This window comes from Hylobates moloch, unplaced genomic scaffold (assembly GCF_009828535.3).
Source record: "Hylobates moloch isolate HMO894 unplaced genomic scaffold, HMol_V3 SCAFFOLD_17, whole genome shotgun sequence".
Lineage (NCBI taxonomy): Eukaryota > Metazoa > Chordata > Mammalia > Primates > Hylobatidae > Hylobates > Hylobates moloch.
The window spans coordinates 1038915-1179100 of record NW_026652292.1 but is presented as its reverse complement, the minus strand read 5'-3'; the positions used below and the strand labels follow the sequence as shown (position 1 = coordinate 1179100).

Below are 140186 nucleotides of genomic sequence, written 5' to 3'. Positions count from 1 at the left end.
CACTCACAGGAGTGCCCCAGCTCCCCACCCCTTGGGCATGTGCCCTGTGGACCATCCAACCCTTTCCAGCTGCAGCAGAGGAGTCCCCGCTCCGTGGGCCCATCACACCCCCTCTCATAGGGGTTTTCAACGTCTCCTGTGAGGCTGGCCTGTTGCCTTCCACCCAGGGACACGTCCTGGGCCCCTTCCTTGAGCTGCTGCCCCGGATCCCAGCCTCCCGCCAAGCCTCCGTTTTCCTCCTACTGCCTGTCACGCTTCCTCCTTTCTCAGGTAGCTGGGAAAGAACCACTGTAACTCCTGTCCACTCCACAGCACCCTGCAGGGTGGTAGTCTCCACCGCTTGCTACTACCACTGGCTGGCCTTCCCAGTTCTCTCCTGGCCAGTCCTCCTGGATGGGGCAGTTCTGTGGACTCAGCCTCTCTGGGGGCCTCCGCACCTTGGCCGCTCTCTGGGGCCTCCTTGGGTTCTGCTTGGTGAGGAAGAGTGTGCCCCAGTCCTGCCCCCTGTTCTGCACAGCCCTTAGCCCTGTCTCACCCACCCTCCCAGCTGTGCCCCCTTGTGTACTGACCCCAGAGCTGGGCCTCTGAGCCTCCTGCAAATGGTGCCTCAGTGACCAGAGGATCCACTAAGCTTCTACGCCAAGGCCACGCTGCCCACAGTGGCTCCACCAAAGACCTCTGCTGGGAGAGGGACTCCTCTTTCCACCGACCTTGGCTCAAGATAACCTGCTGACCCTGCTTAGACTGCTGGGCAGTATGAGGTTCCTCCCCCAGCCTCCCCACCTCCTTCCCTGGGTTCCGACTCACTTTGCACTCTGCAGGTTAAAACAGAAGGAATTTATTCTCTCCCAGTCTGGAGGCCAGAAGCCTGCGATCATGGCACCCTAGGGCCAGGCTCCCTCTGAGGGCACTAGAGAGGACCCGCCCCAGGCCTCTCCAGCTCCTGGGAACTGCTTGCCTGTAGCAGCAGAACCCTGGCCTTCCGGTGGAGCTCTCTCTGTGTCTGTCTCTGAGCCCAAATCTCCCTCTCTATAGGGACACAAGCCATTTCAGACTAGGGCGCACCCTAAAGACTTCCTCTTAACCTGATCATCTGCAAAGACCCTGTTTCCAAATAAGGTCGCGGCCACAGGTGCTGTGGGTTAGGACTTTTGCATCTTCTGGGGACACAGCCATGACTCTCTGGCAGCTCTCCCCATTGAATCTGGCTCCGCACCATCTCCAGCAGGCTTCTCCTCCACCACACACCGCTTCCTGGCCTGTGCTTCTGGGAGGACCCCACTTTTATGGCTCTCCAAGCCCAGTCCTGAGGCTGCTCTCATCCCAGGACTGGGACACCCTAGGGCCCCTCCTCTCCAGAGCACTGAGGCAGCAGGTGGGGCCACCTGGATTGCTGGGGTGCAGGTGCTGCCCTGTGGCTGGCAGGCTTTGTGTCCTGGGCTTTCTTGATGATCAGTTCTGTGAGGAGCCTTGGGTGGCCTCGGGTGCTGGGGTCTGGTTTTGGGGATCAGAGCAAGTGGCCACTAAAAGCCCAGGAGGTGGGTGCAACGCTGGTGGCCGGGCCACAGAGCCACCAACGCCCACCAGCACACAGGGCTCACCCCATCCCCGTGGGTGTGGCACTTGGGACAGGTGCTGCTGCTAGGCATGGGCTGGGACTCTTACGGGGCAGGAACAAGGCCATGCAGCGGGTCTGGCCTGCCAGGGCCTTCTCTGTGCATGATAGGTGGATGGCACAGACCCCTGGCCCTCACCCAGGTCTCAGACACAGAAAGGTCTCTGCCAGCCCGCTGCACTATGAGGTCCACAAGGGCGCAGGCAGGGTCATTGGAAGGGTCGGGGCACTCCCTGGCGTCTGCTGAGGATGGGGCCCAGCTGGGGCCAACACAGCAGTGACATCCCCAGGAGCCAGGACCCTGGGGGGTTGGCCAGGTGGCCCAAACCGGCTCTGTCTGGGTGAGGTCCACTGGCCGTGCAGGAACCAACAGGGCCAGCTGGGGTGAGGAAGCCGTGAGCACTGTGACCGAAGGCCTGCGTGAGTTCTGAAATCCATGCGTGTTCACCCGGAGGCAGGAGCCCATCCCACTCTCGCTCCGGCTAACTATGGGCCCCACCCTGGGGCTCCTCAGCACCACAGGGGCAATGACCGAGCCAAAGGAGCTCGGCGTGAGAAAGCGCTGGGATCTCATGGCAGCGCCTGCAGAACCAGCACGGACCGGACAGTCAGGGCCCCTATGTGCGCCTCCTGCCTGGGCCATCCCTGCGAGGCCTGAGGCCCGAGAGGTCTTGAGATCGGAGGGGGTCCTGAGATCCGAGGGGTCCTGAGGTCTGAGGGGGTCCTGAGGCTTGAGGGGTCCTGAGATCTGAGGGGTCCTGAGATCTGAGGGGATCCCGAGGTCTGGGGGGTCCTAAGGTCGAGTGGACCCCAGGCGGGGGTCGCCTGGGCTGAGGTGCGGCTGGAAGAAGCTCCCTCAGCCCGGGGCAGCTTCCAGGGTCGCCGGTGCGAGCTAGGAGCCCGACGAATAAGAAGAATGGCGTGGGGCCTTGGCCGGAACAACCCGGGGATCGGCACCCAGGGCCCGGCCCGCCTTGCGCGTAAGCTGGACGCGTGCCCGCCCCTTCCTCCGTCCCCGCGAGCAGGCGGGCCGAGCGGCGGAAGGGGACGACGTGGCAGCCTCGCGGGCCCCGGAGACCTCCCTTTCTCCCGGCGCAGACCCTGCCGGGGATCCCTGTGCTCCAGTGGTTGCAGGAGGCGCCCCCGGTCCCCAACAGCCCCGGCCCCCCACAGACCCCAGAGGAACCTCCAGGGCGCGGAACTCCGGCTGGTGCCGGCCCCGCCGGCCGGCGGGAGGCGAGGCTTCCAGGGACGCCCCGCCCCGGCCGGCGCCCCCGCCCCGCCCACGTCACCTCCCGCGCCTGCGCGCCCAGGACGCTCCAGCCGCCGCGCATCCTCGGCCCGTGCCCCGAGACCCGCGCCCAGCTAGCCCCGGCCCCGCTCGGCACCCCAGGCAGCTCGGCTGCGCTCGCCGCGGCACGGCGCGGCCATGAGGCTGCGGGGATGCGGACCCCGGGCCGCCCCTGCCTCCAGCGCAGGGGCCAGCGACGCTCGGCTGCTGGCGCCCCCGGGGCGGAACCCCTTCGTGCACGAGCTGCGCCTCAGCGCCCTGCAGAAGGCCCAGGTGGGTGCCCCGGGCGCGCGGCCCCGGGAGCCGCCGCGGAAGCCAGGGATGCTGGGGCCAGGGAGGCGCGGCCGAGGAGGGGCCGGGGAGGGGGCCTGGGGCGCGGCGCGGCCCTGCGAGCCGCGGCGCCTTCCCTCCCCGCGGCCGCCCCTCAGCCCGCGTCCCCGCAGCCCGCATCCGATGCCTCGGTCCCTGCGCCGGCTTCCCGCCGCCCGCACGCGCATCCTGGTCCCTCAGCACCTTCCTCGGGGTCCCCGCTTCCCTTCCCCGCCCCGCGTCCTGCTCCTCCCCCCAAACCCCTGCACCCTGAACCGGGCCCACAACCCTTTCTCTGCCTCCCAGAGCCGCGACCTCGGCCCCCGCGGGAGCCTGGACCCGCATCGCCGGTCCCCGCGCTCGTCCCTGGTCCGGGCCCCGCCCGCCTTGGCAGGCCCTGCGGGCAGCCCGGGGACTCCGGAGCGGCTTTGCCTGGACGCGGCCCGCGGGCGGGAGGGCACCGCGGCGCTGGGTGAGCCTCGTGTGCGGGGCCTGGTGGTGCCCGGGACGGGGCGCGCAGGCGGTGCGGGTCCCCTGTAGGGTCCCCTGTAGGCGCACGGGTCGCCCTGCTCTGCGGCCGCACGTTGCCTTCTGGGGTGCATGCTTCGCTCCTGTTGTAAGGGATGCTTTCTTGGGGCTGGTCTGTGACCAGAATCAACTTCATGCAACCTGGGCTGCCACGTGGGAGGGAACGGTTTGCTGAGATCCTGCGATGGGACAGTGGTGAGGGGAGACCCGGGGGCGTCGTGGGGAGGGGGCCGCTCGCTGCAGGAAGCTGCACTGGGGATGTGCTGGCTCAGCCTGGCTTTTCCGGCTACCTGGCTGCCAGCTGGGCTTGCAGTTACCTGAGATCCACTCTCAAGAGGACCTTTTGACTCTAGAATAATTCCTAGAAGCAAGCACTGCTTCGGGGCTTATGGGGCTGTCCGGTTTGTAGGGAGCACACTTCCAATTGTGAGAATAGATTTCCGGGAAGGTGGAGATTTGTTAATGCATAAACTACTTTATCTGAAAGAACCCTGAAGTGAAAAATTCTTGAGGCCAGTTTGAGGTTGTCATTTTCCCAGGACGCCTGCTTTTGCTTAAAGCCCCTTGATGCGGCTGGTCCTCAGGGTATGGAAGGGGACGGGGAGCAGGAGAGCCCGATGGTGCCGCCCCTCCTGGTGACACGCAGGGTGAGGTCGTCCCCAGCCTGGCTCCCAGGCCCTGGCCCCCGTCTCCCTGTGTGTCGGGGGCTGGACTCTGGGGCTGGGGCGGTGCCGGCCCCTCTGCCGCCGCTCTGCCTGGCCCTCTGTCTGCCACATGCTGTCAGTTGCCATGTGCTGTGCCCCTCAAAGGAGGGCTTGGGACACGGTCGCTCATTCTGTGCCCCTCAACCGTTCCTCCTCTTCAATCCTCACCCCCCACCCAGTCACCAGGCTCTCCCTGGGGCACTCTCCCTGAGTCACTCCCAGCAGGCTTTCTTCCTCCCGCACTCTGCTGCTCGGAAGTCCTCAGCGGGACGCCCCTGGATGAAATGCGAACCCCTGCTGTGGTTTCCAGGGCTTTCCCAGCCCTGCTCCTGCCCCAGCTCTGGCTGCCTCAGGCATGCCCTCTCTTCCTGCCTTTCCTACTCCCTCCTGGCTCCCTGGGGGAAACATCAAGCCCCTCCTCGCTGGAGGTCCCCGGAGGCCACTTTGTCATCCCTGTCATAGTTGCAGCCCCTGGTTGAGGTGTGTTCTGTCCAAAAGTGTGCACCCACTGCCCTGGCGAGAAGCAGGGCAGAGACTCTCATGGGTAGGTACAGATGTCAGGGCACAGCCAGAGTGCCCAGCCCCTGGGCCTGCTTTCCTCCCCAAGACCTCAGGGTGCAAGCTGCTCCCAGTGGCTCTTGGGCAGAGCGTCATCGAGACGCTCCTGGTCCTGAGATTGAAGGCTTCGGGCAGCTGTTCTCTCTTGGGCCGAAGCCAGGCGGAGATCCTGGCTTTAGGTGTTGGGGCCCCTCAGGGAGGGGGCTTGCTTTGTTGCCACTTCAGAGGCTCCATCTGAGGAACTGGGTGTGTTTGTACATCAAGTCGTTTCTGCTGGATGTCTGCAGTGTGTGGCTCAAGGGTATGGTTTGTAAATGTTCTCAAAGTTCTCTGCAGAAACATTTTGCTTTTCACCAAACGTTGCTTTGCAAAGCTTTTACTTGGATGTAATACATTCTTGTAAAGTTTCCGCAGAGTGAAATAGCGTATCTTTCAAGCCAAGAAAGCCTTCTTCGCCCAAGAAAGAAATGGGTCGAGTAGTGGCTGACACACTCAAGAACCCTCAGAAACCCAGCTAAGTTCCCAGTTGAGATAAACCAGTGAGTACCTGCATTCACCTGTGAGCATTTGCCGCCTGGGAGGGGCCGCTGTGTGTCTTCAGATTAGCGCCATGCGGGGACACCTCCTCCTCCAGCCAGCCCATCTGTCGTTTAACTACAGATTTAGTGAGGAGCTTAAGTATCTCTTTGGACAGAAAGCAGCACATTAAGATTTGAAAAGAGGTATCAAAGCCATCAGGGTCTGTAATACGTGCAATGTTTTAATCCCCCAGCTAAAGCAAGGATACAGAGGTTGTAGAGAGCGGTAAATAGGATGGTTAGGATCTTAGTGACTTCAGCTGAAGTTCTTCATAGTCACACGTTCATGTATTGTTTTGGAGTCATGAAGTGGTTTTCTATCACCCAGGGTTTTCTCGGTACTTTCCGTGGAATCTGTGGGTATGAGTATTTCCCACCATGGTTCTGATGCATTTTCCCCATTTCTTTTTTTTTCTTTTTTCTTTTTTTGAGATGGAGGCTCGCTCTGTCACCCAGGGTGGAGTGCAGAGGCACGATCTGGGCTCACTGCAAGCTCCGCCTCCCGGGTTCATGCCATTCTCCTGCCTCAGCCTCCCGAGTAGCTGGGACTACAGGCGCCTGCCACCACGCCTGGCTAATTTTTTTTTGTATTTTTAGTAGAGACAGGGTTTCACTGTGTTAGCCAGGATGGTCTCGATCTCCTGACCTTGTGATCCTCCCGCCTTGGCCTCGCAAAGTGCTGGGATTACAATCGTGAGCCACTGCGCCCGGCCCATTGTCCCCATTTCTAAAGTCTCTGCTGCTCAGAACCAGAGTTGGCAAGAACTTACGTCCTGGAAAGCATAACGCCTTCCTGTGCACCTTGGAGCTGAGTCCTTGGACGGGCATTGCTGTCTCAGAGTGGAGGAGGCTGCTGGGTGCCCGCCTGCCCACGCTGGCTAATCCACAGAGAGGATTATGATGAGGGTTGAGTCCAGGGACAGATTCTGCTCCTCTCTGCCTGGTGGCCCTGCATAGAATTTACCCAAAAGTGGGCCATCTTTTTCTCCACATTTTTATACAAATGCCTGAGTTGTGATTTTTTTAAAAAAAACTCAGGAGCAGGACTCCGCCCTCTCAGCCTCGCTCCTGAGTCCAGTGTGGCCACTGCAGAGCAGGAATTCGTGTGCCTGCACACCTTGCCGGGCTCCTCACGTGGATGGCTGTGTTTGCAGTGTGTTCTTGACCCTTGGTGCCCTCTAGGCACACATGCACGGGGATGGGGGTTCCTCAAGCTTCTCCGAGCTGCTCCTGCTGCCCACTGGGTCCCTGAGTGCTGCCTGCCTGGATTCAGTAAGACTGGCTCTTCGCTCAGCCCCAGTGCCGGGCAGTGGGTGTGGAGGGGTGGGGTGGGCCAAGGAGCCCTGGGCAGTGTACCCGGCTGGAGCAGAGGGCAGCCACGCCCTGTGGAGGTTGTGCAGGACAGTGCTTGTCCCTTGGGGAGGGTGGAGAAGGCCAGGGCTGTACAGGGCCTGCTCCCTCCCTGGATGCCTCAGAGGCCTTGGAGATGGTGCCAGGCCCCTGGCCCCCAGCTGCCTTCTGATGACCTGGGTGTGATGGTGCCAACTGTTTTGGCCCAGTAGAGGCCCAAGGGTCATTTTCCCACGTCCTCGCCTCTGGTCACTGTCATCCTTTGCCCCAGGAAGCACAGGTGAGGACACAGGGGCCCAGGTAATGTGCCGTCTCCCAGGCAGGGAGGGCAGCATGGGCTGGCTTAGCATGGATGTCTGCCCTCACCTCACAAGGAGCCCTGACCTTAGGGAACTGGCTTTTTTCTCAAAGTCATTGAGAGTGTTCCTGTAATCCTGTCTAATTTTCCGAATGACGCACTCATGAAACTTAGTCGTGATTAACTTTGCAAAATGGGAAGGGGGATTCAAAATTGGAGAAGACTTTACTTTTCATTTTTTGTAGCGTGCTGTCCTAAAACTTGGGTTTCTGAGTGTGTGTATGAGAATATGTGTGTACACACACGCATACACACATATACGTAAGTGCATACACACGCATATACGTGCCAGTGTACACAAACATCCACATAAGCATACCCACATACACACAGAAGCACATAGTTTTGTTTTACAGCTGACAGCAAAGCACCATCAGTTTCACGCAGAAGCCCGTGATTGTGACCCAAAGCTCGTCTTAAACGGACACTGCCTTTGCACTCCTGTTTCATCGTGAGAAAGAGCCCTTTATCTTATATTGTTAGCACACATCTGTGCCAACTTTTATAACTTTGCAGCTTCTGGGTCTGTTTCAGGACGCCAGGCTGGCGTGAGCCATGGGAGCTGCTTTCTTCCCCCACACATGCACCCTGCTCTGCACGCTTCCTGCAGGCACAGTTCCTCTCGCACATCAGCCCAAGTGAGACAACACCTTCCCATTCCCAGACAGGAGGTGACACCCAGGGCGCCTACTTCACCGCCTGTGGTCGTGGCTCCGGAACTCTAAAGGAGCACATGTTTTTACGCATTTCAGAATGATGCTGGCCTCTTGCCTGGGTCTGGCCCCCTATCGTCATTGGCGCTCGGGGCCGCTCCTTCCTCCCACTGGAACACGAGGCCATGTGGGTTCTGCTCCTGCCTCTGCTTGCTGTTCACAGCCATGGTCGGTGCTGGCCGCAGCAGGTGCATTTTAAGTTTTTACTGTGGGCTGGGCGCCGTGGCTCACGCTTGTAATCCCAGCACTTTGGGAGGCCAAGGCGGGCGGATCGTGAGGTCGGGAGTTTGAGACCATCCTGGCTAACACGGTGAAACCCCGTCTCTACTAAAAATACAAAAAATTAGACAGGCACGGTGGCAGGCGCCTGTAGTCCCAGCCACCCGAGAGACTGAGGCAGGACAATGGCGTGAACCCAGGAGGCAGAGCTTGCAGTGAGCAGAGATCGCGCCACTGCACTCCAGCCTGGGCGACTGAGCGGGACTCTGTCTCAAAAAAGAAAAAGAAAAAAAGTTTTTACTATGCCCGGGACAAGCAACCTGGGGTAAGGCATCAGCTCTGTCTTACATTTTTCTCTTTTTTTTTCCAGCTGTGTTTTTTTCCGCTTTAAACCACGCATTGCCTTTCCTCTGGAAGGCGTCCAGCCAGTCACCCGGCCCAGGCCCTTCATCCCATGCATGGGGCCACGGTGCATCCCCCCACCCTGTGGGACCCAGGGTCAGGAGTGGGTGGGCTCGAGAGAGGCCGCAGGGCCGTGCTCTGAGTGGGGTGAGAACCCTGAGGCGTCCGTCAGCCCTGCGGGTTCACTTCCGCGTTAGTCCATGTGAGCCGTCGTCAAACTTCGCAAACGCTTCGTCTCTGATGTCCACTTTCTTTGGTAAGAGGAGGCAGGCGGCCCACAGCTGCGTTCAGATGCATTCCGGATGCAGCTCTCCCGAGCCCTCCGACCTCGTCCCCTTGTCCCCTTGTCCCCTGTGTGGGGAGGCACTGCCAGGGATGGGGGTTCCTGTCTGGGAACAGCGACCTTTTCCAAACCTTGATTTTACTCTTGAATTTCACACGTGGCCTCTGTTCCTAGATGGACTGTAGTCTTTAGAAAATGTCAAGCTGTGGTCACTACTTGCTTCCATTTCATTTAAATCATTTCTTCCTAACATTGATTTTTTTTTGCAGTTGAATTAGCTATTTCTCATATAAACATGTTAGGATTTTGTGCCTGAAAAAGTGGCCACCCAGGAGCCCTGCTGCAGGAGCCGGGCGTGGGGCTCGACTACCACACTTGCTGGGTGTCTGGCCCATGCCCGGTGCCCCCTGTGCCCGCAGGGGCAGAGCTCCCTCGAGTGCTGGGAGGGCCCAGGCAGTGGAGAACGTGGCTCCCTGTCCCGCTCCCTCTCACCGCTCCCTCTCACTGCTCTTGTCTGAGAAGGCGCCCTGTGCTGTACTGCTTGGGCCTGACTGGTTGGGAGTGTCCAAGCTAGGCTTCCACGAGGTCACCCGTCTTGCTAAGCCATGTCCCTGCCTCTGACACACAGGCTGCAGGAGGAGCCCTCCTGATCTTCCCCTTCCTGTTTCCAGGGCCCTCATCCCCACGCAGCCCATGACAAAAGTGCCATGGTTCCCAGAATGGCCAGGAGCCGCGACCGTCCCCTCCCAGTCCCGTGGGCCTCCTGTGGGTGCTGGGACATGCTTACCATTCCCGGTTAGTGTTTCCAGCATTTCCAGTGTAAACCTTTAATCCAGATGTGAATCATTTTGAAAATGAGCCCAGGGAAAAAAGCATGATGCGAGGCTTGTGTTTGGAAATAACATTATTTTCTAATGTGATCAGTGTTTGTCCCTCTGAAACCCACGTCCTTTTGCAACTCTGGGGGATACTTTTTGCTGTATTAAAACCGATGCATCCCTGGCTTCTCAGCCATGTTCCGGCAGCGTGATCTTAGGTGTGTTAAAGGTGAGGTGCTGTTCTTGAACTTACAGCACAGTCAGCTCCCAGCTTCCCTCAGTGAGGTCTTTCCTCTGCTGTGACTGGTGGCCCTCCAACCTCGTCCCCTGTCCCCTCGTCCCCTGTGTGGGGAGGCACTGCCGGGGTGGGGGCTGGTACCTGGGGACAGTAGCCTTTTCCAAGCCTTGATTTTACTCTTGAATTTCATGCTTCCCTCTTAGAGCCAGAGGAGTGAGTTATTTCCTCTTAAAAGATATTTGCCACGTACAAGCTTGAAAAAAAAAAGGAAAGAAAGAAAACAGTCTCTCTCCCAATTCTAAATATTTCAAAACCTTTGGGGTAGAACCAAGGCTGGGCCAAGGTACTGGAGGGCAAGGGCCCTGGAGCCGGGGAGGGCTGGTGTCCAAGCACAGACAGTGGGGATGCCGCCGGGCTGGGCAGGTGTGGATCAGCGCGGAATGCCTGGGCTCTTTAGAGTGGAGTCTGTTTGCTCTCCTAGGCTACCCTGGAGGGGTTAGAGCCGCCTTTCTGCAGCAGTGAGTCATTGTCCCCGTCAGGGAAGAGTCATGGTCACCTGTGTGCCATGTGAGTTATCACTGTGACATCCTCATGGGTCCCGTGCATCCATCAAGCTCAGCACATCCCAGACTAGACCTGTCCTGTCCCTGTGCCAGGCTGTCTTTGCCCGCTCAGTGGCCCCAGGACCACGTGGCGCCCGTGCCTGTGGGGAAGTCTCTGTGAAGAGTGGGCGCTCCTCTCCCTCACCTTAGAGCGATCAGGTCATTTCTGCCTCCCCCACAACTGCCACTGGGCAGTGGCCTCCAGCCCCCAGCAGCCCTCCCCCTCTGTCCACAGCTGCATGTCAGGCTGGTCACCTCTGTCCCTCCCTGCACTCAGAGGAGTGGACATACTTGCCAGGGCCCACAGCCCCTGCCCACTCCCGTTCTACCCACTGGCCAGCACCAGGGGTCAGCCTTGCCTCACAGACGTTACCGGTGGGCCAGGGGCTCCCTGCCGCTGGGGGGAGCAGGATGTCCTGGGTGGAGGGTCTCCCACATCCGGGGACAGGGCCAGGATGTGCCTAGTGGGCTCCCTGGAGATGGTGGCACAGACCCAGAATTGTGGGGACAGAGGCACTCCTGCAGCTCGTGGGAGTGAGCCAGGATGTTCCAGGGGGCCCCCTGTATTTGCCGTAGTGTGGAGCAGGGTGTACAGGGCAGGCCGGGGGCTCCTGCAGCTAAGGGGGTGGGACTTAGGCCAGGATGTTCTGTGTGGGTGGCAGTGGGAGGTGGGGGAGGGTCCCAGTATCTGTAGATAGTGCAGGGCAGGCCAGGGGGTGGGGCCAAGATGTTCTGGGGGTTCCCTGTATCTGCGGGTAGTGTGGGGCAGGGTGTACAGGGCAGGCTGGGGGCTCCTGCAGCGTTCGAGGGCTTGGGCCAGGATGTGCTGGGGGCTCCCCGTATCTGCAGCCAGTTGAGAGTAGGATGGGCCGGGCAGGATCCCCTGATGCAGGATGTGCTGGGGGTGGGGCTCCCACCACAGGGGGCTTGGGAGGTGCTCTCCACCAGGGCCCCACTGGCTTTCTGCAGATGTTTGTTACGCAAATGCAAGCAGCTAGAAATGCCAGGGATCTTGAATTTCAGGATTCTTTTTACTCAGACCACGCAGGAGGTCCGGGGAGATTGGCGTTTCCCTAAGCCACAGCCCGGGAGGGTCTGTCTCACGGCCTGGGCTGAATGGGTAGCGTGCTGCCTTGGGGAAGGGTCCCTTGAGGGGAGGTGCAGTTCCGACGTATGCATAAAGGTCCTGTTTTGGCTGGAGGTGGAAGGCGGGGTCCTGGCGGAGCACGCGGGTGGACCTTTTTGTTGGAATGATCCCAAGAGCCTGCTTCTCCTGAGCCCCCAGGATGTGTCACTGTCTGCAGTGCCTGCATGGTCCACAGCCCCTGAGGTCCTCAGACACCAACAGAGCGAAATGCTGCTGTAAACCTCGGCCTGGTGGCGTACCTGGCGGTGTAGGGTGCATTCCCAACCTCGGAATTAAAATGTGCAAAACGTGCACCTGGGGGTCAGGAATGTGGGGCGTTTGGTTCACTTGACCACCTGTGGGCCCCGTCTGGACTTTTGAGTCCCCCAGTGCGGAGCAGACCCCCAGTGTCCTGGGACACAGCCTGGGGCTCGGGAATGACCTGTTGAAGGAACAGTACTGAAGAAACAGGCTGCCTTTCACCGCGAGTGCTTGGCCTGGCTCTGCCCTGTGAAGCTGTGTGGCCCGTGCACCTGCGATGGCCCCTCGTGCTGCTGTGGCTGCAGCACTGGCATTTGGACCCCGTTTGTTGTTTTTGGATATCGCTCACTGGGCAGATGAGGCTGGGGCCTCCCTGTGCCTGGCCTGTGCGGGGCCCCTTGTGCCCAGCATCTCCTGTGCTTCTCCTCCCCTCGGCCTGGAGGACTAAGTTGGTGCCTCCCAGGAGGGCCCTGGCATCTCCAGCCTCTCCCCAGCCGCTGGTGGTGGGGGTCCTGCTCTCGGGCTGCCCATCTGGCCCCGTTCTCATTGGAGCTTCTCCATGGCTCCTGGGGCTCCCACCTCCAGGGCCCGTTTCTGCACGTGGGAGCTTGGTGCCTTGAAGGCTGCCTTCCGAGGAAATGTAATCACAGGGTGTCCTGCCCCACGGGCGAGAGCCTGTGGAAATAGGTCAGGTGTAACCGAGTCCCTGCAGCCTCCAAATAGGAATCTGCAGCCAGTTTCTGCTTTTGAAGCTTAGCCTATTCCCGCAGTGGAACGTGTGCAGCCCAGAAGCTTACACTTCTGAGTTTCTGCTCCCTTCCCTCCTGTATTCTTCTTGCGAGCACCTGCTGTGAGCCAGGCCCTGCAGGAGCTGAGCCCTCAGGGTGACCAGGCAGCGATGGAAGGGCCTCCCAGCCTGCAGCCTGGATTGCCGTGGAATCTCACCTCTAGAGGGTGGGGCTGCAGGTGGGACATGGGGGACCTCATATGTAGGGATCAGAGGGAAGAACTCTGGCTGGGGAGTCCCAAAAACTTCAGGGAAGAGGGATTTGTGCAGAGCTTTGCGGGTGAGGAGGCATGAGGACTGTCCGGGAGAGTGTGTGGGCAGGACCCGGAGGCCAGCCTGGGGACCAGAGGAGCAGCTCCGGCACCTGCCTGCCGTCGGTCATCTTGAAGCAGGAACTGGGGCATCGGCTGTGATGCTCACGTAACCACCCTGCCTGGGCCCTCCCTCCGTGGGGCTCTGCACTCTCTACTCCTGATTTCTCAGGTGAGCTTGCACCCCCACCCCATGCCCTTTTCCTGCAGGCCCACACCTGGACGCCTGTGTGTGCCATCTTTACACGGGCTGCACCTGTGCCATCTGAGCCAGGTGGTGCTGCAGTCTCCATCGGTCTCGTTCTCCCTGCACCTGGACACCATTTGTCCAGAGTACACATCGCAGGCTCTCAGGAAGTGTCTGCAGAATGAGTAAACCTGTTTTCTTTCACACACCTTTTTACTAGTTACTTACCAGCAGCACCAGTGTGTGAGCACCGTGCCCTTTGCTGGCATCACGGGTGTGAACCAGGGCTTGAGGGAGCCAGCCCACAGGGCACAGCCTCACTCCAAAGGTTACAAGGTGTCCAGGAATCTGCATTTGTAGTACACAAGGTTAAAAGTCTGAGATGCGGCCCCCCCATGGGCACTTCAGCAGGCTGTGTCTTCTCCGGTGACTGCAGGGTGTTTGCCCCAGATGTTGAGGGTCTATGGCCCTTGATTCTACGAGAAGCACAGACACTGGGTGCTTCAAGGATAGAGTGAGAGGGAGGCTGTAGTGTGGGGCTGCTGTTGGGCCGGGGCCGTGTGACCCTGTGAGCCTCTGTGGGATGATGATGCTGAGCTGACAGTGACTCCGAAGGCGGGTGTGGCCGGCCCAGTGGCTCCATATCTTCCCGATTGGAGGGCCTGCCTGTCAGCATATAGCCCCACTGCCATTCACGGGGCCGCACCCCACGCAGGAGCTCAGACTACTGTGCCTGCCAGGCCCTCTCCGGGTGGCCGTGGGGCTCACTGTACTGGCAAAGGAGCAGGGCTCTAAGCGTGGTACGCCTTCTGCCACCTGCTGTGTCCTGGTGGTGATGTGGGGCTGCCCAGGTGGAGCCTCCTTGCCTGGCCTCAGCAGAGCCCAGCCCACCCTCCAGACACCCGCTGAGACTGGGAAGTGATGCTCCTCCCAAGCCACGGGGCTTAGGGACAGCTGGGGCCGCAGCTCAACACAGCGTGCCCCAGCCATGAGGCCGCCTCCTTGGGGTTGTTTGCCGAGTGGAAAGCAGGAGGGTGCCACCATTTGGGAGCAGAGGACGATGCCCAGCTTTGCTGTGCAGATGCATGAGGCTGCTGGATGGACCTCCCTCCTGGAGGGGCTCGGTTCCTCGCCAACCGAGACTGGAGTGGCCTGATCCCACTCAGGGATTCCCTGGCTGTTCTCTGACCCTGTCTGCTGGAAGCAGCTCTGTGTTCAAGAGAGGAATTCAAGCAGTGTCCTGATGGCAGAGTGAGTGAGGCGTGCAGGTGCATCCCCACGGAGAGTGAGTGAGGCGTGCAGGTGCATCCCCACGGAGGGTGAGCGAGGTGAGCAGGTGCATCCCCACGGAGGGTGAGTGAGGTGAGCAGGTGCATCCCCACGGAGGGTGAGCGAGGTGAGCAGGTGCGTCCCCACGGAGGGTGAGCCGGCACTTCCATCAGCAAACACCACCAGCAAACAGCGCTCGCCGGGGAGGCCAACCCCGCAGAGCCAACCGTGAGCCCAGGTGCAAGTGCGGTCGCGGTCGGAGGTGCTGCGTGTGGAGATCCACAGAAAGGCCTGCGTGGGCATGAGCGAGTGACCGCAGTGACTCCCTGGTCTCTGCTTGCTGGGATATGGGGCCTCAGTGCTGTCCTAGGGGCCCAGGGTTTTCTCGGAGCCAGTGCCCCTCAGACGCTGGTGGGGATGCCCCGCAGGAGGAAGGTGTGCTCCCCCATGGCTGTTTCCAGAAAGCAGGACTAACCAGGGCCTGCAGAAGCCATGGGAGACAGGCTCCACCCACGCTGCGGAGAACGGCCCCTGCTCCAGAGACACTGCACTCCTCCAGGCCCGCCTGCCCTCCAGCAGCGGCCCCTGCTCCAGAGACACCACATGCTCCTCCAGTGCCTGCCCTCCAGGTCATGTTCCAGTGTCCCACGGATGCAGCACCGTGGCCCAGGCAGCGTTGGTGTCCCCCCAGGGTGCTACCTGCATGATACCATCCAGTCCCAGTGACTACGCTGGTGCCAACGGTCCCAGGGCCTTCCCTGTATCCCGGAAGCTGGCTCACAGGGGAGCTGGTTGGGTGTTGATGGGGGTTCCCCAGTCACAGGGTGTCATGGTTTAGACATGGCCAAGACCAGACTGGCTTTGATCCCATTCAATACCGTGCAGCATCCTCGTAAGATGCCTGGGGACTGCAGTGGGTTGAAAATGGTAAATAGAGTGGTCTAGGAGAATCACTGTGCTGTGGGACTGCGGGCCCGATTTGCAAATTCAAAGGGAATTACTGAACACACTTGTCATCTCGCAGGCGAGAGCCTCGGGTAGGTGACGGTGCCGAGGGTTCTGGTGAGGACGGTGGAGTAGAGATGACAGCGGCAGGAGGCGGTGCGGCTGGTTGAGGGTTTGAAAAGAAAAATAGTTCAGTTTTAGAAAAGCTATATTTAATTTTAGATTTGAGTGGGAGAGCGAAGAAGAAACAGCTTTATAGATAGCAGTAAGCACGGGCTCTGGGGGAGAGGGGTTCCTGCAGGGAGGCGCAGATCCTCCTGCAGTCACGTGGGGTGGGGGTGAAAAGCTCCAGAGTGTGACCCACTGAAATCTAAGGTCAAGGAGACAATGGGTGTTCACAGAGGTGAGAAAAAGACAAACCCACCATAAATTTGGCAAAAGATGTATATACATTTATATAAATGAGCAAATTACGCAAACAGAAATGGGAATACCCAGTAAACATAAAATGTTCCTCCCGGTGAAACCATCCCCGCGATGTGGCCTGCGCTCCTGGCAGCCCTTCCCTCCTCCTGCAGGTCTTACCTGGGATCTGTAGCGCCTGGGGTGTGTACCGTGCCTCGGGCTCCAAAGGTAAGAGCGGTTGTGTGTGGAGAGAGAGTCTATAGCAACAGTTCACAGGGCCAGTTTTTCACATTTTGTGTCTGCTTTTAGTATCGTAACTATGAGAATTCATTGTGGGTGTGATTGCTGATTCCGTATTTGAATGCAGCGTTTGGTTTGGACCAGAAGGCATGTTATATGAATAAAGGTGTTTTGGTGATTGGGGAGACAGAAAAGGAGGGCGTTTCCTGCCGCTGCCTTGCTCGGTTTGTGTCTGTGGGTGCTGGATGGGAGTTGGTGATTCTCGAAGCTCCCTCCAGCTCTCAGATGCTGAGGGCGGGCTGGTGGTGTTTGCTGATGGAAGTGCCGGCTCCGTCCAGCGGGATGCCTGAGAGAACTGCTGTGTTTTCAAAAGTTGTTCTTTCTCTAAAAGGAAAAAGCAAAAGAAAATTAGACCTTGGACAGCAGGCGCCTGTGTGTGCTGCCGCTCGCCCTCTCACCGTGGGAGGAGTGAACATTCTTTCGTGGATTTGCAAGTGCACTGTCACATATCCTGTGGAATCGGGATAATTTTCTCCCCAGAATTAAAACAGCAACATTGGGATGCACCTTCAGGAGGGAGCATTCCTGTGAGCTGCCTCCACTGCGCTAACCGTAGAGCTTGGAGTATCTGGCACTGAGCAGCTGCCCCGGCCCCCTGTGCGGGGTAACGCAGCCCCACGTCCTTTGAGTCTCTGGGCCCCGTCCTTTGGGCAGCCTCCCCTGCACCCCTGCCTTGTTGCAGGTGCATTGGAACCCTTCACTGGCTGGGGCCCTGCAATGTGATACCTCCAACAAGTGGACTCGGAGGGGCCGCAGCATCACTGCGCCTGGTGGGCCTCACCGCAGCACCCCTGCCAGGCACCGCGATGGTGTGAGTGCACACGAGAGGGACCACATGTTCTCTGGAGACCTCGTGTCTTTGGGTTCAGCACTGATTGTGAAACGCCGGGTGATGCTGGGGCCTGGTGATGCTGGGGCCTGGGGCTGCTTACGGCCCTGGTGGCCTTGGCAGAGACGAGGGAGGGGTTTGCCAGCTGCCTGACATCAGAGAGCCTGGGCCTGGGCATTGTGACCACCGGCGCCTTCACTCAGAGACTTCCAGAGAGTTCCAGGCCAATATTTGGATGGCCTTGTTTACATTTAAACCAAGAGTCATCACTTTTATACTTTTTATCATGGGAAATTTCAAACGTGTCAAATGTCTTTCTCAGCTCAGGCTTCCATAATAAAGTGCCTCAGACCGGGCTTAAACCACAGACATTGTTCTCTCACCATCCTGGGGGCTGGAGTCCGAGACCGAGTTCCTCCTGAGGCCTCTCCTGAGCTTACAGATGGCGCCTTCTCCCTGCGTCCTCAGAAGGCCGCCCCTCCCTGGGTGTCTGTGTCCTCATCTCTTCTTATAAGGACACCAGGCAGGTTGGCTCAGGGCCCCCAGATGATCTCATTCTACCTTCATCACCTCTGTAAGGGTCCTATCTCCAAATACAGTCACCCTCTGGAGTCCTGGGGGTCAGGACATCAAAGGAATTGGGAAAGGGGGGCAAAATTCAACCCAGAACACCAAAGCAGTGATAATACAGTGGGCCTGGGACCTCTCCCCCAGCCCGGAGAATGACGGTGTGTGGCCAGACCGGGGTCACGTACACTCCCGCTGCACCTGCCCTGCTTGACGCGGCTGCAGTCACAAAGGACCACAGACGAGGTGGCTCCTAAACAGCAGACACGGATTTCTCACCATTCTGGAGGCTGAAGTCCAAGATGTCGGCAGATTCAGTGTCTGCCAAGGACCCCCTCCGGATCAATAGATGGCACCTTCTGTGTCCCCACAAGCTGGAGGGGTGAACGAGCTCCCTCGGGCCTCTGGTGCATGTGGATCAGGAGGGTCCTCCAGCTCCTCCTTGTTTGCTGCAATGGATTTGGGCTGTGTTTTGTGGAGTTCTTTGCATTTTCTGATTGATTGCATCTCCTTGTTGTCGTTGGGGTTTTCTGGAAGCTGGTGGTTGCATCTAGACCTAGAGAGGGTCAGTCCCCACTGGTCTGCTGTGCTACTCCTGCACCAGGCTTGGCATTGGCTGCTGCTGGACCCCTGTCACGTGAGTGTGTGTGAGCTGGTTAGGTCTCGAGCCAGCCCTCAGAATGTGAGCCTCTGCCAGCTTCCTTGATTTGGGCTGCGCCATGCTCCTGGGACTGCAGGCGTGAGCCCCCGCGTCCGGCCCCTGCCAGCTTCCCTGATGTGGGCTGTGCCATGCTGTCGCGTCTTCATCTCTGCATTTCCCACCGGTGACGTGGAGCAAGCCTGGCTGAGGAGCCCTGGGCCTTCTGCTGGGAAGTGGCATTTAGCGGCCGCAGTCTGCACCAAAGCTCTCCATGCATGTGGGCAGGTCACTGCCTGGACACCTTGGTTTATCATAGCCAACTTTCAAATAGTTTAAGTAACTCAGCCTCAGACTTCAGACAAAGTTCCCCATTAGGATTATGCTATAAACCCTCACTTATGGCTCACGTACAGGGTGACCATATTGCTTCCTCCAACTGGCATTTCTCAGGGTGATCAGGGTCCTATGGTGACAGCCGGTCCACAGCCATCAACAGCTTGTCTTGGGAGCGCCAGGTTGCAGGTCTCAGCATCTGCAGGCGTCCAGTGTCCTCCCCAGTTGGCTGCCGCGTGGAGGCCTGACCTATGGTGACCTGGAGCGTGGTCCGTGTTCTCCTCTCTGAGTCCCTCCCCCTCCCCGCATTCAGCCTCTGGCCACACTGCCTGGAGGCTGCTCCGGCTCCCCATGGCTGCCCGCCTTGTCCATGCGGCAGCCCGCTTATGCCTGTCTACGACATGCAGTGACGTCTTGGTTCCGCTTGCTGCCCCTGCTGCCTCTGGTGAAGGTGCCAAGGGGGCTTCTGTGGAAGCCTCTGAGCCAGGGTGCTGGGCCTTGCTTGGGTGAGGAGAAGAGACACCTGCCCTCTCTGCCAGGTGTCCCTGTGGCTGCAGGTCTGTAAACGCACACTTGCTCTCAGTGGACACTGCAAAGCTGTCTCGGGGAGGAATGGCTGTGCCCGGTGCCTCCACTTTAGTGACCTGAGTCTCCAGCGACGCTGCCTGGGAGACCGCACGGCCAGGCCCCTTTCCTTAGAGGGCCTTTGTTCTGGGAGTTTCTGGTCTAGCCAGGATTTTCTAAGAATTTCTTTGCCTACTCAGCACCTCCCTTGGCCACCCCCACCAGCGCTGAGGGGCTTGGCTGCCGTAGCTGCCCCAGCCAGCTTCTCTCTCTGCAGCTCTGCCATACTGGCATCTCCCGGGGGGCTAGAGCCCATCCAGACCCATCTGCACCACGGCGTGGGGGCATGAGGAATGGAGGGATCCCAGTGGGTGGGCCTGAGGCTGGAGGAGACAGGTGGGCAGAAGGTGCAGGGTCATAGAAGCTTCTGGTAGGAGCCACAGCAGTCACCCAAGTCCTGTTCTCCTCGGTAAGGGCTCCTGGCTCCTGTGGGCGGGCCGAGCCTGGCAGAGAAAGAGCGCACAGGCCCAGAGCTGGGCGAAGTGAAGGCAGAGCGGTGGAGATGCCCAGCTCTTCACCATGAGCACTGCTGCTCCTCCTACCCACGCTCCCAGAGGCCCCTCTCCAAGCAGTTTTCACAGCACTGCAGAGCAGAGCCACACCCTCCCCATCTGCCGGAGGCCTGGGGAGCTCCTCCCTGGCCATGTTCCCTCTCCACCCTCCACTCATCAGCCCTGTTTGCCGAGGGTCAGCGATTGCACCTGTGGCCCACAGGCCCCTCTCCTTGTTGCCGCTAAGCTCAGAAGCACGGGCCGCATTCCCTGGTGCACCACGAGCAGGCACAAGGATGCGTGGGCTGAGGGTCACATGGTCATGCAGTCTTCTGGGACACCAAGAGGAGCAGGTGCACTGACGGGTGGGGAGGGTCACGTGGTCAGGCATTCTTTCCCTTACAGGAAGGAGCTGTTGCAGAGGGTCACTTGTTCACACAGTCCTCCCTGTGCATGAAGCAGCAGGTGCATGGATGCATGGATGTGTGGGGCGAGGGTCAGGTGGTGATGCAGTCTATCTGTGCACGAAGGAGCAGGTGCAGGGATGTATAAGTCGAGGCTCAGGTGGTCGCCCAGTCTTCCCTATGTGCACAGGAGCAGGCGCGGGGGTGCATGGGCCGAGGGTCACGTGGTCACACAGTGCATTCCCCCACTGGCTGGCCCAGCGAACCCCATGTGCTAAGGAACCAGCAGCCTGACTATCCGGGATGCAGGTGGGGCCTCCCCCCATCCAGGGCTCATTCATGCCCCATGTTGTTTGGGGATGGGGCGCTGCTCCCCCAGCCCCGGAGCCTTTCGCAGTGGGCTGTCCCATATGGAATGGCCTGGCAGTTGGTGCTGTTTCAGGAACCCCATGGGTTACTGTGATTTTATTCCACTCTCTGTGGTGGAAGCAGTGTTGTAGCAGAATTGGCTGCAGTGCCAGAGGTGGAGTGAAGCAGACTGTGGGCAGAGGCTGCCATGGCCGCAGGTCACAGTGGGGAACTTCCTGAGACTTCTCTTAGTGCTGGTTGTCACTACTTCATGGCGTCTGCACGGGGAGGCAACAGGTTCTAAGAACAGTTTATGGGAAGAAGAAACTTACCCAGTAACTTACTGTCGGCTTTTTTTTTTTTTTTTTGGGAGGACGGAGTTTCACTCTTGTTCCCCAGGCTGGAGCGCAATGGCGCGATCTCAGCTCACCACAACCTCTGCCTCCCGAGTCCAAGTGATTCTCCTGCCTCAGCCTCCAGAGTAGCTGGGATTACAGGCATGCACCACCACGCCCGGCTACTTTTGTATTTTTAGTAGAGATGGGGTTTCTCCATGTTGGTCAGGCTGGTCTCGAACTCCCGACCTCAGGTGATCCTCCCGCCTTGGCCTCCCAAAGTGCTGGGATTACAGATGTGAGCCTCCATGCCTGGCCCAGCTGTCAGCTTTAACAGCACAGCCAGGCTTGTGCGCCCCAGAGTGGCCTCTTCCCAGCCAGTGGCCCTGGAGCCCCGGGACCAGGCAGGCTGAAGGCCGAGGCTGCGCTCTCCTCCACTGCAACAAAATATGAAACAGTAACAGTAGATGGGAACGGACGAAATATTTAAAACTAAATTTTACAAATAAAGGAAAAGGCTGCCCCTTAGACTTGTGGAATTAAATTGAGGTGGTCCTTAGGGGGAGCTGTGTTCTAAATGTGAATATCAGGAAATAAGGTATTTCTGAAAATAACGATGTGGGCTTTTCCCTCAAAAAGTTGAAAAGAATATTTGACTAAATTCAAAGCAGAAGAAAGAGGAACTAATAAGAGCCAAAATTAATATGATTAGGTCACAACTGAGAGTGAACAAATCTGAAATGGTTCTGTAAGAAGATTGATAAAATAGAAAAATATCTGGCAACGTAGGTTTAGAAGTTTTGGCAGACACAGGTAACATTAGAAGTGAAACCAGAGAGCAGGCTTGGTGTAAACCCAAGGAGAGTGTGGTGGGCAACTTGACTCAGTTATCTTAAAGGCAGCTGGGAGGAGACCTTGGTAGCGGGAGGGAAAAATATGCCAAAAGCTTCCAGGAAGAGACTTCCTCATTGACAAAGACAGTGAACTCAACCCAAGAAAAAAGAGGGACTCTAAACAGTAGGGTTGGAAACAGTGAAGCAGCGGTCAGGAGCTGCCGGTGGGCATGGCCGCACGCTGGTTTCATAGGGCGACCACACCAGGAAGCCGCTGGGAGGAAGTGACAGGCGCGTCTTACTTAACAGCTGGTGACAGTCCCAAGCATCTGTTAGCCAACAGACCTAGCAATTCCTTTTAAAAAATGATCCTAACAGGTAGCTGCGCAGCGCTGAAGCTAGTTTTCAATATTAGAGAGACCGTGGCTGTGAGGCATCACATTAGTGGATTAAAGTGGGAAACAGCGCGTGGCTCTCCCCACAGATGCAGGAAGCACCTCTGATGAAGCTCAGCACCCATTCATGATTTAAAGCAAAACAAAACTCATGGAGGATGAGGCCTGGGAAGGTTTCTCAGCAGTAAAGAACGTTTGCTGAACGCCAGTAACACGATGTTGAACAGTGACAATCGTCACCAATGGCGGGATAACAGATTTGTGGTTGCTTGGTGCAGCGAGCGTGATGCTGAAGTGGGGACCCAGCTGGGGTGAGGAGCAGCCCCCGGAAGTGGGGAAGGAGAGGCACATTAGAGGTCGTCATCTCTCGCAAACCAAACATCGTCTAGATCTGTGTACCCGACAGGCTGACCTGACCACTGGTGGTCAGGGTGAGAGACACGGGTGGCATAAAGCCGTGAGAGTGAAATGCACACTGCACATCCAAGACAGCGTGAGAAAATGCAGACTAGCCAGTAGCAACTTCTACGTCGAGTACGTGTTGAAACGGTATTTCAGATATACCAGGCAAAATGAGCTATATATTAAATTGTCATTCCCTTTAAATGTGGCCACTCGAAAACTTAAAATGACGCATGTGGCAGGCATGTTTCTCTTGGGCTATGCTTGTCTCCGTTGAGAACCCAAAAGAATCTAGGGACAAACCAAGGAAACAGAGTGGGAGCGCTCTCATGACAGGCATCAGAAATTAGGGATGGCTGCTGCTTGGGGAGCCAACTGCCATCTGTGTCTCCTGGGTCTTTTCTGTCTCTGCACAAAACCTGCACCTCAGGACTGGTGTTTCCCCTCACCTAAAGCCTCTGGCTCCTCTGCACGGAGTCCTGTCCGCCTCCCAGAGGGACCTCCATCCTCGGACCCTGGGCTGCCTGGGATCCTGCAGCCTCGGCCTGCCCTGGCGTGGGGGCCTGCCCTCGCTTGGGGGGCCTTCCTGAGCCCCCATATTGACCTGCACCCCTGCCCTCCTGCCAGTCCACTCTCCTGCGCCGGGTCTTCCATTGGCTGGAAAGTCACACCTTCATTCTGCCATCTTCTCTGTGGTTTGAGGTCCAACCTTGCAAACTCCAGACCAGCTACCTCCCCACGTCACCAACACCTGTCTAGGGTGGCGTATGCACTCTCATGTCCACATAAAGGATTTCAGGGGAAACTGCTGAGTGAGGCCTGTGGGGCTAGGGGTGCGTCCTGGGGGGCGGAGCTGCCTGGGCGTGCGTCCTGGCGGGTGGAGATGCCTGGGGGTGTGTCCTGGGGGGCAGAGCTGCCTGGGGGTGCATGCTGGGGGGGGGGAGCTGCCTGGGGGTGCGTCCTGGTGGGTGGAGCTGCCTGGGGTTGTGTACTGTGGGTCAGAGTGGCCCTTGAATTTGCAGGAGGAAGCTCCACTGTGTCGTTCCCAAGCCACTCGCATGGCGGCTCCAGTAAGGAGGCAGGAAGCGGGCAGTGGGCGTGGAGCATGTCAGTCAGCACTGGTCAGTGTCCACAGCCATGGTGAGGGCTGGTCAGCATCAGCACCGGTCAGCCTCGGTCAGTGCTGGTCAGTGTTGGTCAGCCCTGGTCAGTGCCAGTCAGCCTTGGTCAGCGCTGGTCAGCAGTGGTCAGCCTTGGTCAGCCTCGGTCAGTGCTGGTCAGCCTTGGTCAGCTGTGTGCCGGCTGCAGCCCCTCCCCAGCTCTCCACTCTGCGGGGCGCGCTGTCTCCCTGGGCTGGCCTCTGCCGGGTGGGGAGCTGCCTGGTGTCCTACATGGATCCTCTGGATAACGCCCCCCTCTGTCCGCAGGTGGCCCTCATGACACTGACGCTCTTCCCGGTCCGGCTCCTGGTTGCCGCCGCCATGATGCTGCTGGCCTGGCCCCTCGCACTGGTCGCATCCCGGGGCTCTGCGGAGAAGGAACCCGAGCAGCCCCTGGCCCTGTGGAGGAAGTAAGTTGCGCATGTGCCGTGCTCTCCTCCCGGGGGCGGTCACGCGGCCAAACAGTGGGAACCCATCTCACAGTGGGGTTGTGTCTCTCCACCCTAGCCCATCCGTCCTTCCCTTCTGAGCCCAGCGTCCGCCAGGGCTGCCCCCTGCCAGCGGGGACTCGGCCACCTCCCTGCTGCCTCCGTCTTCCACACCTCCGCCACGGTCCTGCTCTGAGGCTTCACTTTCCAGGGCTCTACAGGATGTGCGGCCATTGTTTCACATCCTTGAGCACAGAGACCCCCCCACACCGTGGCCTTCTCTGCTCCCGAACCTGCCAGGGCTCCCTATTGCTGACGAAAGTCAGACTTCTGGGCACCCTCTCCTGGCTTTGTGACTGCCAGCCCCCTTGCCCCTCCCGCCTCAGCTCTGGCCCTGCCCATGGTGGCCTCCCCCAGACCCTCAGGCTGTGAGTGGACAGCCTCTTGGGCTGCAGTGACAGGGCACCACAGTGACACAGGCCCCCTGCCTAGGGAGGTCCCCGCCTCAGTGGCCCGTATGCAGAGGCAGCTGGACCTAGTGCGGGTGCCGTGGGCCTGGGAGGGGCCGTCTTCCAGATGTAAGAGCAGCAGCAATGAGAGGAACGGCTGCTCGGGGCAGGTAGCCGCTGTGGCATCTCCTGCCAACCTGGTCTTATTAAAAGTGGGCTAAGTGGGAACAGGTTGCTGCATCATAAAAGTCCAGTGACTTGACATCAAAATCCCCATTTCTGGCCAGTCTTGGAAAAGCAGAAGCTCTGGCCAGTGGGCCTGCTCCCCAGGGCCAGCAACTGGCTGGAGCCAGGCCCAGCCCTGCCTTCGGACAGGAGGCTCGGTCCTCCCCCGCCCTCCGAGACTGCATGTCAGCCAACGTTGGCCTGGCCTGCTGCCTGCTGGCACCACCCCTCCGGGGCCGTCTTTCCATTGCTTTGTGGACCTAAACTTTTCCTGGCTTTTAAGCACGGAATAGAAATAAAGCACACCTATCTGATGAGGAATACATCTAAACTAAAGATCCAAAAGAGACCACAAAAAAATTAAACTGATTCACAATATTTTCTTGTTTCATTTAAATTCCTAAAGCTGTGCTTTCACTGAAAGTATCTGCCATTAGCAAATGAAAATGTTGAGATATCATAAATACTTTGATAAATATTTTCAGTATCTTAAAAGTTATCACTCATGTCCTATAACCACAGCTCTGACAACCCTTCCACGTATTGTTAACGTCTCTCATCATCCTGAAGGGGCTCCCTGAATCTTTTATTCAAAAACAAGAATATTAGTAGTTAATTGGAGGCTGCTGCCTGACTATAAATAAAGTTTTACTGGATCACGGGCACGCCCACTGGCCTGCGTGATGTTCAGGGCTGCACTGGGGGGAAGTCAGGCCAAGTGGTTGGGACACAGGCCGTGTGGCTGTAGAGCCTAATGCATTCACTGCCTGGCCCCCGACAGGTGTAGTGGGCATGCCCAGGCCCCTCCTTTCTCTGGAAGGTGTCTGATCTCTGGGCTGTATGTACAGCAAAGTTTTCACGGCCAAGAGGCTGATGGGAGCTGACATCTGCCTGAGCTTCGGTTCTCCTCGATACCCAGGGCCACACTCAGACACGCAGTTAGGTGCAGGGGAAGACGGCCACTTAGGGTCCCGGGTTTGCCGCACCATTGCGTGCAGACATGGTGCAGTCGTAGTTGAGGGCAGCCTGGGCATTGGGGGTCCCTCACTCTGGGCCCTGCTGCTCGCTGGGTAGTGGTGACCCGGGGCAGCCTGGGTTCTTTAGGGGCAACGGGATCATCACTGGCTTTGGTTCTTCATTTTGCCTCTCTAGATTTTTAAAATTCTCTTATGCTTTATCTTGAGGTTTGTTTTTGAAATGTTTTAACCATAAAATAGGAATTGGGTATCAAATATATAACCAAGCAAAGTAAATCAAGGCCAAATCAAAGTCAGGCTTTCCGTTTTGCTGAGCTGAGAAGCCACAGCTAGAAAGTGGGGGTTCTGTAGCGTGAAGCAGGCTGCAGGTGACCTGGCTGAATGTGGTGCTGTGGGTAGCAATGGCTTCACGGTGCTTTCCTGGCACCCTTTCTCTTACTCCCCGTGTCCTTGTTGGGCCGAGCTCCCCGTCTCCTCTGTTCTATCTCGGGAGGCAGGAACCCCGTGCGAGCACAGGCTCTCACTTCTCAAAGTAGATGGCTTGGGGCAATTTTCCGTTTCCCCGTGCTAACCCTGGTGGCTTTTCTTGTCTGTGAATAATTGACTTGGCTTCATCAGGCAATACATGGACCACGACGGACTCTTATTCTAGCAGCTGCACTTCAGAGACGCTTCATATGTACATCTCATACACGTGTCAAGTGTCCCGTGAAGTGACACGTTGGGATTTCTGTCACCTCTGCTTCATGAGATCTTTGGGCATCTGGATCTGTGGAGACTCACTGTGTATCATTCTGTGTATGTGTGCAGAGAGGATGTGTGTGAGAGAGTGTACATGCATGTGTGTATGTACATATGCACATGTGAGTGTGCATACGTGTGTATGTGCATGCACGAGAGTAGGTACATGTGCATAGGTGTGTGGTTGCATTTGTGTATGTGTGTATGTGAGCCGCCGGTGCAAGTATGTGTGTGTATGAGAGTGTGTACATGTGTATACATGTGTGTTGTGTACCTGTGTGTGTTGCATGTGTGTACATGTGAGTGCATGTATATATGTGTGTATGGATGGATGTCTATCGTGTGCACATACATGTATGTGTATGACAGTATGTACATGTGTATATGTTGTGTCTCTGTGTACGTGTGTATGTGTGTATATGTGCGAGTGTACGTGTGTACAGGTGTCCACATATGTATGATGTATGTACATATGTGTGAGAGTATATGTGTGTACATATGAGTGTGTGTGTGCATGTGTGTATGAGTATGAGAGCGATGTCTGTGTATGTGTGTGAATGTGTGCATGTGTGTGTACAGGTGAACATGTATGCATGTGCGAGAGTATGCACGGATGCTTGTGGGCACTCAAGCTGCCCGTGCTGCCTGGCATTGAATCCCACCCTCCCACCCCCGGAGCCCCTGGCGTCTCCTTCAGCAGCACTGATGAAAGCTCCCTTGGTGCACAGTCCTGGGCTTGGCTTGGTGCTTGAAGGGAAACAGAAGAGAGAACAGACCTTGAATTCTGAACTCCCCAAGGGGAAACCTAGTCACAAAAGCACCGTAGTTAGGGACGCAAGGGATCAGGAAAAAACTGGATTTGAAATAGCAGATTCAGAGTGTACCCTGAATAATAATTATGTAGTCGGTTTGGGACTTAAGTTGGCTCACGTTATTGCACTGCTCTGCAGTTTTGAATAGATTGACGTTGAATTAAGGCATTTTTGCTGAATGTAAGTTAGTGTCATTCAAACCTTCCTAAAATAAAAATCTTCGGCTTTCAGTGAAAGAATGACACAGTTTCGCAAAAGGCACTATTTTAAGTTACTTTCAACACACAGTGTTGTAAAAACCGTAGCATCGTTTTGCAAAACCCGACCATCTGGCGCTGAATCCTTGACCACGGGCCAAGTCCTGAGCTGGGCCAGGTCCTCCAGGGGCTGCCCCTTGGCTGACTGGACGGTTCAGATGGATGGTGCCCTTTCCTGAATGCTCTGTGTGGGAACACCCGTTCCCAAGTTTGGGGATGCCATCCCCATGATGACTCTAGTACTCCCCGTACGTTGGCCTGGAGGTTGGAGCTTGAACTTGAGCATCAAACCACTTTATCTGGTCTCCTAGAAGCCAGCAGCTCCTGCCACCTGTGTCTCTGTGTACATGTGTCTCTGTGTACATGTGTGTATGTGTGTATATATGCAAGTGTACGTGTACAGGTGTCCACATATGTATGGTGTACATATGTATGTGAGAGTATATGTGTGTACATATGTATGAGTGTGCGTGTGCATGTGTGTATGAGTATACATGAGAGCGATGTCATATATACTCAGGCTGTGTACATGTGTATAGGTCCTCTCCAGGGCCGGCTCTGCTCCGCCTCTTGCCTCTGCTCACGGCAGAACATTTGGAAACTGCAGAGCCGGGGCCTGCGCCTGCCCCTCACGCTTAGACATGTGGGCCTCCCTCGGCCACCTCCACACGCCAGCTGGGTTGAGAGATGCAGGCCTCAGCGGCCTTCCTCCTTTCCCCCCTGCATGTTCTGGGAGATTTCCCCCTCCTCATTTCCCAGGCTTTCCTGTGCGTTGCTTGTCTCCACAGTGAGAGTCTTGGTTTCTGAGAGTGTTCTCTTGTTCTCTGATGCTCCTCAGCACCCTGTTCTTCCTGACGATCTTGGCGAGCGTGGTGGATGTTTTGCGCCCCTCTTCTGTTGCCCACCCTTTCTGTCTCCTTGGGGTCAGTCTTCTGCTTCTCTGCCATGCAGCTGCTCTGCTCACCTGTCTCAGGATTCTTGGGTGTCGTCCGTGAGAGGATGGTAGGACGGAGTGGATTTCCCGGGGGTGCTGATGGAGATCTCCACTCTGTGTGCAGATAGATCCGTCTCCTGATTCACATTCCCCTGGGAACAGGCTGCCAAGGCACCTGAGCACCTTGGGCTTGTGCTGGCTCCCTTTGCCCTGGGGTGAGTGGGTACTGGGTCCCCAACCCCACAGCGAGCGGAGCTTTTCTCTGAGGCTGTCATCCATGCCAGCAGTCCAGGTTTTCACATGTGGATAGTTTGGGTATAAAATTCCTCCAAGATCTTTAGAGAAGAGCTGAAGCTGCTTTTTCCCTGCCCTGACACCCAGTACATTTCCCCTGAGCACCGTCTGTCCCTGCAATTCGATTTGGGGGCTGGCAGGTGTGTTCCTCCAAGGGCTGCCCGGGTTTTAATCTCTTTTTTCCTGCTGTCCTCTCTCCTGCCCCTGAACCTGCCCGGGACCGGCTCCTGTGCCCGCCACAGCCTCCTCTGCAGCCTCACTTCTCCCTCCTCCGCTGCCTTGTTTCTTCCATCTTAGGCATCAATCGCTGTCTGTTGGCATTTGTTTTTGTACTTTTTTTGTGTGTGTGGAAAATAACATGCGTACAGAAGAGTACATCTTTATTTTTTAGTTTAGATTAGTTTTCTTGAGATGGAATCTCACTCTGTTGCCCAGGCTGGAGTGCAGTGGCGCAATCTCGGCTCACTGCAACCTCTGCCTCTTGGGTTCAAGCAGTTCTCCTCTCTCAGCCTCCTGAGTGGCTGGGATTACAGACGCACGCCACCAGACCCAGCTAATTTTTGTATTTTTAGTAGAGACAGGGTTTCACCATGTTGGCCAGGCTGGTCTTGAGTTCCTGACCTCAAGTGATCCATCTGCCTTGGCCTCCCAAAGTGCTGGGATTACAGGTGTGAGCCATCCTGCCTGGCCAGAAAAGTACATTTTTAAATGTGCACCTGAATAGGTGGTGAAGAAGTGCACGCCTGTGTAATCCCCCCTCCTCTAGAAAAGCAGCATCCTGGGTTGGTCCCCAGCATCTCCATGTGTAACTACACCATTGTTTATCATCCGTATACACAAAGGCCATTCCAAGGTGGCCCCGCGAGAGGCTCTGTGCTCTCCTAGTGACTGCCTTGGCTCAGATCCGTGGGAACCCATCCTGGAAGTCTTCTGAGAGGGGATCATCCGTCCCAAGGAAATGTGAATCCAGTAAGGCTTCAGGCTCTTGTTTTTCTGTGCAGTAGTTTTACCCAGTGTGATCGACCACTTAACCCAGTGGCCAAGAGAAACGTGGCTTTTCATGAGGCTGAATCATGTTCTCTGTGTGCGTGGCCTGTGGCTTCTCACACACCGTGGCCGTTTGCTGCGTGTCAGTTCCCTGACATGTGGAATAACAGCCTAATCTGTAGCCTCATATGAAAGAGAATACACACGTTTAAAAGGCTAAATTTGTACCTATTTTAAAAAGAGATAAAGGGTACACAAATTCAGTTAACCTAGGCTGATTTTTACTTTATTTTCCAAATTTATTGGCCATCTAATTTCTTCCAGAAACAGCTCGCTGTAATAACACAACGCCTGGTTGTGGGAACGCCAGGCTTCCTGTGGAGATGAGATGGGGAAGTTCGCACGCAGGTCTCAGCTTCCGCCCTCAGCTCTGAGCCCCCTCCGTATTTCGATATATGTTTTAGGTGTTTTAATGTTTTTCCCATTTCAAAATGATAGGATGCTGATAAATAAGTTGCTAACATGAAGGTCCGGAGGTCTTCTGGCCTGGGACTTGGGCTGTCTGTGTTCTGGAGTCTCATGTTGTCCTAGCGCTCCCTGTCACCTGGCCGTGACCACCACACAGGGCTCCGCGGCCTCCTTCATAGGTGAGAGCGCAGCCAGTGAGGACGCAGGCGGAGGCCAGGAAGGCGCGGCGCCTCTTCTTCCCTCAAGCAGGTGTCCCAGCGGTGGCGACCACAGGAGGCCTGTGGCCTGGACCGCGCCCTGGAGGGCCCTCCCGTAGGACCGCCCCTGTGCCTCACGCAGCCTCCGAGACCGCGGACCCGTGCCCGTGTGCCCGCGTGACACAGCGCCCTCTTTTGCAGGGTCGTGGACTTCCTGCTGAAGGCCATCATGCGCACCATGTGGTTCGCCGGCGGCTTCCACCGGGTGGCCGTGAAGGGGCGGCAGGCGCTGCCCACCGAGGCGGCCATCCTCACGCTCGCGCCTCACTCGTCCTACTTCGACGCCATCCCTGTGACCATGACGATGTCCTCCATCGTGATGAAGGCAGAGAGCAGAGACATCCCGATCTGGGGAAGTGAGTGAGACACCCCTGCTGGGAGTGAGGGACCCTGCCCTGCTGGGAATGAGATCCCCCTGCCGCTGAGAATAAGAGATTCCCCTCCTGCTGGGAGTGAGGGTCCCCCCTCTGTTGGGAATGAGACCCCCTCTGCTGCTCGGAGTGAGGGACTCCCTGCTGGTTTTGAGGGACCCCCCCCTTCTGGGAATGAGAGATCCCTTCCCTGCTAGGAATGAGGGACCCCCACTTGCTGGAAATGAGTGAGACCCCCCTGCCGGGAGTGAGGGACCCCCCCCACGCTGCTGGGAGTGATCGAGCCCCCACCGCCGGGCATATTGGCCTTGTGCCCCATTTTCTGTGTTGTGGTTTCCTGTGTAATTTTCATTGTTGTAATTGTTATTTTTATTGGTACCTGAGTTCCCTCACTATCATAACAGGCTACAGTGCTTGCTCCAGGTCTGCTTGGCAAGGGTGGCTCACCTTTATCAGATGGCAGTTCTGGAAGTCTTTGGGAGTAGGTCGGCAGGGCTGCCCATGCACCGGGGCTGTGCCGTGAACCCAGGGGCCTGAGCACCTGGTGCTGCCGTGACCCCTCCCCAAAGCCGGGGACTCACTGCAGCAGAGATTCACCCTCTCGTCATCTGGTGACCAGATGTTCCAAATCAAGGCGTCTCTGGGCCGAAGGCCCTGTGGGGCCCCTTCCTGCCTCTTCCTCCTCTGGGGGCTGCAGGCGATCCTGGGCTGTGGCTGCATCGCTCTGACTCTGCCTCAGTGGGCAACTGGCCTGGCTCCCTCCAAGTGTCTCCTCCGTGTGTCTCTTATAAGGACCAGTCATTGGGTGATCCAGGATGCTCTTGTCTTCAGATCCTTAACGAGTTACCTCTGTAAAAACCTTTTTCCAAATAAGGCCCCATTCGCAGGTTCCAGGGTCAGCATGTGGACCCATCTTTGGGGGTGGCATCCCATGGACCCACTGCTCTGCGAGGACTGTAGGGAGCCCTGGAGCCCTGCGTGGCCCCTCACCCACCTGTGCGCAGCCCTGACCTGCCAGAGCTCTGTCTTCGGTGCTCTTCAGGGCAGCTGGGTCCGTTCTGTCCTCGTGCTTCCTTCACAGGCGCCGTCAGCACAGCACAGCACGTTCTGGGGCACAGCGGGTCCTGGGTTGGCAGTGGGCGGTGCTGAGGGAAGGAGCTGCCGGGAGGAGGGGCGTCACCTGTGGCCGGGGCCCTCACCTGGGCGCTCCTGCCGGCTCTGTTTCCATGCAGCACCTAATGTTAGCATTCATGTGACAGTTTTCTAGAGAATATCTGGGGGGACACATTCAGTATGGACTGGGTGGGGACACATTCTGTGGTGCTGACCACTGAGGGTGGCGGCCACAGCTGGGATAGGAAGGCTGAAAGTGGGATGAGGAACCCCGGCACGGCCCGTGGGGGATTGGGCCTGCAGCAGCTGGAGGGTGTCCAGACTGTACCTGCAGCTGGGCAGTTGTGGGTGGCCTGAGTCTGCCTGGGTCAGGCTTAGAAATTGGGGATGGTCCTTGGTGGGACTGGAAGGCTCGCTGCACTCAGCTGGCTGGGGAAGCCTGGAGGAGGCTGGACAGGCTGGCACTGGAGGCGAGACTGGACTGCAGGCACCATCCGAGTGATGGCCTTGGCTCTCACACGCAGGTTTCCCCGCTCTGCAAGCTCTACAGGCTCATGGGGCAGCCCCAGCTCCACTCAGCACCCTTTGCATCCTGTGGTTCCGGCATACCCAGGAAACCACGTTTGCGTCCCCACCGTGGCAAAAGCCCATGGTTGTCGTCATCTGCTTAGGGAGGGGGATTGTGGAGCCGTGTGCCCAGGCACCCTTGCAGCTGCAGGGGTCCTTGGATGGGGGGCTGGCCCACCCAGAGTGAACCTGAGCGTTGGCCGGGCTCTCCCTGTGCCCCTTGGTGCCTCCCTGTGGAGATCGCCAGCACGAAGGAGTGTTTGGTGCGGTGACGCTGGACGTTGTAGTCCCATCTTTCTAGAGGCCCGGGATTCCACCTCTTCCGGACCAACCCAGGTGACCCAGCACTGACCTTCATCTCGGCGCAGCAGGAAGAATGGCCACAGCCCTGCTGCTGTGTGCAGGGCCCTCGTGGAGCCCTGTGTGTTTCTTGTCATTTCAGAGATAATCCACGGACCTGCGAGGGAAAGGATAGTGACAAACAAGCTCGTCAGAAATTTTCATTAGAATTCAGACTTAGCAGGAACCACATTTTGCTCTCTGCTGTCCTGGCCTGAAAGGGCCATCGTCCTGGGGCGTGGCTGACGACTCCTCTACTGCACATCTGGAGCACCCTCTGATTCAGGAGCTCAGAGACGTCTCCCCAGGCCCCAGCTCAGAGACACCTCCCCGGGCCCCAGCTCAGAGACGTCTCCCCTGGTCCCAGCTCAGAGACGTCTCCCTGGTTTCCAGCTCAGAGATATCTCCCCTGGTCCCAGCTCAGAGACGTCTCCCCTGGTCCCAGCTCAGAGACGTCTCCCTGGTCCCAGCTTGTAGTGACTTCTGGTTCCTCTCGTGGACCCTTTGACAGCTCACAACTTTGTTGAAGAGATGAATGTTGAAAATGTTCAAAATATTTTCATTTTTAGATGCATCAATACCAATTAGAGTGATCAACCAGGTGGATTTTTTCCTTTTCACATTCTTAGTTTCCTTTCAGTGACCTTCATATCTGCACTATCCATTTACAGACTTGTCAAGGAAAGTTTGAGGCTCAAATGCCCAAAAGACGGCAGAACGCTGTCACCTTCTTGCTGGCAAAATGCGCCAGTCCCATTGTGACTGTGCACACGGCATGGTGACGCCCTTCCCTCCTCAGGGCTCCCGGGGCGGAGCTGCATCTCCTTGCCGTCCTCACCGCCCAGTTCTCAGTGTGAAACGCACACTGGGCAACCCACCTGAAGACGCACGGCCCAAGACTTCGCTCGGATACAGAGTCCTCCCCCTGCACCCCCCACATTTACCCCGGGACCCATCTGAGTGTGAAACGCCCCCATGTCACTGTTCTGTTCTGTTCTTTGCCTTTATAGACAACTTCTGAAATCTCTACTCTGTTCATGAAACAAACCAGCTGACAGGATAGCAAAGGTGGCAGGGTGGCATCTCCAGACCCCGTGTGCCCTGGGATGACCATGGGACGCTTTGGCCAAAACAGTGGGAACCGAAAGACCACGCAGTCAGGGCCATTTCTTTCACGCCTGCGCCGTCCTGCGAGACGACTCCGCCATGCTTCCCTTCCTTCCGATTTCGTCCTTTTTAGCAGAGTTGGAAATAACCAGAGTAAGGATGAAATAGTACTGAAATCGTGAAAAAGCAAAATGATTCAAGACATAGGAAAGACTGCAGAGACCCAACAGGCAACCGCAGGATAGAAGGAATTTTCTTTTTTTGGCTTCAATTTTCTCGTTGTTCTTGGAGGAATGAACCTCCAAGAAAGAATAAAAGTCATGAAATGCTACTCCTTACAAGTAATAAAAGCGCTAAAAAAAGAAACTGGAAACTGAGCTGGGGTGGGGAGGTGGGGCTGACCAGCAGCCTGGGAGCCTGTGGTAGGGTCAGAGACACCCTCAGTTGGCCTGGGGGGTGCCAAGCGTGGATCCTGCTCACCATCCTCAAAAAGGAAGCTCTGCTCAGGGATAGTTTCATTTTAAAGTCTTCAGAGTTTTCTCTTCTAAGAAGTATGTTTCTACGTTCAAATCCTCTTGCAGAAATGTGCCGTGGCCGCGTTGCCCTGGTTGAGCACCAGCCTTCATGGCGGGGTGTTGCTTGTACCCCGACCCTGCACCTTCCAGGAGGCTGTGGGGTGCCATGGTTAGAACTGGGGCTGTGCTACAAAGCACCACAAAGCTGGTGGCTTAGAACAACAGGAATGTATTCTCCCACCGTCTAGAAGCAGAAGCGCCAGAACAAAGTGCTGGCCGCACTGGGCTCTTCTGAAAGCTCCCTCAGTCTTCCTGGCTCCTGGCGGGGGCTGTGGCCACATCTTCCCATGGCCTCCTTCATCATTGGCCTTCTCTCTCCCTCTTCGTCTCCTCTTCCCATAGGGACCCTCATCCGGGACTTTAGCTTGAGCATCTGCTTTGTTTCCTCCTCCCATAGGGACCCTCATCTGGGACCTTGAGCATCTGCTACCACCTGTTTCGAAATGAGTTCCCATTCCTGATACCAGGAGTGAGGACTTCAGCTTGTCTTTTAGGGGACGCAGTTCAACCCACAGGGGGCGGGCGGGGTCCAATCCAGGCACCTGGTACCTTCAACCCTGTCCTCTGTGAAGACCGGGACTAAAGACTTCCTGCTGCCTGGAGGTTGTCTTTCACTGACCTCCATTCTGTGCTCCGTGTCCTCAGCGGGTGCCAGGGTGTTACTTGTGGCACTGAGGCTACAGGGCTTCCTGCTGTCACAGACGTGGGAAGCCCGGGTGCTGTTCCCGTTCCCTCAGGCAGGGACTCACAGCCCACCCATGGCACAGCCCCTAAGGCATCTGGGGGCTTCTGCCCCACTGGGCGCCATGCAGCAGCCCCCTCTTTCCTCAGCCCTACCTGGCAGGAGCCGTGCATTCCACGTGATCCTCTCCCCTCCTCTCTTCCAGCTCTGATCCGGTATATACGGCCTGTGTTCGTGTCCCGGTCAGACCAGGATTCTCGCAGGAAAACAGTAGAAGAAATCAAGAGACGTGCGCAGTCAAATGGAAAGTGGCCGCAGGTAACGCACGCAGCCCTGATGGTGTTTCAGTGGTTTTATTCCGAAAGATGCGAACTTCGAGAGTGGGGAGAAAGAAACCGGGGCCCTTCCTCCGGGGCTGGATTCTGATTATCTTCTCCTAGTGAGTGCGTGAACTCAGGAGGGTGCTGTCAGGCGCATTTGGTTTCGGTGCCTGAAATTTAAAGTAAAGAAAAATAATTCTCAAACGCATCTCAGCTTCCTGAATCATCTTTTCTGAACTAAGTTCTGACTCAGAGCATTGCTCACCCGCCCTCCTGGTGCAGTCTGATTTCGGAGTTGATGTGTCAGCCTGCTATGTGTTGGGCGGTTCTAAAAGTCTTGGAGTAAGCTTCCTGGTCTGTATGCTGGTTCCCAGGCATTATTCAGAAGCCCTGAACCCAGCTGTAGGGGCAGCTCGGCCGACATTAGCTTGAACGCTCTTTCTCTTCTTTCCAGCTGAGCCAGCATTAGAAGCTAGAAATTTCACAGAACTGTCTGGGATCTGATTGCTCAGGAAGCTTTGCGGGGTCTGGCTGGGGGTAGCCACTTAGAGGGCTGTGATGTCCAGGGTGCCCCAGCTCTGCCCCCACAAGCACAGGCAGCCTCCTCCCCCACCCATTTGGCCTGCCTGGCCCTGGGCTTGCCAGAGTGAACCCACGCCAGCCTGCCTGAGGTCTGGGTGGACCCACACCGGCCCGCCTGAGGTCTGGGTGAGCCCACGCCGGCCTACCTGAGGTCTGGGTGAGCCCACGCCGGCCTGCCTGAGGTCTGGGTGGGCCCACGCCGGCCTGCCTGAGGTCTGGGTGGGCCCACGCCGGCCTGCCTGAGGTCTGGGTGGGCCCACGCCGGCCTGCCTGAGGTCTGGGTGGGCCCACGCCGGCCTGCCTGAGTTCTGTCTACCTCGTGCGACCCAGAACTGAAAGCAGCCTGTGGGGCTGGGAGTTTGAGTGCAGTTTCTGCTACAGCAGACCAGTGTGAATCAGAGGAATTGAAACCCCGGTGTGGAGGTGCTGCCTGACTGGGGCTCAGCTCTCCTGCCCATGCAGCCCATTGCTGGGGTCCCAGCCCTCCTTCGGCTCCATCAGCCAGGCACTGCCATTGTGGGTCTTTGCTCTCCTCTCCGCCTTCTTCCTGATAAGAATGAGTGCCGCCCCCAGGAGGTGCTTATGTTGTGCCAACCGTGGGTTATATTTAGTTGCACCTGTTTCTCACAGTGTCTGAGAGGTGGGCACCACGATTACCCTGCTTTCCAGGAGCTGTAGTTGAAGAAGACAGATGCTGTTTGTGTATTGACACTGCTGCTGCACTTTAGTAAAACCAGCAGAGCGGAAATCAGTGTGTGCTTCCATAATGTATGTTAATAATTTAGATACTGAATATGATCACAGTGTCTAAATTACGTCAGCAGCAAAGAAGATATATTGTGAAGACTGGCTTCTGTAAGCTCCGAATTATAATTATGTACAGGTTAATGCTGATCCTTTTCTTTCTCCCACTTCCAGATAATGATTTTTCCAGAAGGAACTTGTACGAACAGGACCTGCCTAATTACCTTCAAACCTGGTATGTAGTTTTCTTAATTGTTTATTTTTCTCTTAGAGAAAAGGAAAATATTAAAGAGATGTATTTTAATAATGTGCTGTGTAGATAAGAACAGTTTCTGTTTTTATCCTGTGTGCTAGGGTTCTTAGAGGTATTCCTAAGAAAAGTCACGAAATAAATATAAGAATGTGAGTCAAGGATTATCATGTCTGCAGGAAGATGGAGAAGTTATGGTTTCAGGTCGTTTCCAGTGAGGTTGAAATAGATGTTTGCCTCTGTTTTGAGATCCAGGCTAAGGTGGTCCTGGGTCCAGAAGGGGCCTCCTTGCCTTTGAATGGCTCAGGTTACCCTTCTTGGCCTGCAGCTCACCCCCCACACCCACCTGGGAGTGCCAGGTGCAAATCCCTGCGAGCCATCCTCAGATGCCCAGGTCCTCAGGTCCCCAGTTAGACGGTGTTCTTTCTCCCTGGGGAGGGGGACTCAAATGCGTGTGAACTTGGGTCTCTCCCGCGGCGGTTGCCCCAGTCTAGTGTTGTGTCTGCACCCCTGACGTGGGAAGTGTGGCAGTGAGCAGGCAGCAAAGTCCACTGTTCTTTCTGCGCTGAGTCTGTTTGGAGTTCTGCACACCCTTGGGCATGTCAGAGGGTCCACCTGGATCCTGTCGTCTCCCTTGGGCTACTTTAGAAAGTAGTGGCTTTCATCAACTGTGTCCATACTGGGGCATGCAGACCTGTTCTCCCGGGTTGGGTCAGAGCCACGTGGAAAAGCGAGTACCTTGCTCGGACTGGCACCGGCTGCCCTGCCTCTGAGGCCGCACAACCTGAGTGTCTGGACATTTATGGGAGCTGCGTCGAGGAAGTGTGCAGTCGCTCACCTGCGTGTGCCGCCGTGGTTTCCGAGCCTGCGGCCATCCTCCTGCTCAGATGCGTGTGCTGTCACCCTCCACCTTCCTTGGTGCAGCAGGCAGATGGCAGGTTTTGCTAGCAGAGGCTTCAAGGTGCAGCTCAGTGGAAGGTACTGGGTCTTCCCGTTCCATTATCTTCACCACGTGTGGTTCTGAGTCATTCTGATCAGAACCAGAGATGCAGAGGGTGGAGGCAGCACCCAGTGACCAAGAATCCACGTGCCCCACCACACTGGGCCCATGCCTGGGCATGGCCTGTGGGCAACCTTGGTGAAGGCCGAAAGTGGGCCGTGTTTCCAAGGCCCCAGGCAGAAGACAGCTGGCAAGTACATCAGGTCTTGTTCCTCGGCAGGTGTGGGGCTGGGGTCAGTGCCGTGCCCTGTCTTCAAGGGCAGGTGTTCCTCGGGAGTGGAGCCTTGTGCCTGCGGGGAGGCCCCTGGGGAGGGCCATTGCCTTGCTCTTTGGAGCTGGCGGCCCTCGTGTAGATGTGAGGAGGGCGTGTGAGAACCTCTCAACGCATATCACAAAACCGAGGGGAGTCACGGCGGTGCCCAGCAGGAGCTCACTGTGTGCAGTCCAGGAAGGGCGCTCGCTGTGCCACAGGTGGGTTCCACGGCATCTGGGGAGATGACACGGTGGCTTGATCATGTCCCCATCTCCATTTCCAGTGGGTCCAGCCGTGAGTTCCACGTGTCACCCTCAGGCACGGGGTTCTGGCTGCCTCGAGTCACGTGTTCGGAATCTCGCAGGCCCTCCTGTGTCTTAGCTGGGTACTTTTTAGTGAGAGGTTTGGAGCCTCCTGTTTGGAGGTGAAATTGGTGTGTGGTGCATGATCCTGACGCCTCGAGGTGGAGCCCTCCAGAGCCTCGAAGGTCTCCCGCCTTGAGCCTGACACCAGAGGCACCCACAGCCTGCCTGGTGTCTCAGGCTCGAACTGCCCCAGCTCCGTGGCGGCCCGTCCATTCAGACCCTCCCTGCGCCTTCCATCACATCTCCTGATGTTGGGGTCACGTTGCTGGGGTCACCCCTGTTTGGGCACCACTGCCGACTCCCCGCCTTCATCCCCGGAGACCTTCCTGCATCTGGCCCAGCCTCCAGCCTCCTGGGCCCAGGCGCCTTCTTTCTCCTGAGGGTCTCCTGTCTGTGCTTCGCCATCCACCCGAGTCCCCCTGTTCTGACCCAGGCCAGGGGTGCCGCCTCTGAGGTGGGGGTGACAGAGCTCAGCAGAGCCCTGTGGGGTCTGCTGGATGTGGTGGGTTCCAGCAGGGCTGAGACCCTCAGGGCTCTGCAGGGAGCGAGTTGCTCCTGAAACAGGCCCATGTGGGGCCTTCCTCTCCAGTGCCCACACTCACCCTCCTTGTCAGAGGGCACTAGAGCAGGATCGGCTGACTGGGTGCCTGGAGTGTCCTGGAATGTCCTGGGCCCATGCCCTCCACATGCCCACACCCCACCTGCCTGCCAACTCTGAGCTCTCAGAGCAGAATGAAGACAGTGAGAAGGCCCTAGGATGCTGCGTGGGCCCAGTGATGGCACCGACTGCCCGAGGATGAGCCTCTGCCGAATGTGGCTGTTGGAAGTGGACGCAGCTCTCACTGGGCCACAGCAGCCTCCCTGCACTGGCTGTGAGCAGACATGGACGTGGCTGTCCCTGTGCTGCAGCAGCCTCCCTGCATGGGCTGTGCCCAGATGTGGACCCAGCTCTTCCTGGGCCATGGTGGACTGTTTCTTCCTGTGGGGTGGGCTGTGGGGGATGGTCAGGGTGAATAAGGGGTGATGACCTTCTGGAGGCCTCAGAGGTCTCTGTTGAGCCATTTTCCAGCCTCATTGTTGCAACTAGTGAAGTTAGACCCAGGCCCGGCACAATGTATGTGTGAATATGGAGGTTTCTGTGCAGTTTAGAAGCCCGTGCCTCTTCCCCTCAGCCTTGTTCCTGCGTTCAGAAGCCCTGGGCTCCGTCTCCCTCATCTTGGTTTCTCCCAGCCTGGCCCTTGTGCAGCCTGCCGTGGGTGCACGGTGCTGGCGGGGTCTGGGTGCTGCTGACCCTCAGGGGCCCCTGGGAGACTAGGGAGGCCAGAGACCCCTGCAGACTTTCCCACCGGGGTTTCCATGAAGTCACTGACCTTTCAGGCTCATGGGGAGTTTCTGTGCTCTTGGGGACTTTCCTGAGAGGTCCCCAGGGTGTTGAGGTTTCCTTTGATTCTTACTGAGTTTCAGTGATGTCCCCTTGACACGTGGTGGAGACGGTCAGCTGAGCTGCAGCAGCAAAGCCATTATCACCCGCAGCAGGTCTCGGCACTCCATGCGTGCTCCTGGGCCCAGGCAGTGAGGACTGTTTTCTCCACACTGCGTGTCTGAGGGGCTGGGACTCGGCTGCCGGGCTTTGGAGCTGGGGCTTGAGCCTGGGTCTGTGCCAGCCCTGCCGTCCTCCGCCTCCCCTGACACAGCCACCCATTCACCTGGGCACACAGAAGTGCTGGGTGAACTGCGTGAGCTCGCTCCCAGGTGCTGCTGAGCCCACGGCAGGAAGGGGGCAACCCAGCCCTGGACACGGGGGAAGCTGCGGCACACGGGCCCAGGGACTTGGGGTGCCGGCTGAACACCAAGGCTGCAGGCGGATGTCCTGCATGAGACGAAAGCTGAGCGGGTTGGGCGGTCAGCTCGAGGTTTCAGCCCTGACATAGGCCTCTGGCCTCAGGCCACCGTGAAAGGAGGATTGGCCCTAGGGGCAGACGCTCCTGGCAGCCTCAGGGGCAAGCATGGGCTCCATTCTCCCAGAATTGTGCAGAATCCCACAGCCAGGACCAACCCCAGATTCCTGAGCACATAGTGGCACTTGCTGGCAGCCTGGGAGGAACGTGCTGCCTGGGGATTCACCCGCATGGCCTCAGGTCGCCAGGCAGGGGAGCCCTTCTCAGACCGCCTGTCCTGTTCTAAAACTTGAGTACTTCTGATGCCTGAGTTTTCCAGTTAAAAAAAAAAACTCTTTCTATAGAAATTTAAATAGAATTTAAAATAGAAACAGAATCCACAGAGTCCATGGTGCCTTGCTTCAGCCCGCAAAGGTACAACTCCGGCCAGTGAGAAGGCGAAGTGGCTGCTGGGTACGGCCACAATTCCAGTGGGAACGGGGAAGTTCCTGAGCCTCCGCAGCCTGTGGCTCTGGCTGGGCCTCGCTGGGGCTCCTCCTGATTCCTTGGGAGCCCATCAGGTGGCAGCCGCTGAGAGAGAGAGGCAGATCCCGGGCAGGTCCTGCTGCAGCTGTGACCAAATCCGCCTGTCCTTCAAGCTGAGCCCCAGGGGCAGGTGAGGGCGGCGGGTGGGGCCCCGAGGCAGATTCGTGTGCTTGGTGAGGGCAGACCCTAACCCCATCAGGTTGGCCGGTGATGAGGACCCCCACTTCCCACAGACGCCTTCCAGCTGGTGCGCGATGTTATAATAGCGAGTGTCCCTCCACAGACGCCTTCCAGCTGGTGCCCAATGTTGTGACAGAAAGCGTCCCTCCGCCGGGGAGCACCCCTGGCCGATGTTCCCGCCCAGCCATGCTGTGGCACTGGTGTTTACAGTTGGGACAGATGTTGAGATAGTTCAGGCATGGAGTGCCCTTGCTGACCAGGAAGGCCTAGACAGAAAAGCTCACTTTTATCCCAAGGGCAGCATAAGAAACGCAGCAGACGCTGTCCTGCGTGGGCTGCCGTGGGCAACACCGCTGTTTGTTTCTCGGCAGGTGCGTTCATCCCCGGAGCGCCTGTCCAGCCTGTGGTTTTACGATATCCAAATAAACTGGTGAGTTGTGTTTTCCTGGGGTCAGCTTCTGGGGGAGTTCTCTGGGAGCGGGAACTGCGAGCTGCCTCTGTGCGCCTGTGTCTCTGTCTCTCCACACCCTTTATCTGTGCCACAGCCCACGCTCGGCCATGCTGAGTCCATCCGGCCTCAGCGCTGGAGAGGGCAGGACAGGCCTGAGCGCTGGGCTCAGCGGGTTCCTGAGTGCAGCCTGTTCTACGCATGTGTCCCTGATCAAGCCCATGATTCCACAGTGGTCCCCGGTATTCCAGAGCCTGCTTCCATAGGTCCTGAAGCAGCTGCCCTTTCCTCTCTGTGCCAAACCTGACATTTTGGAGAGGGAACCCCCCTGGCCCCACGTCACTGGCCAGGGCCCCCGGCAGCTTTCAGTACCCAGTTCATGCTCCAGGAAGTTTAAAAATTAAGAACATTTAAGTTCTGGAAGGCGGAGGCAGCTGGAGAGAAAAGAGGTGACTTTGTCATTTCTGTGTTTCATCATTTACTGCCCAGGTTTTGTTTGGTTTAAGAAAACAAAATTAAGAAGGCGTTTGGGGTCCAGAGCTCCTGGGGTGAAGGTAGTGGACCCCACCTTTGGGGAGAAAGTCTGGACGAGGCCTCAGAGCAGTTCCCCATGGGGCCTTGCTGCATCTGGAGGAGGCTCAGCCTGCCCTGGCCCACCCCATCCCACCCCAGCCGGCCCTGGCTCTGCCCCGGCCCACCCCACCCCACCCCGGCTCTGCCCCACCCCACCCCACCCCAGCCCAGCCGGCCCTGGCTCTGCCCTGGCCCTACCCTACCCCTCACCCAGGCCCTGCTCCATCCCTGCCCCTGGCCGCAGCCCCACCCCCTGGCCCCACCCCTGCCCACATCCTGCCTCAGTTTCCACACCTGTAAGGTGGCTGCTGCACCTTCCTCCAGGTGCTCTTGGACGCTCAGAACACTTCCGCTTCCATCGGCCCTCCCCACTTAGACGGCCTTGCCTCACAGGCCTGCCGCCGGGCTCAGGGCATTCATTTGGTGCCAGCTGTGTTCCGCCTTCCACTGCAATGACTCCTGCACATCCTTGCCCCTTCATGGGCTCCTGGAGCATAAAGACGGCCCAGGCGGACTCAAGGTCCCCACAGCCCACTGGTGCTGGGCTCACTGCAGGTTCCTGGTGGAGCGCCCACCCGGGAGAGCGCCGAGGAGGGCCTGCCCATCACAGGGAGCTTCCCGTCTATAGCAGTGCCTTTTTGTGACGGCAAAGGAAAGCACTGAAAGAAAAACCTCGTGGGTCAGGACACAGTGGGGCAGAAATACAGGTGACCTCTGGGTGCCAGGTTCTGGGCCATCCGCCTCAGGGCCTGTCCCGTCCAATGCCTGCGGGCTTCACTCTGCCCAGAGGGCTGATGGTCAGGTAATAAAATGGAGTCAGGGCGGGTAGTCACACGACTGACAGGCCTCGTGCTTCTTACTGAGGCGTGCGTTTGTCAGCCAGGCTCCTGGCCAAGGGCCCCTTCCTGCCTCCACTGCAGAAACCATGCCCCAGTGCAACTCCTGTGAGCAAAAAATCAACCCGAGGACAACAGACACCGATCTGTGCAGTCATCTCGATTTTCCACTTTTAAGATTGTTTCTTCAGTGTGTTTAAAGCAACGCACTGTTACTGGACGCACCAAGAAGCACTCAGCGTAGCCGTCAGGGGAGCAGAGGGTCCACCCCAGGGTGATGGTGTCCGGGCTTCTGCCGTCAGGGCCCCTGCTGTGTAGTCCCTGCCTGGTGGCGCTGAGGCTGAAGATGGGACTTCCAGAGCACCTGGGGTGGGGGGGCCCTGTACATGCACAGTGGCTGGGGGAACACCCAGAGCACTTGGAGACAGCGGTGGGCGGGAGAGGGCCAGGGTCCCGGGTGCACACTGGAATCGGTGTCCACAGGCCTGTGAGGAAAGAGGAGAGCATGGCGGGAGGGAGGACCCTTTTCCCAGGTCCTAGGGGCTCTGGGAACCTGTAAGAGGGGGCTCTGAGTCCTCAGGGACTCTGGGGATCTTTGGGGAACTCTGGGGACTTGTAAGGAGGTGGTTCTCTGGGTCCTTAGAGGCTCTGGGGACCTCAGGTTGGGGGTTTGGTCCGAGTCCTGGATCCTCAGGGCCTCTGGGAAGCTGGAGCTCTAGCACCCTCCTCCCTTCCCCTTGGCTGCAGTGCCTCTGTGGGGTGGGAGGTGCTGGGTGCAGGCCCCGTGCTGACTGACCCTGCCTCTTCCTCCCCAGGACACCATCACATGGACGTGGCAAGGACCTGGAGCGTAAGTTGAACGCCATGTCGTCCTCTTTGTCCTGTTGTTCCATGAACACGTTGGGGCTGCTTGGGGTCTGCCGTGCACGCTAGTTACTTTTGCAGTTGTGAAAGCAGGTGTGGGACAGCCGTTAGGTTCAGCCCATTGTGAAAACTAAATGTACAGATGTGGCCCAGGCCTGACACTCCTGGATTCTGGGGTCTTAAGTTGCACGTCTTCAGTACCAGCAGGAGGGGACTGTGAGTCTTGCATTCCACTCTCGAGTTGGCCAGCTCAGTAATTACCATCGCCCACCTGCTGGCCCCTGGTAAGGAAAGTGGAGATTTAGGGGTGTCTGGGGGGACCCCGTCTGCACAGGCGCAGGGACTGAGTAGTGCTGGGTGGGAGGCCAGCCCCTACTGTGGGTCAGTGTCCCTGTCCCCCCGGCACAGACACCAAAGGTCAGTTATGCAACGATGAACAACCCTACGGAAACGGGAACGAGCCCCAGAGGCGAAGCCCAGGGCCACAGGCTCGTCAGGGCCTCCTGGGTGCTGATGTCTGAGCTGACGTCGGGAGGGCAGAGGGAGCGGGGAAGTCCAAGAGAGAGCAGCTCCATCCCAGGCGTTTGGGAGGACGTGGGTCCGCTGGTGCGTTCAGGTGAAGGTGTTGAGGTCAGTGCTTCCCAGGCTGGCGTGTGGAGGCTCCCAGCTGGGAGCAGAGCTGGGAGGGGTTCTCTAGGGGGTATAGGGGTTCTGGGGTCCCTGGGGCCTAAGGCTGGGGCTGGCATGACAGGGCAGAAACAGGGTTGGGGCAGTGGGCTGTCTGTCGGGGGCGTGAGTGTGGCCCTGGGAGCAGCTCCGAATGTCTCCCACATGAACTCCTGCGGCAAAGGCATGGCGATCCGGGTTCTGAGGTTGGGAACTCTGGATCCAGGCTGGAGGGGTGGCATGACTTAGGGCCTGTGCTGCCTGGGGACAGCGAGGAGGGACAGGTGTGGAGGGACAGGTGTGGGCTGAACGAGGTCTCCTGAGCTGGAGAACAAGCAGGAGATGGTGTCTTGCTAGACGAACCAAAGACATAAGCAGGTGTTGAATCGGAAAAGCGGCATTTCCACCCACGGCTGTATGTCACACTGGGGCTCGGGCTGGGTGGGCACAGCACCCCCTCCGCGGGAGCGTTGACTGCCCGGTAGCGCCCTCTGGAGGGCGCGTCTGGAGGTTTCGCTCCGGAATTGGGAGTCATTTACTTGTTAACCTGTGTTGTAAATCTCCTCAACATTGTGCAATCTGTTTTTAAGGCTGGAAATCCTGTGGCTCACGCTGTGTCAGTTTCACAACCAAGTGGAAATCGAGGTTCGTATGGATACAGAGTTACACAGTGCTCTTCACAGTGGTTGATGCAGACACAAGGTTACACCAGGATGCCCAGATAAGCCTTGTACAATGTGACATATCATCTGTCTTGCTTTCCCATCTTTCCATTTCTCAGGGCTCCTTAGAGGAGCCTCTGGTTACTTTACTTCAATGACTTTATGTCTCTTGTATGAGTCTGAACCACTTGGATAAGATTTGGGTTTTTGTTTTTTGTTTTTCTGAGACAGAGTCTTGTCTTGCTCTGTTGCGCAGGCTGGAGTGTGGCGACGGGCTCACTGCAGCCTCGACCTCCTGGGCCCAAGCGATCTCCCTACCTCAGCCTCCCACGTAATTGGACCACAGGCACACGCCACCATGCCTAGGTGTAGAGATGGGTCTCACTTTGTTGCCTAGGCTGGTCTCAAACTCCTGGGCTCAAGCAGTCCTTCTGCCTCAGCCTCCTAAAGTGCTGGGATCACAGGCGTGAACTACCACAGCCAGCTGGAAAGGATTTTTTAAACCTACCATTCGTTATTATGGGTATTGTAGCTTAAGGGCACATGAAGCTGGCCCACATGCAAATAATTATTTGTTTGGCTCTTAGTTTTACTTTACATATTTAATACCGCTGAGTTTGTCATAGCACCATGCTCTGTTTAATACGTAGTCAAAGATCCCCCTTCTCAGCCTGACCCAGGTCTCCAGAGTCAAGACCTTGGACTAAATAGTCACCTCTGTGTAGCCTGCACGATTTTGTCTAAGTCGATGAGGAGTAGTTCTTTTTTTTGTTTGTTTAAAAGGGGAATTAATATGCACTTCTTGCATCTGGAAATAAAAGATGAGTCACATGCAACTTAAATATTTAATAAAACAATTTGCTGCCTTCCAATAAGTATTGCAGAGCGCTACGAAATATACCGATAAGCCCGGCTTTCAGCCCGGCTGTTCACTTCCATAGAGGATAAGCCGCTCTCATTACAGAGGACTGGGCTGAAGGGCCTGGGTCCGAGCCTGAGGGTGGCAGTCCCCCCCCCTCAGCCGGATTATGTGGCTGGATGGGCCGTGGCCGGGAGGGTGCAGGCCAGGCCTCGCGCACAGAACACGGGGACTGAGCTTGAGCTCCCGAGGGCTCCCTGGTGTTGAATGGCTGTGTTATAGGCCTGGTTTCTAATTTTAAGAGTTGAAAAGAAAGTGAATGGCTTTGCAAAACTGTTCTGTCCTTACTCACGTTGTTCATACAAGATGCAAATGTTGATGCGAGGAACCGTGGCAGTTTACGGAAGTTTTAGAAATAAGAGCAAGAATTGGGGTTTTAGGATGTTCCTATATTCTGAAATATTCCGTATTAGAGAAAAGGACATCCAGGGTGGTCTTCTGCCCTTTCCTGCACGGCGTGCAATGTGGGTCATATTCATTTAAAATGCTGTATAAGTGTCACTCAGGCAAGGACAAGTTCATTGGACAATTTCTTTTAATTTCAAAATGCAAGAGGTGGCAAAACGCTGCCAATAATCTGTTCCAAATGTAGGAATAACGTGCTGCATTATCCCCATTACAAAACTGATTCCGTGAGAAATGGGCATAAGCCCCTCTGTGAGATCAGGGAGCCGGATGTTCTGATGTAGGCAGCAGGTGCTCCCAGGAGCACTGACGGGGGTGAGTGTAGATCAGGGAGCCGGATGTTCTGATGTAGGCAGCAGGTGCTCCCAGGGAGCATCGGCGAGGGTGAGTGTTCAAGTACACACGTGTGCAGTTCATGCGTCATGGGGTGTGTGCATGCACATGTGTGCACATGACAACTTTGAAGACGGTTCTAACGGGCGTTGCTTTGACAGATCTTCATTTTGTCAGCCTCCCAATTGTCGTTATGGTGGTGGTGCTGAGGTCAGCGTCTTGTGATACTAACGCAGCTTCTCTGTGCGCTCAGTTCCTTCCTGTGTACAGCCCTAACGAGGAGGAGAAGAGGAACCCCGCGCTGTATGCCAGCAACGTGCGGCGAGTCATGGCCGAGTGAGTGAGCAGCTGCTTCCCCCATCGCCGAGTCAGGAGCATCTCCCAGAGTGCTGCTCTCTGTCTATTTGAAATAGGCAACAGTGTTAGGAAAAGGCATTCGTGCACCAGTGCAGGAACCAGCTCCGTGCATGCTGGTGAAGTGTGCTTGGCCTTGTGCTGTGTCCCTTGTTTCCCTCTGATGGCATTTCACCCTCTCTGATGTTTGGAAGATGCATGACTGGTTCTTCCAGACCTGCCTGCGGCCGTTGGTCACCCCAGGTCCTATGTTCCCTGTGCCCTAAATGATCCAACGGGGCGCTGGCCTGGGCCAACTTCACATCTGTGCGGCGGCCTCCACACCTGCCTTTGCTCTTCTGCCTGTGTGATACTTACCAGTGCCCTTACTCTATCTGGCAGGGTGGAGTGGTTGCACGTTTAATCTTGTAAGGTGACTTGTGCTACTTACACAATTCTCGTGCATGCAGTTAGGAAGAGAGGGAATGTCCTCACTTCCCACGGTCCCAGGTCCCCCACTTGCATGGACAGCACGGCTCACACACCCTCCCCCTCCCTCCCTCAGTGTCGTCAGCTCACACACCCTCCCCCTCCCTCCCTCAGTGTCGTCAGCTCACACACCCTCCCCATCTCCCTCCCTCAGCACCTTCCATCCCTGGGGTCCCACTCCCCCCACACTTGTCCTTGCAGCCAGGTCCTCCCACCTGGATTTACCCGCACCTGGATGCCTCCCTAGTGCTTCCTCCTGCAAAGCTCTGTCCAGTGGAGCTAGAGCCTCCCCTCCACCGGGCGGCTGCCAGACCTGAGCTGCAGGAGCCACCTGGAAGCCACGTCAGCCTCGTCCGCCGGCCCCACCCCCAGGCTCCTACTGCAGCAGGTCGGGGCATGGCTGGGAACTCATCTCTCCAGAGAGCCCAGAGGGGAACACAGCCATGGCCGGGCCCGTCAGAGTGTGCCTGGCTCTGACCTCTGAGCCACTTTGTTCACACTCCGCTGACACCCCGAAGATTCAGCTGGGCGTCCCATTCCCTCATGTTCCCGTCCTCTCCCTCCCAGAGCATGTGTCCGAGGGTAGAAATGGGCGCCGCAGTCTCTGTCCCGCAAAGCTCCGCTCAACCCCCACCACAGGCAGCTCTGAACAATACAAAAAGCTGAGTAGGTGCCGAGCCAGGGGAATGCATTCCCACCTCCAAGCCCAGCACCTCTGTGCTCCGGACTGCTGCCAATACTGGCTACTTTTGGGGACTTGGGAGGAAGAGAACAGATTTTACAGAGCTCAAGGAGAGATCGCCTGTGGGCCTCACTGATTATTTTAGAACCCTCCATTTCAAACAAACTCCGAGGAACTTGTACCTTTTTTAGGGTACGAGAGTGCTGCCATTTCCATTGTAGTAATTCAGAATTCTCTTAAAACCCCACTCCAAATTACCGGGAGCCATGTTTCGTCACATCAGGGCCATTGGAGGGTCTGCCGCCATCAGCAAAACCCCCCACCAAGGAACATGGGAGGGAGAAGCAGCCTCGGACTCCTAGGCCTGGGTGGGGCCGTGCAGCCACACTCGGGGAGTGGAGATGGGAGGGAGAAGCAGCTTCGGACTCCTCACTCGGGGAGTGGAGATGGGAGGGAGAAGCAGCTTCGGACTCCTGGGCCTGGGCGTGGCGGTGCAGCCCCTCTCGGGGAGTGGAGTTGATCATGAGCAGAGGGACCCTGGTGGTGCCTCCTCCCGGCTGGTTTCCCACTCCCGTAGTGGGTCCTAGGAGGCAGTGTTGGAAGCACGTTCTCCTTCCCCGACCTTGGTTTTCATCTGGGATGGGGCTGGCCTCTGTGTCATTCGGGGGTTCTGAGTTGAATGACACATGCGCAGTGCTGGCCTGGAGAGAGGTGCCACCCAGGACGGGCCATCAGGAGAGGCCGGGGATGGCCCCAGGTGTGGCTGGTGGAGGTGGGTGGTTCTCCCAGCCAGGACTCCTGGTCCCTGGCTCACCTGGAGTGACACGTGGCGGGGCCAGGACTGCTGTGATCTTCACGGGCAGCCCCTCAGTTGGGCCTTGTCCTTTCCTGTGGATAGCCTGAGACTCTCCTGTTCCCAAACAATGATGCCTAAGTTTGCCAAGGGGAACTTCAGCGGCTCTCAAATAGGACTGGAGAGGCACCGGTTTCTCATCACCTAAGCACACACGGCACGGTCGGGGCAGCTCTGGGAGTGAGGGCACAGCCCACCTCACTCTGCTTCATGTTACTGTGCTTCACAAACAGTTGCTTCACGTTTGTGGCAACCCTGTGCTGAACAAGCCTGTTAGCACCATTTTCCAGCACTGTGAGCTCACTGTGGCGTCTCTGGGTCACATTTTGGTAATTCTCGTACCATGAGCTCACTTCGTGTCTCCACGTCACATGTTGGTAATTCTCATGCTGTTTCAAACTTTTTCATGGTTCTCACGTGATGGTAGTCTGTGTTAGTGACCTTTGGTGTGGCTGCCGTCATTGTTTCAGAGCACCCAGATGAGAGGTGAAGCTGACCGATGAATGTGTGACTGCCCCACCAGCTGGCCCTTCCCCTGTCCCGCTGCCTCTCCTCAGCCCTCCTCTCCCCTGAGCCATCGGCGGTTATTCCGGTGGGGCGCTGGGAACTGGCCGCCACGAGGCTGGGCTGACAGGGGGCTGCCCTGCTTGTAGGGCCTTGGGTGTCTCCGTGACTGACTACACGTTTGAGGACTGCCAGCTGGCCCTGGCGGAAGGACAGCTCCGTCTCCCCGCTGACACTTGCCTTTTAGAATTCGCCAGGCTCGTGCGGGGCCTTGGGTGAGTACCTGGTTCTTCCTTGAGCATTAGCTAGAACCCGTGATGCCAAGGCCCGGCGGGGGCTGCCTGGCATTGCAGGGCGGGGAACTGAGGAGATTATTATTAATGATGTTTATTCTGGCTTTTTTCAAACATCAACTGCAGCCCACATAGCGCCTTTCAATGCTTAATGCTGGCGTCAGCTGTCTGTGTGGACGGCGCCCCAGGAGGGCCACCCTGTGTCCTGCCAGACCCGCCCTGGGGAAGGGAACGGGGCTCAGGGGCACAGGCACCTGGCTTGACACTTGGACAGAACACATCTCACACCTTCCAATTAGGAGAATGCCTTTTCTTGAAAACTAACTTGCTGCTACTTCTATCAATTTTAATATTTTGACGCGTCTTAGACGTAAATCTAGTGTTAGCATGCCGCCATTTTATTGAGAAAGAAAGCTTTCCTTCTTTTTTTGTCTAGGCTAAAACCAGAAAAACTCGAAAAAGATCTGGACAGATACTCAGAAAGAGCCAGGATGAAGGGAGGAGAGAGGATTGGTATCGTGGAGTTTGCGGCCTCCCTGGAGGTCCCCGTTTCTGACTTGCTGGAAGACATGTTTTCGCTGTTCGACGAGGTAGGGGCTGTCGCCTGCGGAGCGGGGTCTCCGCAAAACCTCCTGCTTTTTGAAGTATAAATTGTTCTCATTCTAATATAAATATGTTTTCACACGAATTTGAAAGCAGAGAAGGAAAACCACCCCTCACTACCCACCACCATCATTCTGAGGTATTTCTTCCCATGCCTTTAAATACATGTACACATTTGACGTTTAATTACGGGCAGGCAGGAGGCCTCTCTGGCCAGAGAGCAGATGAGGAGCACTCAGGACAGGGGGAGGACTCTGGCCAGAGAGCAGGAGGTGAGGAGCACCCAGAGGCAAATGAAGGACTCCCTGGTTGGAGAGAGCAATAGAAGATGAGGAGCACCCAGGACAGGGGAAGGAGGCTGCCCCCCCAAGTGTGCAGAGTGTGAACCAAGGATCGCAGTGCGTGGCTCAGGGCATTCTACCACACGCACCAGAGGGGCCCCCAGCCACGGGCCCTCTGCTGCGGGGCAGCTGCAAACAGCGTCTCGGATGCGAGTCCCGCCTGGTGTCTGTAAGGGGCCCCCAGCCATGGGCCCTCTGCTACGGGGCAGCTGCAAACAGCGTCTCGGATGCAAGTCCCGCCTGGTGTCCGTGCCACACCTGCGGCTGCGTTTGCACTCAGGTGCTTTACCACAGTGTTGGAATTGAAATGCGAAATGGTGAATACTGGTTTCACAGGCAGCATTCCGAGGTAACTTATGACACTCTGTGGTTAAGTTTTTATTTTCTGCACTTTCAAATGCACATGATCTTATGAGAGGAATATTCTCCATTTACACCCAGGACCTCAGACCCCCAGGCCGAGACCTTCCCAGAGACAGGGACTTATAGTCATTTCCACCTGCCAGATACCCAAGCCCCAGTCCCAGTACCCCATGCCTTGCAAGGGGTGTGGCGTAGCACAAAGAAAGCTATCAGTTCCCTCAGAAGACCCTCAGGGACCTGTGTGCGTCTCACCCCTAGCACCTACGGCCTGTGGTTGACACAAGCGTAGAGGGGCAACTACTGGTCAAAGTCCTCCCTCTGCCCCTGGGTGCTCCTCACCTTGCCTCCTCCTGCTCTGACCAGAGTCCTCCCTCTGCCCTTGGGTGCTCTTCACCTGCTCTCTGGCCAGAGTCCTCCCCCATCCTGGGTGCTCATTACCTCCTGCTCTCTGATCAGGGAGTCGTCCTCCTGCCCCGGGTGCTCCTCACCTCACCACCTCCTGCTCTCTGACCAGAGCATCCTCCCTCTTACCCAGGTGCTCCTCACGTCCTCCTGCTCTCTGACTAGAGTCCTCTCTCTGCTCCTGAGTGCTCCTCACCTCCTGTTCTCTGGCCAGAGTCCTCCCCCTATCCTGTGTGCTCCTCACCTCCTGCTCTCTGGCCAGAGTCCTCCCCCATCCTGTGTGCTCCCCACCTTCTCTTGTTTTCTCCAACCTGGGAGTCCTCCCTCTACCCCTGGATGCTCCTGCTGCTCTCCTCCTGGAACCTCCTCCTGCTCTCTGACCAGGGAGTCCTCCCCTGTCCAGGGTGCTCCTCATCTCCTCCCGCCCTGACCTGGGAGGTTCTTTCCTATGGTCTGGGCACACCCTGCAGCCATGTGCAGACCGTCCCCACCATCATCAGATGTGCAGACCCTGTCAGCCCCCACCTGTGCCTCTCACCACCCTGCTCTCTCACATCCGCCTGTCCCTGGAGACTCTGGGTGTGAGGAGTTACTGAGAATGGTCAGCACGGGGCTGACTGGCTTCCACAGCTGGCCTGGGGGCTGCGTGTTTAGCTCCACGTCACAGCTCCGGGTTCACCTTCTTTCTGCAGGATGGATGGGTTGCCATAAACAGACTAAATTCCTAGAGCCCAGAAGCAGCCTTGGTGCTCACGGGGTTTTCTCAAATGCAGGTCTCAGCAGGTGGCAGGCATTGCATCGCGTGTGCTTTGCCGAGGTGCTTCCTGTGCAGCCTTGTGAACTTTGGGAAGTCACTGTAATGGCCCCAAGAAGTGTACACAGCACAGTGACCTTGGAGAATGTCCTTCCAAGGTTCCCTTTTCACATGGGCAGACGTTCCTGAGTGAGAGGGGGACTGGCCTTTAATTAACACCAGCACCTGTGGGAAACCCTGGTGTTTCTCCAGTGCCAAAGGCGGCGGCCGAGCTGTGGCTGAGAGCGTCTCTCCCCACAGAGCGGCAGCGGTGAGGTGGACCTGCGAGAGTGTGTGGTTGCCCTGTCTGTCGTCTGCCGGCCGGCCCGGACCCTGGACACCATTCAGCTGGCTTTCAAGGTGAGTGCAGAGTTCACATGGGTTTGACTGGGGGATAGGGCGGTGCAGTCATGTCAGCACCACTGTTCATTTCTCTAGTTCCTTATAATATCCGTTAATTGATCATTTGCCCAACTGCTATTTTTATATAAGCTTTTTATGCTAGCTGTTGTTTGTAAAACACCCAGAAAACTCCCAGATTTATTTCTTCCTGGAATTAGCAATCCACACTCATCAGAAAGCATGGCTGAGGTTCTTCCTGGGTCCTGGGGCACCTGGGTGGGGCTGGTAGTGTCACACACCATCACACACCACAGGGCACCTAACATAGGGGCCACACGCCTCGTCCTCTCTCCCCCTCAGACTGTGGGCTGGTGAAGAAAGCATGGCTTAGGAGCTGCCCGCCTCGGCTAACCCCAGGGGCTACAAATGTCAGAGCCCCGTCATTCACCACTGGGGGGGTCTGGGGTCCCAGCCCAGCTGCAGACTCCTGGGAAGCCCTCAGGACTTGCCTCACCGAAGGGAGTCGCTGCTCCCTCGGGGCTGAGTGGGGTCTGGGTCAGGCCTGGAGGGCGGGAGGCCAAGTAACCCTGAGGGTTTGGCCTGGCCTATTCTGAGGTTCCAGCAGCACCAATGTGGATTTCATCTGGGATAGAGCTGGGCCGGCTTTGCCTGTACAGAGGCACACTTTTACCAAGGCGTCTCACAGGGCGTGACTCACATGAGCCACATCTCGAGGGCCTGATGTGTGTCAGTAGCTGCGTGTCTCACTGCTCCAAGAACTCCCTTCTCTGGCTTCTGACGCCAGCACACCCTCTCCATAGCAACACTGGGGAATGTCCCCACATGCAAAGGTGGCTTGTGGGGGTCTCCCCAGGCAGGATGAACTGGATGACCTCAACATTTGGCAGCCCTCTGTAAGAAAGCCCGACCTCCTCCAGGCCTGGGCAGCCTGCCTCCTAGGGCCCTGATCTGAGCCAGGCTCTGTGGCCTCACGGCCCCCGCTGGCCGTGCTTTCACTGCGCCCTGTTTTTTTAAAAAAGTTTTTTGAGACGGAGTCTCGCTCTGTTGTCCAGGCTGGAGTGCAGTGGTGCGATCTTGGCTCACTGCAACCAACCTCTGCCTCCCAGGTTCAAGCGATTCTCGTGCCTCAGCCTCCCAAGTAGCTGGGATTACAGGCTCATGCCACAGCACCTGGCTAATTTTTGTAATTTTAGAAGAGATGGGGTTTCACCATGTTGGCAGGGCTGGTCTCAAACTCCTGGCCTCAAGTGATCCACCCACCTCGGCATCCCAACGTGCTGGGATTACAGGCATGAGCCACCGCCCCCCGTTCTGCTGGCCCCACCAGCCCCTGCTGTAAAGCTACCAAGTACAATCTGGAAGGAATGACAGCAGCGGTGAGGGCGGCACTTGCCTTGTTTCTCAACATAAACAATGGGCTGTGGAGCCTGACCGTCCTCCCGCAGAGGCCCCACCTGCAGGTGGGCAGGGTAACTGGCTGTGGTTGGGTTGAGGATGCCTGCTGGGGAGGACAGTGTGCACCGGGTCCCTGCTCAGGGTGGGGTACGTGCCACCGGGAGGTCTTTCTCAGGTGAATCCTGCAGGCGATGGGTGAGGCCCAAGATGGGTAAGACACCAGGGTCCCGCCTCACCTCCACCCTCAGCAGCTCCGCCCTGAGGGCACATGGCCTTCCTCCCACCCACCTTCTTGTGGGCTGCCTCCCCATGTCCCTTTCTGCAGCCTGTGCCTTCCATGGTGTCATCATTTCCTGAAGTCATGGCCACTGTGCTTTCCTGCTGCCCTGGGAGCCTGGCACATTTTGAGGGGGGCTGCATGTAGCTGGAAGGGCTTCCATGGAGCGAGCAGTCTCGTGTGAGAGAGCGTAGCAACTGCACCAGCGTGCTGCCCTTGGGACATAGAGATCCAGGAAGCTGCCTCCCAGGCTGACCGTGGACACAGAACTCCTAGCACCTAGGACCCCAGAGGCACCCGCTGGTGCTGGAGACTTTCCAGATGGGCAATGCACAGACGTGCTTCATACGCCTTGGGGCCCCTTGTTTTTGTTCTTTTTCATTATTATTACTGTGTAAAACCTTAAGATGTGGTCTGGTAAAACCTCGAGCAGCTCAGAGAGTGGACAGCGAGAACTGAAGTCTGTTGCCCGTGGTAGCTTCAGTCCTACCTCCCTGCATTTCCCGTGCAGCATCTACACAGGCTCCGAGGATGAAAGTCTGCATCTGCAGTTGTCATGTCCAAACGGACACAGATGTCAGGTCGTCCCCGCTAAAGCAGCCTTGGAACCACTAGGGGGCAGGAGGCACTGCTCTCTGGGGGCCGAGTGGGATCCGGGTCGGCGGAGGAGCTGGAGGCCGTGGCCCTGAGGGTTTGACCAGGCCTGTTCTGCGGCTCCAGCAGCGCCAACGTGGATTTCATCTGCAGATGTTTGATTCAGCAAATCTAAAAGCAGGAGACAAACGTAGACCACAGAAGACAGGGTGCCCGCGTGCACCAGCGCTGTGGGATGAGGCCCAGGGGAGGGAGGGTCGAGGGTGAGGATGGGGTCCCCAGAGCCTGCGGCAGACCCGGTCCGTGGGGGTAGAGACAGGGCCCGGAGAAGAAGGTGATCCCTGGGACAGCTTGCCAGGCCGGAAGGCCGGAGGCGTCAGCGTTTTTCTTCCCTGAGCACCACAAGGAGGAGCCGGGCGAGGTGAAGGCACAGCCCCTCCCTGAAGAGAGGGCAACGCCCCTCACAGGCAGCCCACTTCTCGGAGGGGGGAGCGAACGCTCACAAGATCACAGCGCACTGGAGCAGGAGAAGGGGACTCGGGGTCAGGGCGACGGCCCTGTCGGGAACCCCAGGACCCACGGGCCCCAGGCAGAGAGGGGGCGGCGGGGGTTGGTGCAGCCCCAGGTAGAGGACTCGGGGAAGAACCAGGTAGAAGAGCTGGCACATCCGAGGGGGCGGGGAGGGGGGTGAGGGAGCCCGGGGGTTGGAGCGGAAGGACACGGGCGGACCTGAGAGGAAAGTGCTGCCACAGAGCCCGTGGGCCAGGCTCGAGCCTCAAGGGCTGGGGCAGGACCCTGCACCCCACGGGGAGCCGAAGTGTTTCCGAGGAGGCAGAGGGACGAAGGGACGGGCAGGCCCTGATCAAGGGGTCTGGTGGATCTCCAGGTCACAGAGTCCATGTGAAGCCAGGGATGGGGAGCGCCATGGAGTTGTGGGGAGTGGGCAGCAGGCGCCTCGGCCCTGATCCCTGCACAGAGAGGGCCGGAGCCGCCGCCTTCACAGCTGGAGCAGGAGGAAGAGAGGAGGCGTCACGTGTGAGGCTCAGGAGAGAGCCCGGGTCCTGGTTCCCGCTCCCCACTGGGGCCCTCCCGGCCCTCCCAGGTCCTTCTCATTTCTGCTCCTGATCTGCCCTGTCGATTTCTAACTATCAGGGCTTTTTAATGTTATTACTGATGCTTGTGAACACGTCCGCTGTAGCCTGTACTCAGGCAGACAGAGGGCTGTGGGGAGACGCTGCAGCCCAAGCTTCGCCACGCTGGCCCGTGGCCCAGGCAGGTCCCTTCTGCGGCCTCCCAGTGGCAGCCACAGGTGCTGGTTGGTTTGCTGAGCTATCACAGGTGGGGTGGGCAGCGTCTAAGTCCTTGCCCGAGAAGCATCTGCTGTGGGTCCACGAGGCACCTGGAGGGGCCCGATCCAAGGTACAGGGCCCTGCCGCATGGCTCCACATGGAAGCTCGAGTCCCCCGTGTCCAGCCGCCGACCCTGCAGGTGCCCAGCAGCTCTGAGCGGGGCAGGGCCGCTGGGGTGTCCCTGGACATCGGGGCCTGGTGGGCGGGGGAGGAGGCCGCAAGGTGACACCCAGTTTGCCTTGCAGATGTATGGAGCGCAGGAGGACGGCAGCGTCGGCGAAGGTGACCTGTCTTGCATCCTCAAGACGGCCCTGGGGGTGGCAGAGCTCACCGTGAGCGACCTGTTCCGAGCCATTGACCAAGAGGAGAAGGGGAAGATCACATTCGGTGAGCTGGCAGGGGTGGGGTCGTGCTCGCGGCCCTTGGGCAGTGCCCAGGCAGAGTGTGGGGCGAGCCCCCATGGGAGCCCAGGACGGGAGTGGAGTCCCCGCCATGGCTCCATTCACCAGGCTGCCCTATGTAACACAGAAACCCCTGAGAAGGAAGGTTCTGGAGACCTGGCAAGGTTCCTAGGGAGCTTTGCAATCTGATTTGTTTTGGCGGTTTATACAACCAAACTTCAAGCCCAGTTCCGAAGCGCTGAGCCTTCCATGGCCTCAGGCCGGGATCCAGGTGCCTGGAGGTGGGGGATACCCGCACCCAGTCCTCGAGGCCACTGGCTGTGGGCTTTGTCACTGCCGGCTGGGGCGTGGTCTCACATCCCCCCTCTCCTGGGAGGGGTCTGTCAGGAGAGACGAGGAGGCGGGCGCCGCAGAGCCCCGTGTCGCCCAGGACGACTTCCACCCGAGAAAACTCACCTGTCTGTGGACATCTGATGAGGTGACTGGTAACACGGCTGTTTCCAGAGCACGAGCTGTCGGTGTCCGGGAAATGGTGGTTGATATTTTTAAATTGCTGTGCAAAATCCACAAACCCGAGCCCGGGGCGCCTCCCTCCCCTGCAGTGTGAATGAGCCACGCTGCATCCACCAGAGGCTCCCAGGGCTGCAGGCTCTGGCCTGGCTCATCCCGGTGGATGCCACAATCTCCACCTGGAAGTGTGGCCTGAGCAAATGAGAAGATGCGAGAGAGCTGCGTGCACAGCTTCTACATGGGGGCCTGGAGGCGGAAGTGCGGATGTGTGCACTTGTTTCCGTATTGAAAGTGCGTATTTGTGTTTAGTTACCGTGTGTGCACACGTGTGCGCTTGTTTCAGTACTGAAAGTGCACATGCGTGTTTAGTTACCGTGTGTGCATACATGTGTGTGCACACGCATGTGCGTACTTCTTTTAGTATTGAAAGCGCGTGTTTAGTTACTGTGCGTGCACACATGCACATGTGTGCGCTTGTTTCAGTACTGAAAGTGCACGTGTTTAGTTACCTTGTGTGCACGTGCACGTGTGCGCTTGTTTCAGTACTGAAAGTGCACGTGTGTTACCGTGTACGTGCGCGCCTGTGTGCGCGCGCATGTGTGTACTTGTTTCAGTACTGAAAGTGCACGTGTGTTGCCGTGTGTGCACTCGTGTGTGCACATGTGCACTTGTTTCAGTATGGAAAGCATGCGTGTGTGTTTGTGTGCATGTGTATGCTTGTTTCCATTTTGAAAGCACACGTGTGTTTAGTTACCGTGTCTATGCTCTTGTGCTTGTGTGTGTGTGCACGTGTTTAGTTACCGTGTGCATGCACTTGTTTTGTGTATGTGTGCACGTGTTTAGTTACCGTGTGTGCTTGTGTTTGTGCGCATGTGTGTTTAGTTACCGTGTGTGTGCTTGTTTTGTGTGTGTGCATGCATGCGTGTTTAGTTACCATGTGTGGGCATGTGCTTTTGTGTGTGTGCACGCATGTGTGTTACCGTGTGTGTGCGTGAGCTTGTTTTGTGTATGTGTGCATGTGTTACTGTGTGTGCATGTGCTTGTTTGGGTGAATGTGCATGTGTTACATGTGTGTGCACGCATGTGTGTTACTGTGTGCACTTTGTGTGCGCACGTGTTACCGTGTGTGTGCATGTGCTTGTTTGTGTGTGCATGTGTGTAGTTACCGTGTGTGTGTGTGCTTGGTTTGTGTGTGCGCATGTGTGTTTAGTTACCATTGTGTGCGTGTGCTGGTTTTGTGCACATGCGTGTGTGTTTAGTGTGTGCGTACACTGTGTGCATGCACGTGTTTGGTTTTTGTGTGTGCGCTTTTGTGTGTGTGCGCACGCACGTGTGGTTGCCGTGTGTGCGCTTGTTTTGTGTGTGTGCGTGCATGCATGTTTACCGTGTGTGCGTGTGCTTGTGTGTGTGCACGCATGTGTGGTTACTGTGTGTGTGCACTTGTGTGTGTGTGCACGTGTGTGTGGTTACCGTGTGTGCGTGTGCTTGTTTTGTGTGTGTGTGCACGTGTGGTTACTGTGTGCACTTGTTTTGTGTGTGTGTGTGCGCGCACATGTGTGGTTACCGTGTGTGTGTTTGCGTGTGCACATGCATGCACTTGTTTCCATTTTGAAAGCACGCAACGCTCCTCGGTGTGTTTAGGCTCTTTGATGTTTGTAGCGGGCACCCACCAGCTGCAGACAATTTCCAGTAACAACGATCCCTGGATTTTCTCACCTGGTGGCCCAGGTTCTGAATGTTTCTGGAGCTGCCTGGCATAACCAGCCCCCTGCACCACCTTTCCAGCCCCACCAGAAGCCTCCATGGTGCCATCAGAAGCCGAGGGCGCTCACCCGAGAGCCAGGCACAGAGTGGCCAGGAAGTGCAGTCCGAGGCTCTGTGAGGACGGCCCCCTGCCTGCCGGGTCCCCTGGTGTGGACGAGGGCACCCTCTCAGAGCGCCAGATCACTGTCCAGACACTTGGGCTTGTCCCTGAGCCAGCTCCTCTGGTTACAGTGCCTCAGAAGTGCTAAGTCCCCAGGATATATCTGTCGAATTCAAAACCAGAAGCTTTCTATAGGGTTTCCCAAAAGCAGGAGTAGCTAGGAGGACACCCAGCCTGCCCCGTTGTCAGGGTGACTTTGTGCACTGCAAAGAAAGTAAGCGCAAGTTCCTCTCTCCACCCCGAAAGCATCCGTTTCACAGACGATTCTAACCCTCCCCGGAGGGTGTGAGGTGGACACCCGCCAGGGCCCTAGGAAAAGAGCCTCCAAATCCTAGACATTTGCTCGTCCCCATTCCATGACCACAGGTGCCTTTGTCTTTCCAGCTGACTTCCACAGGTTTGCAGAAATGTACCCTGACTTCGCAGAGGAATACCTGTACCCGGATCAGACACATTTCGAAAGCTGTGCAGAGACCCCACCTGCGGCAATCCCAAATGGCTTCTGCGCCGATTTCAGCCCGGAAAACTCGGACGCTGGGCGGAAGCCTGTTCGCAAGAAGCTGGATTAGGACCGAGGGTTGCGGAGAGACGCGGCCCCTCCCGCGTGGCATCACCGCCATTAGCCTCTTTGCGAATGACCTCCGGGCTCCACTCCTCACTCCTGCTGTACAGGCACTGTCTTCAGCCCGAGTTCCAGGGGCCTCGGGGGCTGTTTGTATCTTGTTCCTTTGTGAAGTCTGTTGCAGAACCGACGCTTACTGTGCGAGAATCGGAGGGCGCGCACGCGGATCCCCCACCTGGCCTGGACCCCATGGGGTCAGATTCCCTGCCGGGCGGGGGACACCGGTGCCACCCCATGTTCTCCCACGGGGTCCTGGTTTCGAGTCTCTGTCACAGCCTCTTCCAGCGGCAGCGTGCACCGGGCGGGCCTCCGTACACACTCAGCACACGCCTGCCCATATGGAGCGTGCGCCTGCGTGTCACTCTGGCACGAAACCTCTGTCTGCCTCTGTGGATCCACAACCTGGCAGAGCTGTCGCCTGATTTTTCAGTGTTTCTACCTGTGTGCTGGAGCTCATGAGTATTTTATAAACTCCATTTAGGTACTTCAGGAAACATGCAGCATTTTTTAAAAAATGAAAATTGTTTTTCTACTTCACTTTTCCTTTTAGGGTTAAAGGATATTTATTTATAGGCCTTTTTTTAAATATATATAGAATCTGAGGCTGTTTGGGCTTTGACTTAAATTTCCATCAGGCCTCTCTCCAGCAGGTAATCCCTCTCCTTCCGTTGGGTCCCTGGGGAGGTGTGAACTCAAGGACCTAGCCCCAAAACACTTTTTCTGCTTTTCTTAATCCTTTTCCAGTTCCCTCTTTTTTTTTTATAAACGTTGGCAGTTTGATGTTTCTGTTTCGGCATAACATAATCCACTTCACTGTAGCCTAAACTCCAATCCGAGGTTGGATATTGTTCAAATGAGCAGGGCCCGAGCTGGAAGCTCAAGGCAGCCGCCACGGGGCCACTCCTCCCTTGCTCTCAGGCCGGGTCCCTGCTGGAAGCGGCTGCATCTTCCTCTCAGCCCTGGTTTCCATGGTGACTGGCGTGACGCAGCCGCCTGAGTGTGGCTGACCTTCCTGCAGAGAGGAGCCGCAGTCTTTTGCTTGTGGAAGGACACGCTGGGCCGTGCGGTGCGGAGGGTGACGAGGATGTCTGGTGACAGCTGCACAGACACCACTCTCTCTGCAGCACTGCCTCCCGGTGCCAGGGTCGCGGGCACATCCCACTGAGAGTGGGGGTCCTGCCCCATCTTAGAGTCAAAGGCAGAGGGGCTTCCAGGCCCTGGATGGGGGTATTTTGGTGTCACCTGAAGTCCCTATGACATCACCCTGTTTCATCATTTTTTATGACATAATTAGAAACCCATCCTTCAAGCACAATAATCATCACAGACTTCAGTTTGCTTCCTAAAGCAAAGGCTCTGGGTTTGTTTGGAAAATTTTTTTGATTCCTGAAATGAATTGATTTTCATATTTGGGGCATCTCTATAGAAAGTGACCACCAAGGCCAGTAAGTACAGGAAAAAATGTTTACTAACTTCCTCAGAGATGCGTGATACGCGTTTCTCCACTGACAGACATTTAAAAACAAACAACCTTCAGCTCCGTTTCAATCAATCACCTCGACTTGTTTCTAGCATGGACACTGCCAGCAGGACAGACAGGGACGGAGTAAACTGAAGTCAGTTTCAGGGCTCTTGGCGTGTTGGACACAGAAGAAATTCTAGTGCAGCCTTTGGTAGCTAACAGTCATTGATTTTATAATTGGAGAATGTGTAAAGATTCCTTTTTCAAGGAGAAGAGCCTGCAAATGGCCAATGAAGGAGGTAAATAAACTAAGATATTCCGAGGGAGGGGACCCAGGCCGTCTCCCTTCCGCAGGTCTGCAGATGAAGGGTTTTTTGAATGAAATGCCACTGTGTATTTTCAGAAAAAAAATCTCTGATAAACAGACTTTGAATGGATGTTTGTTCCTCCTGATTCTCTTTTCTCTTTGTGGTGACTTAGAGTTGGTGGGTATTCAGAACTGTGAATGTACATAGCATTGAGTTAAATCCCTTGTGTGTGAGACGGGACACAACGGGCCCCTGGTGGCCTGGGAACCAGACCCGTGGGCAGGTGGGGCATGGGCCCTGGGCTGCAGGGACCTGCTGGGGTGTGAGGGCAGAGGGAGGGTTGCCATGAAGGAACTTGGGATTTTCAATGGAATAAATAAAACAAAGTCTTCTATACTTGGGAGTGATGTTGTTTTGTGTGGTTTTTTATTAGAAGGACAACAACAGGCATTGTGAGAGGAGAGCCAATCCAGATGAGATTTTCTTAGTGTGGTTCTAGTATATTCGGAAAACACAAGAATTGAAATTCTACAGAAAAAGCTGTCTTGGTGGCAAAGGGACGCTCTGGAGTGTTTTGGTATTTTGCAGATGGTAGCAGACATTTTACAGAGTTGAAACATGGATGGCTGTCTGCCTGCCTGGTGGGTTGACTTATGTAATTTCTCAATTTTAAGTACATGCACCTTAAGCATGTTTTGTCAAGCAAAGAGGAAAAGGGATCTGGCATTTAGTGCTACTGAGTCAGTAAAAGTTGGAACTAGAGGTAAAAGACAGAGCTCACTGTTACACTCCCCAAAACTGCATGTGAAGAATCAAGATTGTGTCTTCACCAACATCAAGGATGGAAGAAAACTTAAGGAGAAACGCCTGCAAATGTCCAATCTGCAGGCGTTTCTCCTTTTTAATACTTTGAAAAACCAACTTTCAAAGTTCACCATCCACCACCACTCATTTCCCTGTGTACAATTATGGGGGATACTGAGAAGGTGAAAAATGAATCGTTATGTTGTTCAGGAAGGTAAGTCTCACACATGGGCTACCAGTGAGCTGTGCAGTCTGACCTCACTCGGTGAGAGAGAATATGCACCAAAATGACATTATTTCAAGCAACAGCAACTTTTACTTCATGCTTGTATGCATTTGCCATTTTTAATAAATGAATACTGCCATTGAAATTATGTCCAAGTTTTAAAGTAAAGCAAGGGTTAAAACAAAAACTAGATCTGCACATCTCACATCAGCGCTGGATGGGGCAGCTGCTGCTAAGACGCAGCTGGTGTGAGACCGAGGAGGAGGAGTGTCTGGCTCCAGGTGCAGGCTGTGGGCAGGGTGGCTGTGCCTGGTGGGTGCACCCGGGGAGGGGCACAGCAGGGTAACTCGTGTGGTTTGCGGCACACATGTTTGTCATCGAACATGCCTCTGCTTCTGTGTGTTCAGTTCTCTACTCAGCGTTGGAGCCAGGAGAAATGAAGGTGGGACCCTCAGGGAAAGCAAACCCACCCCCGGTGTTCACGCAAGAGTTGACACAGCTGTACCTGCTGTGCCGGAGACTCCATCAGAACCACGGCAGACAGAATGGGCTTGTCTTCCCAGCCAGCCGCTGCTGCTGTCATGTGCTGATCCTAACCAGAAGCTGGCTGGGAGGACAGGCCCCCTGGGCCATGAAGCAGAGCTTGGGATGTGGGACGTGGGGCTGAGGGCAAACAGGGTAGTGAAGGACCAGTACTGCCCACCCATAGCTGCTCTGTGTCCACAAGCCACACACTCAGACATCTTCCGACACAGTGCTGTACTCACACCACCCAACACAGGTGCTTTTACCTTCCCCAGAAACAGTGAAGACCCATGAGTCTTCCTCGCCACTAATGGTACCTTAGTTTCTCTGGTACAGCCACAAACCTATCTGGACATTCTCTGACATGAAAAACTAAGTTTCAAAGTTCACCATCTGCCACCACTAATATTCCCTGTGTAAAATAGTGGGGATGCTGAGAGGTGGAAAAAGGAGTAATCAATTAACAAATGGCATGTGTGCTCCCAGGCTCACGTGCACACACACATATGCACATGTTCACATCCACACATGCTCACACAATCATACATGCTCACACAATCATACATACATGCTCACATGCCTCATGCTGAGGCTCACAGGTACACACATGCTCATGAGCACATTCACGTGCACACATCTTCATAGACACATTCACATGCATGCACATGCTCACACTAATGCACACACACATATGCTCCCACACATGCTCACACACACACACCAAGCAAAGAGGACAGCCTGCGTGCCCAGTACTGTCCTCATGCTGTGGCTAGCTGTGAGGCTGTGATCAGCAGCTACACCTTCCTTCTTCCACTATCCATTCCACGTTTTCTTGACCCTAAGCAGTACTTTGGATGGTCAGGGTTCTTTACCCAGTAAGAGGACTCAAATTTTCATTCCAGTGTGTCTGATGCAGTTGTCGTCTTGCCTTTATTAGTCACAATATTAGTCGTGAAAGCACTGAGAAGTACCTAGAGAATCCACTGAGCTCCAAGATAGCCCTTTCCTTGGGGTTAGCCATCCCCACTGAGACGGCACGCTTTTCTTGAACTATTAGCTAAGTGGCATGAGCAGCCCCAAATAGCTGATGACCGTCTGAACTTTCAGTGCAGCAGGTGGATCACTGAGGTCCCAGGTGAGAGCATTCCAACCTTGGGAACTAGGACCTCGAAAGTAAAAGAGCCCAACGTCACAGACGAGGAAAGCAAAAATATGCGAATGGGTGTTTATCAGCCCACCTGGGATCATTGATGCTGCAGTAACAAACGTAAACCAATAAAACGTAGGGGTAAGCTAAATAGATGTGGCCCTCGCCCGTCTCTCCCAGGCAGGTCAGCTGCAGCTCTGCTCCATGTCACCATCTGCATGCAGCCCAGCATAGCAGCCCCTCCTGGGACTCAGCCAGTCAGATGGCTTTGGGAAGAGAGAGGTGACAAGCAAGCCTGCCTAGATGCTAAATCTTCTGCACAGATGCAAAATACAGCAGGCCCACTCCCGGTTCATTGGCCACAGTAAGCCATGTGGCCACGGCTGAATTCAACAGCCAGAGACACGGAGTCCTGCAAGGGAGCCCCTCAAAGGAGGTGAAGGATCTTCTGAACAGCAGCACCAGCCACCCTGCAGTAAGTGTTGGATGTGGTGGTGAGCAGGGCCAGTCCTAATTCCACCCATTGACATTACAGACATTATTCTGGCTATGAAATGGTGCCATGTCTTGGTCCACAGTTTGAGGCACTACATCATCCATCAGGACAATGTTCTAGGGCCCTGCCTTCCCATGGGCAGCACACCTGAAGCTTCAAGAAGTCATCTTCATGCTTTATCAGACTCATCACCTCTGGGTGATGGGAAACATAGGGATTCCAAGTGTGTACCCGTTCCCATGCTGCCTTTGCTGTAAATTCCTTAACAATGCCATAGGAGGTGGGCAATAGTGAATAAGCCATTCATCAAGCCCACAGATGGTGCTGGCAGAAACACTGACAGCAAAGACATATCCGTATCTGGAATAAGGGAAACTGAAACCAGGAGATATTCCCCTCAATGATGGAAGAGTCCAGTGTGATCAACCTGCCTCCAGGGGGCTGGCTAGTCCGTTTCCCAGGAATGGTACCTGGGGCTAAGTATGGGACCCTGCTTCTGACATGTTGGGAGTCCAGTGATAACTGCATCAGCCTAGGCTATTGTTGATGGGTCGGCTCTTTGTTGTTGATCCACACTCATCTCCATCCCTATTTCCAGTGCCAGTTTGTGAATGGTTCTACTAGGTAAACACTGGGTTGGCTGGGAAAGAGGCAGGCTGACATCCACTGCCTGTGTCATACCCTGGCAGGGATTATAGTAGATTAGACCTGACAAGAGAAAATATTAGTTAACCTGAAAATACAGCTATGTGTGATCCCGGTGATATACAGGGAGAAACAGAAAGAAATGAAGCACAAGTGGCCATGGAATAATGCCACAAGGCCCATCACATGTGATTGGGGCCCTAGAAAAGGAGGGGGATAGGACAGAAAAATTATTTGATGAAATAATGGCCAGAATTTTTTTCCAAATCTATAAACTAAGATACTCAAGAAGCTCAATAAGCACCCAGCAGAAAAAATACAACAAAAAAAACAGCAAGGCACACATCACAAACTGCCAAAAGCCACTGAAAAGGAGAAAGTCTTAAAAGCAGCTGGAGAAAAACAACATACTATCAAGGAATAGGGATAAGAATGACAGCCGACTTCTCTGCAGAAACTATGCAACCCAGACGTCGACTTCTCTGCAGAAACTATGCAACCCAGACGTCAAGGAACAGAGATAAGAATGACAGCTGACTTCTCTGCAGAAACTAGGCAACCCAGACGACTGATGACATCTTCAAAGAGGCTAAAGATAAATGCAGCCACCCTAGAATTCTATGCTAAAAGAAACATCTTTTAAAAATCAAGGCATAATAGAGACATTTTGAAATCAGCAAAATCTGAGATAATTCATTGCCAGTAGTTCATAATGACCAACAATGTTCAGAGTTCTACAGGCAGAAATATGAGAATACCATGCAGAAATTTGGCATTTGAAGGTAGATTGTGGTAAGTTAAAAATATACATAGTGGCCGGGCATGGTGGCTCACGCCTGTAATCCCAGCACTTTGGGAGGCTGAAGTGGGTGGATCACCTGAGGTCAGGAGAGCTCGTGGCCAACATGGTAAAACCCCATCTCTACTAAAAATATGAAAATTAGCTGGGCATGGTAGTGGGTGCCTGTAATCCCAGCTACTTGAGAGGCTGACGTGGGAGAATCTTTTGAACCCCGGACGTGGAGGTTGCAGTGAGCTGATATTGCGCCATTGCATTCCAGCCTGAGGTGACCGAGCAAAACTTCATCTCAAAAAAAAAAAAAAAATACACATAGTAAGACCTCCCCCCATAGAAAACAGAACCAAAGAAGTATAACTAATATAAATGTAAATTTTACCTAAACTAAGAAGGAAGGTGGGAGGGAAAGAACAAAGGACAGAGAATAGAAATATATAACAAATAGCAAAATGGTAAATTTAAATCCAATCATATTAGTAGTTACATTAAATATAGATTAAAAACTCCTAAATGACATTTGTTGGACTAAATAAAAATTAAAATACCTAACTATATGCTGTTTAAATATAGATTGAAAGTAGAAGAATAGGCTGGGTGCAGTGGCTCATGCCTGTAATCCCAGCACTTTGGGAGGCCAAGGCAGGTAGATCATTTGAGTTCAGGAGGTCAAGACCAGCCTGTCCAACATGGTGAAACCCCATCTCTAGTAAAAATGCAAAAAAATTAGCTGGGCGTGGTGGCACATGCCTGTAGTCCCAGCTACTTGGGAAGCTAAGGCAGGAGAATCCCGCGAACCCTGGAGGTGGAGGTTGCAGTGAGCTGAGATTGCACCACTGCACTCCAACCTGGGCGACAGAGCGAGACTCTGTCTCATAAAAAACAAAACAAAAAAAACCCAAAAAGGTAAGAAAGTAAAAGAATAGGAAATATATTTATAACATGCAAACAGAACCTTAAGAAAGTCTATTTGGCAAGATTGTCATACTAAGTGTACTTTAAAGACTAGGAGAATTAGCAGAGTTAAAGACAGACATTTCACGATGATAAAAGTTCAATTGGAAGGCACAATGCTTAAAAGTGCATGTATCTAATCACATAGCTTAATTATATTAAGCATCAATGGCAGGATTTAAAAGAAATAAATCTGCAAACATAGTTGGAGATTTTAACATAGATCTCTTAGTAACTGATATAACCATCAGGGAAAAATGTAGTTACATAGACAAACAGCTCTGTTCACCAAATGATGTGCCATTTCAAGTGCACATGAAGCAATTGACAAAACAAATCATATGCTTGACCACAGATAAATTTCAAGATGTTTAAATCACACAGAGTATGTTCTCTCATCTAAATGAAGCTAAATGTCATGAATTCTGCCCATATTCCCCCGGGGGCAGAACTGAGCTACTTGGCCGAGAAGCTACAAGAGTAACTGAAAAACATTTGCTGAACAAGGACAACAGAAACAGCAATACTGATGAGGAGGCCACTGTCTGTCATGTGACACTGTCAAGGGCTGGCTAGGTGCAGATTAACTCCCTTAAATGTAAGAAAAGTGAATGGGGGCCAGATGCAGTGGCTCATGCCTGTAATCCCAACACTTTGGGAGGCTGAGGCATGCAGATCACCTGAGGTTAGGAGTTCAAGACCAGTGTGGCCACCACAGTGAAACCCTGTCTCTACTAAAAATATGAAAATTAGCTGGGTGTGGTGGTGCACGCCTGTAATCTCAGGTACTCTGGAGGCTGAGGCAAGAGAATTGCCTGAACCCAGGAGGCGGAGGTTGCAGTGAGCCGAGATCGCAGCACTGCACTCCAGCCTGAGCAACAGAGTGAGACTCCATCTCAAAGAAAAGAAAAGAAAAGTGAACAGGTCCACAATTTTTGCTTCCAGTCAAAATAGAAGAGTAGAGACTGGATTTACCCTCTGTTGGGAAACACGGTCATCAGGCAGGAAACTAAGATGGGCTTTGCCCTAGCAGGGAAGAAGTATCAGCCCTGAGCAAAGCACTGCTCTGGTCCTCCTGGACAAAGCTTAAAAGCGAAGCCTGAAAGAATGACCAAACTACAACAGGGACCTTAGCAGTGGCCAAAGACAAAGTTCCAGAATATTCACATTAGTACAGTGTTATCCACAAACCAACAGGGTTAAATTCACAATGCTGGGCATCCACTGGAAATTAGCACAATGCAAAAAGGTGGGAAAATGTGACCTACAGTCAATAGAAACAGACCCAGAGATGATTCAAATGATAGAATTAGAGAGGCATTGACAATCATAACTGTTACCTCATTCCAAGAGCTAGCCAAAGGTGAGACTGAACCTGTTTAACAGAGACATGACAGATATTTTTTTAAAAGACACAAATCCAAATTCTAGAGATGAAAACGACAATGTCTCAGATGCAAAATGCACTGGTTGAGAGGAGGGGTGGATTCAACATCTCAGAAGAAAGGATACATGAACTTGAAGATATAGATGGCAGGGCAAACTGTTCAAAATGAAATAAAGAAAAAAGACAAAAAAATGAACCAAGCGTCAGAGAACTGTGGGACTTCAAGCCACCTAATATAAAAGCCATGGGAATCCTCAAAAAAGATCATGTCTAAACAATGTCATTTTATGATAGCGTCAGTTCACCAAAAGGACAAATGTTTATGTACCTAATAACATAGCCTCATAATGAATTCAGCAAAAACTGATAGAACTGCAAGGAGACATAGAGCAGTTCACACAATTATACTTGGAGATTTCAATACCTCTTTCCCAATAGTTGATAGAACAGATACACAGAAACTTTTAAGGATACAGAAGACTTCAAAAACAGTATGAACTAACACGACCTATTTGATATTTATACAATAATTCACCCAATAATAGCAGAGTGCACATTCTTTTCAAATGCATGTGAAAAGCTTACCAAGATCGACCACAGTCCAGACCATAAAATTCCTTTTAGGGATTCAGGTCATGTAAAGCAAGTTCTCCAACAAAGAGGCAAATAAATTTGATACCAAAATGAAAAATACATTTGGCAAAAAATAAGCATATCCAGACAATCTTCTAATATTTGGAAACTAATCACATATCTAAATAACAATGGGTCAAAGAGGAAATCAAAAGGGAAATTAGAAAATATTTTGAACTGAATGAAAACAAAACAACATATCAAACTTTTTGGAATTTGGCTAAATCAGAACTTAGAAGAAAATCTAGACACCAAGCCTGCCTCAGAAAGGAACAATGATGAAAAATTGATGGCAGCCTCCACCCAAAGAAATCCCACGCGGAACTTTGGAAGAAACTGAAAAGTTGATTCCAAAATTCATATGAAAAAGCACAGGACCGAGAATATGCAAAACAACTTTGAAAACGAACAAAGTTGTCTGATCTACATTACCTGATTTAAAAATGTATTACAAAAGGACCATAATGAAGATAGTGCTATTTTAATCTCCTCAGGCTGCCACAACAAAATACCCAAGATCTGGGGGCTTAACAGCAGACATTTGTTTCTCACAGTTCTGGAGACTGGAAATCCAACATCAAGGCGCCAGCTGATTCAGTTCCTGGTGAGGCCTCTCTTCCTGGCTTGCAGACAGCCACCTTCTTACTCTATCTTCACATGGAAGAAAGTGAAAGAGAGAGAGCTTCCTCTTCTTATAAGGTCACAGTCCTCCTGGGTTACGACCCCACCCTTACAATTTAATTTAACGTTATCACCTCCTAAAGACCCTATCTCCAGATAAAGTCACCATGGCTTTAACCTATGAATTTGGGTGTACACAATTCAGTCCACAGCAAGTGTGGTATTAGCATCAAAGTGGATTAACAGATCATAAAACAGGGAGCCCAGAAATAAACCCACACACATACACACAACTGACTTTTCAACAAAGGTGCAAAAGCAACTCAGCGGGGAAAGGGCTGCCTTCAACAAACCACTGGAACTGGCTCTTCCGAGGTAAAGTTGTGAACTTCAATCGGTGTCTTACACCAAGCTAGCTTAAAATGCATTCTATGTGTAGATATGCAATCTATAATTTAAAGAAGTTTAGAGGAAAACTTAGGAGAAAATCTTGGTGATCATGAATTTGGTAAAGATTTCTTAAATACAACACTAAAAGCAGGATTCGTGAAAGAAAAATGGATAAATTAGACTTCATCAAAATTAATAACTCTTTTCTTTGAAAGAATCTATTAAGAGAATGAAAAGACAGTCCAAGACTGGGAAAAATATTTGCAAAGTACCTATCTGATAAGGGTTAATAGTAAAGAACTCTCAAAGCTCGATTAAACAACCCAAAGGTGCAAAAGATTTGAACAGACACTTGACACGAAGTGGCACTTATGCAGCTAACACAGGAGAAATTGCTCAAAGATCATGCTCATTAGAGGAGTACAGGAGCTATTACTGTAAACGTATTAGGATGTCTAAAATTTAAAAGACTGACCATACTAAGTATTCATTAGAATATGAAGTAACTAAAATTCTCATACACTGTTCATGGAAATATAAAATGATACAACTACTTTGCAAAAGCATTTAACAGTTTTAAAAAAATAGTTAAACATATATCTACCAAACGACCCAGCCATTCCACAACTAAGTACTTCTTACCTACCCCAAAGTAATGAGAGCCTATGTTCAAAGACTTGCACACAAATGTTCATAGTAGCTTTATTTGTAACAGCCAGAAGTCCATCAATAGGCAGATGGAAAAACCAAGTACATCATATCCCATATCCACACAATGGATACTACAAATAAATAAAGCGAATTAACTGCCGATGCAATGATGTAGATTCTTAAATATGCTGAATGCAAAAGAACAGACCCAGAAAACAGTACTTACTGTATAATTCTATTTATATAAAATTCTGTTAAAAACACATTGTTCTGTAATCATAGAAAACAAATCATTCCAGCATTTTGGGAGGCCAAGGCGGGCTTATCACTTGAGGTTGGGAGTTCAAGACCAGCCTGGCCAACATAGTGAAACCCTGTCTCTACTAAAAATACAAAAATTAGTTGGGTGTGGTGGCGGGCATCTGTAATCCCAACTACTTGGGAGGCTGAGGCAGGAGAATTGCTTGAACTGAGGAGGCAGAGGCTGCAGTGAGCTGAGATCGCGCCACTGCACTCCAGCCTAGGTGACACAGTGAGACTCTGTCTCAAAAAGAGAAAAAAAAAGAGCAAATCAGTGGTTGCCTGGGGATGGGGTGAGGTAAAGAGACACAGAAGGAGGGAAGTCAGCAAGTGATGAGCACCACCATCATTTTGTGTGTGATCATGTTGCCATGACCCCATCAGTCATTCACCAAATCGTACACTTGGAATATTGCATATCCATTACACCTCAGTAAGGCTGTTTTTAAAAAGACACAAATGCCAAGATAATTACAGAAAAAAGTCCAAGTAGTTTTGTTAGGATGGTGGAATTGTGAAAGGCATCTCCTAGGTCCTCCTCCAATGTTCTTTTTCAAGATTCTTTTGGCTACTCTAGGTCACCCACATCTCCAAACACATTTTAGAACCAGCTGGTTAATTTCTTCAAAAAGCAAGTTAGAATTTTGATTGAGATTGCATTGAGTCTGTATGTCAATTTATGGAGAACTGACATCTCATTAATATTGAGCCTTTCAGTCATAAACATGGACACTCCTCTGCTCGTCTAGACTTTTAAAAGTTTCTCACAGCAATGGATTCTAGGTTTTCGGTGCACAAGTCTCAGATACTGTTTATCCCCAAGCATTTTGTTTCGGATGCTATTGTAAATGAAATTATTTTAGGTTTTATTTTAGAATTGTTTGCTGCCAGTACATAGAAATACAATCGATTTTCATCAAATCCCATGGCCTTGCTAAATTCATTTATAAATTCTAGCAAGTTTTTTTTGTAAATTCCTCAAGATTTTCTGCAAACATGAAATCTACCAAGAAAAATCTTGTCATCAATATTTCAATTTTCTTTGAAGCCTCCTGCTTTGTAGCCAGACTGTTCGCCACTGCCTATGACTACATTTAGGGCCATCCTCCGGCCATCCCTCCTTGGCTAGATGATGAACCTGATGCATGGTTTGAATATGTGCCCACTGGGAAGCTTTCTTTCACTGGTCTTTCACAGAAGGCCATGATGACACAGCCTTTCACTCTCTGGTGGGGGCAGTGTGTTGTGTATAGACACATGTAATCCAGGCCCCGACGCATGCATTTTCTCCATTCAATGTCATAAGAAACTCTCATGTAGCCAGAGGTCTGGGTTAAGGAAGCGGTCTCAACGCAGCAAGGGTGGGTGCCGGTTCATGGAACTTACCGCGCCTTCCAGACCTGCTCAAGCCTTGTGTCGTAAACATCCCACCTGATGACGGCAGGATGCTGTCTGCACAACCTCTGTAGGTCCAATAACAAATAGCTTCTGCTGGGCCGCTCAGCTTCTATGGTAACAGAGCTCCCCGAGTTTCTGCTATGGCTCAGGGGCGCTCTTATTCAAAAGGGGAAGATGTATTTTCAGGAGAGAGCTCAGCTCTATACGACTGTCATTTTCTGCACTGCTTACAACATCTCCGTCTGCCACAGACCCTCCAATTCCCACTGGTTCTGCCAGATCAGTGTTTCTCAAAGTGTGGTTCCTGCGCCAGCAGCATCAGTATCACCTGAGAACTTTCTAGAAACACAGGTCCTCAGGTCCCACCTCAGACCTACTGAACCTGCGTCTCTGAGGATGGAGCGAAGTGATCTGTGCCTCCTGTGCATGTAAAGGTTTATGTAGGTGACTCTGATGCCGGCTAAAGTCTGAGAACAACACCAGATTGTGTGGCCTCCCCGGAGAGCAGCTTGCCCATCTAGACCAGCAGCAGAATCTTTCTTACTCTGGGCCCTACTCGAAACCAAACGCTTTATGAATAACACAAAATGGGCCAGAGAAGCGTCCCCGAGTGTCTTGCACCTTGCCTCGCAAACCCGAAGGGCCTCACCAGGTACAATCTTCTTTCTTAGGGGTGGGCTTGCTTGCCAGAAACAGCATGTTTTCCTTCATTTTAGATATGTATTTTGACCAATCAGACCAATGGACCCACAGAAACTTCACCAAGGTGGCAGGTTTTGAAAATGTGTTATTTTCTCTTTCAATTTTTAGCAAGCATGTGTCTTACTGAGGCATCTTGGCATCTTTCATTTTTTGCTCCCCAGGTTGATTCAGCCTGGTGTCATCAGTGTGGCAGACCACAGTGACATGCTGTGCAGTGGCAAAACCATCAAGATGTCTGTGACTAAAACCAGCAGTGAGCTGGAAAATGATACAGCTCTGAGAGAAGACGTTGGAAGTGTACTGCTGTCCCTGCCATGCGAGAGGAAACTGTCTTCCTCCAGAGGTGGCCCCCGGGGAGGGCACAGGGGGGCAGCAGTGAGCAGGGCCTCCTGCCTGGGGCCAGCGCCTTCCATCATTCTCAGAACCTGGACATACAAGGTCCGGGATCTGACCTTCTACACCCCTGGACAAAAGCCACTCCTGCCTACTGGCCCCTCACCCTTGCCCTCCCCAAGCCCCCCGCCCCCAGGGCCTTCCCAGCACCAGTGAGAGGTCAGGGTCTTTAAAGTCTGAGCTGGGCTTCCTGGGACTTCCTCTGAAAGCACACAGGACACCCTCAATATAGTAAATACGTGGGCAGGTAAATGACTGTCATCTCACTGCCATTTGTCTGAGAGCACACTGGCCCACTGTCCTTGTCCCCTCTCAGATACAGCACACATAGGGGGGCACCCACGCTGTCTTCCAAATCAGGGGAGACATGGGGCAACGTCCAGCACTGAGGGCCTCCCAGGAGGCAGCACCCAAGGAGGGGGGACCCGTGGGGCAAGGTTGCTTTGGAGACAGCAGTCAACAGCCAGGGGCTCCCTGTGGGCTCTGCAGCTGCAGTCCCAGCCAGTGGGGAGCGGCCCCAAGCATGGGCAGGAAGTGCAGAGGCAGGGGGGCTCCACCTGCCTGCACCCAACGCCCTGAGCCCACAGCAGCCACAGCAGCCACGGCAGCAACCACAACGATAATAAAGCCGGCTTGGCATTTAGGGCAAAGTTCCAAGCATGCAAAGGTCGGCCGTTTGATCAGGTCTGATCAGCTCATAACCACACTGCTTCTACCTGCACAGTTCACAGAGCATTCCTGTTGTGGGAGGATGGAGACCCATGGGTCTGGCAGCTGCGCTTTCTCTGCGTCATCCATGAGCCCAACTCCCACAGTTAGTTTGTTCTTAGAACACCCAAAGCTCCTTTATCCTAATTCATGTGATTGGAAGTCGGGGTTGAGGCCGGGGTGGAGGAATGCTCTTTGTCTTGACAGAGTGCAGGTTACATGCGTGTGATCACTCAGTGGCCCCTCCTGAGTGTGGCAGGTGCATTCTCTGTGTGCTACTGGTCAGTAAGGATGTGGCCGCCTGGGTCTGTGTGACCTCTGGTCCCTGCTCCTTCCTGCCCTGTACCCTGTTAGCTTTGGGTCACAATTCTGCACTCCTGCAGCACTTGCAGTCCCTTCCGAAATGTTGTTTGCCTGTGCATTGTTTTGTTTCGAGACAGGGTCTCATCCTGTGGCCCATGGTGCAATCTCGGCTCACTACAACCTCCACCTCCCAGGTTCAAGCTATTCTCCCACCTCTGCCTCCATAGTAGCTGGGACTACAGGTGTGGACCACCATGCCTGGCTAATTTTTTTTTTCAAAGTCAGGGTTTTGCCATGTGGCCCAGGCTGGTCTCAAACTCCTGGCCTCAAGAGATCCTCCTTCCTCGGCCTCCCCGAGTGCTGGGATTACAAGCGTGGCCCTCACTCCTGGCCTGTGTATTTTTAATATACCTGAACATTCATTCTCTCTGTGTTTTATTTAACAGCCTCCATTAGTCACCTGCGAAGTCTTTTCCTTGGGAGACTGTTTCCTCAACCCTGCTGCTCCCGGGCCAAGCCCCGGCTCACTCCTTTTGATTGAAACCTGTGCCATGGAGCTTATAGGGGTAGAGAGATCCCTTCTGTGGCAGCCACCGACACACTACAGCTTCCAGGTGGCACATCCCCCTCTCCTGAAGTCCCCTCACCTCCCTGGCGATGAAGTCCCACCCCTGATGGGAGGTGGTGTCAGGAGGCCTTCAGGTGGTCAGGCCAGGAGGGCTCCACCCTGAGGAATGGGGCCAGTGCCCTCATAAAACAGACCCCGGAGAGCTCTCCCCAGCCCCCACCATGGGGAGATACAGGGAGAGAACTGTCTGCAGCCCAGAAGCGGCCCTCACTAGACTCAGAGTCGGCCAGGCCTTGGCCTCGGGACACCGGAACTGTTAGAACTAAAGGCTTCTGTGTGAGCCCCCAGGCTGTGGAGTTTTTGTCATAGCAGCCCCGGGGGTCACTAGGCTCCCACTTGATTCCAACTCAGCATGAAGTCACAGCCCTGAGTGTCTTCTGCCTGGGTGCCAGCCCTGGGGCGGGCGAGGGGGGGCGGGTGTGTGCGGGGAGTGCAGGGCGGGCGCAGGGGGTGGGGCACCGCGCTGCGGGCGGGTACTGCGGGGTCAGGCACCAAGGGTCCCTGCCTCCCTCACTGCTGAGCGCGGGCTGCAGGCTGGAATGGCTGGAGAGCCCCAGGGCTCGCCTGGACGCCCAGGGCAGGGTGCTCACGGGAGCATCGAGGGTACACGGGGAGGAACGCCGGGGTTTGGGTGACCCTAGGGGCGACGCACAGAGCTGGGCGCGGCCACTCACCTCGGTGCCTTCTAAGGACCTGGACATCCTGGGCCTTGGCGGCCCGGGGGCTCCATTCCTCCGCGCGCTGAATGGAAGAAATCCCGCCCCGGCATCGCGGAGGGAAAGCCTCGGAGTCCATTCGGCCCTGGAGCCGGATACCAGCCGCCAGGGCTTTCCAGGCCCGTCCAGGAAATGGTTTTCTTAGGCGAGTGCGAGGCGGGCCCCTCGGTTCCGATGCAGGCGCACTAGATGCCGGCAAGGCGGGGACTAGGCCTAGGGGACCTCGGTCGCCTCGAGGTCGAAGAGACCCCAAGGCCACGGAAGGACCCGCGTCTCCGCAGCCCGCACGCCAGGAAGCGTGGAGAGTCCTCGGCGGGGTCCAGAGCCCGCTGGTCAGAGCGTGGAGCGGCGGGTTGGGAGGGACGTGGTCCCCAGAGCGCGGGGCCACCGCAGGGGCCCCGGACGGGGAGGGAGGGAAGGGTCGGCCCAACGGGGTCCCAGCAGTTCCCCGCGCGCAGCCGCTCGGCTCCCTCCCCGTCCAGCTGGGAGCCGCCATCCCTGGGCGTCCGAAGATAGCGGGTGCCCGGGGCAGCCCCCAGGGGTGCGGGCGAGGGCGCAGGGCGGCCCAGACAGTTCTCGCGTGGAAGGCGCCCGTCTAGCTCCGCGACGTCTAGGACCCACAGGCCCCCGCAGCCCCTGTCCGAGGCTCCGGGACGCGCAAGACAGTGGAGCCGTGGCCGCCGCTTGCTCCCAGCCATCTGCGTCCGGGGGGCGGGGGCGGGGGCGCGGCCCGGGGAGGTGAGGAGGAGGAGCCAGGACGCGAGGGCGACCCCGACGGCGGGAGGGCGGGGCGGGGCGGACCCTGGCGACTGGATAAGAGCCCGAGGCCGAGGCTGAGACCGCCCAGCGCTGCGGAGCGGGAGGGGAGGCTTCGCGGAACGCGCTTGGCGCCAGGACTCGCGTGCAAAGCCCAGGCCCGGGCGGCCAGGTGAGGCCGGGGTCGCTCCCGGCATCGGGGCGCGCAGCTCCTTCAGCAGACCCGGAAGTGGGGCGCAGGGGCGGGGGACGGGGGCCGGGCGCAGTCTGGGGTCCCCGCGTCCTGCAGACCGCGCCGTCTCCAAAGTCGCCAACAGTCGCGGGTGCCGAGCGCCCCCCGATAGCGCCGCATGGGACCCAGAGGCCGTCCGAGGCGTGAGGAGGGTGCAGGGCTGCCCCCTGGCCCCGTCCCAGGCTCAGGACGGGGTGGGCACGTGGTGCAGTCACCGGCTTAGGGGACGCGTGGGTGTCTATGGCTGTGACTCGGGGGTCTTGGTTTCTTCTCGTGGAACTTAACCCTACTAGGGGTGCGGCGCACCCCAGATCCGATCGGAGTGGGTTTTCTACACCGCCGCTCCATCTCGCGGGGGCTTTGTCTGATTTGGGGGGTGGTGGCGGGCGCGGGCTGCGCGCTGGTGCTCTGGGCAGGGCGGGGAGGCAGGGCGAGGACTCGCCAGGCAGCGTCGCTTCTTGTTCTGGGCGCGGTGAGGAAGGACGCTTTCTAACGGGCCACATTTTGCTGTGTAGACCCAAAACTCGCCTCTGAGGCCCCGCGTTCAGGAGCGGGGTCAGGTGGCCCCAGGGCGGCGGCGGCTTGCGGGAGACTCGCGAGCTCCGCACCCGACGCCCTCGCCCAACGCGGCCTCCTGCTCGCACCGCGGAGCCCCTTCGGCGGGTGTTTTACCCATTGGCGGGGTCGTGCTGGTTGAGGTTGTCACCGGGTGCGTGGCGTAGCTCGTGATAGCTCATGGGTGAGGTTTTGTGCAAACTTGGATGCAGAGAAAGTTGCCTGTTAGAGCCTCCACCTACGACCTGCTTCAGTCATTGTGTGTGTGCGCGCCTGTGTGTGTGTGTGAGTGTATGTGCGCGCCTGTGTGTGTGGTATGTGTGTTTGTGAGTCTGTGTGTGTCTGTGTGTCTGTGTGTGCGTGCGCTCGACTGAAATATGCTGCTGCTGGATCCAAATGCCAGAAGTCGCCCTGGCTGGGGCGGTGTAGACGCTCCTGCTCTGCTGCTCAGCGTTGCAGGAGGTTTATGGAGACGTTTGGACAGGATTTCCCGGGTTGCCCTGCTGGCCCAGGAGCTAGTTCCCGCAATGAAGCCCTGTCCATCCTCCGCCTAGCTCTCTCAGGCGGGGTGGTGCTACCTGCCCTAGGTGGATGTGGCTTGTACAGACACTCTTTGAGGACGCGGTTGTGATGGTTATGTCTAAACTCTCCTTTACAGTGGCTGATTTTGCTTATATAAATTTTGCTCTTTATTACTGAGTATAAACAAAACAAGGCCAGGCTTGGTGGCTCATGCCTGTCATGTCAGCACTTTGGGAGGCTGAGGCAGGAGGATCGCTTGAGACCAGGAGTTCAAAACCAGCCTTGGCAACAATAGTCAGACCCTGTCTCTACAAAAAAAAAAAAAAAATACACACAAAAATAACGTAGCCAGTGCTGTGGTGCACACCTGCAGTCTCAGCTACTCAGGAAGCTGAGGTGCAAGGATCACTTGAACCTGGGAGGTTGAGGTTGCAGTGAGTTATAATCACAACTGTATTCCATCCTGGCTGACAGAGCGAGACCTCATGTTAAAAAAAAAGAAAAAAGAAAAAAGAATACAGATGAACAGTCATAAAGACATTATTGAATGCTCTTTGAAGATTGTAAAATTGCTCTCTGATATCCATGCATTGTTATTAGAAAGCCACGCTAGAGCTTTCTAATAACAATAGAGTTGGGGGGTCACACAGCATTGCACTTTGATAGGAGTGAGGAGGGGTGCAGGGGAAGGAGGGGCAAACCAGAGTGTCTGTCTTGAGGCCTCCATGGGCCAGTGCCCCAGCCCTGTGGTGAGGGCTGGCACTTCCCAGCTCCTGTGCCCCAGCTGTGCCATCTCAGGCGCTGGGAATGCACCCATCCCTCCCCAGAGGAATGCCTGTGAATGTCTCGGGGCTCTGCCCAGGGCGCTCTGTCCTCCACACCAGGCGCGTCCCTAGCCCTGGCTGCTGAATTGTTGCATTCCTGTTGTGTGTTTATTTTTCATATTGGCTGAAGACCAAGAGGGAAGAAGCACAGAATTCCTCAATTCCCAGTGTGCCCATGAGTAAGAGCAAATGCTCCGTGGGACTCATGTCTTCCGTGGTGGCCCCGGCTAAGGAACCCAACGCCATGGGCCCGAAAGAGGTGGAGCTCATCCTTGTCAAGGAGCAGAACGGAGTGCAGCTCACCAGCTCCACCCTCACCAACCCGCGACAGAGCCCCGTGGAGGCCCAGGATCGGGAGACCTGGGGCAAGAAGATCGACTTTCTCCTGTCCGTCATTGGCTTTGCTGTGGACCTGGCCAACGTCTGGCGCTTCCCCTACCTGTGCTACAAAAACGGCGGGGGTAAGTCCCGTCTCAGCCTTCCTGGGCACGCTGGCCGGGCGGGGGCCGTGGGGGCAGCCGGGGCCAAGCCACGCACGCGAACGAGATAAAGCTGTTCCCATGCACGAAGACGGAGCTCCCTGTGAGAGCTCGCGGCCGGTACAGATCTTCCCAGAGGACATCACAAAACCATAGAGCAGGGCTCGGAGCTGCCTTGTCCCACGCCTGCATTTCAGAGTTCAGGAAAGGGAGGCCAGCGAAGAAGCTGGGGGGTGGGGGGCGGCCGACGGAGCAGCTTGGCTCTGCCTCCTGTTTCCAGAGGCTATTTTCACTTTGGAAAGAAAATTCTCAAAGGTCCAAAGAACAGCCTCTGGCTGACTTTGGCAGGCTTTGCAAAGCATGTGGAGGCCTGGAGTGGCAGAGGAGGCCCCTGGAAAGTGCCTGTGTCCCCTGCACCCTCCAGAACCCAGCCACAGAGCCAGAAAGCGAAGATCAAGGCAGGGCCACCTGGGACGTCCAAGAACATTGGTGATCCCTTCCCAGGAGCCTCTTTGGGCCTCCCAGCCTCCCAGCCTGGCCTCCCTCGTTGGCCTCTATGCTAGGTCTGGGAAGGGAGGCCTGGGGAAGAATGTGGGGGGAAGCCTCACAGGATGCCTGGGAGGAGGCTGGCATTTTATGCCTATCTTGAAGAGGGGAAGTCAGAGGCCTCAGCAGGTACAGGAAGTTGCCCAAAGACAGAGCTGAGGGGCCCCATGCCTCCCCCTCCCCTTCCCCAGGAGAGAGAGTGGCAAAGCTCTCCCTCACTCCAGTCAGACCAGGGGAGCAGAGGGAATTTAGGGGGTTGGGACCAGGGTTCCCTGGGCTTTGTGCTGGGGGCGGGGGAGGTGCAGGTTTCAGAGGAACTAGGCCCTACCCTGGAGGGGCTCCCAGCACCTGGGGCAAGCAAAGACCCTCAGCCACTGTCGATGGGGGCAGCCGCTGAGGGCCCTGGAAGCTGGGGACAGGACGGCAGGGCCCACTCAGCTCAGGGGCAGAGTTGGGGGGTCATGGATTCACAACTCAAGAGGCAAAGAGGATGAGGGCAAAATGGGGGGGATGCAGGCCAGGGACGGGCACCCCGAACCACCACGGGGAAGGACAGTACCTAGAGCACTGCCGAGCATGGGCAGGGCCTCCCTGTGCTGCTCTTGGGTTTGACTTCACGGCTCGGGGTGTGCAATGACAAGGGGATCCAGGAGGGACGTGTCAGGCACTGACAGCAGTGGAGGGCAGGCTTCGGGACTCACCTACCCCAGCCTGGGACTTCCTGTTGGAGAGTGGGGTGAAAGGGTCAGGCCAGGACATGGGTAGTTGACGGGGGTAGCAGACCGAGCTCCCATGAGGAGAGATGGGCCCTTCCAAGGCCCCAAACTCGAGGTGCTGTTCTGCCCCACAGGTGCCTTCCTGGTCCCCTACCTGCTCTTCATGGTCATTGCTGGGATGCCACTTTTCTACATGGAGCTGGCCCTCGGCCAGTTCAACAGGGAAGGGGCCGCTGGTGTCTGGAAGATCTGCCCCGTACTGAAAGGTAATGTGCGGGTGCCTCCCTTCACCCTGGTGCAGCACGGATCACGGTGGTGACGCTGGAGCTTTCAAAGCAAGCCAGCCGCATCATGGGCATCCAGCCCTGCTTTGCTAAGACACAGGCATGGCACACGCCACTTGAACTTGGGTCCTACCTTAAAGATCTGTGATGACAAGGACTGGATAGTTCATTCCCTTGCTCTAGGTGAGGGTCCTACAATTCATTTGTGGTGTTACTTTGTCAAGATGTTAAAATGTAGTTAAGATAAAACACATGTCTATCTATGGATCTGCCATCTACCTATCATCCATCCATCCATCCATCAATCATCTGTTATCTATCTATCCATTATCTATCTTTATTACTGATCTTTATATCAATCATTCACCCATCTATCTACCTATCTACCTAATCCATCCATCTATCATCATCATCTATCTGTATCTGTTTCCTGTGGCTGCTGTAACAAATGACACAAACTGGGAGGCTTAAAAGACACACGTTTATTGTCTCACAGCTCTGGAGGCTGGAAGTCCAAGATCAAGGTGTCAGTAGGGTTGATTTCTTCTGAGGCTGTGAGGAAGCGTCTGTTCTAGCCTCTCTCCTCAGCTCAGAGACTGTCTTCTACCTGTGCCTCTTTATACTGCTTGCTTCTATGCATATCTCTGTAACCAAATTCCCCCTTTTTATGAGGCCACAAGTCCTGTTGGATTAGGGACACCCTAATGACCTCACTTTAACTTGATCACCTCTGTAAAGATCTTGTCTCTAAATAAAGTCACATTCTGAGGTTTGGGGGGTTAGAACTTCAACAGACGAACTTGGGGGAGGGACACATCCCACAACTCTATCTATCTATTATCTATCAATCATCTATTCGCCTGTCTATCATCTACCCATTCATCCATCTATTTTCTATTGATCCATCCACCTATCAATCCGTTCATCCACCCATCCATTCATCCATCCATTCATCTATCTATGGATCTATCATCCATCCATCCATCCATTATCTATTGATCCATCCATCTACCTATCAATCCATCTGTTCATTCATCCATTCATCTATCTATGGATCTATCCATCCATCCATCTTCTATCTATTGATCTATCCATTCATCCATCTGTTATCCATTGTTCCATCCATCCACCCATTCATCTATGTATGGATCCATCCATCCATCCACCTATCGACCTATCCACCTATCTATTAGCTATTGATCCATCTAGTTGTCACTGAACCTTTCTGGCTGCTGGTGTCCTGCTCTGGCACCATGAAGTGGACACAGCTTGTGTTGAGTGCAGGTGGCCTGCCCAGCACCAGGCCCTCTCCTGGCATTTCTGACTCCATCCTCACAAGACCCTGGGAAGGGCACACACTATGTCTCTGTGTTGGAGATGCAGATGCTGAGGACCAGAGGGCTGGGGTCGTTCCCCCTGGTGTCCCCATCAGAGCAGAGTGGGATTTGATCCCAGATGTTTCTGACTCCCCAGTCCATGCACACAGGTCACGCTTGCCCAGTGGGCCAAAGCCACCTCTCAGGGGCTGGTGGTTCAGGGAGGATTCAGGCGTTTACGCAGAGGCACCACTCAGAAAATTGGCATTAAGAAAATGACTACTAGAAGGTCAGCCTCTGGACACTTATAGAAGTTCTGGAAAAGCTGTGTGTTTAGAAGACAGCCAAGCCCAGCACCATTACCAGTGGGTCAGGGGTGGGCCTTCAGAGGCGAGCTGCTGACCTCCCTTCGGAGAGGGAACAGATGGCATTTCACAGCTGCTGAGGTCAGGCTCCAGGAGGAGAAGTCACTCTCGCAGCCGTGGAAATGCTGAGTCTGGACAGGTGTGATGGCTCTTCCCACTGGTCAGGTGTGATGGCTCTTCCCACTGGTCAGGTGTGATGGCTCTTCCCAGGCACGAGACTCGTTCATTCTTAATGGGCTACTTAGTGAATCTTAGAACTTCAGTAGTTTCTTCCTAGGCTCCATATTCACTGAACTGCACTGAAATGGAGCTACAAAAAGAGGCGTCCCTCCCCACCCCCACCCCACACACATCTTCAGAGTAAGAGACAGATGCTTTGGGCAGGCACTGGTGCCAGATGACCCCTTGGCAGGATCTGCAGGTAGAAGTCAAACCGTACAAGAATTTCTCAGAACATGCCTCCGTCCCCGTTGTCAGGTCACCGATATCAGGTCCCCGATGGAGGAAGGTAGCAGCTAACGGAAGACCCAGGCGTGTTGTTACAGACAGACAGGTGCGCATGTCAAATCGGGCGTTGCAGTGAACCCAGGCTAACAGTTCAAGACACACACACGTTACCTGTGTCCTCCTCGGCCCCGGCCAGTGGCACGGACGTGTTTTAGGGAGGAGACGCTGCCTCTGGGCCTGCAGTAGTAAGCGACGCTGAGCTTGCACCGTGGTCCGTGTTGGAGAGTATCTGAGTGCTCAGAGCCTTGGAATGCTGAGTCAGAGAGGAAGCCGGCCCATTGGGGTAGGGGAAACTGAGGAAAGATGACATTGTGCTCTGGCACAGGCTGCAGCGACGTCAAGCTGTGCTTTGCTGGATTTTCAAGAGCCACCCTGGAGTCTGTCACAAGTGTCTTACATGGCACAGCCCCGTGCCCCATCCCCGCCGGTGAGCTGGTGTTGGAGCAAGTTAAATCACCTCTTCACATGCAGGATTCAGGTGAGGAGGGCAGGAGAAAAAGGGACCTGTGGGTCCACAGATAAGAGCTCATTTCCTTCTGTCTGTCACACGGAAAGGATGTTCACCAACAAAGCTGCCGCTGTGGGTCTTCACGATGCAGTCCATAAAATGTCAGGAAGCAATTTCTAAGAATTTCAGAGCACCAACGTGACTTGGGCTAGTAGAGAACCTTTGACTTCCGTCAGCGTGAGCAGTGGCACCTCGTTCTGAAGAAATGCAGCCGGCGGATGCGGGCATCTCGTCGTGTTCTCCACAATGCACAGCTGGGGGAAGCTGGGCAGTTGTCTCCTCCATGTCACAGCCCCTGTGCCCACAATCCTGCATCCCACGCCGCCAGCTTCGTTCTGAAGACTAGCCCCAGAGGAGGGCTGCAAAGCGTGGCCGCAGGAAGGAAGGCTTGTGGCCCCACGGGCGGATCTTGGGAAGAGCTTGTTCACCCTCACCTAGTCCTGGTGAGGAAGGAAAATTGCAAATCACAGAGAGTGAACTGTTCGACCCATGAAGGGATAGATGAATCAGTGCAATAAAGCTGGACTTCTTTTTAGAGACGAGATACCTTGAGTTGTTGAATCTCAGTAACACTGCAGGTTCCAGTGCCAGCGTCTTGTTTGTTCTGCCTACCTGTCAACCGCAGGATGCCAGTTTAGAGGAGACTGACACTGCTTATGAAATTAGATGTACACCATGCACCCCCAGCACCCTGATACATGTGCCTTTGTCCTTTTTAAAAATTTGGTTAATAAAAATGCACGCGTTTTCATGTCTCACTGAATAGAAGTGCCACGTGGTAAATTAAGACATCAGCTAAAGTGCCCAAAACAATCATTATGGAGCTAAAAGGCCATCCAGCCCTAAGCAGGTGGCAATTCCATGGGGAAACGAAGCCAGCTCTCCAGGGAGCCTGGTTGTTCCTGGCCCTTCCCCTCCTGCAGACCTGCGAGCTGCTCCCTGCTCCTAACTGGGAGCCAAGATCCACCATCGAGGGCCAGAGGGTGGAGTTCACGGTGAGGCCCAGCTGCTCAGCGGCCATGACTCACATGCATTTCCCATAGTCTCGCCAAAGCAGCTTGGGATGGGCACCACAGCCAGAGGGGCCTCTGGGGCCTTCAGCCCCGCAGTGTACCCCAGGGTCCTGAGAGGTGGGTCTTTAAAACTCTCCCTCTCCTCCCCGCCCCTCTCTCTCTCTCTCTCCCTCTCCCTGTGTCTCTTTCTGTCTCCCTCCCTCCTTTCCTCTCTGTGTCTCTCCTGTTCTGTCTCTTCTCCTTTCTGTCTCTCTGGTACATGCACACACAGCGAGCACATACTAAAGACAACCAGACTGACACAGAGAGGCTTCCTCTCCCGTCTTTTTTTTTTTTTTTTTTTTTTTTTGATTTTTTTTTTTTTTTTTTTTTTTTTGAGACAGAGTCTTGCTCTGTCGCCAGGCTGGAGTGCAAAGGTGTGATCTTGGCTCACTGTAACCTCCGTGTCCCGGGTTTAAGCAATTCTCCTGCCTCAGCCTCCCGAGCAGCTTGGGCTACAGGTGCGTGCCACCAAGCCCAGCTGATTTTTTGTATTTTTAGTAGAGACGGGGTTTCATCGTGGTAGCCAGGATGGTCTCGATCGCCTGACCTCGTGATCCACCTGCCTCGGCCTCCCAAAGTGCTGGGATTACAGGCGTGAGCCACCGCGCCCGGCCCTCTTTAGCCAGGATGGTCTCGATCGCCTGACCTCGTGATCCACCTGCCTCGGCCTCCCAAAGTGCTGGGATTACAGGCTGAGCCACCACGCCTGGCTCTCTCCCGTCTTTCTTCCAAAGACCTGCTTGATGCCTCCTGTGAGGTGGGGAGGGGCTGCTCCACCAGAGGCTTCCTCCAGCGGGATCCGCGCATGTGTTGACAACACCCTATCCTGAAGCCAGCTGTCGTGGGTGCCCTGGGGTGTAGTGGTGTTCAGGGGTGGTGCAGGGCGGCTGTGCTCTGGTGGGCGAAGCACCATTTGCAGGCAGGACCCTCGGCCGGCTTCTGTTTGTCAGGTTTCAGTTTCATTGCCAAGGGCAATCCCATTTTACAGATGCCCTGGAAACCCCACCATTTGATTGTATTGAATATAAAATATTTTATAGTCAATCATATTTTAGTGTGATTTCTCAAACACAAAACAAACTACACACAAGGTTAATATAAAAAAAAGTACTAAGCAAAAATAAATGTAAGGAAATGGACCTTAAGAGCTATGCTTGAAATTCACGCTTAGTGCCGAGCTTCCTGGGAGTCAGACAGGAGGGAAGGGAAGCGCCATGTTCTCATGAACATTTTCCCTGGAAACGCAAGCAGGGACTTTGCCTGCCACCTCCTTGGGGAGACAGCCTGCTGTGTCACTAAATGGTGTTTAAGAAATGTGTCAGGTGAAGCTTCATCTAGAGCCCACAGTGATGTCATGAGCAGAGACCACTAGAAGTTTCTGTAGAAAACAGGGTTTCGTGTCTGGGCCTTCAGTGAGCTTGAGGAGCTCATGGTGAAGTTGGCTGGTTGGTGAGGGGCTGCACGTCAGTGGCCCAGGTCAGGGGCCCTGCCTTCCTGAAGGGCAGGGCACGTCAGTGGCCCAGGTCAGGGGCCCTGCCTTCCTGAAGGGCAGGGCTTGGAGCAACCAAATGCCTGGCCAGTGCTGACAGTGGCCACCACCGTTCAAGGGAGCCATTTCCTCACCCAGGTGCCCAGGGAAGCATCCACAACCGGGAGGGGTCCTCTTGGTAAGGGGGACTCTGGTGTGGGGGCTGCACTGTCCCATGGATCAGAGCAGGCCCATTTGCTCTGGGACCCGTGTCAGCCAGTGTGGCCAATGGTGATGTCATGCACAGTGGCCATGGTGAGTCATGATCCCATGGTGTCCCTGCCGATCTGTGGTGCAGGGCAGGAAACACAAGCAGTGGCTCTGGAAGGACCCAGGGCACGGTCAGCCCTTCCTTTGGACTCTGGATTGGGATCTACTCTGGTGTTGTTTTATCAAAGACTTCCCTGGGTTTCAAACTAAGGACTTGGTACAGAAAGTTTTAACCTTGACAAATCTTCAAATTGGGCATCCACTGTCAGTCACCAGCATGGAAAACCCTCCACAGTGCTGTCTGGAAACAGTGTGGCTTCCCCAGAGCGTGGCTCCCAACCTGGCTGCCTGGGTGAGTTCACTGTGGATCACAATCCAGCCTCTCCTAAGGGACTCCGGACAGATGGTAATACAGAATTATTTAATATGGACCAGATCCACACAGGAGAAGACCTTCCAAAGGCAATCCGTGACAGACCGCAATACAGAATTATTTAATATGGACCAGATCCACATGGGAGAAGACCTTCCAAAGGCAGCAGCTTGGCTTTCATCATCACCACTGCTGAGCACGCTGTCCAAGAGGGATTACCCACACTCCTGATCCTAGATCTGTTTAAAACAAAGTTTTGAGCCTTCTTTTTGCTTTCAGGGTAGGAAGAGAACTTTACTGAGGTGCCCTGAGCATGAGAACAGCTTCTCCTAAGGATTGAGACCATAAAAAGCAGCCCAGGCCACTCCCTGCAAGTCCCCTTGAAGGTATGCTCCTACTCTGGCCATGGGCAGGCAAGACAGGGCATGGCGCCTACTGGGTGTTAATAAAGTAAATCAAAGTTGTACCCAAACTAATCATGTTAGCAAACTGAGAAGAAATGTGGAAATGAAAAAAATTCTTCCTGGAGCTTAGTAAAGTGAACCCCAGTAGCAAGAACGTGATGGTGCCCATCCGGCAGTGAACAAGGAGGAAGCCGTCTGACCACCAGGCCCATCTGCCCACCAGTCAGGCTGACACGACTCCAAAGACTGCTGACCACTGAGTTCTGTTCCAGTTTACCAGGAGTCCCCATAAATGATGGATCCCAAACTCCAGGTCTGTGATCCTGGAAAGGACACTCTAAAAGACCCTGGATGGCATTGGATGGCCATGGATGGCCCTGGCTGGTCCTTGATGGTCTTGCATGGCCCTGGGAGGCCTTGGAAGGTCAAACATGGCTCTGAGTAGTCCTTCATAGTCATGCAAGGCTCTGGGTGGCCCAAGGAAGTCCTGGATGATCTTACCTGCCCTGGGTGGACCCTGGTGGTCTCATGTGGCCCTGGGTGATTCTAGGAAACCGTGGATGGTCATGCATGGGTAGTGTGACCTTGGATGGCTCCACATGGCTATAAATGAGCCCAGATGACTCTTCTGAGTAGTCTTGTGGGAGTGGCATGAGCAGCTATAGATGGCCACAGATGGCCATAGATGGCTATGGATGGTTCTCGATGGCCATGGGTGGCTGTGGATGGCCATGGGTGGCTGTAGATAGTTGTGGGTAAATGCAGATGGCTGTGGATGGCTGTGGATGTCTGTAGATGGCTGTGGATGGTTGTGAATGGCAGTGGATTGTTGTGGAAGGCCAGGGGTGGATGTGGGTGGTTGTGGACGGCCATGGATGACTGTGGGTTGGCTGTGGATGGCTGTGGATGGATGTGGATGGCCATGGATGGCTATGAATGGTTGTGGATGGCTATGGATGACCGTGGATAGTTGTGGATGTCCGTAAGTGGCTGTGGATGGTTGTGAATGCCAGTGGATTGTTGTGGATGGCCAGGGGTGGACGTGGGTGGTTGTGGATGGCCGTGGATGACTGTGGATGGATGTGGATGGATGTGGATGGTTGTGGATGGATGTGGATGGTTGTGGATGGATGTGGATGAATGGATGGTTGTGGATGGCTTTGGATGGATGTGGATGGCCATGGATGGCCATGAATGGTTGTGGATGGCTATAGCTGACCGTGGATAGTTGTGGATGAATGGAGATGGCTGTGGATGGCCATGGATGGCCCTTTGCGACTCAAAGTGGCCCTGGATTAGCCTGGGTGATCATGTGTGGTCCTGGGTGCCCTCCATAGTCCTGAATGAGCCTGGTGGCTGTGGGTGGCTGTGGATGGCTGTCAAGGACCCCAGGCATCCCTTAGTGACTACTGGCAGTCTTGATGGCTCTGGGAGACACTGGGTGTTCCTGGGTAACCCTAGATGACCTTTGATGGCCCTATTTGCATGGGTTCCCTAGGTAGCCCTGGGTGCTTCTGGGTGGCCGTGGATGATTCTGATGGTTTCACATGGGCCTGATAGCCCTGGTTAACCATGGGTTGGGTTGCCCTGGGTCACCCAGAGTAGCCCCTAGATGGCCTCAATGATCCTGGATGACCCTTATGGATCCTGAGTGGCTGTGGTGGGGATGGATGACTATGTGTGGCTGGGGGTGACCTTGGTGTCCCTGGGGATCTCTGGGTGCATAAGGGTGGCCCTGGATACTCGTCATAGATCTGAGTGACCTTGCTGGCCCTGGACGTCCCTCAGAGACACCCTGAAAGTCCTTGTGTAGAAGTACATGGTTTTGGGGAGTGGGCAGCTTCTTCTCTGTGGTCACAGTGTGAAATCCGGTCTCAGGCCTTTCACGGGCATCAGGGCTGTCCAGGAGCTGTGGGCTGAGGGTAATGTCTTCTGTGAGGGGAGGCAGAAGGGACACGTTGCTGATGGTGGCTCTGTGCTCCACCCGCGTGGGCTCCACGGCCTCCCCCTTCCCGCTAGGTGTGGGCTTCACGGTCATCCTCATCTCGCTGTATGTCGGCTTCTTCTACAATGTCATCATTGCCTGGGCGCTGCACTATCTCTTCTCCTCCTTCACCACGGAGCTCCCCTGGATCCACTGCAACAACTCCTGGAACAGCCCCAACTGCTCGGATGCCCACCCTGGTGACTCCAGTGGCAACAGCCCAGGCCTCAACGACACTTTTGGGACCACACCTGCTGCCGAGTACTTTGAGTAAGTGGGATTCGGGTCCTCGGGAAAGGGAGAGATGGCGCAGCCGGGTCCCCCATGGTAGCCCCTTGGTTAGACACCAGCCCTTGCTGACTCCTAGGGTGCAGGGAGGGTGAACCCGTTCCTGCACTCCATCCCTTTAGTGCTCTGGAGGAGCACATTTCTGAATCACTGTGGTGGTCTCCAGGAGCTCAGCAAAGCTCCTGTAGGGCGAGCCCTCAGCAAGGATGGGGCACTGAGCAGCTCCCCTGGCTGCTCCCAGCGGCGGCTCAGGGCGGGAGGGGGTTGGTGGGGAACACAGCAGCCCCTGTGCAGAAGGTGGGCAAGCTCCAGTCTCTGGGAGCTGCAGTGGCGCCTCTGGAGTGAGTCAGCCCCATGTCTGGGCTCCCTTCCTCCCTGCCCTTCCTCTGTGCATAGCCTGGGCCCGAATTGCCCTTGGCCTCTCCAGAAAAGATACCTTTCTGGGTGTCACTGCGCAAGAAGTCTCTGGCTTCAGTAGGGAGCCCCCGTCTCCATGGTGACCCAGCCGTCCGCTTTTCGCAAGACTTTTTGTTGTTTACGTGCATGGCTTTATTTCTGTCTCTGGGCCTCTTTCCACCTCCCGTGCTGGCGTATCCCATGTCCAGCAGCCTCCTGGGTCTCTGTCTCTTTCTCCCTTTTCCCTGGCCAGGCCTGACCTGCACAGTCCTCCCCAGCCAGGCCCAACCCTCACTGTCCATCTCGGCCAGGCACAAACCACAAAGTCCACCCCAGCCAGGCCCCTCCCTCACTGTCCACCTCAGCCAGGCACAAACCACAAAGTCCACCCCAGCCAGGCCCCTCCCTCACTGTCCACCTCAGCCAGGCACAAACCACAAAGTTCACCCCAGCCAGACCCACCCCTCACCGTCCACCCCGGCCAGACCCAACCCACACTGTCTACCCTGGTCAGGCCCATCACTCACTGTCCACCCCAGCCAGGCCCAACCCATACAGTCCACCCCAGCCAGACCCAACCCGCACAGTCCACCCCATCCAGGCCCTTCCCTCACTGTCCACTCTGGCCAGGCCTGCCCGTCACCATCCACCTGCAGCAACTGCTTTCCTGGACCCCGATGTCTCCGATGAAGTCCTTTTGGGCCCCATGCCAGCTCCTGCTGGCCCTCTCTCATCACCAATGGCCTGGCCCAGCCTGGAAGGGCCGTGACTGACCCCCAGGGGTTCCCTGTTTCCCCTGGACCCCTCCCAGAATCCGGACCTGGCAGGTGCCATCCACATCCTCCTGCCCTCGCCAGCTGGGCCTGGGGCCTCATGCCGGGTCGCCGTTCTGACAGGCGGACTCTTAGCTGCCATTTTGGAGAGGAGGAGAGGACATTTGCGCGATTCTCCCCACAACCACTGTTTCCCGTCAGCCAGGGCGTTCCTGTTTTGGGGACTCGCTTGCCTAGTTAGACGCATCTTATTCACGTTTATATGCAAAAATGAGTCCACTTCAAGCTAGGAAAAGGAACTTTGCCAATAAGAATAATTCCAGTTTTAACAGCCAGGAGGTGCCTTTGCAAAATTTGTTTTGAGTCAGAAAACAGGGAGCTTGAAAGCAAATGAAGCATCTCATGTTATGTTTGTACAAGTCATGGTCATAGGTACAGCCAGGCGGGAGGTGAGCAGAGAAGCCCCCACCTCGCCTCTGCTGGGGGAGGATCATCCCCGAGAACTGTGGTCTTGGTCTGCAAAGGAACCTTCAGGGTGCACAACCTCCCAGAGAGATGCTTTCTATATCTGAAAACCGTATCAACAGACATCACTGAGGTCTTTCCCTGCAAGGAAGGGACCTTCACCCTCTCCTGGGGGTCTTGTCAGAGATGGCTGAGATGGAGCCTTCGGGCAGCCCGGAGGGTGTGGCTTGGAGAAAGTAGGGCTGATGCTGCTGGAAAGGGACCAGTTCTCATGGTGGGCAGGCGTTCCGTCTCTCAAACTGCTCTGCGCTCAGATATTCAGAACCCAAGTGCTTGGTTCTAGAATTCCTCCTCGGGCATGGAAGCATATTGCCGGGACTGGCATCGGAGGTGAGGAGCCGGGGTGGAGGCAGGTTTTGGGGGGGCCACCCAGCGTTTTTCTTAGAGCATGAGGAAGATCGCATGGGGTGAGTGTTGTGTGGGCCTTTCTTGTGGTTTGGGAGTTGGACAAGAGTGAAGAACTCTGAGGAGGACGGTGCCACGATGGGAGAGAGGGGCCCACCAAGTACCCAGCAGGAGGAGAAAGAGTCCAGGCTGAGGTGCCAGGAAGGCACTTGTGGGAGGAGGGCTGGTTTCAGAAGGTGGGGCAGGCGGGAGAGGAGGTGCACCCGGGATGAGTCCTGGTTGGTTTGCCTGAAGACACAGGCGAGCATCGCCATGGGAAGCGCAGCTGCAGGCAAGGTTGTGGGAGAGTCTGGGCAGGACTCTCGTGGGTGACAGGCAAGCAGGAAATGATAAAATCGTCCAAATAACGCACAGTCACACCATTTGTCCAAGTAGATTTTAACATTCTCGAGGGAGAAAACTCCCACTGCGTGTGGATGGCCTGTTCACACCTACATTTCCCTAATTAAACACCCCATGAACACCCCAGGCCTGGGCTGCATGTGCCCTTGCTGTGTGCCCAGCTCTCAGGGTTAGCATGTGATCAAAGAGATGGGACAGCAGGAGAAAGTGGGGGGCACACAGAGCCAGGGTCAGAGGCCACAGAGGCGCCACCAGGGCAAGAGCCTTAGAGTTCCCAGTACCCAATGCCCTGTTAAAGCTGCCAAGTGCCGCCACGTGTGGACTGCCTTCCTTTTGTTTGGGCAGTGTGGGAAACGTTGACTCATCGAAGTGATGTTCAGATAACAAAATTGGAGAGGAAAACTTAGTGTAATGATTAGTCCAGTGATTTGTTGTTAAGAATGCTAGAAGGAAAGAACACGTGCTATTATTTTAAACGATCAGGCTAGTGAAGTCTATTTGGAAGTTCTCAGTCTGGAAGGAAGGAAGGAAACAGAAAGGTGCCCAGCCCTTCACTCAGAAGCCCTGTCCACACTGGCACGTGGTACACTTTAGCTGGTGGCAGCTCAAGAGCAGACATGGGGAGTTGGAGAAGGTTTAAGATCAATTCACAAATGATTAATGACCCAAGGCACTGAGGCGCTTGGCACTCCTCCCACACCTTCTGAAGGTGATTTTCCCACCAGTGGAACTGAGGTTCCCCTGAAACAGGCCCCAGTGACTCTTGGGGAGCAGGGGGGACAGTTGTAATGTGCTCAGGTCTGCCAGGGGTTTTCTGGATTTCAAACCTACTTTATAAAGCAGATCACTGGACAAAGGATGTCAGGTTCCTGCCAGCGCATGTAATCAGGGAGTGGATGTCTCACCATGAAAGGCCATGAAGGCCAGAGTGGCTGTGATGTATGACAGTGCAGCTCTTTGTCCTAGATAATGGGCATGCCTGACTTTGTCAGTAACCACAAAAAGGATTGAGTTTCCTACACAATGTACGAAACATGCCGTGTCATAAATTTGACAACTAAGATGTTAGCAGGAGTAGATCTGAAAGGGCTTTATCGTGCGTTTTTACTACAGGTCCTCAGGAAGTAACTGTGAGGCCTGGGTGAGACGCTGGCCGTGTCTTCTAGGCCCTAAGTCAGAAAAGACTGCTGAGCTGCCCCACTGACAGTGCTTCCTCCATGTGCCATGAATGCTGTGTGCAGTTCTGGCTCCTGCACCCAGTGTTCCTCAGGGTTGGCAAATGAAACGTATCCTGTGGGAGTTGCTGGCACCCCTGGCCCCCAGGGGTCCCAGCCAGCCTTCCTGCATTGCCACTTCCTTCTTGGGCAGCAGCCCACCCACCAGAGGGAGGGGGCAGAAATGGTTCCTGCAGAGAAATGGAAGGAACCCTTCCTTGTAGGAACCTGGAGATTATTGATGGGCTGCATCCCACAAATTTGATATGCTGTGTTTTCATTTCAAAACCCCAACACAGGACCACACAACTCTGACCAGTTTACAGTTTCCCCACTTCCATAAATACTTATCAACACTGCCCAATATGAATTATAAAGTTATAAATTAAAGCTATTAATTTGCCTCAAACGGACTGCATTAGCTGCATCCCACAAAATTTGATATGCTGTGTTTTCATTTCATTCAGTTCAAAGTATTCCCTAATCTTTCTTTGGATTTCTATTTGACTAACAGGGCATTTTTAGAAGTTTGTTGTTTAATTTGAAATATTTGGAGGTTTGCTAGATATTTTTGTTATTGATTTCTAATTTAATTCTGTTTTGGCAAGATGATATGCTTATACATCTTTAATATTTTAAAATATATTGAGACTTGTTTACGACCTACTAGATGGTTTACACTGGTGAATGTTCCACGTGCACCTAGAAAGAATATGTATTCTGCTGTCTTTGGTTGGAGAGTTGCATAAATGTCAGAGAGGTCATGTTAGGTCATTGTGTTTTTCAGGTTTTCTATATCCTTACTGGTTTTCTGTCTACTTGCTCTATCAGTTACTGAGAAAGGGGTACTGAAATCTCAACTGTAATGGTAGATTTGTCTATTTCTTTTCACTTCTGTCAGTATTTGCTTCATTCACGTATTTTGAAACTCTGCTATGAAGTGCATACATGTTTATTATTATTAGTCTTTGAATTGACTGCTTTACCATTTGAACTGTCCTTCTGGGTTAGATTTCTCATTCTGAAGTCTACTTTGTCTGATAGTAATATGGCCACCCCAACTTTCGTATGATTACTGTTTGTGTGGTATTATCTTTTCCAGCCTTTTATTTTTAAACTGTATGTGTCATTATATATGAAATGGATTTATTGTAGACACCATTGAGTTTGTTGTGCTTTTTATCCAATATGGCAATTTCTGTTTTTTAATTAGAGTTTCCATTCAATAATTGTCAGCATGTCTGGCTTTAAGTCTTTCATTATGCTAATTTTTTGCCCCATCTCTTCTTTGTTTCTTGTTTCCTCTATTCCCTGTTTTGAATTAATTTTTTAGGCTTTCATTTTATCAACACTATTATCTAATAAACTATAGCTTTCTGTTTTCATTTTTTCGTGGATTTTATAGGGTTTACAACATTGACCTTTAACTTATCACAGTCTACCTTCAAGTGACATGATACCGTTTCACAGAACAGAAGGGCCTACAACAGTAGACTTCTGTTTCCCTCACATCCTTCGTGCAATTGTTGTCATAGATTTTATTTCTTGCTGTTATTTCTTTATACCTTGCTGTTATTTCTGCTTTAAGCATTTACATTTTAAATAAATCTAACAAAGAAATGTTTTATATTTACCTGCATAGTCACCATCTCTAGTGCTGTCCGATCCTGTATGTAGATTGGGGTTTCCATTTAAGACCATCTTCCTTCCATCTAAAGAATTTCCTTTAACATTTCTCATAGCGTAGACTTGCTGGCAGTGATTCAGCTTGGGCTTTACACAAAAGTATTTTGCTTTCTTGGGGGGCTATTGTGGTAAGCTATACATAGCATTGCTTTTACCACCTTAGCCATTTTTCAGTGCACAGTTCAGTGGCATTAGGTACAATCACATGTTGTGCAACCACCATCATCATCCATTGGAACTTTCTCCTCCTCCAAAGCTAAAATTTTGTCCCCATTAAATACTAAGTCCTCATCCTCCCTCACCACAGCCCCTGGCAGCTACCATTCTACTTTCTGCCTCTGTGAATTTGTCTACTCTAGGTCCCTCCTCTGAGTAGAATCACTTATTTTTTTGTGACTGGCTTATTTTCCTTAGCATATGTCTTCAAGGTTTATTGAAGAGTTTCAGAACCAGAATTTCATTCCTTTTTAAGGCCAAATAATATTCCAGTTCCAGTGTATGGATATATCATGTTTTGTTTATCCATTTATCTTTTTCCTTTTTAGAAACAGGATCTCACTCTGTTGTCCAGGCTGGAGTGTGCAGTGGTATGATCACGGCTCACTGCAGCCTTGACCTTCTGGGCTCAAGCAATCCTCCTGCCTCAGACTCCCAAGTAGCTGGGACTACAGGTATGTGACACCACATCCAGCTAATTTTTTAAAATTTTTTGTAAAGTGGGGTCTTGCCATGTTGCCCAGGCCTGTCTTAAACTCCTGGGCTCAAGTAATCCTCCCGCCTCAGCCTCCCAGAGCACTGCAATTACAAATGTGAGCCACCACACCTGGCCAGATCTATTTCTCTTTTGATGGACATTTAGGTTGCTTCCACCTTTTGGCTACTGTAAAAACATGCTGCTGTGAACTTCAGTATTGAGTACCTGCTTTCGAGTAGATACCCAGAAGTTGAATTGCTGGAGCTATGTGATAATTCTGTGTTTAATTTTTTGAGGAACCATCACACTGTTTCCCACAGTGGATGCAAATCGGAACACCCCACATCCTTGACAACACTTACTTTCTGCCTGTCTATTTTGATAATAGCCATCCTAATGGGTGTGAAGTGGTCTGTCATTGTATTTTTGGTTTGTATTTCCTTAATGATTAGTGACTGTTGGGCATCTCTTCATGTGTTTATTGGCCATTTGTATACCGTCTTTAGAGAAATGTCTATTCAAGTCCTTTGCCCATTTTTGAACTCGGCTGTCAGTTTTTTTGTTGTTGAGTTTTAGGGGTTCTTTACATATTTTAGATATTATTCTCTTATCAGATTAATAGATGATTTGCAAATATTTTCTCTCATTCTGTAGTTTTCCTTTTTATTCTGTTGATAGCATCCTTCAGTGCACAAAAGTTTTAAGTTTTGATGAAGCCTAATTCATCTTTTGGGTCATATCTAAGAAAGCATTGCCAAGTCCAAGATCGTGAAAATTTACCCTATGTTCTCTTCCAAGAGTTTTATGGTTTTAGCCCTTATATTTGGCTCTTTTATCCATTTGGGGTTAATTTTTCTGTGTCATGTGAAGTAGCTGTTCACTGATTTTCCTCCGGTTGTAGATCACATTTCTTGCTTCTCGTCATGTCTAGTAATTTTTTATTAGATGCTAGACTTGATGAATTTTACACTAATGGCTATTAGCTCTTGTCGTCTTTGTTTAGAGAGTGTTAGATTTGTTCTAATAGGAAGTTAATGTGCTTTGGCACAATTTTATCCTTTGGAAGCTTGTTTCATCACCTCACTGCCTTGGCTCCCTCTTGGTAAAACGGGGTGAGAGGGCTGCTGTGAGGTCATCACAATGATGTGTGGGAGGCCTGAGCATGCCTGGATCACCGTCAGTGGCTCCACTGTCACCCAGTTGAATCATGGCCACGAATTCACCAGGAAAAAGAGCCCAGCAGAAATTGGGAGGTGCCGTGCCTTTTCCATGCCTGGTGAACATCCTGGGCCGGCGCTTTTCTGGTCCTCCCAACTATTATGGCTTATGAAACGCCTGCACGTGGGCCTGCACTTATGCCCCTTCCCGGACGTCCTTTGATTGTCTCGCCTGCCCTGCCCTGCCCTCAGAAGCATGGACATGCTGGGAGACGCACGGCTTTCCCCTGCTCCTGGCATGGCTGGTTCCCACACTGTGGTCAGCTGTGGGGACCCCTCTTCTCGAATTGACAGCACTCAGGAGTGTCCGGTTCTCTAAATTGTCTGTGGGTTTTCAAATAACCTCAAAGCACAGTGACTTTCTAATCTCGAGAAGCGGCTCGACCCAGTGTGTCGAGGTGCTGCGTCTGAGGTTGCTTTCATGTTTGATGCTGAGCCAGCTGTGTGTGCTGTGGACGCAACCTTGTGAGAAGGCCCCAAGTGGGGCAGCGCACTTTCCCTGGGCCTCCCCCTCAGGTCCAGGAGGGCCTGTGCCACGTATGGGCATTGACTGAGTTTGCCTTTTCTCCAGGCACCTGGGAAAGGGGAGAGGGTGTGCTGTCTGGTCTGGGTGTGTAATTCATGCACGTGTGTGTGTGAGGCACCGAGGCTGCCAAGGCATGGGTGGGTGGCATGCTGGGGTCAGTGACACCATGGGCAGTGAGTGAGGAGTGGTCCGGGCTGCACGAAGTTGCTGTGAGGCCTCAGAAGCTCTCAGTGATGAGACCTTGCTGGGGGGGCAGAGCGACAGGGATTGGCCAGCAGGGGCAGAGCCTGGTGTGTGGCAGTAGGAGTGAGAAGAAGGCCCTGGGAGTCCCCACTGCCCCAGGAAGGGCAGGCGTGACCTCCACCAGCTCAGACGACTTTCCCTGCGCAGTGCGGGTGACGGGCAGCCTCCTGACTGAGCGGCTTGCCCTCGGAGAAGAGCAGAGAATGGTGGTGATGGTTTCAGTGGTGCAGCCATCTGCCCACCTGGCCAACCCGGGGCCTGTGCCAACCTGGGGTCTGTGCCTGGGCGCCCTCCAGGATAGGACGGAGGCACTGTCCAGCCCTTTCAGGGCTCATGGGGCCCTCCCTGTTGGCAGCAGCCAGGGTGTCTGGTATGATTCTGGAGTTTGAAGAGCCGAATTCCTGGGACATGGCCCTGGAATGCCTCGCAGCTGGTGGAAAGCTCCCCAAGGCTGCAGTCAGCCGGGTTCCACCATGGGTGTCAGGTGTTATTTCCTGGGGACTTCAGTGGACCCACAACAGAAGCAAACCTGGGCAGTGGGAGCTCCTTTCATAACGCGGCTCCTGGCTGTCACAGCTCCTGACTCTACGGTGGCAGCGGCATGGCTGTTACAGTTGCCTTGGCCCCAAGTCACAGTCTGCGGTGCTGACGCAGCCGACTGCATGTAGCCTGGTGCACGTTCTCCCGCACAGAGTGTCACCAGGATGGAATGAGTTCCCACAGAACGGGGGCCCAGGGTCTGTGCCTGCAAGGAGCGTGGCCAATGGTCAGCTCCGTCCCTCACCCTCTGTTCTGCCCTTTTTGAGGGATCCTTGAAAAAACAGTGGAACTGCAAGTGATTCCTGCTGGAGCAGAGCCATCCACTGAATCTGTTCCTTGTGGAATCCTCATAGCAGCAGGGGCTGTGAGCAGGTGTCGTGAGCCGTCCCCTCAGAAAACAGTGCTGGCTGGCGCCTGTGTGCCTGGCATTATTGCTAGAGTTTGCTCGGCCTCATCCCTGGAGAGGGACCCTGGGGCTGTCTTGTGGGCAGCAGTGGGTACCCAGCACTGTGGGCAGCACCTGTGGGCAGTGGTGGGTACCCAGCACTGTAGGCAGCACTGTGGGCAGCAGTGGGTACCCAGCACTGTGGGCAGCACTGTGGGCAGCAGTGGGTACCCAGCATTGCTCAGCAACTTCCTTTTGGTTTCTGTGGCTCCTTTTCTTCAAAGACCCAAGGTGCCCTTTCCCTCCCCAGCTCCAGTGAGCAGAGGTGCCAAGGGCAGACGGTGAGGCAGGGCTTCCTGGGCCTCTCATGTGCTCCACGGGTTTCAAGGGCAGCCCTAACACCTCTGCCGGGACCTGTGGGCCCGACCTCCCTGGAAGGCATGTGTTGTCCATCAGACTGGATGCTTTCTGCCCTGCTGAGATGGGGAGGGCAGGTCCCTGTGCAAGCTCAGCCGTCCAGTTCCAGGTGGGTTGACAGCCACCCACAGAGTCCCCCGCTGACTTCCCTCTGCAGACGTGGCGTGCTGCACCTCCACCAGAGCCATGGCATCGACGACTTGGGGCCTCCGCGGTGGCAGCTCACAGCCTGCCTGGTGCTGGTCATCGTGCTGCTCTACTTCAGCCTCTGGAAGGGCGTGAAGACCTCGGGGAAGGTGAGGCTCGAGGGTCACCAATTGGGCCTGTAGACATGGGGCCACCAAGCGGACATGTGGCCGTGGCTGGACAGGGGGTGCACACGTGGCCTCAGTTGGGTTTTGTGCTACAAATGTGGCCATGGCCAGGTTGGGGTGGACACATGGCCATGGTTGAGTTTGGGGGACTCACATGGCCATGATCAGGTTGGGAGTGTACGCGTGGCCATGATTGAGGGTACACCTGTGGCTGTGCTGGGTTGGCTTGGGTGACCCGTGGCCATGGCTGGGTGGGGGGAGGTGGACACGTGGCCGTGGCTGGGCTGGGTGGACACATGGCACAGTTGGGTTTTGGCTCCATATGTGGCTGTGTTTGGGGAAGGGCCTCAGGAGGGAAGCACCCACGGCAGTGTTTCTGGCAGGAAGGCACACGCAACATGATTTTTTTGTTGATAAAAATACTTTGGGAGGCTGAGGCGGGCAGATCACCTGAGGTCAGGGGTTCAAGAACAGCCTGGCCAACATGATGAAACCCCGTCTCTACTAAAAATACAAAATTAGCCAGGCGTGGTGGCACGTGCCTATAATCCCAGCTACACGGGAGGCTGAGGCAGGAGAATTGCTTGAACCCAGGAGGCGGAGGTTGCAGTGAGCCGAGATCATGCCACTGCACTCCAGCCTGGGCAAAAAGAGCGAAACTCCATCTCAAAAAAAAAAAAAAAATACTTTGGTTGTTATATGGGCCAAAACCAGTTTTGACCAAGATATGGCCCCTCCCTTGGAATAGTGTGTGTCATATGGCACCAGCCATGGGAGCCTCCCGCAGGGACACAGCCCAGAGCTACCCTTCATCGTGCCACAGTTCTGTTCACCAGAGTGAATCCACTCACGTCCCACGCATCAGAAAACCCCCATCAGCCACTCCCAGCTACTCTGGCAGGACCGATGCAGAAAAGGAATTTGCTCTCCCTGTCAAGTTGTTCTTCCCATTCCATCCCTCGGGAGGGTGTGCAGGACAGAAAGTGTCTGACCTTCTCACTCCAGTGAGCATTTGCTGAGCTGGCCTCCCAGGAAATGTTTGGGAATTGGGCCTCCTAATCAGACAACAAGCCGTCGGGGCAACCTCGTGCCCTCGTGCCGGTGTCTGCTCCCACCAAGGGCCCCGCCTGTGCAGCCTGGTGACACTGTCCTCTCCTGCAGGTGGTATGGATCACAGCCACCATGCCATACGTGGTCCTCACTGCCCTGCTCCTGCGTGGGGTCACCCTCCCTGGAGCTATAGACGGCATCAGAGCATACCTGAGCGTTGACTTCTACCGGCTCTGCGAGGCATCTGTGAGTACAATCCGCTCACTGCTTCGCAGTCCACAGGGGCTCTGGCATTCCCAGGTTTCCATATTCATTGCCTGCCAGGGCTGAGATGTGTCAGAGTTGCAGACACCACGGTTCTTTCCTCAGGAAGCCAAATCCCAAGCACCTGTGATACAGTATGAGTCATCTAAATCAAATTACATCAAAAACTCCATCTAGACTCAGGCTGCAGATTTGGTGAGCAAAAGAAGAAATAATTCAGGGTTAAAATATTTGGAGAAAGCCTGCCAGAGAGAGGAGACTTAGCTGGGCCATGGGGGATGGGTCCCTTGTCCAGAAAGGGAGGAGAAGGGGCTGCACCATTCCTGGCAAACAGGCCCAGAAACAGAAGCAGCTGTTGGTGGAAGGCTGGCATGACAAAAATGGCAGCTCCCTTGGGGCATCGTTGGAAATCAGGTGGACTAAGTAGGGGAGGTGGCAGGCCCCAAAGCCACCCAGGGGCGTCCATGTTGCTGTGAGAGGACAACGTGGCAAGAGGGGAAGGGCCATCTCAGCTGGGGTGTGAGGCAGGAGGCCGTTGAGAGGTGCTGCCCTATGTGGGTGGGCCGGTGGAGCCAGGTCTGGGGGTCATGAGGCAAGTGTAAACCCAAGGCAGAAGTGGGAAGGAAGGGGAGAAGGGATGGGCGGACATGGCTGCAAGCCTCCCAGGAAGCCCAGGGAGGCAGCAGCTGACAGGTGCAGTGAGAGAAGGCACCTGGACATGGCACCTATGAGCCTGCAAAGCAGCTGGGTGGGGGTGGAAGTGTGTCTGCAGCACTGAAGGGGAAGCCCTGTGGAGACAGGAGCCATGGGTGCAGCAGGCGTGTGGCCCACGGGAGCCAAGGAAGAGAGAGGAGGACAACCAGGGCAGCAAAATCAGCTGTGGCTGGGGACCCACAAGTGCAGAGCTGGAGCCGGACAAACCATGAAGTCAGCAGGGTGTCAGGGCCCCAGAAAGGCCAAAATGAAGCCAAGGGGTGTGTTTGCAGGACCATGGCATGTTATATATAGAATCAAAGAAAAATACCACAAGGACAACGTAGAGCCTAGTGCTCCAGCCAGGAAGAATAGGCAGCCCCAGGAGGAGGCAAAACAAACACCAGTGCATGTGAAAAGACGCTCATTGGAGAATAAATTACAAAGATCAGATGTCAAAAATTAGGTGGAGAGAGTGAATAGATTAGATGGATGGATGGATGCTAGGTAGGTAGGTGGATAGGATGGATGGATGATAGGTAGGTAGATAGAATGGATAGATAGGATGGGTGGATGGAAGCCTGGCTGGCTGGCTGGATGGATGGATAATGGATGGGTGGATGGAGGAATGGATGATAGGTAGGTAGCTGGATAGTATGGATGGATGGATGATGGATGAATGGATGGATGGATGGATGGATGGATGATGCATGGGTGAATGGGTGGATGAAAGATAGGTAGCTAGATAGGATGGACGGATGGATAATGGATGGATGATGCATGGGTGGATGGATGATGGGTAGATTGCTGGATGATGGATGGATGGGTGGATGGATGAATGATAGGTAGGTAGCTGGATAGCATGGATGGATGGATGGATGGATGGATGCATGGATGGATGGATGATGAATGGATGATGGATGGGTGAATGGGTGGATGAATGATAGGTAGGTAGCTAGATAGGATGGACGGATGGATAATGTATGGATGACGGATGGGTGGATGGATGATGGGTGGATTGCTGGATGATGGATGGATGGGTGGATGGATGAATGATAGGTAGCTGGACAGCATGGATGGATGGATGGATGGATGGATGGATGGATGGATGGGTGGATGGATGGATGGATGATGGGTGGATGGATGGATGGATGATGGGTGGATTGGTGGATGATGGACAGATGGGTAGATGGATGAATTATAGGTAGCTGGATAGCATGGATGGATGGATCGATGATGGATGGGTGGATGGATGGCTGATGGATGGGTGGATGGATGGATGATAGGTAGGTAGATAGGATGGATATACAATAGGATGGATGGAGATAGATACATACACACACATGTACTTCATATATTCATAGATGATAGATGGTTGATAGATTATAGAGATGACAGATAGATGATAGATTGGTGATGGATTGATAGATGACAGTGATAGATGATAGATAGATAGATGATTGATTGATAGATAATAGATGATGGATTGATGTATAGTGGAGAGAAATCAGGAAAGAAATGGAAGGAAAGGACAATTGCAGGTCCTGGAGTGAAAGTGCATGAGGTGAGACCCAGGGAGGCAGCCATGGGCACTGGCTCTGGGGTGACACTGGGAAGAGGCCTGAGCTGCACACACAGCTCAGGGTGAGGAGGAGGCAGGCGCTCCCCTGTGACACCTGATCCAGCCGGCAGGTGGCTGATGACCGGCATGGGAGCCACATCAGGGTATGAGCCTCTCCACCCACTGCCCACCCAGCCACTCTCGGCTTGGCTCCTCCCCTCATGCTGAGACGCTGGCCACCTGCACAGCCCTGACTGCGGGGACCGGCTGTCTGCCTCCAAACACACTGTCCCAGGAACTGGGGTGGCCTTGAGGCTCTGACATGCTGCCCAAAGGACAGAGGGCCCCGCCCCCTCTGCAGCACCCGGTTCCCTTGCTCAGTCAAGCTCAGGCAAGCTTGACTTGGGACCTGCGATGCCCTGAGACCCACCTGGCCTCCCCAGCAGGAGCATCTGGTGTCTCTGCCTCAGCATCCTGGCCCACAGACCTGTACCATGGGCTCCAGGGACTTGCAGGAACAGCCCTAACTGACCAGTCCCTCAGATGCCTCCAAGGGGGGTTGGCTGCTCCTTCTTCCCCATCCAAGGCCCAGGGATGGCCAAGGGGGGCATCTGAGTCACTGAATGGTCTCCGCAGTGCCCTCACCTTAGCAGGTTGTGGCTGACTTTTTAAAATACCACAATGGTCCAATCGTGGACCCACCCACCTTTCCTTTCACATCCAGAGTTGTAGGTGCCATCCACTGAGTTGGGCAGGCACAGCACCAGCATCTAAGCTGCAGGTGGGCTCCTGGCCATGCCCAGGTGCCGCTGTGCACCTGTACTGCTCATGTTTTGGGAAAGATGCAAAGCAGGCATTGCTGGTGTGCATCCAATCAGGACACCATTGTCATGTAGCGTGTGGATGAGTCCATGCCTTTCTGAGGGTTATCAGGGCGCCGCCATCATGCAGCGTGTGGATGATCCATGCTGTTCTGAGGGTTATCAGGGTGCCGCCATCATGTAGCCTGGGGATGAGCTTATGTTGTTCTGAGGGTTATCAGGGCGCCACCATCATGCAGCTTGTGGATGATCCATGATGTTCTGAGGGTTATCAGGAAGCCGCCATCATGTAGCCTGTGGTTGAGTATGTTCCGTTCTGAGCATTATCAGGACGTCACCATCATGTAGTGTGTGGATGAGTTTATGCTGTTCTGAGGGTTTCAGGGCACTGCCATCATGCAGCAGGGTGCACATGGGATGGGGGGACACACTCAGGGGGTTGTGAAGCCGGACCCTGATCAAGGGAAGATGGAGACCCCGCTAGGGCTGGTGTGAGTGTGGATGAGTCCATGCTGTTCTAAGGGTTATCAGGGTGCCGCGGTCATGTTGTGTGTGGATGAGTTCATGACTTTCTGAGGGTTGTCAGGGTGCTGCCATCATGTTGTGTGTGGATGAGTCCATGTTGCTCTGAGGGTTATCAGGGCGCCGTCGTCATGTCATGTGTGGATAAGTTCATGACTTTCTGAGGGTTATCAGGGCATCGCCATTATGCAGCATGTGGATGAGTCTGTGCTGTCCCCAGGGTTATCATGGTTCCACAATCATGTCGTGTGTGGATGATTCCGTGCTGTTCTGAGGGTTATTAGGACGCTGTGGTCATGTCGTGTGTGGATGAGTCCATGCTGTTCCGAGGGTTATTAGGACGCTGCAGTCATGTCGTGTGTGGATGAGTCCATGCTGTTCCGAGGGTTATTAGGACGCTGCAGTCATGTCGTGTGTGGATGAGTCCGTGCTGTTCCGAGGGTTATTAGGACGCTGCGGTCATGTCCTGTGTGGATGAGTCCGTGCTGTTCTGAGGGCTATGGAGCAGGGCACCTCTGGTTCTGTGGAATCGCTGCCCTGATACTCCATGGGGAATCCCAGATCAATGAACACAGACAGCCCCCTGCTTCTGAGGCTCTTCCAGGCCGCTGGCCCGGGAGGGTTCACTTCCTGAGGCTGCGTCTTCCACCAGTCGTCTGCTGCCATTTGCTTCTTGAGGATGGTGTTGAGTTTAGAGGCCTCGGCGTGGGGCTGGGACGGGAAGGGCGCTCGGGTCCTTTGCCCGTGGCCTGCGTTCTCCTGGGACAGCCTCTCACCGCCCTCTGGCTCTGCAGGTTTGGATCGACGCGGCCACCCAGGTGTGCTTCTCCCTGGGCGTGGGGTTCGGGGTGCTGATTGCCTTCTCCAGCTACAACAAGTTCACCAACAACTGCTACAGGTGAGCGCCTAGCAGGGTCAGGCAGGGGCCTCATCAGTACTGGGGAGAAATTGACTTCCAGAAATAGTGTGTCCCTGGATGAGAACAGGGCGGATCCACTGAACCCGCAAACCTGTGAGCCGTGTGGCCTTTCAGACAGAAGCGACGGCAAGGCAGCTCCCAACACGATTTTGATTTCAACTTTAAAGAAGGCACTGAAGCCCGTGGGTGCGTCGCCTCCTGGGAGGGACCTGCCGCCAGATTCCCCACTGAGGGCCCCGAGTGGCAAGGCCAGCCCCTCCCTCCACGAGGACACACCCTTCTCCCTCACACCAGCCCCAGGGGGTCTCTGTCCTCCCTCGCTCAGGGTCCAGCTTCGCAACCCCCTGAGTGTGTCCCCCCATCCCATGTGCACCCCGTGTTACCGGCAGGCACCTGAAGCCCCGTGCCGGGCCCCAAATCCTCCTGAAAACAGAAACAGAATTTTATCCAGGATCTGCTTTCTTTGACCTTTATGGACTTGTGCTTACTTTCTTTCCCATCATGAGGATAGAAACACGGTATAAATACAAGGACAGTGTGTGCAGCAGAATGGCCAGACCACAGGCAGGCTCCCCTGAGCGTGGGCGCTGGAAGGCAGGTCCCAAGGCGGCCCCTGCCCACAGCCCACCTGCGTCCACCTGGGTCCAGGTGCTCTGCAGATGAAGTGTGTGGTCCTTCCACCCCAGTGACAGGCCACACAGGAACCCAGGAGGAGGACGCTGGTGCCCTGACCGACCCCAGGACCCTCCCTCTTCCTCCTTCGCTTGCCTCCAGCCCTCTGGCTGCTCAGCCCTCAGATGGGGCCCCCAGGCCCGCAGCACCAGCGCCCTTGGGAGCTCACGGGAAACGCAGCCCCTGAGACGCCATGAGACCCGCCCAGTCAGGATCTGCATCTTAGCGAGGTCCCCGGGAGGTGTGTGCTCCTAGAGGTTCTGGAAGATCTGCCCTGGGTGAGGCGTCCACAGCAAGACTCGCGGGGCACAGGGGTGGCCGTCTCTTCTGCCCACCCTGAGCCTTGATGACTGAGCCTTGAGCAGCTCAGCCAGGGGACCAAGGTGGCCCAAGGACAGCTCTGCCAGGCTGCTAAGGAGCTGGCCGTGCTCACTGGGAAAAGTGGCCCCTCCAAAGACCTCCCGCCCCCTTCCCCAGACACAGTAAATTAAGGATAATGACTGGAAAATTGCAGCTGCTGCAGCTCAGCTGGTTCCTGAGACGGCGTGTCTTGTTCTTTCAGGGACGCGATTGTCACCACCTCCATCAACTCCCTGACGAGCTTCTCCTCCGGCTTCGTCGTCTTCTCCTTCCTGGGGTACATGGCACAGAAGCACAGTGTGCCCATCGCGGACGTGGCCAAGGACGGTGAGCCCCTCCTGCTGCACCTGGGCCTGCTCCGTGTAGCACCAGCGCCGAGCTCTCAGCAAAGCCTTTTTCCTTGTGAAAGAGGAAGGAGATGCACGGTCCCTGAGCAACATCAGTGAGAGTTGCTGCCTCGCTCTTGAAGGATGGCGGTACACATCCCAGTACAGACCTTCCCACCACCCAGCACCTTCCCTGCCCTGCCCCTCCCGGGCCCCCCACCCTGGGCCTTCCCTGCCCTGCCCCTCCCGGGCCCCCCACCCTGGGCCTTCCCTGCCCTGCCCCTCCCGGGCCCTCCACCCTGGGCTAGGGAACCTCAAGCCCAAATGCAGCTGAGCAGTGCAGTTGGTGCCTCGGTCCCTTGGCTGCTCCCTGCAGATGCCACATGAGGCTGCCCCACCAGGGTCTGGCCTGGATATTGTCACTGAGGGCCCTCTAGATGTTTGCTTGCCACGTGGTATGGGAACATGCAGCTCAGGGAAGGGGAGGAAAGAGCTGTTTCAGCAACTCCTGGAGGCAGGCTGGGATGCCGCTATGTCAGCTTGGCCACAGAGCAGCTGGGAGATCCCTGAGGCCTCCAGCACAGGGTGTCCCTGCCTGCTCCCCAGGCCGACGCATGACGCTGAGTGTCCCTGCACGCCTGGAGTTGACTCCGAGAGGGTGGGGAGGGGTCCAGGGCTCGGGCAGGCACAGGTGAGTGGTGGGGGGAGGCCTCGGCCGCAGCAAGGGTACCAGGCAGGATGGAGCCAGCAGGACGGGCACAGATGCAGGGGCTGAGAGTGGACCCAGGCACTTGGGGCCACTTGCCCGGCTCTGGTGCTTGCAGTGGAAAGCTGCGGCGTTGGCAGCCCTAACTTGGGCCAACCGAGAGCTCCAGGGAGTCCCGAGGCTTCTCGGTCTCTGTCAGCCAGTAGAGCCCCCGCCCGCCTCCAGCCTGCTCTGCCACATGGATGTGGAGGACGCCCTTTCCCTCCAGACACGGGCCTGGGTTGGGTGGGCTCCCATCCTGCGTCCCCATCCTTGCTTCCTCTGGACTGTCTTCTCTGGGGGGTGGGGTGGGGGCGCTACATTCGTGAGGAATGATTGTGCTCAGAGAAGCCCCTGTCCCATGTGGGTGTTGTTGCTGACTGATCTCTGCCTGGATGTTGGGGCTCAGTGAGGGCGGGGAGCAACACGCACCAAGCAGGGGCAGCCTTGACCCCATCTGAGTCTCACAGAGTGAGGCACTAGGACCCTCGCACCGCAGGTAGGAACAGGCTCCGAGACCTGAAAGGGCCCCTCCATGCTTGCAACAGAAAGCCGGGTTGGAGCTGGAGCCGCAGCTCAGAGGTGGGCCTCCTAAGCCCGTGTTCTTTCCTCTGGAAAAAAAAATTCAGTCAAAGCAGGAGAAAGGGAACATCATGCAAATAAGTGCAGAGCAGTGAAATTTACTGGATGCCGCATTTATGCATTTCCTTCATTCTTTTTGCCCTTTATGATGATAACTAGCATAGTTTGCAAAAACATCTATTAACCCCTGAAAATAAAGTCGAATGTCTTCTGTGCATTTCATGACAAGCAAAGTAAATGTCATTTACAGTCTTAATTCTCGAGAAAATAGGGTGAAATGTTAACTCAGGTACAGAAACGAAGGCAAGGGTGTTGACATTACGTTCCCCGAGCTGATGAATATCTTCCCAGGCTCCTGGCTGGTACCATCTAAGCCCCAGAACATCTCAGGCGAGCCTGCCTCCCCCACCCCACGTGGAGGCTGTCCCCATCCACCAGGGTATCTGGGAGCTGCAAGAGCCCAGGTCTGACCCCACTGCTTGGCTGACAGTGAGGCCCCTGAAAGACCTTTAGGAACGGCCCCTGGCTCTGGCCTTTGATTAATTAAAAGGCCAGGCGCAGGCCTATTCCTGCAGGCTAGGGCCAGACACGTGCCTGCTGAGGACAGGGGATTCTGTTTCGGGCAGATTGTGCAAGATTGGGCTCGGGAGACGGTGCCAGCTAGTGGAGGATGCAAGGCTTCTGAAATGGTCAAAGGTCAATTGCCTGTGAGACTGGTCTTGTCTTTGGGATCATCGGAGACCAAATTGCGTTGACTTTTGGTCGCATGCCTGTCACACTCTCATCCCCTCCACCTCCGTCCGAGTCTGCCTGCTGGTAGCAGGAAGCACGTGTCACTTCCCGAGAGAGCTGTGCGGGGACATCTCCTCCGCCTTGGCCATGCCGCCCTCGGCCTGGCGTGCCCCTCGCTCGCAGGGATAGCAAGGTAGCAGGTTTATCTCTTATCTTCGCAGCCACCATCTGGGCCCCTGTATCCGTCAGGATGTGCTGCTCCTCTGAGCCCTCAGGGCCCCAGCTGACAGGAGCCCATCTCAATGTGGCCTGCGGGACCCCGCGGCAGGGGAGGTGGTGAAGGAGCCACGCACTCCTCTACCAAGCTTCACTCGCAGGGACCCGCTCATTGTGTGTTCACAGCGCATTGGCCAAGTGCAGCCACGACTGATCTTACGGGAGGGTGGGAGGACCTCAGCTTCCTCATGTGCCTGGAAGGCGGAGGTCAGGAACGCATCCCTAATGTTTTGCTAATTTTAGAAATTAGGCTACTAAATAGTGTGGACGTGTGTGATTTGTGTGTGTTTGTGTGTGTGTGTGTTTGTGCATGCACGTGTATGGGTCTGTTTGTGTGTGTGCATGTGGACGTGTTCTTGCATGTATGAGTTTGAATGCACAAATGAGTATTCATACGTGTGTGCATGTGTCTGTGTGTGTATATTACATGATATGTGCAGGAAAAGCTAACTAGAAGGACATTAGCAGGTGTCCCTGGGATGAAGGGCAGGACCAGCCTGGAAACCCCTCCTGCCCTCTCCTTGTTTCTGCCCCTTCCTTCCCCCAGCGCCCCCATAGCCCGCGAGGACACAGGTAATTTGGAGGAGCCCCATTGCTGGGTGGTGGGCATGAACCAAAGCCCTCCGATAGGTTCTGGGTTTCCGCTTTCCTGAGTCCCAGGCCAGGGTCTGCTGGACGTACCGGAGGGGGGCTTTTCAGCAGGGCTGCACCAACCCTAGTCTCTACAGGCCTGTGGCAGGCCGTGTTGGCCTCTCGGGGCGGGGTGGGGCAGGATGGATGGGAGAGCACAGCGTGGGCTCTGTGGCAAGCAGGGCGGGTTCTGTTTCAGGGCCGGGGCTGATCTTCATCATCTACCCGGAGGCCATCGCCACGCTCCCGCTGTCCTCGGCCTGGGCCGTGGTCTTCTTCATCATGCTGCTCACCCTGGGTATCGACAGCGCCGTGAGTAACCTGCGCCGCCCGGCCCTGTCCTCGCACTTGGGTTCCTTCCACCCGAGGGGGCCCTGCCCTCCCAGGGCCAGGCAAGATCCCTGGGCTCACGGACGGCCCCCGGACCTCCTATGCTTGACTTGGGCGAGCCCCACGATTATTTGGGAGACCTTTCTTGGGGCTGGGGTGAGTGGTGACTGGAGTTTACCTTTCCCTTTATCCCGCTACTCTGGGGTACCCGTGTGCCCTGCCCTGAGCCACCTACAGATCCTGGACATGTGCACACACATGCACACACACACGAATGCATGCACACACATACATGAACACACACATACATACACGAACACGCATGCACACCACGCACATGCATGCATGCACTCATGTATGCACACCCACACACATGCACACCCACACACACGCACACACACATGCCTGCACTCATGCATGCACACACACATACATACACACACACACATGCACACATACATGCATGCACGTGCAGCAGGGCCCCAGCCACCAAAGACTTGGCTCAGGACACCGGAGTGGTGGGGCCTTGGAGGGCACAGAGCAGGTCCTTCATATCTCGTGGCTTTCCCTGGAACCCTCGGCTACCCCACGAAGAATGAGGAGGGCAACAGAAGTTCCTGGCACCCACCAATCCCAGGCCTGGCCCTGAATGCTTTGTGTGTGGCCCCTGCACCTCCAGCTGCTGGAGGTGGCGGGTTCAGCCCTCGATCGGTCCTGGGCCTGCTGGACTTTCTCAGGCTCCTTCTTCCCTGTCAGCTGTTTGGGACCGAAGAACTCAGAATCCCTTGCCTTATAAAAGCTGGTCATGCACCCGGCCCCCACTCATATCCTATCCAGCTCTGCCACGGCTCTTGGGTTGACCACAGGCCTCATGTTCCTGACATGAGAGCATGAAGGGGGGTCTGGACTGAGCAAGGTGAAGAAGGTCACTAAGCAGGAGTCAGGTGCCTGGATGGCGTCCCACAGGAGGATGCCGGGAGTCGGGAGGCTCCGTCGGGAAGGCTTAGCCAGTGACAAGGCCAGGTGCAGCCGAAAGCTTTGTGTGGGGGGCACATCTTGCTCAGGAAAATCTGGCCGAGCTGAACCCGTGCAGCAGCAGTGGACGGGGTGGCATTGTTTTAGCCACGCTGCATCTTACCCGCCCAGAGACGTCGAAGAGGCTGCAAACTCCCTACCGTGGATACAGTGGTCCCTCTGGGTCCTCTCTCCTGCGGTTGTGCCGCCACAGAAGCCCTCGCCAACAGCTGTCCTCACTACCAGGTGTCCTGCACCCTGGACGGCCGCGTGGCCCCTGTTCCGTGTCCATCCCCGGGTGTGTGTCCACTGGGTGACAAGTAGATCTTGGCCCAGGCTGCAGTCAGGAGCGCCGCCAGCCTGCAGCCCGACCCTGTGCTCTGTGTGCAGATGGGCGGTATGGAGTCAGTGATCACCGGGCTCATCGATGAGTTCCAGCTGCTGCACAGACACCGTGAGCTCTTCACGCTCTTCATCGTCCTGGCAACCTTCCTTCTCTCCCTGTTCTGCGTCACCAACGTACGTACCATCGCCAGCTTCGCCTTCTCCTGGTCATGTCTCCTTAGCACGTGGCACGGGGTGCCTTGGCTGGAACTGTCAGGCCAGACAGAACCGCAGCACCCAGGAAGCTGCATCCCCACCCACCCCAGAAGATGACTCATAGCAGTGCACAGGGTAACTAACTGCACATCGAGAGCTTGGTCCCAGAGTCACTTCAGCACCTGGACAGCTCCCCCAGAAGCACCCCAGGCTGAAGCTGCCTCCTTCTAGGGTTTGGGGACTGGGGGACTCTGGAGGTATGGTGGCAGAGCCTATCTATGTGGGAGGGGGCACCCAGGCCACTCCCTCTCCAAGGGAGGCACTGCCAAGTTCCACATTCAGTTGCTTCCATTTCTAATTGCACGTGAAGCCCTAGGAAGGGAAAGGAGAGGTCATTTTTATTTTTATTTTTTGTAATAGACATGGCCCTAAGAAGCTGCATGTGGGTGGAATTTTAGGGACTCAAACCAGAGTTTGCAGTGAGTGAAACAATCTGTGTGCACAGTGAGTCCCCAGGCTGGTTTACCTTTGGGGAAAGCCCTTCTGCAGGTCCACAGGCTCCCCTCTCTTCCAGGGTGGCATCTACGTCTTCACGCTCCTGGACCATTTTGCAGCCGGCACGTCCATCCTCTTTGGAGTGCTCATCGAAGCCATCGGAGTGGCCTGGTTCTACGGTGAGTCTGGGGGGAGGCAGTCAAGCCGGCGCCCTCTTATTTGGTGGCTGTGCCACTCCCCTTCTCACAAAGCCGCCATGAGGAAACACCTTTCAGCTGCAGGAAGCCTGGGTTGTGGTCATCGCAGCTCCGCAGAGGGGAGAGGCTTGGCACTGGTCCCTTTGATGGGATCAGTGAGGTGCTTAGCTTGGATGGCAGCCAGAAGACGCACACTGTGGTCAGAGGTGTTCACAGCGGCTGGGCGTCTTCTGCCTCCTCCACGCTAGAGGCACCGGTGAGCCCATCCCACACAGGGGGACACAATCAGATCCATGCTGGGGTTTCAGCAGGGACGTGACATGGTGCATTCAGAGGTGCCATCATCGCCTTCCCTGCTGACCAGAGCTCCAGAGCAGTCGGGGCCTGATGATCAGTGGGCGGCCGTTGAACGGGTTGCAGCTCCCGACCCATTGTGCTGCCCCAGCTGTGTACTGGGACGTCCACCAGTGGTTTAAACAGCAACAGAAAACCCAGCCCAGAGCCAGGGCTACCCTTTCCCTGCGTGCTGACCTGGCCAGCTCACTTCGACTCCCCTCAGTTCTCTCTTCTGTAAAATGGGCCGGAGTGCCAGCTCCACTTACCTGGCCAGGTCACTTCCAGGGAGGTGGCGAGGCCGAACCGGGGCATCTCGCCATAAATGTGTGGGCCGGGCGCGGTGACTCACACCTGTAATCCCAGCACTTTGGGAGGCCGAGGCGGGCAGATCACGAGGTCAAGAGATCAAGACCGTCCTGGCCAACATGGTGAAACCCCATCTCTACTAAAAAAAAAAAAAAAAATTAGCCAGGCGTGGTGGCACGAGGCTATAATCCCAGCTACTCAGGAGGCTGTAGCTTTTCTGAAGACACTGACGGTATACTTATGACGGGATACTATTCAGCTTGAACCCGGAAGGCAGAGGTTGCAGTGACCCGAGATTGCGCCACTGCACCCCAGCCTGGGCAACAGAGTGAGACTCCGTCTCAAACAAGAAAAAAAAATGTGTGGATCTGGCTGAAAGCTGATGTCTGTGGTGCTGCATGAGCCCCGGTTTTGGAGGACGCCCAGCTCACCTGCAAACAAGGGGGTCATTTTGTCTGCCTCAGAGCCATGGAATTTATAGCCAGATAAGCGTCCTGGCTTTGAGACAGAGGACAAATAGCTCCTATTCTGAGAACACTGTTTCCAGTGTTGCTCTACAGAAAAGGGAAATATCAACCTCGCTGTACTTTCACGGGTGTCTGGAATCCATACTTTGTCTATTGCTCTCATTGTCATCTTCCCTGAACAAAACGTAGACCTTCACAGAGGAAGGGAGAAAGTGCCTTGAATCGCCATGGCCTCTGGAAGCACGGGAGACGGGGCGAAGCTGGCCCTGGCCACCTGCGCCTCAGAAGACCGAGATCTGTGTTATTTTTCCAAAGAGATCCACGCCCCTCTCATCTAAATGAAACAAAACCTGTGCTCTAACAAGATGTGCCGGAATACGCCGGGCTTCCAGCGCGCTGCGGTCCTGTAGGTCTTGGAGCTGATGACTCCTGCTCCGGCAGGGGCCCTGGGACCTGCTGGTGGGAGGCAGGGTCTGGGGGCTGAGGGGCCTTGGGGACGCCCCCCTTGGCTGCTTCTGGCCTCACCTCTCTGCATCCCCGCTGCCTCCCACGTCCATCTCTCAAGTCCAGAGCTCAGATGCTGGGTGGGTGTGGAGAGGGGATTCTGTGTGGGGGCTTCTTTCTGACGGGACACGGGACAACCGCAAGACTAGACCAAATCTCAGCAGATCAGCTGCGGTCACACGAGTCACAGACCAGGGCAGATGTGGGGGGAGAAATCACTCTTAAGGTCTTAGGGTCAGTTCCTAGAAGAAGTTAGATAATACCAGTGAAACAAAAATATGCATTTCTAAGGCGGACTGCTGGTACTTGCTTTTGGGGAGAAAAAAATGTTTACTATCTTTCTAGAAATAGCTTTTCTGAAGACACGGTGACAGTATACTTACGACGGAATATGATTCGGCCTTAAAACAAAAGGGAATGCTGACGTGGGCCTCAGGGACACTCTCCAGGGAGTAAACCAGTTGCAGAGGCCCCGCGCTGCGTGACTCCACTGACAGGAGGTTCCCACAGGAGTCACATTCATTGAGACAAAAAGCAGATGGTGCCGGGGCCTGGTGGGGGTTGGGGGTCGGGAGGAGTTGGCGTTTCATGGGGGCAGAACTTCGTTTTGGAAGATGGAGTTCTGAAGATGGACAGTGGTGACGGTTACACAGTATGTGAATGTATTAATACATTATGAACTCTATGCGTAAAAATGGCTAAAATGGTAAGTTTTATGTTATGTGTATTTTACCACAATCTTTTTAAGTGAACAAGAAGTACCAGTAACAGAGGGAGACGGGGAGAGCCATAGGATGGGGAGGAGGACCCGAGGGGCTGTTGCCGGGGTGCGGGGAGCACTCGCCAGGGTGCAGCTCTTCCTGGTGCATCTCCAGGGTGGAGCAGGCACGTGGGCCCCCACCCGTCAGTGAGGCACCCAGTGGGCTGGGGTGTGGCCTGGCCCCCTCTGCAGGAGGCTGGGTACAGCCAGAGCCTGGGGCCAGTAGGTGGGGCCCTTGGGAGTCAGCGAGGACCCCCACACGTGTCCAGCATCAGGGGAATGCGCTGCCCTGATGGGCGCCGATGCCGCCTCTTCTCCCCTCAGGTGTCGGGCAGTTCAGTGACGACATCCAGCAGATGACTGGGCAGCGGCCCAGCCTGTACTGGCGGCTGTGCTGGAAGCTGGTCAGCCCCTGCTTTCTCCTGGTAAGGGACCTCGGGCCACCTGCCCCTCCCCCATCTGCCCACTGTCCCCACTCTGGCACCTGCCCTGAGGTCCAGCATCTGCATGTGGGTTGTTGCTTGAGCACACTGAGTGCATAGGAGGCTGGGGGCAGGGCCTGGGGTGGGCCCCTAAAGGCTGCTTTGAGACTGAGGTCACCGTGGCTGGAGTCAGGGGCCTCAGGACTCGGCCCAGAAGGACAGGCTGATCCCTGAACTCATCTATAGTCTCCTGAAGGTGCCTTCCACCCTCCCCTCTAGACCCACCGAAAAACCCTCACGTGGTCTTGGACCTCTGTCACGGTTCGTTGTGAGTCCTGCACTTGGGCCACGCCTCTGTGTTGGGAGGGGAAGCTGGAGGTGGGTCGGGCTGTCCACTCACCTCTGCCTGTGAGGATCAAGGTCGAAGTTAGAGCTTCCAGGGCAGCGGGGACAAAGGACGCCGAGTGCTGGATGAGAGCAGCAGGGGCCTCGGCCCCGTCCCATTGCTCACGCAGGCCTCCCTCTGGCTCAGCAGCATCACTGCGTCCAGTAGGCACTTGCTTCTGTCATCCGCCATCGAGTCAGGGCACACCGGGCAAGGCCAAAGGACGCCCGTGTTTGTAAATAGAGTTTTGTTGGAAGGTGGCTGCGCGCATTCATTAGGGATTGCCCGCAGTGCTTCCTCCGCTGACCTACAGAGGCCTGGAGGCTCACAAAGCAAAGCTGTGCCGCCTGGTCTGGGCAGGAGACCTAAAAGCTGTCCAGGTCTAAGCAGAGTGTCCCGTGAGCTGCTCACGTAGAGAAGCAGCTCCCGAGTCCAGCAGGCACGAGGCGGGGCCTGGAACAGGGCAGGGGACTCAGGCCGCACCCTCTCGTGGACCAAGGGCTGGTCCCGGGGTCAGCAGGGCCCACGTGCATGGAGACCCCTCGTCACCTGCACACAGCAGGTGGGACAGCCCCATAGTTGCAAGCAGAGGGGTTCCAGGGTACAGGAAAGAGATGATAGGCAGGCCCTCTCCCGGAGGAACTCGACATAGTGTGAGAGCTCCAGGCCGCGTGCTGTGACTGCACGTAAGTGTTCCAAGTCCAGTTAACTGCGCCTGCGGAGGCTCCCGTTGAAGACTCCTGGATTCACGGGGCAGCCTTTTAATAGCACACAGACTACACGGCTGTTCGGAGGGGAAAGTGAGGAAGCCCTCCCGGAAAGTCAGCCTCCTGCCCACCTCCCGCTCTCCCCCGCCTTTAGTTGAAACTGAGCTGTTTTGCATGAGGACATCAGCTCCCCTTGAGGGGGTGTCTCCTCTTAACACCCAGAGGGCTGACCTCGATCTTAGGAGATAAAATGTTCTACTGATCTTAGACCAAATCTTCGAACTTCATGCAGAAACACACTTCGTAGACTTTTAGATAAACCTACAAACTATACGAAACAGGACTTCATTTTGCCAACTTGAGGGAAACATGACAATTTCATTGCTCTATGTCATTTTATATTTAATATTACAGCGCAATTCCTATGACGTTTTGATTTGAGCAGAAAAATAATGTCTGTGTTATCATCTGTTTCTTCAGGCTGTGGCGTAGTCCCCTGCCCTCTGGCGTGTGCTAACCTCTGGTCATAAGGGGTGTACACGCCCCAGACTTGTTCAGATGACTCTGTGGCAGATGACGCCGCAGCACTGCTACAGGGAAATTATGCCCGAGCAAAGGCAACTTACATGGGCAGACTGTGGCCTGGGGAGGCGTAGTCGTTTCTAAGGAAAGTGGTATCTAGCGAGAAGTTGAGCAATACCGGAAAGCACATTACAGCAATACCTACATGTCAGATGTGCAAGACCGACATGTCCAGGGACGCACGCGTGGTTCTTTAAAGCATGCTCAGGGCTCTCTGTGCAGCCAAGGCAGCCGCCCCTGATCCCAGATGCTGCAGGACACTGGCTTTGCTCGCCAAAGGGCTGCTCACCCTGGCTCTGGTCACGTGACAGACACAACCTCAGCCCCCATCCCAGTCCTCCGCTACCCGGCTCCAAACCTACAGGTGGCCCGAAGTAGCGTGTGAAGAAGATGCTGAGACTGGCATGAGACACGCGTCCAACATGCTTTTCAGGTGGAAGGCTTGGATGTTTTAACTTTTCTGAAATTGAGGAAAAGTGGATAATTTGGAAAAAAAATGCATTTTAAGCTACATCATAAACCATATCTATCAGAGCTTCCCTTGTCTCCTTGGGAAGGACCCAGGTACACAGGACACATAAGTAGGCGTGCAGTACACATGTGGGTGCACAGAACACATTGAGGTGTGAGGTGCATATGTAGGCACGTGGAGGATCTTTTTAGATGGTGGTGCATGTTTGTGGAGTGGATGAACAAATGCATAAGCTGCCTAAGGAGAAGCCTCCAGAGAGTGGGAAGCTGCCCCTCCAAGTGGCATCCACTCCACCCTCTGTTACCTTTGTGGTGGTGGTTCTGAGACAGGTCTGTGACTTTATCAGATTTGCTTCTAGAATGAGTAGAGATACGGAGCTCAGATGGCCCTAGGGTGGTCCTGCATGGGTCACAGTTGTGTCTTCAGGCCATGGATGATCATAGATTCAGTGTACTTGGTGGTGGTCAGTTTTGTTTTTGTTGTGACTTCAAGCAAGGAATAGAACAAGGTGGGATAGAACAGGAAGGGATGGGATGGGATGAGATGGGATGGGATGGGATAGAGCAGGATGTGATGTAACAGAACAGGATGGGATGGGATGGGAGGGGAGGGGAGGAGAGGGGATGAAACAGGATGGGATGGGAGGGGATGGGAGGGGAGGGGAGGGGAGGAGAGGTGATGGAACAGGATGGGAGGGGAGGGGAGGGGAGGGGAGGGGATGGAACAGGATGGGATGGGAGGGGAGGGGAGAGAACAGGATAGGACAGGACAGGCTAGATCAAGCTTCAGGAGGACATGACTTGCCCGGGATGCCCAGCTGCCACGTCTGCAGGCCTGGCTGAGGTCTGCACGTGCACAGCTGTGGGGGCTGAGAGACCCTCTGCCATGAAGTGCCTGCCCCATCCCTGCTTTGTCCTGGCACCGCCGGCTGAGAGCTGCCTGACCTCCGTATCTGCTGGTTTCAGTTCGTGGTCGTGGTCAGCATCGTGACCTTCAGGCCCCCCCACTACGGGGCCTACATCTTCCCCGACTGGGCCAACGCGCTGGGCTGGGTCATCGCCACGTCCTCCATGGCCATGGTGCCCATCTATGCGGCCTACAAGTTCTGCAGCCTGCCTGGGTCCTTTCGAGAGGTGGGTATTTGGATGGGGCGCCTTCACCTGAGTGTGAGGCCACCAGAAAGGTTCCATGGGTGTCCATGGCCCCAGTCCTCACCTGCCTGGGTCATCTGTGACCACGAGGATGATACTGGAGGTGGCCACCACAACAGTGTGTGTGTGTGTGTGTCTGTGTGTGTCCACCTGCACGCCTGGGCCCATGGGTGTGCGTCCATATGTGTATTCGTGTGTGTGTCTTTATGTATGTCCACGTGTCTGTCTGTGTCTATGTGTGCATGTGTCTGTGTGTGCATGTGCCTGTGTGTACGTCCACTGTATCTCTGTGTCTGTATGTGCTGTCTGCGTGTGCACGTGTGTGCGCCTGGGTCTGTGCTCACATGCGTGTCCAAGTGTTTGTGTGTACTGAGTGCATGCATGCCTACACACTATGATATGTGGTGGAGCGGGGGGACACAGCAGCCATCTGAGGACAGTAGAATCCGGGGTGACCTAGGCCCCCCCAGGGCTGAGCCCAACGTTGGCTGAACAGGGGCAGCTGGAGCCCCAGGAAGCTTTGCCGAGTGACTGACACACATCTCCTTTCCTCTGCTTGGTTTTGCCACCTTTGCGTAGAAGAAAGGCAGGTGGACCAATCACAGCGCCCTGTTTAACACCTTGGCTCTGTGGTTCCCGGAAGAAACAAGGACACTCCCTCCTTGGAAGAGGGTCGCCCTCACCTGAGATCCCACCACTGGGAACTCCCGGAAGTTGCTTCCTCAGATCCCAGCCTTTCTCAGAAAGAACTCGCTTGACCCTGGGCAGCAAAACCCCAGAGCAGCACCAGCTGTGTTCAAGGATTCCACCTTAGGGCCACACGGTGCCCCCTGGGCTCAGACATGTGGCAGGTGCTCCCAGGCTGGCACTGAGCCAGTCCCTCCAGCAGCCTGGCCAGGCCAGGGCCCAGTGCAGGCAAAGCATAGTGTGTGGCTGGGGTCTTCTGTGGAGCGGGAGGGGCTCTGGGGCTGCCATGGCCCCAGGAAAGCTGATGGCACTGTGCTGTGGACAGTCCTTTTCAGACCCCCACGGGCTGACCTGCCAGGACCCAGCGCAGGGGAAGAGCAGGCAGCTGGGCAGTCCCTGCAGGGAGAGAGCTCCTCTGGGAGGCTGGATGGACTTGGGAGGCAGGGCCCAGGTCAGCACAGAGCTGGAGGATGCTTACAACCCAGCAGGCCTAAATAACCAGTGCCCTTACCCCTCGCACGGCCAAACTCTCAACATAAGCCAAGTAAAACCTCAGCAGCTGAGCCAGGTACAAGTGGAATTGTGGTGATGACGTGTGGTAGGGCCACACACAGGGGTCCCTGCGAGAGGTCACCTGGCCTCAGAGATCCAGACACAGGCATCCAGGCCCCCGAGTGTGAGCTCCTGAAGATGCCGCCTGCTCTGGGAGGACTTGGTGCCGTCCAGCCCCAGGAGCTGCTGCAGCAGGCAGTGGAAGGAAGGCAGGCTCAGCGTTCACTCTCCCAGGAGCTGCAGGTGACAAAAAGCAAGTGCTCCTGGAACATGTCAGCTGCAGGTGGCCCCGAGGCAGCCCACCTGGGTGTGGGCACGTTCTTCCTCAGGGCCCAGCACACGTGGTAACTTAGAGACAAGAGCCGTCTCCAGGACCGCGTTTTATTTCAAGCAAGGGCTCAAATGCTGATGTTCTGCTCTGCGCTAGACTTTAAGGGGACCGTCAGGATGTCAGCTTCGGGCCTGACTGGCTGGCTGGTCGGTGTGGGCACTGGCAGTGTAAGTCAGTGGTGGGTGCTGGTGATATGGATGCCGGTGGGTGGGCGTTGGCAGGTGAGGAGGGCTGGTGGTGAGGGTGCTGGCAGGTGAGGGTCCTGGCAGTGTGAGTCAGTGGTGGGTGCTGGCGGTGGGTGCTGGTCTGCACTGGCCCCCGCACTCTTCTTCTCTTTCAGAAACTGGCCTACGCCATTGCGCCCGAGAAGGACCGCGAGCTGGTGGACAGAGGGGAGGTGCGCCAGTTCACGGTGAGGTCGTGGTCCCTGCTGGGCCTCTCTCGGGAATTCAGAATGATCCCAAGCTCAGTGTTCTTAGCCCCCAGAGGGCTCCGAGGCTGGTGTAGACAAGGCTGGTGTAGACAAGGCTGGTGTAGATGGTGCTCATTTACTCAGCGCTCTATGAGGACAGGCAGCCAGCTGTGGCAGGTGACAGTGGAGACGTGCGCCTGGGACGGGGGGGCGCATGACGCGGGGGCCCCGGGAGGTGCCTCTGCACAGACGCCTGAGGAAAGCATGGTCCCTGCAAAGACCTGGGCATGTCCCAGACCACGGGAGCAGTGCCCTGCGGGGCCAGCTGAGCCAGCTTAAGGACCAGCAAGGGACCCGCCCACCTCATGGGGGCACGAGGGACAGTGCCAGGAGGGGAGGCCTGGGCCTGGCCATGGGGAGCCATAGGGAGCCCTGGAGGGGCTTGGAGAGGCCTGGGAGCCTGGGGCTGGCTTCGAGTGAGAGGATGGTCACACCAGGTGTTTCCTGCACCCTGGGAGCCATCCAAGTGTGTGCGCACATGTTCATGACATGCCGTGGAGCAGGTGCATTCCCAGGGGCACACAGTAAACACCTGGCGTGTTTTTACTCCCACAACCCTAAGAGGCAGCCTGCCACTCTGTCTACACAAGGATCCCTGAGACCCAGAGAGGCCCCGGAATGTGCCCAAGATCACAGAGTTGGCTGGCAGGAGAGGAGCCTGGGCTGTGCCCTGGGCCTGTGGCACTGTTGTCCTCCACCCCAGAGTGGCCTCAGCCCCGACCTGATTCCAGACACTAACGTCAGCCTAATGCCGACAGCAGAGTCCAAGGCACAGCAAAAGGGAGAGAAGGCCATAGTGTGGAGGGCACCGCGGCCCCACCTTGGACCTGCCTCTTCCCTCTGGCCACCTCTCTGTGGCTCATTCTCGTAAACATCCTTCCAACAGGGTTCTCATGAGCTCACACCTGAGGAGCCCAGCATGGACCTGCACATGGGGCAGGAGCAAGGATGCAGGCAGAGGGAGGGGGCTCTGTGTGCCTGGGAGGTGGGCGGTGACGTCAGGCAGAACAAGACGCTGAGCAGGGAACAGGTCTGGAGGCAGTGGGGAGAAGCCGCCTCTGAGCACACATCTGCACAGCTTGTTCCTCCTCCCTGCGAGTCAGGTTCCGGTGTGGGCTCTGCCTCCCTCCACTGGCACCTTTTCCTCCGTCTTCCCAGTGACTTGCCTGCTCCAAACACAGGAGGAGCATCCAGGCGTCCCATCCCATGCATCCAGGGGACGCCAGCCCCTCCCCACTGGGCCTCCGGTCCTGCTCCACCAGAGCCTCTCTCCTCTGAGAGTCCTGTATCTGGGGGTCTTACAGTTTGTGTAGGATCTTGCTAGTCTTCTCAAATATCCAACTGTGACTTCGTGTGAGATTCTTGCTGTGCTTCCTGTCGCATTAATCTCAGCTCCTGTATTTATCATTTCTTCCTCTGCTTTTCTTGGATCTACTCTGTTGTAGTTTTGCTAACTTTTTAATTTGGACTTTAGGTTATTAATTTGCATCCTTCGATCTTTTCTAATGTAAGCACTCAAGGCTATGAATTTCCCTCAAAATACTCCATGTGCTGCGTTCCACATTTTTTTACATAGTATTTATCTTTTAGTTCTAAGTATATTTTAATTTCCATTGAGACTTTGTCAACTCATAACTTGCTTAAAAGTCTGTTTTTAAATTGCCAAATATATGGGGATGTTTTACTCATCTTTTTGTTTTTAATTTCCAAATTAATTTCATTGTTCTCAAACACATATGATACCTATTATTTAAAATGTATTGAGACTTCTTTAGGGCCTTGTACCTGATCAACTTTGATAAACATTGCACATCTTTTAGATGAATGTGCTATTCTCTAATTGTCAATACACAGTTCTGCTTCTGTCCATTTGAGTAGGCTTATATATCATGTTACCCACATTGTCTACACTTTGTCAACTTTAGGGGTGCTTGACCATGAGTAATTGAGAGATGCCTGTGGCATATTCTTCCTCGATGGTATATTTGTTTGCTGTTCCCCTCAGTTCTATCAGGTTTTGCTCTCTGTAGTCTGAGGCTGTTTTCTGAGGTTGATCCATGTCTAGAATGATCATCTCTTCCTGGTGACATGAACCCATCTTCACTCCCTAATGATGCTTTTGGTCTTAAAGTCTGACTTGTCTGGGACAAATATAGTTGCACCAGATGTCATTTGAGTTTGCCTGAAATATCTTTCGCAATCTGTTAACTTTCAACTTTGCAGTAATCTTAAGATTTAAGTGTCTTTTGCAAACCCAGCATACACCTAGAATTTTTTACGCTGACAATTGGACAGGTTAATCCATTTACATTTGTTGTGATTATTGATATATTTGAACTCGATTCTACTATCTTTCTATTCCATTTGTCCCATTTTTAGTGTTTTTCTCCTTTATTGCCTTTTTATAGATTGATTTTTCTTGGTTCACTCATTTTTATTATTCCATTTATTTCTCTCTACTTGCTTAGAACTTACATACTTTATTCTTTTTTTTTTTTTTTTTTTTTTTTGAGATGGAGTCTTCTGTTACCCGGGCTGGAGTGCAGTGGCGTGATCTCTGCTCACTGCAACTCCACCTCCCAGGTTCAAGCAATTGTCCTGCCTCGGCCTCACAAGTGGCTGGGATTACAGGTGCCCACCACCACACCTGGATAATTTTTGTGTTTTTAGTAGAGACAGGGTTTGACCATGTTGGCCAGGCTGGTCTCGAGCTCCTGACCTCAAGTGATCTGCCCACCACTGCCTCCCACAGTGCTGGGATTACAGCCCTGAGCCACTGTGCCCAGGCTTATTCTATTCTTTTAATAGCTACTCTTGAGGTTGTACCATACATATTTCACTTAAACTCTACAGATAAACCATATTTTAACCCCATCCCATTACAAGGACTTAAATCTTCCTCCTACTGATGAACATGCTATGATTGTTCAAATCCATTTCTCTCTTTTTAACCCACAAATTAGACACTGTTATTATTTTGTACGGACTCATCGTGTTCCTTGGACTAATGTGCATGCCTGGGGTTTGTTGGTTCCCATACTTTCGTTACTGACTTCTTTTATTCTAGGACCATTTTCTTGCTTTTCAAAAAGCATCCTTCAGACATTCCTTTGAGGAGGTCTCTTGCTAACCTCCCTCACTATCGGTGTCTGGGAACATCTTTATGTTGCTCTCATTCACAAAAGCACTGTTGTGGGCTCAGGGCTCTAGGCTGACAGGGACTATCTCTGCGTTTTGGAGGCAGCAGTGTTCCATGGCTGTGCTGAGACGTGTGGCCTGTGAGCCTGCTCTGTGGCGTCCTCACCCCTGCACTCGGCCGAGTTTTTTCTGCTTTCCATGTCGTGGGTTCACTGTGGAGTGTCGGGACCTGGGTTTCTTTTCCTTTTTTTTTTTTTTTTTGAGATGGAGTCTCGCTTTGTCGTCCAGGCTGGAGTGCAGTGGCGCGATCTCGGCTCACTGCAAGCTCCGCCTTCCGGGTTTGCACCATTCTCCTGCCTCAGCCTCCCGAGTAGCTGGGACTACAGGCGCCCGCCACCACTAATTTGGTTTCTTTTTATTTTTCCTCTCTGGATATGTCGTGTGGCCAGATCTGTGGATTCACAAATCTTGTCATTCTGTGAATTTTGCGGCCACACATTGAAAGATTGCCTTCTGCCTTTCTGTGTTTTCCGTTATGAGGCTCTGGTGTGTCCACTTGGCCGTGGGTCCTCCAGGTCTCTTATCTCACTTAGATTTTGTTTTCATTTGAATCTTAGGTGCACAGTTGAGTAACGCATCTTATCATTAATCCACATGTGGCCATTTTTAAATTATTAATTTGTCACCGTGACAAACAGACCCTTGTGAGCCCACAGCCTGTGGAAACTGCCTGCCCCTCACCATTCTGCATCTGCGTCTAGCTTGATCTTCCCTTGCTCTTCTTACAATTTCATTTGTTGCATCTCTAGATATTTTTAGCTTCCTAAAAACTGTATTATTTGGCTTCAGCATTTGGTGTAGCCCTAACCAACCCCTACTGAAGCAAGACCTTGTGCACACTCCATGCAAATCCCCGAGAATCGTGACATTTTCCTGGCCGGGGGAACAGGCACCATGCCCAGCCCTGTGTGGGCATCAGAGGTGGTTCCCTCTGGTCCTGTTGGCGTTTCTCTCCCCAGCCTCCTCATACGCAGCGGGATGTGCTCAGCTGAACCCTCAGTGGCGGTCCTGGGCCATTGTCCCGGGTCTTCTTTCTGTGTGGCCACCTCATCTCTGGTGCTCTGGCCTGCAAACTGCAGCCACCTCCGTTGCCCTCGCTCTCCTTTCCAGCCTGTCAGCTCAGGGAGTCCACCAGGCTGCACCGTCCCTGTGCTGCAATCTAGAAACTCCCTCGAGGCAGCGAGCAGGGTGGCAGGGGGCCTCCTTGTTGGCTTCCCTCAGGGACCACTGACCCTTACGGTCTGGTGTCCACGGTCTGGAAGGTCATCGGCACGTGTGTTTTATTTGGGGGTTGTTTCGGACAGTAGGGTAAATTCAGTCCCTATTATTCCGTCTAGGTCAGAAATGTCTGTGTCCATAGCTACGCTTCACCTACTGTGACTGGTCCCTGACCGTCCGTCACGTGAACAAACCACAGCTAAGCTATGGACGCTCCGCCTCCCAGTGCCCTGCCCCTGGTCTGCATCCCAGCCATTCTCTTTCTGCTTCATCTCTGGAAGCTGCATGTGCTCTGCTGTTTCTTGTGAAATTCTCATCACTGTGATGTGCGTGTGTCACTTTTCCAAGAGTCCCCCGTGTGGCCGTCCTGGAATCTGTTGCAACAGCTCTGGTCCTTTGGGGTCAAATTGAGGTCTGGTTTCTGGGGACTCACTTAGAGTGGGCTGCTGTCTTCTGTTTCTAGTCTTTATTTTATATTTATGGCTTGATCTTAATCTGTGGGAATCTGGGAGCCCCCAAGCACATCTCCCTCCAGAGGGGACCTTCTGCTTCTGTCAGCGGGCAGGACAGAGAACTGCTTCACCCCGGGGGTACAGGGCTCATAGCTGGAGTCCCACTGTTTCACTCCGGGGGTACAGGGCTCGCAGCTGGAGTCCCACTGCTTCACCCCGGGGGTACAGGGCTCACAACTGGAGTCCCAAGCATGGCTCCTTCATCGCTGACCTGAAGTGGGGCTGCCACCCAGAGCCTCTGCTCTAGGGCTCCGGCCGCAGGGCCACCCCTGGCTGTGGGTCCTGGCCGGGCTCCCTGCCCCCAGCTTCCTTCACTGAGCCCCAAGCTGCACCTGGATGCTGCCTGTGCTGGCATCAGCTGTGGCTGCTCCAGGCCCCCGGTAGACCCCTGGCCTGCAGTGTGATCCCACCCAGGCTGAGGAGGTCCCTGCAGGCTCTCAGTGGAGTGGCCGGTGGAGCCTGTGGTGTGGCCAACAGTAGCTTCAGTGGCTTTCCATGACTGGCATGGTTTTGTCAGAAGCAAGCCCCACGTGCAACCTGTTTGGAATGTTTATGAAACACACTTCTTGCCATTTAGTCCTATCGAGGGGCTTTTACGCTCACAAACAGGCTGAACTAACAGCTGCATAATAGCAGGCAATGACATTTGCTGGTGGTCTAAATAGCTGCTCTTGTCTGTCTCATCAGTCCCCGAGCAGTCAGTACACGCTGCTCTTGCACCCGCACAGGTCGCAGAGAGCAAGACGGAGCTGCAGAGGTAGCGTGTCACTTGGATGGAGCATCTGAGGCCCCCAGGAAGGTGGGGGGACGTGGGGGAGAGGTGACATCACCACGTCACACCCAAGTCACTGGGGTACAATCTGGAACCAGCCCCGGATTGAGGGTGCCCGGCATCTCTCAGACTCAGCAGCTGATCAATGTGTCCCAGAGGCCACCATGGCCACCACAGCAACCTCAGTCTCACAGCTTTTTAAAAAATCAAGTAATAATTGATTTGTAGAAGTTTGAGCGAGGCATCGGATCCCTGGCACCTGTCAAGGGTGTGTTGGTCCAGGCCCCCCATGAGCCTCCCCCTCTCCCAGGGCACATGGCCGGGAGGCTGCAAACTGTCTGCTCACTGCCTTCAGCTGCTCTTAGCCACCTTCAGCTGCTCTTAAATGGGGCATCGCCCCAGGGTTTCTGACTAAACCTGTTTTCTTTCCAGCTCCGCCACTGGCTCAAGGTGTAGAGGGGGCAGAGACGAAGACCCTGGGAAGTCATCCTGCAATGGGAGAGACACGAACAAACCAAGGAAATCTAAGTTTCGAGAGAAAGGAGGGCAACTTCTACTCTTCAACCTCTACTGAAAACACAAACAACAAAGCAGAAGACTCCTCTCTTCTGACTGTTTACACCTTTCCGTGCCGGGAGCGCACCTCGCCGTGTCTTGTGTTGCTGTAATAACGACGTAGATCTGTGCAGTGAGGTCCACCCCATTCTCGTCCCCGCAGGGCAAAAAAATGTCTAACTTCATGCTGTCTGTTTGAGGCTGGCTCCCTCCTTCCCTGCTCCCTGCTCCCTGCTCCCGGCTCCGAGGCTGCCCCAGGGGCACTGTGTTCTCAGGTGGGGATCACGATCCTTGTAGACGCTCCTGCTGAGAATCCCTGTGCTCACAGTAGCTTCCTAGACCATTTACTCTGCCCATATTAAAAAGCCAAGTGTCCCGCCTGGTTTAGCTGTGCAGAAGGTGAAATGGAGGAAACCACAAGTTCATGCAAAGTCCTTTCCCGATGCATGGCTCCCAGCAGAGGCTGTAAATTGAGCGTTCAGTTGACACGTTGCACACACAGTCTGTTCAGAGGCATTGGAGGACAGGGGTCCTGGTATGTCTCACCAGGAAATTCTGTTTATGTTCTTGTAGCAGAGAGAAATAAAACTCCTTGAAACCAGCTCAGGCTACTGCCACTCAGGCAACCTGTGGGTCCTTGCGGTGTAAAGAAAGGCCTGACAGGAGCGTGTACTACCCCAGGATGCATGCAGGGCCCCCGCAGGAGCGTGTACTACCCCAGGACACATGCAGGGCCCCCGCAGGAGCGTGTACTACCCCAGGACGCATGCAGGGCCCCCACGCAGGAGCGTGTACTACCCCAGGACGCATGCAGGGCCCCCACGCAGGCAGCCTGCAGACCACACGCTGCCTGGCCTTGAGCCATGACCTCCAGGAAGGGACCCCACTGGAATTTTATTTCTCTCAGGTGCGTGTCACATCAATAACAGTTTTTATGTTTGCAGATGGCTTTTTAAAATCATATTTACCTGTGAATCAAAACAAATTCAAGAATGCAGTATCTGCGAGCTTGTTTGCTGATATTGCAGTTTTTGTTTACAAGAATAATTAGCAATACTGAGTGAAGGATGTTGGCCAAAAGCTGCTTTCCATGGCACACTGCCCTCTGCCACTGACAGGAAAGTGGGTGCCATAGTTTGAATTCATGCCTCGAGTCGGTGGGCCTGCCTACGTGCTGCCCGAGGGCAGGTGCCGTGCAGGGCCAGTCACGGCTGTCCCCTGCAAGTGGACGTGGGCTCCAGGGACTGGAGTGTAACGCTCGGTGGGAGCCGTCAGCCTGTGAACTGCCAGGCAGCTGCAGTCAGCACAGAGAGCAGCTTCCCCATTGCCTTCTGGGGAGGGACGCAGAGGACGGCTTCCCCATCGCCTTCTGGCCGCCGCAGTCAGCACAGAGAGCGGCTTCCTCATCGCCTTCTGGGGAGGGGCTCCGTGTAGCAACCCAGGTGTTGTCTGTGTCTGTCGACCTCTCTCTAGTCAGCATCGTGTGGGTCCCTAAGCACAATAAAAGACATCCACAATGGAAAAACCGCCTCAGCCTCCTTGCCTCGTTTCCGCTGGGCCGCATCCATTTTCACAGGCCCAGCTCACCTGCTCACACCCCGATGTCAGCTTCCGCCCCACCCCAGCCCACCCACAGCAAAGCTTCCTCACCTGATGCCTCTTGGCCCATCTCTCCTTCCGGCCTCCCCTGAAGCCTAGATGTTAGAGGTAACACATCCCCTATGCTCCCACGCAGGTGTGCTGGGTGTGACCTGTCCCCTCCCGGGCTCCCACGCAGGTGTGCTGGGTGTGACCTGTCCCCTCTCCCCGGGCTCCCACGCAGGTGTGCTGGCTGTGACCTGTCCCCTCCCCGGGCTCCCACGCAGGTGTGCTGGGTGTGACCTGTCCCCTCCCCAGGGTCCCACGCAGTGTTGGGTGCAGTGGTGACCCTCACCCAGGTCCGCACTCCTGCAGGGTCCCTTGTGGCAGGTCGTGCACCTGCTTTATGTCGTGCCCACTTGCTCAGGCTGGACCTCTGTGCCATCCTGCACCACTCTCCCCCAGCCCCTCACCCGCCTGTCAGCATTCTTGTGGGCTCCCCACATGTCCAGACACCAACCACACTGCCTGACCACTGCCACTGCCCAACCCGAGAGCCTCTTCCAAGCCCCATCCCAGATCTTAGTGGCTCCTGGCCCTCAGTCCAAGCGTCTTTTGTCTCTCTGTGGCCTAAAGGATTCTTCTAGATACCAACAGATCAGGCCACAGCTCAAGGAAACCCCAGGGTTATCCTGGTGCTTGGAGTAAATGCCAATGCCCTCAGCATGACCTGTGATAGGATGGCAGCCACCCCTTTCAGGCAGTGACCTGTGATAAGCGTCACTCCTGCCAGCCCCACCTGCAGCCCTGCCCCGAACTGCCTGAGGGCACACCCCACACCGAGGGCTTTGTGCCTGACAGCACGTGGGGACACTGCTACTGCTGCATTGTAGCACATGCCACACGCACGTGCCTGCATGTGGACAGGAGGGATGCTCGCACCTTTCAGGTGGGTGAGTAAACTCTGTGGCAAGAAAAGTGCTGGGCTGCCTACAAGGGCTGAACCTGCCTGCAGCCTTACTAGTGCCCCCCACCCTCCCCGTTGTCACATAGGATGCCCCTACCCTCAGGGGCGGCTACACCCCGCCTGCTGCAGGTGCCGCCCTAACAGCTCACACCTGGAGCCCCCAGGTGTGATCCCTGCTGACCACTCAGGTCTGGGGTCCAGGCAGATACTATGTGGGTGGCCATAAGTCACTATGTGGGCTGAGACTTGAAGGATTCTGACAGCATCATGGGTGACTGTATTAAGCCCCGGCAATTGGAGAGGTGGGCTCCGGGACTGGGTGGGTCTCCTCTGCCTGTGGTCCCAGCAGCTCGGCAGCCGGGGCCGGCCCAGATGGCCGTTGGTCACAGAGACAGCTGGGCTTTGCTCAGTGTGTCGTGGTCCAGCCTAGGCTCATGCCACTGAAGCCTTTCTCAGAGGTGTGGGGTCTGCAGGGACCAGTCACATGTGGACCCAGGATCAGGGCACTGGGGGAAGAACCAGCTGAGGACGTTCCCCAGTCCCAAAACAAAGGCACAGCAGTCCCCGAGCAGGGAGGAATGAGGACCCGCATGTGGGATCCCGCCTTTCTGGCGTGTGAGCTGTGGATGGCATCTGGTGCCAGCCCCATGCCCGCTGGCCGCTGGCGAGCTTGCAGGCTCTGCAGGCAACCAGAACAGCATACTGCAGGTGCACGCAGGGTCCTCGTGCCAAGTGACTTACTCAGGGAGTGCCTGAGGGAGGTGCACTTACACCCCGAATGTAGAGAGAACTCCACAAGTCCATAAGGAAGAGGCAGACACCCCGTCAGAAAAGTGGACAGAAACCTTAAATGACTGCCAGCAAGGGAAAATGCCCAAGTGACCAACAAACCTGGAAAAGAGGCCCAACCTCACCGGCTGTCGTGGAAATGCAGTCAGCCGCCACGTGATGTGGCAGCACACCCATCACAGCAGCTGGGCTTTGGAAGGTCTGAGCCCCTTTGCGGCTGCGTGTGGACAGGAAGGACACTCGCGGCTTTCAGGTGGGTGAGTGAACTCCATGGCAGGAAAACTACAAGGGCTGAACCTGCCTGCAGCCTTACTGCTGCCCCCCACCCTCCCCATTGTCACATAGGATGCCCCTTACCCTCGGGGGTGGCCACGACCCCCGCTGCAGGTGCCGCCCTAACAGCTCACACCTGGAACCCCAGGGCCTGCCTTAGGCAGCTGGGCCCTCGTCCAGGGGCCCCTGGGATTGAAGCCTGTGCCAGGGTGGCCCAGGGCCAGACCCTGACCACCTTGAGGTCAAAGCCCCCATCCTGACCTGCAGTCTGATGTATGTCCAGAGTCCCCGTCAGGACCACTGGACCCCACCTGAAACCACATCTGCTCCGGCCTCTCCCTTCCCTTGGCCTGTTTCCTGCCCTCTCCTGGTTTTCTTCTGCAAGTCCCAGTGAGTCAGGAGCACAACAATCTCCACTCAAGAGTCTGCAGGATTCCAACCTAAGGGAGACGATCATAAGCCCCACAGTTCTCTCTGCATGCCTGACAGAGACACGTGGAGAGGTGTGTGCAGTGGCCATAAAAGCCGAGATGGGGAGCAGCAGAAAGGCCAGCACTGAGTGGGCGCTCATGGCAGGAAGGGCCCATGAGCTGCGGCACTGGCTGGTGGGGCGGTGGGAAAGGTTGAATTGTATCCCCTGAGAGGGCTGAAGTCCTGACTCCTTATGTGAAAATAAGGTCGTTGCAGATGCAATTAGATAAGACGAGGTCATACCTGAGTAGGGTGGGCCCTAAATCCAATATGACAGGGACACTATAAGAGGAGAGGAGAGACACTGAGACCCTAAATCCAACACAACTGGTGTCCTGGGAAGGAGAGGAGAGACACAGTGAAACAGAGACCAGGACAGGACCTCCGTGTGACTACGGAGGCAGACATCAAGAGATGCGCCTGCAAACCAAGACTCACTGAGGGCTGCCAGCTGTCACCAGGGGCTGGAGAGACACACATGGAACAGACGCTGCCCTAGAGCCTCCAACAGGAACCAACTCTGGCAACACCGTGATTTCAAACTTCTGGCCTCCAGAGCTGTGAGACGATAAACTTCTGTTGTTTCAAGTGCCCAGTTTGTGGTGGGCGTCCCCAGGGTGTTAGAGAAAGCAGGTCTGTCCTGCCTGGGTGTTTGGGTACCTGAGACACTCCCGGCCCTTGGGACGCCTTCCCAGGCTTCACTCTCCTTCCCATCCTGTACTTCCTCTTGTTTCCTCATCTGCAACTACCTTCTTTCTGTTCTCACCGTGAACTTTCCAACCTTAACCCACTAGCTCCTATGCTATGTCAGCTTCCCGTAGACATCACCACTGGAAGTCTGCTCCCACTCCAGCTTCTGGGTTCTGGCCCTTGGCCAGTGTTCCTTGAAACCCCCATACTCCCCAGGTCTTCCCCAGCAGGTGTCATATTGAAGGCAGATGGCCCATTGTCTCTTTTCCCAGCAGGAACTGAGTTAGTCTCACTCATTTCTGCCAGTGTTTTGGACAGGCCTGGTACATGGAAGGCAGTGGCATTTAATATATGTTTACAGATGGATGAATGAATGGGTGAGTGAAGGGGCGGGTGGATGGATAGATGGGTGGATAGATAAGGGATGAATGGATAGATGGAAGGCTGGATGGATGGACAGGAGAAAGGGGGGATGGATGAAAGGAGAGAGAGAAAAGGGTGAGAGAGAGAGAAAGGGATAGATTGATGAATGCACAGGTGGATTAATGGATGGGTGGTGGATGGTTGGATGAATAAATAGATGAGTGGATAGTTGGATAGATGGATGGGTAAATGAATGGATGTATGGGTTGACAAAGGAAAGAAGAAAGGGACATAGGGAGGGTGAGAGGGAAAGGGGGTGTGTAGATGGCTGGGTGGATGGATGGTTGATTATGGTTGGGTGGGTAGATAAATGGATAGTTGGATGTTGGATAGATGGGCAGGCAGATGATGACTGGATGAATAGATGGATGGATGGGTGGATAGATGAATGGGTAGGTGAATGGATGGGTGAGTGGATGGGTTGATGATGGATGGATGGATAGACAGATGGGTGGGTGGGTATGTGATGGATGAATGAATGAATAGGTGGTGTGTGGGTGGATGGGTTGATGGGGGGGTGAGTAGGTTATGGATGGATGGATGGACCAGTGGATTTGTGGTTGGATGAATGGAGGGATGGATGGATGGATGGATGGATGGATGGGTAGATGGCTGAATGGATGTGTGAGTAGGTTATGGATGGATGGAGGGGTGGATAGATAGATGGATGAATGGATGAATGGATGGATAGATGGATGCATGGATGGATGGATGCTTGGGTGGATGGATAGATGGATGTGTGAATGGATGGATGCATGGATGCATGGGTGGATGGATCAAAGGATGCATGGGTAGATGGATGGATGGATGGATGGATGGATGGATGGATGGATGGATGATGGATGGATGGAGGAATGGATGAGTGGATGGGTAGGTGGAGGGATAGATAGATGTACAGATGGATGGGTGGAAGGTCCTGGATGACATGTACAAATCTGCCATTCTGGTCCAATCTCAAATTCCCCTATAGGGCTAGCTGTGTGAATGCTGTATTTAGTACTTGTTCTCCAAGGAGGGTTGGGCTCTTTAATACAAATGAAATGTTAATTTCAAAATGTCTGAAGAAGTCTTTTCTTCTGACACTCTTTGTGCAGAAGCCAAGCTCCCTGGGAGGAATGAGCCCGCAGAGCCCGTTCTGATGCTGGATTCCCTAGGAGGGATAAGCCCGCAGAGCCCGCTTTGGTGCTGGATTCCCTAGGAGGGATGAGCCTGCAGAGCCTGCTCTGGTGCTGGATTCCCTGGGAGGGATGAGCCCGCAGAGCCCGCTTTGGTGCTGGACGGGAGGCTCACCCCTCCGCACCCTGCCCTTTACCATCGGATTTGTGCTGTTCGTCAAGTGACCTTTAGACACACGGCCTGGGTTTTTAAAGCCTGAAAAAACTATACAATTTTTCCTTTGAGAGAAGCATTTTAATAAAGGTTCGGCAACAGCGAAATACATGGCTGAAAGGGTAAACGGATTCCTCTATGTTTGGCTTTTTTTTTTTGGTTTTCACTCCACAATCCTCCTTTAATCTCTGTAGATTCATTTGACTGGCCCAAAGGTCACAGCCTCTACCTGTTTCCTGATGTCTGAAAACAGAAAAAAAGCCACCTTTTTTGAAACAGAATTCATCAGCAAATCCTACGTTCCCTGGCGCCTCGCCTGCTCTCCTTCTCTTGAGGATGCACCAGGTCACAAACACAGCTGGCCCCGGCGCTGCGGCCAGGACCCATGATTCAGCAGGACAGAGCCGAGGATACTCATGCCCTACCGACAGATGGATGTCCCACAAACCAACTGCCACTGTGCTCAGTCACCTGACTCGGGGAGCTGGGGGAAAGCAGAAATGAAACCGACAGTCACACCCTGGCCTCCTCCTCCCCTCACCCCAGCCTGTCACTTAAGTGAACCAGGGCCATGCGGAGCTAGGTGGGGCCTGACCTGCAGCCCCCAGCTGCTCTCTGCAGCCAAGAGTGAGAACCACCGCACCAGCCATGACCCACAGCTGTCAGCATCCTCACAGAGGACCGGGAACCTCCAAGAACCACCCTCCTGGCAGAGAGGGCCAAGGGCTGTTCTGTGAGACCTGTGCCTCAGGTGTGTGTGTGTGAGAGAGAGGCAGGCAGACATTCAGACAGACAGAGGGGGAGAGAGACAGAAAGAGACTCAGCGAAGCAGAGAGAACTTAGGTCAGGGTCAAAGACTTTGGCCGGCCCTCCCCTAGTCAAGGTGGTCCACCATCCCGGTCCACCTCGGACTGAGGGGTTTCCTGGATTCAGGATTTCTGGGCACCAGTGGTCGCCCCTGTCCTTAGTCCTGGCCAGCCCTGCTCTGCTGAGTTGGGGAGAGCAGCCCCGGGCAGGGAGGTCTGAGGAAGGGTTATGGAGCCCGAGATGGGGGTAGCAGAGGGGAGATCACAGGACAGCAGGTGGGGCAGGCTCAGATCAGCTCCCCATGTGTCGGGGTGCAGGAGGGGCAGCAGCGGCTGTGCACAGCGGGAGGGCGGTGTTTGGGTGGACTGAAGGTGCCGAGCTCCAGCCCCGCTGTGTGGGACGCACTCAGCCTTTAAGGTGCTGCACCTGCACTTCCGCAGCAAGGAGCGAGCGTCACAGAAGCCAGTGCAGCCGGCCAGGGAGGACAGGGCAGAAAGCCACGAGGACAGGACCTGTGGGCAGCTGGCGGAGCGCAGGCCAGACCAGACGCTGCCGGCTTTGAAGAGCGGCTCAGCCGCGGCAACGCGCGCCCGGCGTCAACGGGGCATCTGACCTTTTCCTTTGTTTTCTTTTGTTTGAGAAGCCGGAAGTTTAGACTTTTACATTTGGGTAAAATGCTCCAGCGTTTGGGTGTCGGTGGCTGCATCGCTGCATCAGTCAGTCACTCGGTGGCAACAGCAGCAGCAGCAGGGGCGCCCACCTGGCTGAGCAGAGAGACACGGTACTCACGGCGGGTGTGGGGGGCACAAGGCGCTCACAGAGGCCCCAGACAACCGGCTCAGAGGCCAGCAGGGCACAAAGGGGAGTCAGCAGGGTGAGCAGCTCTGCGCCCCACCGGCCCCCACACCGACCACAGCACAGGAGACCGGCGGCCTCACTCCCAGCTCCGGCCCCAGAGCCCCGCCCATGCAGGTGCAGTAGGGCCCAGGGCACAGTGCGGGGGAGCCGGCAGGGATGGCTGCGCCCAGCCAACGGCAGCAGGACCACGAACACCCCACTGCACCCCGTTCCACGAGGGCAGCTTCATGTGAGCCAGACACGGCCCTGTCCAAGGGAGCCTACTGCCCCGGCCCAGGCCACGCCCCAAGGAACGCCCTGTGGGTGGTGCTGAGCAGCCCAGTCCCCAGGCCCCGCGGCCGGCCCCGCATTCACTCTCTCGTGCCTTCCCTGGGGAAACGCCCAGCCTGGCAGCACAGAACCTTTAGTTACACAGGCCTGAGTTCGAGGTCCGGGGAATGGGAAAGTGGAACGTGATAGCTGAACGTGCGTCTCCGATGTTCACGCTATGTCCAGCAGTGAAAGTCCATCGAGCATCCGACCCAACCAACAGGCATTCTTCTACCCTTCCCCTGGCTGGCCTCCCCTCCCACCTCACAACGCTTACATGAATAAGGCGTGTCCCTCATGCCACTAGAAGAGCCCAGCCCGGGCCACAGCCCCCTCTTGGTGGTCCTGGAGAGGCCTCCTCTCCAAGGACACCAGCCCATCACGGTCCTCTGAGGACACAGGGCCAGACACCAAGCGGGCAGGTGGCATGGAAAGAAAATATCGCAAGCTCTATTTGCCTAAAAATATTGCTCTTCTAAGGTGAATGCAGAAGAATTTCCATGTATACCTTCACAAATCCAGCCAGCATTAGCCCATCAAGCACTGAACACATTTATCTAGAATTTAAACAATTCTGCAAGCTGAGATCCTCTTTACTTAAAACTGTTTGTCATATAGATGAAGGGACCTATCGGACAGAACATTTGATTTGATTAAAAATTGGATGGCGTACATATTTACACAGTATTAGTGGGACAGAAATGCCCGTTTTGTAGTATGCCCTCAGCCATGGCTGCTGGCCACGGGCTCCAGCCAGCCACACCCTGCAGGTCCCCACCGTTAAGCTCATCCTGGTTCAGAATCAAAGGTTAATATTTAAGTGGCTTTTCAATATGTGTATTCTAAGATAGTATTATGATCTGTAAGCTACAGAAACATTCTCATATCCTCTAAGCCTTGTTCACACAGAGAAACTGTATCTAAAATTCTAAAAAGTTCTATTATATCACAATGGTAATTTTTAAAGCTTAGAAAGAAGAGGAAAAGACATCACCTGTAGGTCCGTTACCCAGAAACGGCCAACACCCCGCTGGTGCCCTGAGTTCATCCTGTGCCCATGCCGAGGACTGGTTTGCTCTGGTTCCTGTCGCCGGGACACTGCTGGGCAGCTGCAGACCCTCCCTGTACATTCTCCACCCAGGGTCAGGCATTGGGGTTGTGGAGGGAGCAGGCAGATGGGAGAGGGCAAGGGCGAGACTCGGGCCGGGACCCTGGGTTAGAATCTCTGGCTCCTTCACTTTTTGGCAGGGTCCACGCACCTGTGCCTCAGTTTACTCATCTGTGCAGACAGCAGGCATTGCGCCCAGCACAGAAGGTTGTTGAAAGGATTGGGCAAGTTAAATGATGGAAATGGCTCAGCTGTTTATGAGCCAGTGCCACAGATGTCCCAGATCCCTGTAACCATCAGTCTAATGCTACCGTTATCACTCTTAAAAGTATTTCAGATAATGAAATAAAACAGATTTTCCAGATTCTGACGTGATGTAAAAAGGCTTCCGTGGGGATTGCTGACCTGAGGTTTCTGGAGATGAGCCTGGCCCTGCCATCACACAGGTGGTGTCATGACGCAGAGGACAGCCACCTGCACCTGCCACCACCTGACAGGATACAGGACAGTCACCCCCACCTGTCACCACTGGGGAGGACAGAGGGGACAGCCACCCCCACCTGTCACCACCTGACAGGACACAGAGGACTTCTGGGAACCACTTGTGTTGTCTGTGTGTCCAAAGGGCGTGAAAGGACAGCCCAGTGACTGTTGCCTGCACAGAAATGATGCCGTTGAGACCGGAGGCCCAGGAGACCTGCCTCTGTGATGGGCTTGAGAGCAGGAGTGTGTCCTGCTCCTGCACGTGTGTTCTGAGCACAGTCCCCTTCCTGCGTGGCTGCCAGGACACTCAAGGCCACTGCTGAGCTCAGGTTCAGTGATGGAGTGGAGCTGTCATTTCCTTCTGTGTGGTAGCTGGACTCCCAAGGCCCCCCACCTCCTGTTGGTGACACCCTTGTCTGGTGTCCCGGCGATAATCAGCTTCTAACCCACAGAACACAGCAAAGGGGAGTGGAGGAATGTGATTGTGTTACGCAGGACTGCAATGCCCATTTCTCTGGAAGCTGGCCCTCCCCTGTGGCTTTGAGGAAGCACATGGCTGGGCTGGGGAGCCCCAGGTGACAGGAACAGCAGGTGGCCTCTGGAAGCTCACGCAGCCTCCAGCCAGCAAGGAAGTGAAGTCCCGAGTCCACAGCCGCAGGGCCCTCTTCCCGGGACCACGGTGGCTGCAGCACGGGGAAGTGGGTGCTGCACTGGCTTTTTCTGGAACCACATGGTCAGAGGGTTTGCTACCGAAATGCCTAGAAAGCTCCAGGACCAGGCGCTCTCCTGAAAAGCTGAGCTCCTGGTGGTGGCGCTCATGCCTGGTGCAGTGGAAATCCAAGGAGGGCCCCCAGCAAATGCGCGGGAGCCCCAGATCCCTCCCGCAGAAGCCTGTGTTGTGGGTGGGGAGGGTGGTGGAGACTGACAGTAAAGAAATGTGGTGTGTCAGGGGTGGCGGGGTGGTGGGGACAGCAGGACAGGAGAAGCAGGCGGCTGCGTCCTTAATTCAGCCGTCAGAGCCCACAGCAGCGCGTCCTCAAGGCCAGGCCATGCTTTTCACCGTTCCGTTTCTGTACCTTGCCCTTGTCACCATGTGATGCCCCCATCACCGCTGTGTCTGTGTGTTTAGAAGGAGCCCCAGGAGCTGGGCACAGCGATGCACCTGCAGTCCCAGCATCTCGGGAGGCCGAGGCAGGGAGCTGGGACCACCCCAAGCCTCTTAAAAAAGAAACGACAAATGGGACCTCAGGAAACAGCCAAGAAGGGTCTCCCCCAGGGCAGCTCAGTGGTTGGTGATGAGGCTTCTCAGGGGTGGAGACGGGGGCTGCGCAGGGAGAGACTAGGGGGTCATGGCCTTCTCCTTTGAGGCTTCCCTAAGTCCCCAGACAGCAGGCAGAAGAGCCAGCCCGTGAGCTCAAGGTCCCATCTTCCCTAAGACGATGCCTGTGCCAGGCAGCCCTGGTGCCTGCCGCCTGCAGCTGCGTCTGGGTGGGGGCAGCACCACCACCTTCTCCTCCTGGACAGTGGCCCCTGTCAGTGCCTGGAGGCATGAGGAGGGCCTGCCTCCCCATGTCCTCGAGCACAGGTTGAGCACTTCCTGTGTGCACGCCCCACGTGGGGTTTCACATCTAAGCCTTGGCAGGACCCTAGCACAGGCCCCACCGTCTCCCCGGCTGTCAAGAGGCGAGGAGACACCCTGACTCGCCAGCTCATGCAGCAGACAGGCGTGCCCTCCCCGGGTGCCAGCTGGCAACCCCCATACTGTCCCCTGGGTTCTCAGCTGGGGGAACCCCTGCCCCACCGGAGACGTGTAACAATACCTGGAGGCACTTTTGATTGTCACTACGGGAGAGAGAGGTGCTCTATCCAATGGGCAGAGGCCAGGGTGGCCACATGCTGTCCTATGCATCCCTAGTCTGTGCTGTGGTTGAAAAACACTGCTATTTGGTCAAATGAGTGGTTTAGGTGGGCATGCGTGTATATGTGGGCGTGTGTGGGCGTGTGTCCATGAAAGTGGCCATGTCTGTGTGCGTGTGTGCGTGTAAGAGTGCCCGAGTGGGTGGGTGTTGACCATGTGCATACGTGGGTGGGTGCAGGTATGTACAGTGTGTGCACATGTGGGTGTGGGCATGCATGTGTATGGGTGTGGGCACAGGTGTGTGGGTGTGCGTGTGGGGGTATGCATGGGTGTGAGGTGTGCACGTGTGTGGGGGTATGTGCCTGTGTGTGGATGTGCATGTGTGTGTGCTGGCATGCATGGGTGTGGGGTGTGCACAGGCAGGTGTGTGCATGGGTGTGGGTGTGCATGTGTATGGGCACGTGCACGTGTGTGGGTGTGTGCACCTGTGTATGGGTGTGCATGTAGGGGTAAGCATGTGTGTATGGATGTGTGTACATGTGTGCACAGGTGGGTGTGCAAGTGTGTGCAGGTGTGTGTGGGTGTGGGGTGTGCACAGGTGGGTGTGGGCGCATGTGCAGGGGTGTGTGGGTGTAGGTGTGCACACGCCTGATGGGGGACAGGAACCTCAGGTTCCTTCCTACTGTTCTTTCTGGCCCCGCCAGTGGATCCAGAGTAGAAACCAACCGGAGAGAAGTGCACAGGGCAAGCACAGCCATCACTTTGCAAAATCACTTAGTGAAATCTGGGGGAAAATGAGTGGGCTGAAGGCAAGATCAGTGTACTCTTTGACCTGAAGAACACAGCAATTAGGGGGACAGGGGCATGGAACAGCCTGGAAGCTGGATGCAGAGAGCTAAGCAGCCGTCATATGCCCCAGGAGGAGAAGGGCGGCAGGCGTGTTCACGCACCACGTGCAACCCCGGCTGCTCTGCTGCTGGAGTCCATTCGGGCTGCTGTGACAACACACCTAAGCCTGGGCCACTTGTCAACAACAGACATTTATTGCTCACAGTCCTGGAGGCTGCAAATCCAAGACCAGGGTGCTGGCGGATGTGGCGTCTCAGGAGACCCCCCTCTGCTTCCAAGATGGCGCCCCTTGACAAGGCTCGCGGTGGACAGAGCAAGGGAGCTCCCTGGGGCCTCTTCTACCCGGGCACTCATGCCATCCGTGAGAGCAGAGCCTTTGTGATCTACTCACCTCCCAGAAGTCCCACCTGTTAACACCATCACATTGGGTATTAGGTTCCAAACTATTAATATTGGGGGCCACCAACACTCAGGCTACAGAAACTACTAATGCATCCTGGGTTATTGTGAAACTGAGAGGTGACAACGTGCCAGCAGCCCCTGCTTGCTCTCGGCGCTTCCTCGGCCTCTGTGTTCGCTCTGGCCACGCTTGAGGAGCCCTTCAGCCTGCCGCTGTGCTGTGGGGCCCCTCTCTGGGGCTGGCCGAGGCCGCAGCCGGCTCCCTCTGCTCGCTGGGAGGTGTGGAGGGAGAGGCTCGGGCGGAAGCTGGCGCTGCGCAGCGCTGGCGGGCCGCCGCGGTTCCGGGTGGATAGGGGCTTGGCTGGCCGGCTGGCGCCTGCTGGGCTTGATCTGGTGATGAGCTCCCTCTGGGCTGCCGGAGTGCCCGGGGTAGGTGCTGTAAAGTCCCAAGGCAAGTGCTATTGAGAGGTGAGGCCAGCTGGGCTTCTGGGTTGGATGGGGACTTGGAGAACTTTTCTGTCTAGCTAAAGGATTGTAAAT

At 55.0% G+C, this 140186-nt stretch overlaps 2 protein-coding genes and 1 long non-coding RNA gene across 6 annotated transcripts; 2 read left to right on the top strand and 1 right to left on the bottom strand.

Annotated features, from left to right (window-relative positions):
• The first annotated feature begins 2930 nt into the window (after positions 1-2930).
• On the top strand, positions 2931-62188 carry LPCAT1 (lysophosphatidylcholine acyltransferase 1). Of its 2 annotated transcripts, XM_032135348.2 has the most exons (14): positions 2931-3179; positions 23786-23928; positions 30489-30703; positions 35307-35419; positions 36922-36982; positions 41590-41648; positions 43891-43925; positions 45196-45250; positions 47178-47260; positions 49935-50060; positions 50515-50668; positions 52842-52940; positions 56804-56945; positions 59778-62188. In XM_032135348.2, the coding sequence occupies exons 1-14, from the start codon at positions 3045-3047 to the stop codon at positions 59960-59962; spliced, it is 1605 nt and encodes a 534-aa protein (XP_031991239.1). In that variant the 5' UTR covers positions 2931-3044; the 3' UTR covers positions 59963-62188. The 2 variants fall into 2 exon arrangements, with proteins under 2 accessions (XP_031991239.1, XP_058286105.1); XM_058430122.1 differs by lacking the exons at positions 56804-56945; positions 59778-62188 and adding an exon at positions 54664-56757 and having other exon boundaries at positions 2934-3179.
• LOC116456626 (uncharacterized) lies at positions 30624-36017 on the bottom strand. Of its 2 annotated transcripts, none has more exons than XR_004244766.2 (5): positions 35687-36017; positions 35257-35591; positions 32160-32855; positions 31166-31876; positions 30624-30718 (listed from the first exon to the last, which is right to left on the bottom strand). It is a non-coding gene; the product is annotated as an uncharacterized LOC116456626 (long non-coding RNA). The 2 variants fall into 2 exon arrangements; XR_004244767.2 differs by having other exon boundaries at positions 32751-32855.
• Positions 62189-79272: 17084 nt separating the features above from the next.
• Positions 79273-127257, top strand: SLC6A3 (solute carrier family 6 member 3). Of its 2 annotated transcripts, XM_032135437.2 has the most exons (14): positions 79273-79558; positions 80973-81104; positions 89408-89642; positions 99181-99319; positions 100499-100633; positions 105043-105146; positions 106402-106526; positions 109690-109802; positions 111225-111353; positions 111949-112048; positions 114764-114864; positions 117973-118140; positions 120069-120140; positions 126333-127257. In XM_032135437.2, the coding sequence occupies exons 1-14, from the start codon at positions 79273-79275 to the stop codon at positions 126354-126356; spliced, it is 1863 nt and encodes a 620-aa protein (XP_031991328.1). In that variant the 3' UTR covers positions 126357-127257. The 2 variants fall into 2 exon arrangements, with proteins under 2 accessions (XP_031991328.1, XP_058286138.1); XM_058430155.1 differs by lacking the exon at positions 100499-100633.
• Positions 127258-140186: the final 12929 nt, after the last annotated feature.

Coding starts and splice junctions, on each gene's coding strand:
- SLC6A3 (XM_032135437.2), top strand. CDS start 79,273: ATGAGTAAGAGCAAATGCTCCGTGGGACTCATGTCTTCCGTGGTGGCC. Junction 106,527..109,689: donor CGCGGACGTGGCCAAGGACG/GTGAGCCCCTCC, acceptor GTTCTGTTTCAG/GGCCGGGGCTGATCTTCATC. Junction 111,354..111,948: donor CCCTGTTCTGCGTCACCAAC/GTACGTACCATC, acceptor CCTCTCTTCCAG/GGTGGCATCTACGTCTTCAC.
- LPCAT1 (XM_032135348.2), top strand. CDS start 3,045: ATGAGGCTGCGGGGATGCGGACCCCGGGCCGCCCCTGCCTCCAGCGCA. Junction 23,929..30,488: donor CCCCTGGCCCTGTGGAGGAA/GTAAGTTGCGCA, acceptor CCTCTTTTGCAG/GGTCGTGGACTTCCTGCTGA. Junction 50,669..52,841: donor TGTTTTCGCTGTTCGACGAG/GTAGGGGCTGTC, acceptor CTCTCCCCACAG/AGCGGCAGCGGTGAGGTGGA.